Source organism: Engraulis encrasicolus, chromosome 2 (assembly GCF_034702125.1).
Source record: "Engraulis encrasicolus isolate BLACKSEA-1 chromosome 2, IST_EnEncr_1.0, whole genome shotgun sequence".
NCBI classification, from domain to species: Eukaryota; Metazoa; Chordata; class Actinopteri; order Clupeiformes; family Engraulidae; genus Engraulis; species Engraulis encrasicolus.
In genome coordinates this window covers 35,626,017-35,729,019 of record NC_085858.1, presented here as the reverse complement: position 1 = coordinate 35,729,019, position 103,003 = coordinate 35,626,017, and the positions used below count along the sequence as shown (strand labels likewise).

The window sequence follows — 103,003 nt, the reverse complement described above, 5'->3', positions numbered from 1 at the left end:
TAAGCAGCCCAATGGGGCGGGAAACAGCCCAATCTGGCAACACTGCCTGCAAGCTGAGTGAGGGATGATGCGTAGAGTCCCAAATAACTGGGTGTGGCCTGTGGAACTTGAGCATTGCAGTGCATTATGGGGATTGTTGTCACAAATCCACAAGCACTAAAAAGTCATTTTCTGCCTTTTCTCGGCCAAGAAGGCACCAAATAAAAAATGTATACTACTATTCTACTATATTATATGACCCACTTTCAATACATATTCATGTCTCCACCAGTGGAATGCCCCTTTAAGCAGTGAGGACAACTGCTTTAACTTTTCTTTTTGTTTACGCTTTGACTCACCCATGATATAGGTGTCAGCTGCATGGTGGTATGGTGTTGCAGTAGGGAAATCTTTGGTCTAAAACAGCAGAAGACTTCTTTTCAGAGACGAAACCGACATGTGTCCCCTCGTAACTTGGCAAGAAACTGGCAAATATGCTGCCCAGCTGCGAACAAGGCTATCTTCACCATGTTTCCGGAAAGTAATTGGTGAAATCTAGTCTACATATCGTGCATTTACATGTAAATAAATAAGACAACCTGCATCACTTAAAAGTCTTTCACATTTATTGACAAAGCTGCAAAAAGACAGCTGACTCTGCAAATACATGAGGGCTTATAGTCAGACTATTGTAAAAAAAGTCTTTTTGTATAAAAATCCACAATGATTAGTTTAAGGCAACATATTTGGAAATTACAAAAATATATGTATCAACATAAAACAGTAGAGGTATATATTTTGTTAGAACACAAACATACATATACAGCATATAAAGATAGTTTGAAGCATTAGTTGGGGATGTAATAATAATAAAAAAACAGCAAGTCACTTTGGATAAAAAGTATTGCACCTACTAAGTGTAATGTAATAATACTGTATGAACTTCACAACGAATCAAAGTACCATACGACAAGTCCTGCTGGTATGCAATAATTTGGTCCAGTGGTTCATAGCTTTTTTCCCCTTAAAGCCCCCCTTACCTAGTATGTCAGAGATAAGCTACACCACCCACAACCCCCCAACAGAACCAATGATCTACTAGTTAACTATATTCAGGCTATGGGTCTGAAGCTTATGATTCTATACCAGTTGCAGGTAAACGTTGAACATGGAGAACATGAACAGACATGGTGTACCAGTAGATAATCAACCATATATGTTTCAGAACAAACATGATAGTGGTACAAAAACTATAGAAAACCAAAGCAGAGAAAGAAAAAATTAAATCTTAGTCTGATGACATACGTATTTCCATCGTTCACCCCACTGTAGGTGGGACCTTACATCTCCATTTTAATTCAAACATCATTCAAGATCATTCAAGAATACATGAATACAGAATAAACAAGATACTGTATCTTTCACATCATTACTAAGAGACTTTGTAGAGGAGAGATGTTAGTGTTTGAGGGTAAATTAAAATATGTTATTTGACTGGATTATCTATGAAAGACATGCAGCGATGTCTCACCTCCACCTTAGCGACATGCCATGATATGTCTTGCTACTATTCAAGGTTTGTTGAGGCACTTCATATCAAAATTAAAGTACATGCAGATAATCTATTAACAGACAGTGGAGCCATTATTTCGTTTTAAATATGAGGTGGGGGGTTTGGTTGCAGTATGGGCTGTCGAATCGATACGAGTCGTGAATTGATATTTCCATGAACAAAATCTGGGGGAAGGTGAATCACCCGGCCCTAACACCAACCAAATCTGGGGGAAAAACAGCTACAAAATTCCAGGGATGACCTAGTGTGTAACACTTCATAATAACCTTCCGCGTAAATGGTTAACTAATGGTTAGCTAATGGTTTGTTGTGCATCTATAATACTATTATAAGCGTTGATATATCATTATTAAATCAATTGTATAACACTTACTAAACATTTGCAGATGACAATAATATATAAGGGCTGCCCGATTATGGAAAAAAAATCATAATCACGATTATTTAGATCACCATCACGATCACGATAATCACGATTATGTAGCAGAGCTTGTGCCCCCCACCCCCCAATTTCGGGGAGACGTAATTATAGCTTACCATTAGTTAACATTAGTTAACATTAGTTAACTAATTAGCGGAAGGTTATTGTGAAGTGTTACCGACCTACGGTAATGTAGCAACCACCTCCATTTAATCATGATGATCATGCTCGTCATCCTCCCTCGCTGCATCTGCGCTTGAGACTTCATCAAAGTCAAACGTTTCCAGTATGAAGGCGATGAACATATAGATCACTAACAGGGAGACTACGAGCACATAACAGTAAATGAAAGCGGCTCCCTCCAAGGGGTTAACCCAACTACCCCACACGTCAAATCCTGGGTGCTTCTTGTCGAGGTATAACGGACTTCTTACCAGGTTGTAGACGAAAGATTCCCAGCCGCCCGAAAGCGTGCAGATGAAGAGGCACTTGAAACTGCTGAAGAATGTCTGGAAGTTAAATAACTCGTCTATACCTGTATCGCCTTCCTCTGACAGGAAGAAGGGGAACTCTGACATGCCAAAGATGGAGAAGACAAACATGGTGAGGCCAAAGAGCAGAGCGATGTTAGACAGAGCAGGACGGGCCATCTTCAGGGCGAAGAACAGCGTCCTGATCCCCTCGGTACCAGGAATTAGAGGTAGAACCCGACCGGTCCTTGCTAGTCGTAAAAGGTATACGGGTGCAATGGGGAAAAGGTAGAAATGGATAAGGTCTGCCAGAAATAAACCTTTAAAACAAGAAATAAACTCAATTAGTCATACATCACGTATGTTCACAGGGTAAAAAGTTTAAGGCAAGACATGACCACCTTGTTTTGTGTGTGGTTAAAAATAAAGTAATTTATGTGGAAAAGCGTTGGGGAAAAAAATGGAAGAAAAAGTGTCATTTGCACTTACTGATTATATTCACAATGAGTGCAATGAAGTCCAGGATATTCGAGCCGGTACTGAAGTAGCTCTTTCCCAGGCCCGACATTTTCAGAATGAATTCAATGAGGAAGACAAATATTAGGACCAATTGTCCAAAATAGAGCACCTCTAAGAAGGAGTCAGGGGTATCGGCTGTTTCCAGCATCGTTGTCAGGATACTTAGCAGCACCACCACCATCATACCTATGTCAAACCACCGACTGGTCACCAAGTCATACATGTAGCGACAACATAGGCCCTGTGAGGTAAATATGAAAACAAGGGGACAAGAAAAACACCCTTTAAAACATTTAGGAGACACAAATATGTGAGTATGATGCGTGGATTGGATAGAGAATGGCAAAGACTAGGGGTGAGAGCTTGAACAAACAGCCACAAGCGGCAAAGGGCTTACAGTACAGTAAGTCAAGAGAATATTGAAGCAGACGGGCCCACACAGTACTGTGAATTCAGGTAAATTGGGCCACTTTTTTTTGTTTTTTTTTTTTTTTTTTTTTTTTTGCATATTAGTGAATGGACACAAGTGGCCCAATTTACCTGAATGCACCCTAATGTAATTGCTGCAGTGTTAATGCAACACTATTCTGAGCACATATGGTCCCACTTGAATTTAAGTGCTGAATTCGAACTGTTAAATTAAGCCATTGACCCCTAAGGCACCTGCAAAAAGGGGTGCTAAATGCCTGAGCCCTTTTTTAAGGAAAGCTGCCCTCAGCTTCTAAAAACCTAAATATCTCAGCTTCTGAAGCACATAAAAATATGCAATAAGTTGTATTTAAACGCTAAGACCCTCATCTTTCATTAGAATGTGTTCATTCATCTCAAACAAACTGAGATTTTTAATCAAGTTGTCTCAAATCTCATGAGCCTGGATGTCGCGTAAGCCTGGATGTAACGCAACATCAGGCATCAATGGGTTAACACTGAAGTCATATATGCTCTAAAATAGTGTTATACTCAACTCTTTGAGTGTTCATTCAACACTCAGAGTTGAATGATCTAACACTAAATTGCGTGGGACCATATATACTCAGCAGTGTTGAATTCATTCTGCAAATACTGTGCATGTCCAATGCTGACCTGTGGCCGTGGCACTGCTTTCTGGGAGCTCTGAAGACCAAGTTTCTTCATAGCGCTGTAGACTCCCCTCTGGCTGTCTGTGAGGAAGATGTTCTGCTCTCCGCTGTAGAGGGACATTGCCGATTATTCAATAATCACAATCTACCCACCATTATTATAGACCTACTATATAGTATAGTATAATACAGTGTAGTTAGTATAATACTTCTCTCTCTCTCTCTCTCTCTCTCTCTCTCGCTCTCTCTCTCTCTCTCTCTCGCTACCGTATATATACAAACTACTACATACACAGTATACTGTATACATACAACTTATAAACGTACGTATATAAACTAATAAAACTAATACATGTATATTCAATATGTTCAATATTCATTTCAGGTCATTTTCATGTCAAGGCACCTTTTAGCTTACATCTTTAGCAATTTCCTGTACTACTGGTCTGCCGTAATACCAGAGAGAGTAGAGAGAGAGAGGTTCCATTGGCCCATTGTTTCCGGGTTCTATTATTGCAAGGGAGAAGGGGGGAAAATCCCCCTTTAGGCAGACCTAGGCAGACCTAAGGACTGTTCTATTCATTCTAGGAGCATTATGACACGCCCCTTTAGGCAGACCGGAACCTGGTCACGTTAGGTGCCCATAGAAACCTATTATGTTGGCATATCTCTATATACTTAAAGAATCTCTGGTAATACTTATCCTGGATTTTTGTTGATTGAAGTTCTCTATGATTTCCCCAATGAAGAAGATAAGCGTGAAGAAGACCCCGAAGATGGAGAACAAGACAAAGTACAGGGACGCATAGAGGTTGTCTTCGTAAATTGGTTGTTCTTCAATCTGTTAATGAAACAGTATGTTTGTTTTTACTGTATTTCATACTCAGAACTACAATGAGCAACATAGTACAAGTATATCGCATCTCTCTTTGGTAACACTTTATTTTAGGGATACATCTATTAGAAGCACTAGTACATACAATATCCCTGTATAAGTAACTTGTAAGGCACGTACAAAGAAAAATCAAACATTTGTTAGGCATGTATTCGCAAATGTCTTGTTCATGCACAATAAGGGATTTATTACCAATTTAACCTTAGAAAGGACCTAGTAGTACCTTAGTACATGCCTTACAAGGTACTTATGCAGGCAATAACATTGTATGTATTAGTGCTAATATTATTTGACAGGGAAAAGTGTGCAGAACAAAAAACTAACCAAACGTGAATCAACAGCACTGTAGATGACGTCCATTCCTGATTTCTGGCTTGACTGTGGGAGACACACAGTGGGGAGTCACATAACTTTTCCTCTACTGTGTGAGGACAGTAATACCTATCAAGCAGGGCCATAACCAGACATTTTCAAATGCCGGGGTCAAATACTGTGTGCTGTACTGCATACTGTACATTTAGAATGCTTCAAACACTTCAGTCAAACTCTTACGTTTGTTTTCATTAATCAATGCCTGATGATACATGGGTGTGGTGTATACATTTATAACTGTTGATCATATATCGGTTTTCATCAATAGATACATTTTACATACTGAAATAAAATACTGAGGACATGACCTCTGTGTCCTCAATGGTAGTTACGGGCATGCTATCAAGCATTGACTGGTACTGTACACCAATTTCAACAAGTGTCGAATTCTTGCACACCTCCTTTGGTCAGGTGTGTAGGAGTGGAACCCCTGGGTCACCAACGTTAAAGAAAGGAAAGCTCCCGCACACTGTTCACATTTGCATGGTTTACGCTGACGTTTTGGTCTACTGACCCTCTTCAAGCAATTCAACCAATTGCTTTGCAATAGACCGAAACGTCGCAGTAAACCATGAAAATGAACAGTGCGTGGGAACTTTCTTTTCTTTACTCTACACCAATAAGAAGATCCACCTGTCACCAGGAAGTAATTTTCATACATTACATTACATTACATAACATAACACAAGCAAGTGAGTAAGCCTACTCAAACTAGTGATATCACAAATGTAACTTTCAATAAAGCTATTAAATACAAAACCCACATATTTGTCCTGTTTAGAAAGTAGCATTAAAACGACAACATACACAAATTATACAGGATTCATTGTACATACCACGTGAAACAGGCTCACATAGCCATTCATAACATTGTCGAAGTTGAAATGTGTGGTCTTCCATACAACTTCTGTAGGCCTTTCATTCAACCACTCCATGAGCAAAAAACATTCTGTTTTATTGTGCACGTCTTCCTCTGTAAAATATTTGTCTGAGGTTTTGTTGAAGCAGTGGTAGAACTTTCCGGCAAAGAGATTGACGCCAACGATGCTGAAGACAAGCCATAAGGTCAGGCACGCCAGCAGCGCGTTGATGAGGGACGGGATGGCCCCTTTTAGGACACGTAGCACCACCTACACCCATCACACACAATGGCAATTAACATCACATCTGATAGACAGACACAACAGCAATGAACATCGCATCTGATAGACAGACACAACAGCAATGAACATCACATCTGATAGACAGACACAACAGCAATTAAAGTGATACATTTTTGTAAATAAACTTATTTTACACCTCCCCTTGAGTTAACAAGGCCGACAGGCGGACAACAGATGCGTCCCTCTATGCCAGTTCCAACTATGCCATTTTCCCCCCCAAACGCCCCCCTGGCCTCCTCCTAGCCTATCAACGCCCCCCGAGGATGTACTTTTTGTTTATTGGTCATCATGGACACTCCAAATATTGTGGCAGGCAGCAAGGCAGCAAAATGGCGAGACATGGCTTTATTTTTTGCAGTTTAGGGTATAATAAGCTTATCATCATTCTTGGATTTGGAAAAGAACCATAGGCTATGATTTGAAATTTCACATAGCCTAGATGAAGTAGGCTACATTACAAATTACCAGACATTTATTAGGCCTAACAACCTTTAGTATCACGCCATTTCAGCATTATGTGCATGTGGGAAAGAATCTAAACATCGACAAATAATAAATAAATAAAACCGTTTGGGTGAATCATGCGCTTATGGGTTGACCCTTTAGGTGAATGATGGACTTTTTTTCAATACCAGCTTCACCGTCAAGGCACAAAGCAGTGAACTTCCGTGCCAGAGTTTATCAAATGCACATGACTGCAAAGCAATTACGAAAGACGCGTTCTCTCCTGTACTCTCTCTGAGCGCAACGAAAAGCACCATTGCCCTTCCAAATCGCAGTTGGTTCAAGTATCATTGAGTTGGTTTGATTTTTTAAACTCACTGCATTTTTTTTAAAAACACGCATTTTCTGCATTAATAACGTGAAACTCAATTACCCAGAATGCTGCACGTGAGCTCTCTACCCGGGTGATTCTGGAAAACAAACATGGCGGCAACTCGCTTTACTACCTTAATAATGTGTTAATCCGACGCTAGATTTCTTAACTGATGAAAATCGAAGGCAGAAATCAACATTGTAGTGTCTAAATATGAGGTCGATTGGTCTATTTGTGGCGTACATCACGATCGGCTGAGTTGTTGGCCTCACGTTTGTCAGTAAGCCTGTGGCTAGGCTACTTTTCGCCAACGTTAGCATCCGGTTTAGTATAGAAAGGCTATGCTTGCACGCATTCGCTCCGGTCCAAAATGGCAAGTCTGCCGCCTTGTGGCCACAGGAAAGAACAATTTAAAGAAAGCGTTTCAGACGGACAACAATTTAATGAAAGCGTTTCAGACGGACGGACGGACGGACAGACAGACCCTGTTATAGAGATGCTGGACGCATCTAAAAATAATAGGGTTTTACCATTCTCCTGTACTTTCAACCGTTCTCTGCGTATGGCAGTGCAAATTTGACCTCCAAGCTAGTAGTTAGCGGATTATGTCAGATGAGACGACGCGGTTGCGGAACTCTCCATGGAGACGGGAACGCCAAACGGGATTCTGAGTGGAAAAGCCTCGATCGACCGGCGACCGGTGACCTGACAACTTCACACAGATGTTGGTGGGTGGATATTGGACTGCGCTTTGCCTCGTTTGTTTTGCCACTAAGCGAGTTCAGCACGCCTCAACGGAAGCGTCTTCAGCACGCCTCAACGGGAGCGTCCTTCCCAGTGGACTTTTTCACAACAGCTACGCCAGTGCCACATCTACACTACGTTCACTTTCCAGAGAGAACTTCACCTTGTCGTTGAGTCTACACAGCAATTAAGAAAAACGTCTACTTTTATTTTATGATGTATAATTAATTTCTGTAATTTATATTTTTCTGCACATATGGAGTTACCAACTCTCATTTCACTGCACACTAGCTTAAAGGATAGTTCCGGCGTAAAATGAAAGTTTCACCATCGCTTTCCCATGCCACATAATGTATATAATGATGAGCCATTCTGGGCAATGCCGCGCCGTTATGGTGTTAGCTAATTTTAAGCTTTTTGGCGAAAAACGCAGCCAATGCATCACGGCGGGGCCAATTATAGTCCTATTATTTTCTGATGTTTCCCCGCTATAAACAACTTCAAAAACGATACACACTTCATCACCAAGGTCTCGGCAATCAAACCGAGGCACAGAGACGATCATCGGACCACAAAAGTCTTTCACTGGCCAGTGATGTCAGAGGTGTCTCACTGTTGCAACTCTCGACCCGGACTCAATCAGGTGGCTAGGTAGGCTAAACATGGTCCGCGGTTCCTACACCGGCTGCGACCGTAAAATGAAAAGCTGGAACCCCGACCGTTTTCACCGACTGCCACTGTCTAAACCAGCCATATTACGGGAATGGCTAATAGCATTAGAAGTGGACGAAACTGACATAAAAACCCTGAGGGATCGCTACCGTGTGTGGAGGGAGCATTTCGAGGATGATGGCTACAAGAAGAGTAAGGGAGATAGAACACCAAAACGAAACCGTCTAAAGAGGAATGCTGTGCCAAAAAGGCGCATGGCTATGGAGGTATGTTTGAAGAGAGAGAAACATGTGTAAATATGTCTGGCTCATGAATCTTGACTGTCTGTGACACTGGTTGCAACACCGCGCGTCTTTGCCAGCAAACACTCTGTTTTGGGAAGGCATAGCCTACGCAGTAAATGTAGCCCACTACAGGAGATAAATACACTGTCAAAACAAACTAGCACGGGATGGCAAGTGAAATTGTGAAATTGTGCGACCTGAGGCATTCGATGTGGTTGATGTCAAGCATGCTAGAGTAGTTTCAGTGAAGTAGACTCTGATGACGAGGGCGCGCCGAGGTCAGATGGACCATTACGCAACGGAGGAGGGCTGGAGGAATTTTATAAAGTCGTACTAGAAGTGCTCTTACAGATGTAAGTACACCACCACTGGTATGTTATTACAAAGTTGAATCCATGTTATATTATACCGTGTTGCAATTACTTTGTAAGAGTAGTCTGCCTTCCTGTACTCTCCATGCAACTCTTCAAATCTGCTGCCTGCACACACGGTAGTAGCGATCCCTCCGGGTTTTTACGTCAGTTTCGTCCACTTCTAATGCTATTAGCCATTCCCGTAATATGGCTGGTTTAGACAGTGGCAGTCGGTGAAAACGGTCGGGGTTCCAGCGTTTCATTTTACGGTCGCAGCCAGTGTAAGAACCGCGGACCATGTTTAGCCTTCCTAGCCACCTGATTGAGTAGCCTGCATCCGGGTCAGAGAGTTGCAACAGTGAGACACCTCTGAAAACACTGGCCAGTGAAGACTGTGTGGTCCGATGACCCTCTCTGTGCCTCGGTTTGATTGACGAGACCTTTGTGATGAAGTGTGTGCGTTTTTGAAGTTGTTTATAGCGGGGAAACATCAGAAAATAATAGGACTATAATTGGCCCCGCCGTGATGCATTGGCTGCGTTTTTCACCAAAAAGCTTACAATTTGCTAACTCCATAACGGTGCGGCATTGCCCGGAATGGCTCATCATTAGATACATTATGTGGCATGGGAAAGCGATGGTGAAACTTTCATTTTACGCCGGAACTATCCTTTAAGCTAGGGTTGTATGTGACAAATAAATTACTCTTACTCTTAAAGTGTACCTCCGGGATTTTGGACACCAGACCTCATTTCCGAGTCAGCCAGGGTGTAAACAATGTGTCCAGAACGTTTTTTTCACATTCCATGCAATCCTTGTGAATTCTCATATCCATGTTGCTAAGCTAGCGCAAGTGAACGGAGATGGTAGTAGCCTGCCCCCAAAAATAGTCTTATCCCGTTTAAACAACATTCAAAACAAAACCGTTATTATACCATACTGCAAGTGTAAATGTTTGTCTTAGTAGAATGAAGTTTGAAATTAAACCAACCTTGCACTGCATGGATTTTGCCATGTTGAGAGACTATTTTCTCGGGGTCGGCGGAATTTTACTTTGCTCTCTTCAGTTGTGATGTAGCCCACCCACCCACTGCAGGGACCCGCAAGAGACATTGCAAATCAAGGCTAGTTCTACAACTGCTTTCGGATCGAATAGTGGATTAAAACCCAACGACATCGCACCATGGTACATCAGTGTGTATATACCAACTGCAATAATAAAGCCCACAGATGGGTATCGGCAAGTTTCCATTGGTTTCCGTGAAAGATGTTGAAAGAACCAAACTCTGGCTCCTGGCTGCAGGGCTACATCAACACACCGATGGAGACGCTCCGTAAGCTACCCCGGTGCTTTGCAGTGACCATTTCAGTCCCGACGACTTCACAAAGTCCTTCTCGAAGTCAAATACCTACACGGAAAACTCTAAAAGTGTCCGCGGTGCCAACCGCATTCCCAGATCTACATTTTGTGGCGCGCACCAACAGTCTCCGAAGAACAGGTTTGCTATGCTTTCTGCTTCTATGATGGTAGCCCAGTGGTATAATGGCTTCGCCTACGTTAGCCAAAACTTGGGCTAGAAGTTACCCTTTTGGATTGGCATGTTGTAATGCTTTACTGTTATTTTGTGTAATTGCTGTGACAAATGGCATTAGACATGACTTGCCGTATTCCTATGGATTCATAAGTTACGCAACGCTATGTGATCTGGCTTGACATTGTGAAATATGTCACTCGTAGCTCTAGTTATTATTACATGGAATGTTTTTTTGAGACGAGATGGAATGGGAGGATGAAAGGGAGAAGAGTGTGCGTTCTGTTCGCCAACATGCTGTGTAGACACACGGGTCATCTAGTAACAACCAAACATTGTTATGGCATATGTTTCAATGTTACGAAAGGTTTACAAAGTCGGACAGAAAGCATTACTCTTGATGTTTGCGAGCGAGGTCAGGGAGAGGGGAAAACCGTTCAGTTTTACAAACTTCAAAGATGTTGGAGTTCGCTCTATGGAAAAGTTATGGATGTGTCAAACGAAGCTAGGATTTGTACTAGGAATATCACTCCGCGGCTGTCAAGCTTTCAAACCGGAACACAAATTGCTGATGGTGATCAAACATGATTGCAATGTTGGTTTAATTTCAAACTTCATTCTATCAAGACAAGTATTTACACTTGCAGTCTGGCATAATAATGGGGTTGTTTTGAATGTTGTTGCAACCGGATAAGACTATTTTTGGGGGCAGGCTACTACCATCTCCGTTCACTTGCGCTAGCTTAGCAACATGGATATGAGAATTCACAAGGACTGCATGGAATGTGAAAAAAACGTTCTGGACACATTGTTTACACCCTGGCTGACTCGGAAATGAGGTCTGGTGTCCAAAATCCCGGAGGTACACTTTAACAGCTGGCGGCTAACTGGTCTCATAGGACTCCATGTTAACTGCTAGCTTGGTAAAATTTGCACTGCCATACCCAGAGAACGGTTGAAACTATGGGAGAACGGTAAAACCCTATTATTTAACTCAAGGGGGGGGGTGTAAAATAAGCTTATTTCTAAAAATGGGACAGTATCACTTTAACACTGCATCTGATAGACAGACACAATGGCAGTCAACACCGCATCAGATAGACTAGAGTTTCTCAACGGGGGCGCTACAGCACCCCAGGGGGCGCTACAGCACCCCAGGGGGCGTTGGGGAGCTCTAGGGGGGTGTTGAGAAGGATACAGCTGAGAGGGGGCGGTGGTTAGTTGCCATTGGGGAGCATTAGGCCATTTAATTTTGTTATTGCGCTGTCAGGTTTATGATGAGGTCAAGGGGGAGTTGGGAGGGTTGTGATGAGAACAAGGGGGAGTTTGTTCGAAAAAGGTTGAGAACCCTATCTGATACACAGACACAATGGCAATCAGCATCACATCAGACAGACAGACACAATGGCAATTAACACAGCATCAGACAAACAGGAGCACACACAGACAGACACACACAATGGCAATCAACATAACATGATGTGTATGTGTGAAGTCTACTTTTCTTAAATGTATTTTTTAAGGCTTTTTGGCCTTTATTATGACAGGACAGTGTGAGAGTAGACAGGAAATGATTGGGAGAGAGAGATGGGGCAGGGAAATGACCCTGGCCGGACTCGATCCGGGGTCCCCGTGGGCAATGTAAGCCCAAATGTGGGGGGCTTAGCGCGCTGCACCACAACGCCCCACGTGTACTCTACTTTACTTAAAAAAAATACTAACCCTTCTTTGCATCTGCACTTGTTGTTCTGTATATTTCCTATGCACTCTGTATCTGCTGGTGATGTTGGCAATGATTATGTCCTCGTTTGTTAGTCGCTTTGGTTATAAAGCGTGTGCCAAATGTAATGTAATGCGATGTAATTTAATGTAATCACAGACAGACAGACACACACAATGGCAATTAACACAGCATCAGACAAACAGGAGCACACACAGGCAGAGACACACAATGTCAATCAACATAACACCAGACAGACACACACAGCGACAGACAGATACAGTACAATCGATAGGGAGACAGAATTGTGAAATGTGCTTTTGCAACATAATGAATGAAACTTTCATCCTCAATGACGTCAAGCTTTACATCACAAGGCCAAAAGCAAGAGGAAAGGATGTGAGGAACTATAATGGCGAGTACCCCAGTCAGGAGAGGAGATTCATTTGCATCCTTTCACACCGGGACAGACTTTTACATTCACACTTACAGTTTCTTGCTTCTCGCCTACTAGCGCAATGACAACGGGAGTTGGAGCTTCCCAGTTGGGCTTTCACTTTTTCGCGTTCACTTTTTTAAACAAAGACTGTCTTGCCGTTATCTTCATAGTCATTGTTGTTTAGGGCCTTAAGGGCCTCCGCACATTCACTCCGACAGCGCTGTGGAGCTTTCACTTTCACTTGCGACACAATTCTGACCCCCAAACCCAATTTCACTCGAACATAGCATGGATAGTCAGTCAATGGCTATCCGACAAAATAGAACTCGCCTCTAATCTCTTGCCGACATCCATGAATGTCCGCGGACATCGGCGCAGGTGTGCGGGTTGTATTGACAACAATGCAATTGAACTATGGCGGAGCAGTGCTCAGCACTTTGTCTGAGACGATGTGTGGAGGCCCTAACACATAGGCCCAATCTCAATTCACCCCTTGGCACTACCCCTTACCCCTCCCCCTCCGTTTGGTGTAGGGGTAGGGGTATCCCAATAGTCGTTAAGGCAGAGGGGTAAGGGGGAGGGCTTTGTAGCCCTCAAAAAGGAGGGGTTCGGACAGGCAGACTCCGTTTGGAGGGGTAAGGGGTAGGGGTGAGGGGTAGGGGTAGGGGTAGAAAAATACAAATGGGAAAGGCCCATAGAGTACACGTATCTTCTCACCCCTGGACAGACTCACCTGCATCCTCTGGCTCCTGGAGAGCAGCCTGAGGGGGATGACGGCTCTGAAGGGGAGGGAGGAGCGCCTGGGGCTCCCCAGCCCATTGGCCACAAAGCTCAAGACGGACACCTGGGGGAAGACACAGTGTGTTGTTAGCAACAGCAGTGTGTGTGTGTGTGTGTGTGTGTGTGTGTGTGTGTGTGTGTGTGTGTGTGTGTGTGTGTGTGTGTGTGTGTGTGTGTGTGTGTGTGTACCAGTATTTCTCCATCACCTTGAAGAGAGATTTGTTTATTTTTGATAACTACTAATAATAAACACATTTTAAAGCAAATGAGTTGATAACTGTGCACTAAGCAACAAAAACATGACGCCATGGAGTTTCTCCTTTCCTTTCCCTTCCTTTCCTGCACGCAGCTTATATACTGTATATTAAAAAAAAACCTTCCTCTCATGCTTCAATGATCCATAAGCGCTCTATCTGATAGATTGATCGTTTTTATTATTAAAATGTCCATAAGGGAGAGTGGGTCTTGAAGGTGAAGTGGTGAGCCAATAGTAAGATTAACCCATTGATGCCTGATGTTGCATTTCGCAACATTGGCCCTGGCGCCTGGAGCTGCATTACGCAACATTCAGGCTCATGAGATTTGAGATAACTTTATTAAAAATCTCTGTTTGTTTGAGATGAATGAACACATTCTAATGAAAGATGAGGGTCTTAGCGTTTAAATGCAACTCAGTGCATATTTTTATGTGCTTCAGAAGCTGAGATATTTAGGTTTTTATTGGCTGAGGGCAGCTTTCCTTAAAAAGGGCTCAGGCATTCAGCACCCTTTTTTGCAGGTGCCTTAGGCGTCAACGGGTTAAGCTGTATACATGCCAGCATAGCTTGGCTAAGAATCATCATCTGGCAAGCATAGTACAATTTCTCAAACTCTCAAAGATTACAGAACAAAAGGCGGTTGTCAGGAACACTATTCAAGATAGTATGAAGAAGGAAAAATGTGGAACATAAAATGTAGAACTGACTTAAAGAGAACGGTCTCTTTTATCATTAAGGTAGACTTACATTTAGGATGAAAAAGTCGAGGCAACACCAGATATCATTGAAGTAAACGTTGAAGCCATAGGCCATCCATTTAAGGACCATCTCCGTAAGGAAGACCGCTGTGAACACCTGATCTGCATGCTCCACTACCATTTTCAGGACTGGTCTATGTTCAAGGAAGATGTCTTCAAAGGTCTGTGGACAGAAGAAAAAGCCAAAGCAATGTAGTCAAATGCAGTGGTGTAGTCTATTTTTTTATGGTGGGTATACTGTATATTTGAGCATTTTTTGAAGTGGGTATACTGTATATATTTGTGCTATTCTAAATAATGGATCAATCAATTTTAAGTGGGTATACTGAAATCCCTGAAATTTTGAAGTGGATATACTGCGTATACCTGCGTTCTACGTAGACTACACCACTGGTCATATGTAGGGAAGGTGGGGTGGGTTACAGAATGGGGGAGCCCACAATTGGGTCCTCTTTACATTTATGCATTGGTTTTGGGGCCCTTTCAGATGAATTTGTTCTGAGCCCAGCCAACGCTGACAGCAACCCTGGTCATAAGAGTTAAGGTGCATGCAAAAGTGCCTGAAGTAGAAGTAGTAGCCTATCTGGACAGAACTAAGAGGGATCTTCAGTAAACTCAACATTCTAGTACATTTCACGCCACCCAAAACACTCAGGCAAAGATATACGAGAAATTCCCATTGCCTACAGTGTGTGTGATGTGAAATAAATAATCGTAACCCATTTACCTCCTTTTTAACATGATGTTTAACTGAACATACCAAAAGCTGTGCGAAATGGGTTCAGAAGTGGAGGTCTCACCTCTGTTTCAAGTGGAAGCTTGAAGGGCTTTTAAGAACCTCCCCTCCCTCTCGAATGTATTGGAACACACCACTAAATGGTCATGTACACCCACAAAGGCGAGTTGAGCTTACTAGTCAGTATACGAAATTAATCCCTGATGACAGTACCGTACCAGAGCAATGCTGCTGAGGACGATGACGATGATCATGAAGATGTTAAAGTATCGGTGCTCCACTATGGCGTGGCAGGCTCTCCGGAGCGTCCACCATGTCTTCCCCCTACCCTGGGTAATGTCCAGGGCCAGGCAAGGGCAGTGGCGGATGCAGTCTGGACACAAGCACAGGCATACGGTACATGCATGCAAAGGTGTCAGGCAAAAGCATCTCATACAATAATAAAAATAATCATTTACCAATTTAAGTTATAAAATCCTAATCATAGCAATAACATTATTGCTGTTGTCATTATTAGTGTGAAAAACTGCGGTGATGCTTTAACTTCCTATCTTCCCCCACAAATACCGTAGGCCAGTGGTTCCCAACCTATGGGTCGGGACCCACCTTATGGGTCGCCAAAGATCCACAGGGGGTCGCGGAGCCCTCTTGATTTTAAGGGGTTTCATTTTAAATATATATAGCCCATGTTGAATAAAAGACAAAGCATTTAACTAATAAATGCATAGAAGCAACAAATTGTTACATTAAACATTTATTCTATATTTGACCAAAGACGAATTGAGGAATAAAATTAAGTAGGGCTTTAGGACTAAAATTAGTTTTCGCAGGAAACAGAGAAACCGTCTCGTGCGGGCGCTCGCGTGGTTGGGTCACCAAAGCTTACAATAGTAAAATCATGGGTCGCTTAAGAAAAAGGTTGGGAACCACTGCCGTAGGCCTATGTGAAGCAATTCCAACCCTCAGTGAGAAAAGTGTAAAACGGTTCCACTAGTGTCATGTTTGCAGCATTACTTACTCTCCGTGCAGCATTCAGGGGGCATGGGGACCTCCTCGTCCATCGCCGTGTGCTGTGGAGAGCTCTCCACACCGTTCTTCAATGGAAACATTAAGCAGCAACATTTTAGTTAGAACACCGCTCTCTTCTGTGTGGTGCATCTCCAGTTGAATAATCTTACAAGGTGAAAAAGGTGAATCGCACTCAGGTTCTTCTTTTCTTCTTTGTTATTATTATTTTTGTTTTTACGTAGCAGCAGTAAGGCAACAGACGAAATGTTTGTCTCTTCTCTGCTGCTATGTAAAAACAACAAAAATAATAAAGAAGAAGAAAAGAAGAACCTGAGTGCAGTCCACCTTTTTCACCTTACTGTACTACTGTACCTAATGGACTGCAAGTCAATCAAGGAAACACCAGTATCTACAAGTAATGTAATTCAAAGTATTTAGACGTACCTTATCCATACAATAATAATTGAATGTCATGTAATACATTTAAACGTAATATATTATCTTCACAATAACAATGGCATCAATGTAATGTAATAATGCAAAATAATGCATTGTCATTTCATGCATTTAGATCTAGATACAGGGCTGGGTTATCCATAAGGGTCAGGGGCACAGTGCCCAGGGGCACCAACCATTTTTGACCAGTTGGGGAGGGGCACCAAAATACAGGAACTTAACAAATATTGTTTATAAAGGGGGCACCAGTGAGGTATAGTGCCCGGGGGCACCACATTGGCTTAATACGTTCCTGTGTGTATAGTACCTTATATAATATTGAAGCAATATATGTCATGTCATCCTTTAATGCAGCTAGACGTACTGTACCTTATCGCTGTGGCCATTCTCTGGCTTGAGCTCCTGTATGATAATGCTCTCGCCACCATCAGCCTCAGCGCTGGCCTCATCTGTGGCCATGGCAACATGGACCGTAGCGGCCGTATCCTCCGTCAGAGATTTGTCCTTCAGCTCGTCCGGCTGACCATCCGCCGGCTCCGGCCCAGACTCTGAAAAGCAGTTGTAAAGGTATACGCATCCAACTTTAATACTTTGTATATGCTCCCAAATGTGTAATAGCAAAATGTTTAGGATGCTCAGCCTTTCATCAAAGTGCAACAAAGAACAGGTGTAGAGTGTGGCTGTGTGGGGGCATGGGATGGCTATACACACAACGGGCACCAGGGGGCGCCATCCCCCCCAAACAGCAAAATATTATTTCAATCAGTTATATCAGAGGTAATAAGCACATCTCTCCATCAATCTGTCTTCATCAGATCTTCATCAGGATCATGGCCTAAACAAGGGCTATGGAAACTGAAAGAAAAGTCCCGTTTCTCTTATATTAATGTGACGTTTCGAGCAGCATATCCTTCAAGAGCTTGGTGTTGCGGACTTTTCTTTCAGTTTTCATGGTATTTTTGCTAATCCAGCACAAAAGGTTTTTTGAGACGGATGTGCATGTTTTTCTCTTTTAGACTACTAAACAAGGGCTACCTAATGTTTTCCTAAAGTACACATTTCAGCCAGCTCACGAGGCCTGGGAAGTAAATGACTGATCAAACCTATTTTCCGAACCACCTCGCCTTTCTTCCTCCTAGATCAGACATACTGTACCTCAGATTTAATGATAGCCAATGGTCTTGTTGTCAGCTTCACTTGGCAAGCGATTTGTAAGGTGTGTGTGCAATTGCAAATGTTTTAATTATTTGGACTACATGAGAGACATCGCCTGACATGCAGCAACTTGCCGCGATGCAGTGGTAGGGCTGGCTGTGTGCCTCTTCAGCCTCGGTTCACGTCACATTCGTGAGGCGCACATTGTAGTCTATTACATAGTCTCACACAAAACAGAAACAAAACAGAGCAAAAACGTTCTTTCCTGCTGAAAATGTGACACCAATCCAAATCTTTAAAATTTGCTGCTATCATACGTGAAATCCAGAGCATGTGTCAAACGGAATCAGGATTAAGCTTGACTCGCCCCGTTTACTTCCATTCAAAATGTAAAGGCAGGTTAAGGCAAGTTAAGGTCCCATGGTTCTAAGCAGAAGGGCATGACTTAGGAACATGACGGAAGCGAAGGGCAGCATTTCTTTACAATTTATGGTTTATGTGGGATTCAGCACCCAGGTAGACCCTCTTACTGCAGCAGGGGTCGCCGGCGACCCTATTCACTTGCTGAAAATGATTAACTACATCATAACAAAATGGCTATGACATTACAGAGAGCCATAGTGCAGCGCTAAGGGGTTAAGAACTGTGAGAATCATTAGGCAATAGTGTGAGCGTGTCTCCTCCACTTTTTACTTGACTTAGGTGCCCCATTGGCAGAGATGTCAAAAGTAAAAAGAAAAAAAAAGAAAAAAAAAAAGAAACACAGTTTCCTTCCAACACATATATAATACTCATCTGAGTGACCAGTAGACCTGTGTGCTTGCCTTACGGGTATGATCAGCTAGCTATGCACTATTTAGATCAAGTTTGGGGAGCGTCCTTGTTAGGTTTTTGGCGTTTTTCAGTAACAACACAGTCTATCTATCTCATAAGGTGCAATGGAGCAAATGGTGTAACCGCTACGTGTGGGCTAGTGTTGTACTTACAACACAAATGTACTTTTACTTTTGACACCTCTGCCCATCGGGGGACAGTTAGACATCATCAGAGGCGCATCTTGTCACCAGGCTAGGCAAGCAGCTGCTTGGGACCCCCAAGCTTCTAGATAGTGAATAACAATTCACACTTTACTACGGTAGTGGCAATTTTGTTTCAAATGTTCATTACTTTGAATTTTCGCTTGGGGCCCCACATTACCCCAGAATCGCCTCTGGACATCATGATAACACGCCAGCCCAGACTCACCTGCTGTGTCCAGCTGGTCGAGGGCTACGTCCTTCCCCTCTGCCGGTCCGGGCTGCTGACCCTGACCTAGCAGTTGCTGGACATGCCCGGCCGCCCAGCTGATGCCGTGTGTGATTCTCCCGATGGCGACGCGGAGGTTTCTCCTGCTGCCGTTGCCCTTGGCCATTAAGGCCAGGTGGTCCCCACTGAAGGACCTCAACAGCAAGGTCAGGAAGAGGTGCAACGTCTGGAACGAACGAAACCACATGAATTGTGTGTGTGTGTGTGTGTGTGTGTGTGTGTGTATGTGTGTGTGTGCCAGTCAGTGTTTGTGTGTGTGTGTGTGTGTGTGTGTGTGTGTGTGTGTGTGTGTGTGTGTGTGTGTGTGTGTGTGTGTGTGTGTGTGTGTGTGTGTGTGTGTGCGTGTCTAATTATGTAAGGGGCAGTGTGTTCACTAAATCTGCCAGGTTAGCTGGCTTACCAGCAGGGCCAGTTTTACCCATGGGCAGACTACATAGGCAAGGTGGTGCATACGGCCCCACCAAAGTCTGCCCTCTGTAGGGCACCCCAATCCACAGTATATTTCGGCAATGCTCCTCATACAGGTCGAACCGCTACTTACCAGCAAGGTGCCGAGGAATGTGACAGCCATATAGAAGGGCACGCACAAAGCCGGAGACGACACCTCCATGCAGTCCCACAGGACCTCCACCCAGCGGCCGCCGACTATGTAGAAGACAGTGAGGAACGAGTGGTAGAGGTCGGCCATGTGCCAGCGTGGCAGCTCGCAGTCCCCTGCGATCTTGCAGACGCAGAACTCGTAGCTCTGGCCGAAGAGGCGTGTGCCCATCACCGTGAAGAAGAAGAAGAAGATGACCAGCAGGACAGACGATCCGCAGCGCAGCACGTTAGCCGGGTGCATGACGCTCAGGAGGCTGTGGAAGCTGGGCCAGAACTTGGCCAGCTTGAAGATACGAATCTGCAGACAAACATCAACAACAAATGCACCGTTAGGAGACGTAAAGGTAACTTTTTTCTTCAGCCTTTTCCGAGATCGTGGTAATTGTAATGGGGGCAGGTGTTTGTTTACATTTCAAAAAAACATCTTGCAGACAACTAGCGAACAATGATACATATTTGGGAAAATATTTGGAGTAGGCCTATGTTAAGATTTTTTTTAAATGTAAACAAAAGCTGCCCCCATCACAATAGCTGATATCTCGGAAAGGGCTAAGACAAAAAATGCAGCATCACCGGGTACTGACAAGTTTAGATTACGAAATTCTCCTCTTGACATATAAATCACTTCACTCTCTTGCTCCCCAGTACCTCTCTGAACTCCTCCAACCCCACTCCCAGTCCAGGTCTCTGCGGTCTTCTGAAAAGGACCATCTTACCATCCCCCGAGCCAGACTTTGCACTGGTGGTGACTGAGCTTTCTCTGTTGCTGGCCCCACACTCTGGAACAGTCTACCTCCCAACATACGCCAGGCCCCCACATTGGCTATGCTCAAGAAGCACCTTAAATCCCTTCTATTCACAGAGACATATGGACTTTAACCACACTGGCCCTTCCCCCTGCAACCTTGGGTTCCTTGAAAGGCTCTATATAAAATCAAGTTGTTATTATTATTATTATTATTATTATTATCTGGAAAGGAATAGGATTCTGTAGCTGATTTCACAAGTTTCCTACCAGTGATACAGGAGAGTGGCAACGTCTCTTATTTGAACCATGGACAGAGATTCAGATTTGCATAGTGGAGGCGATAAAGTGCTTAAAAAGTGCGAACCAGTGGAACTACCGCAGCACTAACAGTAGGGCACTCGTCTGCTACGCGGCTGACCCGCGTTCGATCCCAACCTTCCCCGTCCCTCCCCTCTCACTTCCTGTCCAACTCTTCACTGCACTGTCATAATAAAAGCCATACATGCCCCCCCCCCCCACTTTTTTTTTTAAATTGCAAACCAGTGAATAATAATTTGGAAATGTACACATTTTCATAATGACTAGGACATAATGTAATGATATGTAACGTAAAAAGATGATTCTTCTCCCCCACTCCACCATTTTGAAATATTAGTCATAGACATCTTTGGCAGCCAAGTGACAAGTAAATATTATTTACTGTATTACTCGGTAGTACATATTCATGAAAATATCATTTTTGGAATGGTCAGCATACATTTTGAAAATAAACCACTAACTCACTAAAGTGATGATGAAGAGTAGTTCGCAAGGCCCTACCGTGGCGCAAATGGTAGGGCACTACTTTGCTATGCGACCGACCAGAGTTCGACTCCAGGACCGGGTCCTTTGCCGACCCTTCCCCGTCTCTCTCTGCCCACTCACTTCCTGTCACTACCTTCACTATACTGTCAAATAAAGATCCCCCCCCAAAAAAAAAAATATTAAAAAGAAAAGTAGTTTGCTCACCGTACGGAAAAGACGGAGAAACGAAAGACCTTGGACATCAGCCAGACTCGACTCCAGCATAGCCAGGAACACAACCGCAGCATCTAGAATATTCCAGCTCACTTGGAAGTAATGGTAAGGGTCCACTGCGGTGATTTTGAGAGCCATCTCCATTGTGTATACTGCAACGAATACCTGGCACACACGCAAGCACACGCACACACACACACCAAATAGTAAAGCGTTTCAATGAAACTTTTACAACTTTGCTACTACCCGAATGGCAGAGTGGTTAAGTGGTTTAGTCTTTTCAATGACTAGTATTACAATGTTCCACTGCCAGAACGGTGCACATTACAAGTCTTCACATGAAAATTAATCCCTCACCTTATCGGCTAATTGCAGTGTGTACTCCATCTCGTAAGTCAGTTCATAGCGCTCCATGCTCATGAAGACAATGTTGGTGATGACAACGATGACCATGAGCAGGTCTGTGATGGGGTTCGTCATCACCGTATGCAAAATCTTCTTTAGGATTACCCATGAAGAACAGCAGTTCCACACCAGGACTGTTCCCGCACACTTACGCCAGAGAGACGTACAACGATCCAAAGGATGCTGGACATCTGTCAAAGTCCAAAAAAGAGTTGATTGTCTTTTTTATGATGAACCCCACAAATGCTATCTCTTTTTCTGTCTTTGTTTTTCTTAAGAAAATTAATCCAACCTGTGGCTGTCCTGGGTATTTTTGTATTTTTGTAAGTCATTGTTCTTTTGTTTATCGTATACTGTGGCTTTGTGTCCTGTTCTTCACCAATCTTCTTCATATTTCCTATTGCAACAGGCAATCACTCGAGATAATGAAAAAAGGAGGCGCACGCAAGGCTTGTGTGAAAAATGTATATTGTAGCTGAAATTTTACAACAGATGTCAGAGGTCAACTGGAGACATTGACTGGTCCTACTGGTCCTACTGGAGACATTGAGAATGGACTAGGTCTGAAACGTCTGTTGCTCCAGTTAACCTCTGACTTCTGCTGTAAAATTTCGTCTACAATATACATTTTTCACACAAGCCTTGTGTGCGCCTCCTTTTATCATTATTTCGAGTGATTACTACTTTTTGGGAGTGCACGCACCAAGCAATACACGGGTTTAAAGTGCAGGCGCAGACGCCGACCTTTGTTGGTTTTGTCATCTATTGCAACAGGCCTCAGAGACTTATCTTTACTGGTGTAAATATTTTATGTCCAACAACAACAACAACAACAACAACAACAACAACAACAACAACAACAACAACAACAACAAAATGATAATAATAATAATAATAATAATAATAATAATAATAATAATAATTATGATAATAATTATAATAATAATAACAATAACAATAATAATAATAATAATAATAATAATAATAATGCAAAACAGTCATAATCTATCAGATAACAATAACCCCACCCCTAAGATAGATACATGGATAGATAGATACCTTCCACAGTGATTTCTGTGTCTGCTAAGACATTTACAGTGCTCATATCTTGATCGTCTGAGGTGGCTACGGCACTGGTTTCATTCTGCTGTAAACATGGAATGACATTGACTATCACATTGAATAGAATAGAATAGAATAGAATAGAATAGAATAGAATAGAATAGAATAGACTTTATTGTCATGCCAGCATGAAAATTGCCTTTGGTATCACTGAATAAAAAACACAAATAGACAAAAACAGCAATAGCAAAAATAGCAATAACTAGGCAACCTATGTAACATATTCATGCTTTTGAGTCCAATTAACTGAGGAGTCATGTCATTATCTAACAGACCTGCAAACTTGTCTGAGAAAAAAAGGTGACAGTCTCCAGCGGAACACCTCTCTAATGCTGGGTTGGACCCCCTTTTTCCCTTCAGAACTGCCTGCACTGCCTACTCAGGTAGGCTGTGGCATTACAACAAAGATACATTGGTAATAATTGGCCCAAATAGTGCCCCAATAGGTTGACCCATGTTTTCATGTTGCTGACGCCAAATTTTGACTATTCCCCCTGAGTGTTGCAGTACTAGATATCAAGACTCATCAGACCAGGCAACATTTTTCCAATCCTCTAGTGTTCTTTATGGTGACCTGGAAAACTCTCCAGTTCTACACGATTCATGTGAATGACCTAATTGGCCGGGAAAAAGGTGACTGTCACCAAAAGAGTTTGCAGGTATGATCTAAAGATCCCCTTCGGCACCATGAATTCCAGATTTTCTGACCTGAAAATGCAACTCTCCCATATCCTCCTTCCTTATCTATTTTTAGAATGAGAAAGCCCAATGTGACCATAATAACATATTATATCATGGGATGACATAACAGAACATACTGAAAGAATGTAGGAAATACTAGGAAATACTAAAAGTTCATATATTAACCACTTTTCCTCAGATATTGTGCACATAAAATGCTTGCACATGGTATGCATGTATGCTATGTATAAACTCATAGTGATGATGTATGGCCCCCATTATTGATATATTTCCTGGGGCTGCCTGCGATACCTAACTCATTCACTTAGTTACCCAATCTGCTCTCGGTTTGGGCTTTCCCTGCTATGGCACTTTCTCATCCTCGGCCTGCAGTCAATAGGATGTCCTAGTGTTTATTTAACAAGTCCATCGGGCGGACAAAGAGGCATCCACTTGTTGCTTATAGATGTAAATTAATGAATACAATTCAATGTAACACGAAAAATGGCAGCAAACAATGGGTTTTGGCCATTTTAAAGAAAGCGTTTCAGACGGACAAACCGACTGACGGACATACCCTCTTATAGAGATGCTAGGACGCATCTAAAAACCCTCTGTTTGTCTGTTTCTGCTCTCTGCTACCTAGAACACGACGCTGACAGCCCCACTTCCTCCTCTACAACAATCTCTCTTGGTCTCTTGGGCTCAATTCGAAACAAGGAAGGCAGCTGTCCTTCCAGTGAGCTAACTGGACATCGAGTCATGAAGTGCGGATCGAAACGAAAAATTGCTTTATTTCCTCCCTCGGCAGTTGACTGCATTTGTGGGCGTAACGGGGATATTTCAGGTCAGCATCAGATGCTGACTTCGCTGCCTTGGTACCCAACATGCTGTGCGCCACCTCCCTCTCAACCGGAAACCTGAAAAACAAACATGGCTACTACCCAAGCTACTAACTTATCATACTCTTTATTCTGACACTTATGTATGTAGATATTGAAAATCGAATGGATAAATCAGCATTGTAGTATCTAAATATGCTGCCTGTCGCTAGATCTATTTATAGCCTATTTTACGTTTCCGCCGTCTGACGATCATTCACCGTTCAAATAGCATGCGTAAGCTAAGCGCTAACGTGATGAACGTAACTCCCGCCATAGAATCGCCATAACATCAAATGCGCAAGGCAGCGCACTCGTTAGTGCCGTTCGTAACGGCTGCCTCATCAGCTAACTTAACCTATCTGATCAGTGACCTGTTTATGTAGGAGGAGACTTAAGGAAGAAGAAATCCGCACTCACAAACTGCGTCTCATTATTTATTTATATTACCACCATGTCAAAAAAGCAAACGCGTTTCGGCTAACAAGCCTTCATCAGTGCGTGGTATTTTTATCTCGCACCCAAAAGCTTTTCGGTTTTCCAAGAAGTTGAGCGCGTCCTCTGCCAATATATGTAGGAGGAGAGTCATCGAGTCATTAGGCACGGTCGAGATGTCGTCAACGCATATATGTGCATGTAGACAGCAATGCACCCTGGATGAAAATGCTGCATGACGGTTAGATTTCCTGTCAAACTTGGAAATTTCGTCGATGTTGCGTTGACGAGGTGACATGTCACATGGTGTCAAACTATCGCAGGATGAATGCGGCTGCAGTCAGATCTTGCAACCTCTGCAGTTGCTTATCCCCTTCAACGCTCGTCTGCGGACTGCCTCCGAGGTCACGCGCCCATGAACTGGTTTGTCAACAACTCACTCACGTGTGTATATGGGTCTTGTCTCACACCTCTACACAAGTTTGCGCAGGTCCCCACTTCAGCTCCTCCTCACTGCCTGCCCCCCCACTCCTCACACGTGGTGTGTTAGTAGAGCAAACCGGTGCGAGCTCATCGTCTCGTTCATATTTGTGGCCGACTATAAATGCGCTGTATTTAATAACACCCACATCGTGACAACAAGTTCTCGCTCACGTGCTTCCGTCAACGTTGGTCGACAGCAACAAAGTCGTATGGGCCTACTGCCTCCAGTTTCGAATTGAGCCTTGGTCTTGTCACTGTGCGGTCATCATAACCAGGCTCCGCCCTTGCAGTGACGCAACACCTTTGGCTCTGCTACACTTGCTCAGGAAAAGAGCTTGTTCAGGTATCCATTCTGAGTTCAGGAAGTCAGCTTTGAGCATTCCCAACGATCCTGGGCAGAGGTGTGTTCAAGGCAGTGATGTGGTTTCATCAGAGACGTTCTATTGGGACTAAGAAAATGTCTGGTTTAAACTTTGGCTCAGCCTTTTCTGCCGTCGACCAGTAGCAAACCAAGGTAGGTGCAGGTCAACCGTTTGAAAATGTTAGTTGTTGTGCTCTTGGTCAGACCAAGATTTGAAAGTCATGATAATAAGGCTAGCGGTCATCATAACCCACATATGTGATTCGCGCCGGTCTCCATCCGATGCCCTCTCCTCAAGCTGCCATAACCAGTTGGTCCCCATCCTCTAATGGGAGGGTAGGCTTTGCCCCCCCACACCCCCGCCTCATGCTGTACATCGCCAGGGTACAGTATGTGCCTTCCTTTAGCAGGCCGAGGCCTGCACCGAAGATAATTATTGTTTTCCTTGTGTTATAAATAAATACCTGCCATTGCATTTCATTTTGCCTATCGAGTCTTTTGCGGATAGAACTAACATTTCACTCAAATTCTTTTAATTCAGACAAGACGCCCGTCTTTAAGGATGGTCCTGTGTAACTGTCTCTCAGGTGTTATTGCATGTGGTTGTATTGTAGAACACTGATCACCTCGGCACGCTGTTTCTTGATCTGTTTCAGAATAAAAGTGTTCTCTTCCAATTTTGTAGTACAGTATTCATTTAGTACTTCTCCAAACCTCTTGGAAATCAAACAACTCTCCTTAAGCTGCTATTCAAAGATGTTCTTGTGTACTTTTCCTCTCCAGGTTCTTGTGCCCTTCTATGTAGAGCCATTGTTAAAACCTCATTTTTACCAAAATAGTGATGACCACGTCTTAAAGCGATGGTTCGGAGTAGAATCACCCTAATGCCATTTGAACCGTGACACCCATCCACCTTTACACCCGAAGTGTTTTCTGCCGCAGCCTTACATCAACAGAGTTGCCGTGTTATTCGATGTTTATTCCGGTTAGCTTGACTCAAGCGCATATGGATACTGGGCACCGTCTCCAAACTTTCCCCACAAAAATAACATGTCATGACACCAAACTTCTGCAGTAGCACAAATATGGTCTGTACTCACGAAACGAAGCATTTGGAAGTTTGGAAATAGTCCAGGAGTTTATTATTATCAACACAAGCCGAATAGCTTCTCTGCTGCTAAAGCTGCACCAACGTTACTTCCGTCATCTAAGACAAGCATGTAAGAGTCCTCAACGAAGCTCATAATATGCACAATGAAAAGTGAATTCAGCATCAGTATTGATAACGAAAATCCTTGTCTAATTGATAGTAGGTAAGATTTGAAATATCTTTTAAGTATTGCCTTGAAAATATAAGCCTTAATCACAATTCAGTGAAAACTTTTTTAACACTCTCGTCTGGAAGTTTGTTGAAGACTTTTACGGGCTTGTCTCATATGACGGAAGTAACGTTGGCACAGCTTTAGCAGCAGAGAAGCTATTCAGCTTGTGTTGATAATACTAAACTCCTGGACTATTTCCAAACTTCCAAATGCTTCGTTTCGTGAGTACAGACCATATGTGTGCTACTGCAGAAGTTTGGTGTAATGACATGTTATTTTTGTGGGGAAAGTTTGGAGACGGTGCCCAGTATCCATATGCGCTTGAGTCAAGCTAACCGGAATAAACATCGAATAACACGGCAACTCTGTTGATGTAAGTCTGCGGCAGAAAACACTTCGGGTGTAAAGGTGGATGGGTGTCACGGTTCAAATGGCATTAGGGTGATTCTACTCCGAACCATCCCTTTAATCAGTTACTTGAGACTCCCGGTAAACTCATAGCAATGTTTTTATGTTTCACTTGAGCTTTTTCAGAAAACAGTGATCTGCAAAGTCTTTGGTTCTTTGGTTCTAAATTCAATCGTTATTGGAGTTCTAATTTAGATGCATAACTTTTGTAATGTACTAGATGAGATCTAATGTAGATGCATCACTTTATTTTTTTTTGCTTTAGTTGAAACCATCCGACGTGTGTAATGTAATTGAATTCTACAAACCCCAACTCCGATGAAGTTGGGACGTTTGGTAAACAGTGAATAAAATCAAAATGCTATCATTTTCAAAACATTCAATCTATTCATTAGATGGAGAATAGTGAAAAGACAACATATTAAGTGTTAAAACTGAGAAAAAATATTGTTTTGGGGGACATATGTACTCATTTCTAATTTGATAAATCCAACACGTCTCAAAAGAGTTGGGACGGGGACAATAAATGGCAGCAAATGTCGAGGAAGACTAAAAACAAAACAAAAGACAACACTTAACAGTTAACTACATTAACCGATGAGATGATTTTATATAAAAAACAGTGTTAATTCCTATCTTGGACATGATTTCACCAGCTTAAATGGTGGGTGTATTCCTTGTCATGTTTTGCAATGTTTTCCTTTCTGTAGTGCTTACAGTGTGACAGGTCTTGACCAAAAACCCACCATTTTATCACCTGCTGGTCCTTATGATGGAGCCAAACTGTTAAAACATAGTAGAGAATGCAATTTGACCTTACTATGTGGCAGTAATCGAAGATCTCCCTTCAAAATATAATGCATGAGTGGCTTTTTATGCTGTTTAAAACCCATTTATACCATTCAGCACTGTATTTAACTCTACAGATGAGTGAGAACATCTTAACCAATGCACTACTGCACCCGCATGCCATCATGGAGGCTGACTTTTGAAGCTAGCACTAACACAAGTTGGATGGTCCATTTTTACTGTAGCACAGGATGTGCAATGCTCTATTATTGTCAAAAAGAATGGACTTCTACAACTTCTGCTGACTTCTGTAAGCAAAGGACAGTTTCCCATGTCTTCTGGGTCTATTTCAAGTGAGCTCAGGTGCTTAGGAGAATGTTACACCCCTGTATCATTTTCATGCATTAAGCATTCTTAATATGGTAAATTTTCAATAGCTCTAGCACTCCAGGAATTAGAGTGAGACTACAGCCAATATATATTTCATGATGTCATGAACCTATACAATGATTTTATTAACAAAAATATGTCTTATATACACTCAATCGTGGTAAATCAAAGGGAATTCAAAAATGTACAGTGCCCTCCATTATTATTGGCACCCCTGGTTGAGATGTGTTTTTTAGCTTCCAGTTATTATTATTTTTCTCTAAATAATATGGGACCTTAATGGAAAAAAAGAGAAAAATCCAACCTTCAATACAAGTGCATTTATTCAGTGGGGAAAAAATCCCACATAAAGAAATAATTATTTGACATGAAATAATGTGTGTCACAATTATTAGCACCCCTGTTGTTAATATTTTGTACAACCCCCTTTTGCCAACAAAACAGCACCTAATCTTCTCCTATAATGTTTCACAAGATGGGAAAAGACAGAAAGAGGGATCTTCAGCCATTCCTCTTTGCAGAATCTCTCTAAATCATCCAGAGACCTGGGTCCTCTCCTCTGTACTCTCCTCTTCAGCTCACCCCACAGGTTCTCAATGGGGTTGAGGTCTGGGGACTGAGATGGCCATGGGAGGAGCTTGATTTTGTGTCTGGTTAACCATTTCTGTGTAGATTTGGCCATATGTTTAGGGTCATTGTCTTGCTGAAAGATCCAGTGACGACCCATCTTCAGCTTTTTGGCTGAGGGCAACAGATTTTGATTTATTGGTATTTCAAAGCATTCATGATGCCATGCACCCTAACAAGCTTCCCAGGGCCTTTGGAAGCGAAACAGCCCCACAGCATCACTGACCCACCCCCATACTTCACAGTGGGTATGAGGTGCTTTTCAGCATGCGCATCTTTCGTGGCACGCCAGACCCACTTAGAGTGTTTGTTGCCAAAAAGCTCAATCTTGGTCTCATCTGACCAAAGCACACAGTCCCAGTTGAAGCCCCAATACCGCTGGGCGAACTCCAGACGTTTGCGTTTATGATTGTGGGTGAGGAAAGGTTTTCTCCGTGCATGCCTCCCAAACAGCTTGTTGGCGTGTAGACAGCGCCTGATGGTTGATTTGGAGACTTTGTGACCCCAGGATGCTACGATTTGTTTTAATTCTGTAACAGTGAGCTTTGGAGATATTTTGATTTCTCTTACCATCCTCCTCACTGTGCGTGGTGGCAAAATAAACTTGGGTCCTCGTCCAGGCTTGTTTACCACTGTTCCAGTTGTTTTGAACTTCTTAATTATTCCTCTCACAGTAGATATGGGCAGCTGCAGTTGAGTGGCAATCTTCTTGAAGCCTCTGCCTGACCTGTGAAGGTCGACGCACATCTGCCTCACTTGTATGCTGTGTTCCTTTGTCTTTCCCATGTTTAAGAGTGGATAAGAGAAATGGCCTCGGTGTCACGTCATATTTATACCCCAGGGAAACAGGAAGTGATGAATTACTAATTAAATGTTCCTACATACTCTGGTAAACTTTGTAAACTACTGTAGAAATGACAGAAATGCTTCAATTATATTTATTTCCTGGGAATTGTTAAGGGTGCCAATAATTGTGGAACAGGTGATTTAATGAAAAATAATTATTTTCTAGTCAGGGATTTTTTTTATTTTCCTACAATTCATTTGAGTTGAAGGCTACATTTTCCTAAAATTTTCAGTGTGACAGTATTCTTCTGCAATAAACACTGAATTTATTTTAAGGCTTTTAACACATCTCAACCAGGGGTGCCAATAATTATGGAGGGCACTGTATGTAATAACTATGGTAATTATTCCCTTTGCATCTTTAATTCTGAGTGACTCAGCCTCTCTGTGATGATCTTATACCTGGACACCTATATTGTCCGTCAGTACAATTCATTTTGAAATGTTCTTCTTTGTTGTTTTATCTTATTTGGATGTTTACTAAATTTCACTAATCCCCGTCCCAACTCTTTTGAGACGTGTTGGATTTATCAAATTAGAAATGAGTACATATGTCCCCCAAAACAATATTTTTTCTCGGTTTTAACACTTAATATGTTGTCTTTTCACTATTCTTCATCTAATGAATAGATTGAATGTTTTGAAAATGATAGCATTTTGATTTTATTCACTGTTTACCAAACGTCCCAACTTCATCGGAGTTGGGGTTAGTAATAACCCTGGTCCTGCCGTGGACAACCGGTAGGGCACTCGCCTGCCATGCGGCTGACCTGGGTTCAATTCGATTCCTTTCGACTCCCGGGTCCTTTGCCGACCCCTCCCGATCTCTCTCCCGATTCGCTTCCTGTCCACCTCTCACACTGTCCTATCGGACATAAAGTCGAAAGAAGACCACACAAAAAAGTAACTGAATTCTCAATAACCCTGACTCACCTGCTCCTGCTGTCTCTTCATCTCCTCCAGGATGAGGGTGTACTCCTCCTCCTTCTCCTTGGCGTCCTGGATGGCGGCGTTGTTCATCTCGGCGTACGCCATGGAGACGGCTGCCAGGAGCAGACTCACCAGACAGAAGCATCCCAGCGACATCAGGACAAACAAGTATATGTTGTAAGTCCCACCCGCACGCAGGCTCTGCGGGTCAAGAGAAAAGTTATAGTTAAAAAAAAGTTTTAAAAAGTTAAAGTTAAAGTTACTCGGTTGATCCTGTGGTCAGAGCCACTGACAGCTGTGGTCAGGATCAGGACATATTATTATACAGTAGTCATCTGAAAGTAGCGGCCCCCATCCAATTCATAAGATGTCATGAGTACCCAATTCTGAGTGAGAGTCATCAGGGCCCTCAAGTTTGTCAGAGGACGCACTCAACTTCTGGGAAAAAAATGAAAGACTTAGGGTGCGCGATAAAAGGTATCAACTTAAAGAGGAAAAATCTGCACTCACAAGGTACGCCTCATTATTTATTTATAAATGACCACCATGTCCACACACTGATGATGGCTTAAGAGCCGAAACGCGTCTGCTTGTGGACATGGTGGTAATTTATAAATAAATAATGAGACGTAGCTTGTGAGTGGGGATTTTTCTTCTTAAAATCATCAGGGCCCGACATAGGGGGGGGGGGAGGTAACATAATCAGGTAACATAATGAATCCCATAACTTTCCTTTCACATTTTAATGATCCATTTCATCTGGTTGAACATAATGCACAGAATGTCATGCCACACCCCTGAGACAGACTGTCTACAAAAAGTCGCCTGTGAGCAAATATACCCGTTTAAAGGGACATTGTGTGAGATTTTTAGTTGTTTATTTCCAGAATTCATGTTGCCCATTCACTAATGTTACCTTTTTCATGGATACTTACCACCAGCATCAAATTCGAAGTATTCATTATGACTGGAAAAATTGCACTTTTCATACATGAAAAGGGGGATGTTCTCCATTGTCTGCCATTTTGAATTTCCAAAAATAGCCATTTTTAGCTGCAAAAATGACTGTACTTGGACCGTATGGAAATAATAATAATAGAAAATATTTGTTTAATACTTAGTAAACTTTGATATAAAGATCAAGTTTGGCAATAGGCAGCCCGATTTCAATAAGCAGCATAGTTGCAGTACCTTTTTTGACCATTTCCTGCACAGTGTCCCTTTAACGTTTGTACACTTCTGTGATGTAATCAGGCTGCTCGCGCATGGTTGGAGCAGAATCGACCATGCACCGCACATTTGTAAAGAAACAAGCCAGCTGTTTTTTTTTCTCAAACAAGAAAATGGATGATCACAATAACTTCAGATATGAAGTGGGCACCACAGGCACGGGCATTCCTGATATAGCGCGTTCAGGCCGACTGAGAACCGTGCTGGAGCCCGTTCCCTAACTAATCGCGAACCGGCCGGCGTGTTCACGCCACAGATATTTGCGTTCGCGAACCGGAAAATAGTAGTTTTTTCTCTGCGAACCGCGACGACAACGTGGCCGTCAGCAGGTTCATCCGGGTACCACAGTCACGTGCGGAAAAAGTTCAGAGCCTGGTATGAACACGGGCGGTTTGCAGACTAGCACTTTAGTGCTGAACGTAACTGGTGCGGGCACCAACACCGGCTCCGTTCTGGTCGGCCTGAAAGCCCTAATGGTGTCCTCAGTCCAGTCGGTACATTTAATTTCTTGTAACCACAAACATCTCCATATGCTTCTGGAACAGCCTATTCCCTCTAGGAATAGCGGAACACTTCAGGACAGCAGGTCTTCTCTCTTTAGAGACTGCACTGTGTGTGTGTGTGTGTGTGTGTGTGTGTGTGTGTGTGTGTGTGTGTGTGTGTGTATGTGTGTGTGTGTGTGTGTGTGTGTGTGTGTGTGTGTGTGTGTGTGTGTGTGTGTGTGTGTGTGTGTGTGTGTGTGTGTGTATGTGTGTGTGTGTATATGTGTGTGTGTGTCAGGGTTCCCACACCTTTTTCATCAACAAATTCAAGCACTTTTCAAGCACCTTCAAGCACCAAATTTTCAGTTTTCCAGCACCTTTAATAGGCCGTGGGAAGGGGGTGTGGGGGTCCTGCCCCAGAAAATGTTGCGTTTTTAAGATGCAATTTCCTGCATTCTAATCAATTTTAGGGTGTCGAATGGCAAAACCCATCTGACATCTCACTCCCTCAGATTTTTGATGCGCCTGAACAATTTATCTCTATTATTTGGCTTTTTCAAGCATTTTCAAGCACTTCACCAAAAATTAAAGCATTTTCACAACCTTGAAAACACTTAATTGAAATTCAAGCATTTTCAAGGAATTCAAGCACCAGTGGGAACCCTGGTGTGTGTTTGAGTCAACAATGCGTGCGCAGTCAGTGATGATGTAACTTCAGAAGGAGTCAATGAAGTTCACAGAATGGATCTTCCAGCCATGGGGCGATTAGTCACAGACCGTGGATCTTCTGTCTGTGAGCCGATTATGTTTACACCATGGATCTTCAAATAAAGCTAAGGGAATCTTGGAATACCCACTCCATTCTTGTTTTAACCCATTTTAGCCTGATGACTCGTATGTGTTGTTTACCCTTTGATGCCTGGAGACGCATATACGCTGGATTCAGGCTTTTGAGATTTTAGTTTTTTTAATAAAAATGTGGGTATGTTACAGCTGAATGAACACATTCTAATGCATGATGAGGGTCTTGGGAATGCAACTTATTTGATGTTATTATGTGCATCAGAGGCTAAGATATTGTTTTTTATAGGCTGAGGGCAACTTTTAGAACAAAGGCTTAGGCATTCAGCAGGCGTTTTTTGCAGATGCTTCAGACATCAATGGGTTAAACTGGGCGGTGGTAGCTCAGGTGGTAGAGGATTGCAGGTTCAAGCCCCGCTCAGTCTGACTCCATCGTTGTGTCCTTGAGCAAGATACTTAACCCCAAGTTGCTCCTGGTAGCAGGGTGGTACCCTGCGTGGCAGCCACGGCCACCGGTGTGTGAATGGGTGAATGTGAGGCACAATGTAAAGCGCTTTGAGTGCTTGAAGGAGTGGAAAGGCGCTATATAAATGCAGTCCATTTACCATTTACTGCTTCCTCCAGGCAGAACATAGAGTGCCTCTGGCCAACGAAAGTAATTTATAGGAAATTCTTCATTCCAAATTCAATACACACACAGAACATTGTTTTCTCAAACTACTCGCACAAACCACATACGCAACACACACAGACAAACCCACACACAAGCGCGCGCACACACACGTGCACGCACACACACACACACACGTGCACGCACACAAACACGCATGTGTACCCTCACTCACACACATGCACACGCACGTACGCACGCACACACACACACACGCATGCACACGCACGTACGTACGCACACACACACACACACCCACGCGCGAGCACACACAAACGCATGTGTACCCACACTCACGCACGCACGCACACACACACACACACACACACACACACACACACACACACACGCACAAACACTCACTCACACATGCACACACACACACACACACACACACACACACACACACACACACACACACGCACGCACAAACACTCACTCACACATGCACACACACACACACACACACACACACACACACACACACACACACACACACACACACACACACACACACACACACACACACACACAAAGCTCAAAGACCGTTTTCCATCATGGCAACATGTTTGACAGAAAAGCTTTTTCACATTTGAATTTGAATTTTTGAATTTGAAAAGTTCACACTAACCAGGGTAATGAGGTCACTTGCGAAGTCCTGCGCCATTAGACGGACAACAGAGAGGAAGGCCCAGAAGAAATTGTCATAGCTTGTGTAGCCATAGTTGGGATTTCTTTCTGTCCTCAGGCATATAAAACCGGCAGGGCAGCCACTGTGAGGAGAGGAGAGGAGAGGTTACAAGAGGAGAGGAGAAGCGAGAGGACAGGACAGGAGGGGACAGGAGGGCACGAGAGGAGAGGTGTGGTGATAAGAGGAGAGGAGAGAAGAGAGGAGAGGACAGGAGAGGAGAAGAGATGTTAAAATGGAAGAGGAGAGGAAAGGTTAGGAGAGGAAAGGTTAGGAGAGGTGTGGTTAGAAGAGGAGAGGACAGGAGAGGAGAAGAGTGTTCGACAGAGTTCTCTCCAAGACCAAGACCATGAAAAAGATAATCGTTAAGAGTCTAGATGGAAATAGGTGTCCATGTGCATCACTGCCTTTTCAATGACACCTGATTTTTGAATGGGCAGCATTAATTCATATTAAGAAATAAACGTATAAATAAATAAACTTCTAAAAAACAGTTGTGACATTAAAACAGCGATAATTGGGCAGTTGTTAGCATAGGGATAGCAACGCTCATTTATGGCAGCATGATGAATCCAGAGACGATTGACAAGTAAGGGACAGTTCAGGAGGAGTTTCTTTCCGAATCAATCAGCTGTAAGGTTCTAATCTTACACGCCTCTTTGGAAGACTGGCGACAGGGGTTCAGAATGAATGGCGGTCAATTGGAAAATCTATCAAAATGTCTCTTGTCTCTCCTATTGAGGAGACCGGAATTGATCAATCTTTGTTAGAATGCCAATGCATAGAATGCTTTGTCTTGGGCCCAGCCGTGGCTAGAATGGCTGGGCACTGGACTGCTACGCCGGCGACCCGGGTTCGATTCCGTCCCGGGTAATTTGCTGATCCTTCCCCGTCTCTCTCTCCGCACTCATTTCCTGTCTCACCTCCACTGTCCTGCTTAAAAGCCTCAAAAAATAAAAATAAAACATTTTTATTTGTCTTTCTGCTTTGTTTTGTGAAAGATCCTGGATCCGCGTCGTGATCCGTATCATCACCAAAATTTAGCAACTTGTTCCTTTTGTCATTTCCAAATTTCATCCAAATCCATTCCTGACTTTTTGAGTTACAGTATCCTGCTGACCGACAGAGAAACAGACAAACAAACAAAGAGACAAACCAATGCGACCGAAAACATAACCTCCTTGGTGGAGGTTAAAAAAAAAAAAAGAATGCTTTGTCTTGGTCATCCTATGTAGAATCTTTGACAGAACTCACCCGTGGCCTAACGGTAGGGCACTCTTCTACTATGCGGCCGACCTGGGTTCGATTCCCCGATTCCTCGATTGCCCTTCCCCGTCTCTCTCTCCCCACTCGCTTCCTGTCACCATCTTCACTGTACTATCATGAATAAAGTCAAAAAGACCAAAACAATATCTAAAAAAAAAAGAACTCACCCAGCGTCCGACCGATTCCCACACACCAGAGCATCCAACTGGCTCGGCAGAATATATTGGTTAGCTACAAATGGCAAGAGTCACATTAGTAAACAAGGAGAAATAAACAGTGCACAGCTTTTGTTTGTATGCATTTTGCCTTTTCATCAATATGGCGTGCCACTGTTCATCCTTTCGGTTTCAGTGGCTATATTGGCTACAGCAATGACATGACAATGCCAATGGCAAAGGTGAAGATGCACCATGGCCATACAAAGGATTCCATTGTTCACACACAGACACACGCACACGTATACACACACACACACACACACACACACACACACACACACACACACACACACACACACACACACACACACACACACACACACACACACACACACACACACACACACACACACACACACACACACGACCAATGGTCTTTGCTTTGTTGTTAAGTAGGCTTACAATGGTTGTTGATGTATCTAGGACCATAGGGATCATCATCATGCCAGAAGCCAAGATCATCAAACGTCCCGTTTGAATCATCAATAACAATGCACTTTGTCCGGAGGTCGCCCATGAAGACCTGCAGCAGCACTGAGGCAAAGATGACCAGACTGAAGAGGGTGATGACAGCCGCGTCACGAAGCCTCCGCAGGGAATGGGCCATCGCGCCGACAACCCGCTTCTGGCCTAGTCTCGGCAGAGAAAGAACAGGGACATTGTATTACTGGCCATGAGTAGACACTAGGAAAACTCAGTCCTCTTCAAGTGGAACAAAAAGTGTAAACTGACAGCAAAAGTACTCTGTTTCCTTTCATATTGTGAGTGTATTACAGAAAGAACCGTCTGATCTTTCTGGAGTTTATTGGGTTTCAGGCCTCTTGTTGATCATACCCGTTCCTCTAAAGCAGTGTTTCTTAACCTTTTTTTCTTAATGCACCCCCTTACCTGTGCCCAAGACAAACCGCACACCCCCATCCCAAATGTCTACACGTGTATAGGCATTTAAGTGATTAATTACAATGATTCTTGCTTGAGACATTGATCAATACCATAATCACTTTACATGGGGATCAACCATGTTTTAATTTGGTTTTGATTTGGCGTAATTATAATGTCCGCAAGCAGAAGTTTGGTTGCATTCTCAACAAAAAAAAATTCTGTGCACCCCCTGAAATCTCTGGCGCATCCCCAGGGGGTGCCCGCACCCCAGGTTAAGAACCACTGCTCTAGAGCCCTCCTTAAGTGATTACACCTAGTCACAAGTGTAACTTGTCAGAACTTATAAGTGAACCGTACTGAGACCACGGTAATAAAGGTCTCATACTGTTCACTTCTAAGGGGACTGTGTACACTTTGATGCGTTCACATATGCACAGACAGTGTTGGGAAAGTTAATCTTTTACAGGAACTAGTTCAAAGTTCAGTTCACACATTTCAGAATGAACTAATTTGTTCATAGTTCATTATTGTTCATAGTTCATAGTTCGTTCATAGTTTCCAAAAGGGAACTACACAGTTTTTTTCGCAAGAGATTTCGAGCTATGTTGTTCAATATCATTGACAAAGCCTATACAGGCATAAAACCACAGACAGGCATTCATTTTTTTATCAGAACAATGAAAAGATATGTGTTGTCATTTTATATTACTGGGGCCCTTTTGAAATGTATTTGGCTGGGGTTTCACCTGAACACCAAGGAAATGTGGCACCTTATTAAACAAATGCACATGCCGTTCGTTCACAGGCACCAGAATGAACTAGTTCATGGTTCGTTCATCATGCAGTACACAGTGAGCGTTCAGTTCAAGTTTGCTCAAATGATGAACTAGTTCATGAACTTAAGTTCATTGAACTAGTTCAGGTACAACACTGTGCACAGAAAATGCTGAGTCACAGGTCTGGGTTCCGCAGCAGGTTCTGGGGTTCCGCACCAGGTTGTCAGGAAAAACATAGTGACATAAAATGAATAATTTCATAAATTGAATAACTTCAGTAGCCAAAATAAACAAAAAAGCTGAACAATCGGAGTGGAATCATTTTCTTCTTAATAATGTTTATATAGGCCCTATATATTATACTCTCTGTTTAGAAATGCACCAACTTCATCAAGTTGTGAAACCGGGTGCACAGAAAAAACAGTGTGGCATGGCTCAAGTCAGGAGGCCTTGGCTGGAATCTACCGGTAAATGGGGGGCCATGTCATGGCGAAGTTTGGGAACCCCTGTGCTAGAGCAATATCATCCTAATAGACGTCTTAGATCTTCAGGGTCTCCTCTACTAGTTGTGCCAAGGGTCAAATGGCATTTAGTCATTATGCTGCCAAATGCTGCAACCAGCTTCCTCTCCAAATTAGAACTGCACAACAGTATCTTGTAGCGTTTTTATCTTCTTTCTCTACTTTCTAGCACATTGAATGACAGTTTTGTATGATAATGTGCTATATAAATAATTGATTGATTGATTGATTGATTGATCAGTTAAGACCCTGTAATGTTCATGCAGAAAACGAGTTTAAGTCTAAGTAGCCTATATGATAAACTAAACAACTAAGCTAAACTAAATAACAACAACAACAACAACAACAACAACAACAACAACAACAACAACAACAACAACGTTTTCGGCTATGACTTGGTCCATACCAGGCAACAGGGGGATAACCTTCAGCACAGCAAACATAGTAAATCCCGGCAGGTTTATGAACATCCTAAGGTACCTGTGGACACACAAAGACACAACACATCACATACACACTGTTACAAAGACACAGCACATCACATACACACTGTTACAAAGACACAGCACATCACATACACACTGTTACACAGACACAGCACAACACATACACACTGTTACAAAGACACAGGACATCACATACAGTACACACTGTTACAAAGACACAGCGCAACACATACACACTGTTACAAAGACACAGCACATCACATACACACTGTTACAAAGACACAGCACATCACATACACACTGTTACAAAGACACATCACATCACATACACACTGTTACAAAGACACAGCACATCACATACACACTGTTACAAAGACACAGCACACAGAGAGAGTTTAGATTGAGAGGGGACATATGGCGGCCATCTTGGTGACGCCTTCGGAGTGCTATTTCGCGATTAAGTAGACCAGATCTGAGAGTCAATGGGAAAAATGAATGGGGAAACTGAGTATAGGACGGAGGGGAACCCAGCGGTTGTGAAAACCATATGGTTGAAACGACCGTGAAAAACTAATCAATCTAGACTACTTGGTTGTGTCATACGAGTCAAAATAAAGCTTTTTAAGCCACTTTTCTCATGTTTTTTTTGACAGAGCGCAGGCGCAGTAGTTCCATAACGGTACGAGAGCAACGGCTTTTCACAACTGAGCATGTGCATAATTTCGCGTGCGCCGATGCAGCCAGATGATTGGATCACTGGCAACGCAGCTCAGCAGGCACATTGGCTCTTGTTACCAGAAAGGCGGGAGATGTGCGGGTAGACGCCATATTTGCGTTACGAATCTTCACCGTTGATTTCTATGGACACCTAACGATTCTGTCCTATCTTCCCTTCCTAAAAAAATCTCTGCAGCACATCACATACACACTGTTACAAAGACACAGCACATCACATAAACACTGTTACAAAGACACAGCACATCACATACATACTGTTACAAAGACACAGCGCAACACATACACACTGTTACAAAGACACAGCACAACACATACATACACACTGTTACAAAGACACAGCACATCACATACATACACACTGTTACAAAGACACAGCACATCACATACATACACACTGTTACAAAGACACAGCACATCACATACACACTGTTACAAAGACACAGCACATCACATACACACTGTTACAAAGACACAGCATATCACATACACACAGTTACAAAGACACAGCACAACACTACACACTGTTACAAAGACACAGCGCAACACATACACACTGTTACAAAGACACAGCACAACACTACACACTGTTACAAAGACACAGCACATCACATACACACTGTTACAAAGACACAGCACATCACATACACACTGTTACACATTTTGATGCAGATTATATTTCATATGACTGTCCCAAATCAGCTCCCAGTATAAGTGATGATCATCCTCATTTTCAAGTCATTAACCGTCAGAGTAGTGCACACACACACACACACACACACACACACACACACACACACACACACACACACACACACACACACACACACACACACACACACACACACACACACACACGAGAGAGAGAGAGAGAGAGAGAGAGAGAGAGAGAGAGAGAGAGAGAGAGAGAGAGAGAGAGAGAGAGAGAGAGAGAGAGAGAGAGAGAGAGAGAGAGAGAGAGAGAGAGAGAGACTGATTCAGATTACTCTGCGGAGCTACAACAAACAGGTGTTGGTACAATCCCTGGAACAGTAAGGGGTTGTGTGCCTTGCTCAAGGGCATCGCGTTCCAATATGCGACCTTGCCTCCTCCACTTGTGCTTCCGGCCTCATACCAGAAAGTAATACGTCATGATGACATCACTGACAACAGCATTATATTTCAATATCTTGCAAACTCAATTGTAAATTAATTTTCTCATTTGCAAACTGCAAGGCACATAACACGCACATGACGCAAGGTCGCATATTGGAATGCACTCATGGAGTGCGGTAGGGAGTGTGGAAGGGTGGGATTCGAACTTGCAACTCTCTGGTCCAAAGCCAATCTCTACATGCTACATGCTGCTACACGGATGCATTGACTTTCACTAGCTTAGCGACATACTCTCTCTTTTAACTTGTCTTAAAGCAAGACAACGGCTTACATGAAAAATATGACACTTTCCCACCTTTCTAAACCCTGGCCAACGATTTTAACTGTATTAAGCCCCAAAGTAGTGGCATACTCCTTTAAAGACCACGACTGACCAGATGACTTTGCGCCAGGCCCCACCAAAAGCTTTGCTCTCCTTGGTGTGTCACTCACCCCATGAGGATGACAAACACGTCGAGCCAGTTCCACGGGTCGCGGAGGAAGGTGAAGCGCCCCAAACACAGTCCTCTGGATAGCACCTTGATCAAGGCCTCTAAAGTGTACACGGCAATACAGGTAAACCTGCAACATCATAAGCGGTCAGGCAGGAGAAGACGGGTTACGCCAGGTAGATGATACTGAATCTGTGTTTTTTAGTCAAACTTCCTTGAGCTGTTATGGGATTCTGGAAGTACTACCAAAGATTTTCTAGGTCCCTTTCACCATCTCAGGTAGTACATAAAATAGACTTCCAAGAGCTTCCTCCAATCCTGTAGTCGTGTTTCCAAAAATGGCAATTTCCTATTGTGTTAGCCAATCAGAGGGCAATTGTCTGTTATTTCTTCTCTGTAGTAGATAATTACAGTATATTTCAGCTGTTACTGAATAGATTAATTTATTTACGGTAAGAATTACAGTAGTAGACAGCAGCTAGGTTGGTATCACTTCCATAACACTTCATTTGATGCCGGCATCACAGGTATGACATGACAGTGTCATAAAAGTGTCATAAACATTATGTCAATGTCATAAACATTTATGACTGCTGTCATTAAGTGGCATTCGGCTATGGTAAAGACAGCCCTAACAATGTCAACCTCTCGGGACCATAAAATGTTTATGACTCTGACATAATGTTTATGACTCGTCCAAGCATCATCACGACACTATTATGACACTATTATGACACTATTATGACAATGTCATGTCATGCATATGACACCGGTGTCAAGTTTGCCTAAAGTGGGTACAGGAGATGGAGGACACTGTGAAGGTTGGGGGAGGGAATCATCAATTATATTACATTAAATCTAAAACTCAGAATTTCATAAATTTATGACCACAGATTAAGCTGTTTTCAACTTTACAGTAGCTGTGTTCTGAAAACTCATGTACAGCTTTCAGAATCTTAGAATCCCAAACATGCATATGAAAACAGAAAGACTTTGTGAAAGCAGCTTAATGTTGAACAAGAGCAGTTCACATTTTGTGTTACTAGGCAAAGAAGGAAAGTAACAGGCAAGAAATTGGATGTGTCAGATTTGTGCAAAGGATTTCATTTAAGACATCTCACCCCAATGCGTCTGCTGAGTAGGGCATTACCAGAAACACACAGTTGGCTAGAATAGTGAGGACGATGAACAATCTGAACAATGTATATGTGGGTTAAGGAAGGAGTGTGTTGTTTATGTCATCAAAAGATTGTTAGTTTTTCATTTCTTATGTCAGAGGTCAGAGGTGTTTTCTAGAGTGTGTGTGTGTGTGTGTGTGTGTGTGTGTGTGTGTGTGTGTGTGTGTGTGTGTGTGTGTGTGTGTGTGTGTGTGTGTGTGTGTGTGTGTGTGTGTGTGTGTGTGTGTGTGTGTGTGTGTGTGTGCTCTGGGTCACATTATAAGGATATGAATGCAAAACCACTTGAATGGCTGCTTGTCTGACAGGGCTGAAGGGCCGTAGCCACAGCCAATCCAGAGCTGGCTCAGCGTTGAACCTGTGGATCACGTTCCCTTTGCTGATGACAACGAAGGTCTGAAAGAGAGAAAATGAAGACCTAGGCATTTTAAAGATGTATTACTACTCTCGTGCTCTCATGGCCCGTTCCCACACAGCTAAATTCAACTCTGCTCTCATCGACTTTCAATGGGGGCGATATCGCAGTATTGTAGATACTATGTTGTGATATTGGGTGGGTAATGTGTGTAAACGATCGTTCGCCGTTTGCTATCTCGCCGGGTCTGCAGGCTGTCTACCGCGAGAGGCTGACTGGGCCGCGAGGTTTGAAAGGCAGGTGAGAAGCGTAGCTAGCCCCAGGGAGTATCTAATGTATGTATTGGTGACCACGGCCCCAGCGCGATATTCCGCTCTGCGAAAAACACCTGGCAGTTTGCTGTGTGGGGACTAGGCCTAAGGCCTTGATTAAACGTATGTCAATATTTTTTCACAGAGATAGTCTGTATCCATTTACGTATACAGTGTACATGTGGACACGACAGGTGTGTTTCAGCTCCCTAAAGGTTCTAAATGTTTTAGGAGGAGATTTCTAAAACTCCATTCACATCTAAACAAGATGCTAAAACTGAAAAAATATCCATGTATGTGTGAACAGTATCTAAAACTTGATTAAACCCAAACATGAGCTGATTTATTGTTGTTTAATTCAGTGGTTCCCAACCTATGGGTCCGGACCAAACCTATGGGTCAACAAAGATCCACAGAGGGTCGCAAAGCCTTCTTGTTTTTAAGGGGTTTAATTTGAATACCATATTTAGCCCATGTTGTATAGATGACAAAGCATCTAACCTAATATATACGTAGAAACATCAAAATGTTGTGCTACATTAAACATTTCTTCTATATTTTACCGAAGACGAATAAAATTACATAACTAAAATGAGTTAAGAATGAGCAGGAAACAGAGTATCATGTTACTCCCTCTCGTGCGGGCCCTCACGCAGTTGGGTCACCAAAGCTTACAATGGTCAAAATATGGGTCCCTGAAGAAAAAGGTTGGGAACCACTGGTTTAGTTGACATTTATGCCTAGCATTTGCCTAATTCACCTGAAACTAGTTTCCATCGACTTTCCATTGAAGATAACACTAGGATAACACTGAAAGCTGGCATCCTGTGTGCTCCTCCTGTCATGGTTTGGTGGCATTTAATAATTAAGTGATATATTTTGGTGCTTCGGTGGTAAATTAATCAATTGCTTGATAGATTAAATACACCCCCTGACCTTCTTTGCCCTGTAGAAGGGGTCCAGGTCCTCCAGGGGCACGTTGAGCAGCTCCGGTGGAGGGTCGCCGAAGATGAAGGGCACGACCTTGCCGGCCTCAAGGTCGCTGGAGGGCTTGGGTCGATCCTTCTGCTCCTTCTTATTCTTCCTTTTCTTCTTCTTCTTGTTCTTCTGGCTTTGGTCTTGACACATCTCCTCCTCACAATCCACGCACTCCAAAGCTTTGGCCGCCTCGATCGCCGCCAGCGAGTCCGGCGTGAAGCGGCGGAACGCAGCGGTGCCATCGGTGCGGAGGAGCGTGCCTGCCATCTTGGCATTCTGCTCGGCGAGAGATGCCACCACGCCAGGCTCCCTCAGCAGCGCCCTGCAAGGGAATAAGCAGACGACGCAGGGGGTCAGAGGGCAAACGCCATGGAAGGCAAGGGGAGGCAGGACAAGGCACAGCAGCGCAGCATGGCTGGGCAGGACACTTGTACACACACTACATTGTTTCCCAGACCACAAATATCAAGTGCAAGTGATATGTGTGCAAAATGCAGCTCTCTCCTCGCCTGCCATCGTGGCATTTTGCTCAACTGGCTCTCTCTCAGCAGTGTCCTTCAAGGAAGCAAGCGAGACAAGGTCTATAATCTGATGGGTAGTGTGTGTGTGTGTGTGTGTGTGTGTGTGTGTGTGTGTGTGTGTGTGTGTGTGTGTGTGTGTGTGTGCGTGTGTGTGTGTGAGAGAGAGAGAGAGAGAGAGAGAGAGAGAGAGAGAGAGAGAGAGAGAGAGAGAGAGAGAGATGTGCATGCAGCAACTTTTAATATCTGTGTTCATTACCAAATTCAGGAATATTCATTATAGGTGTGTCATTGTCAGGTTATAAAAGGGAGCAGTGTGGTATGTACATACAATGATGTCACTAAAGACAGGGTCATGAAATATGATATGATTACCAGTCCTTTCTCCTTTGTTTTTTTCTGTCCAATTCAACTAGGCTACCAGTAGTGTTTCTACAGAATTTTCAGGTAAACCCAGGTCATTTGGAATATGACACCGAACTATAATGAATTCGGGTTGCTTGCCCATCACTAAAATGCAACATTGAGAAATGTTCATGGCGTTACTCCTGCTGGGAATCAGCAGAAAAAAGTGCGTGGGCAGCATTGACATGGAATAGGACTAACACATGCATCCATCTGCGTGAGTTAGGTCCAGGCACTTCAGTTGATTAATGTGGTAACAGTCAGTAGCCTAATCAACTGAAGTGGACCAGTGATTTTTTTTTTCTTCCAGGCTTTTTTGAACATACAATGCTCTGTTGGAGTTTACAAAAAAAATGTCATCTGTCATTGCCTGTCATCTTCTTAAACCTTTTTCATCTAGCCTACCAATGTTATCCTCGCAAACTTGTTCGTTTTATCTAAGCTTCATCTAGTAGCCTAGTTGATTTGGTAAGCAGATTATTTTTCTTTGTTTTTTTCTGATCGTTCAAATATTTGCTTTGCGCACAATGCATCGGCCCAATATTCAGGACTTTCCATAGTAACTCACCGATGATGAACGTTTGCGTTTCGTCATGTTGCTGACAGAACTGTTCGAATGGTTTTCTGGCTACTAGCTCCTTCATTTAGGCTAGAAGAGAGAGAGAGAGAGAGAGAGAGAGAGAGAGAGAGAGAGAGAGAGAGAGAGAGAGAGAGAGAGAGAGAGAGAGAGAGAGAGAGAGAGAGAGAGAGAGAGAGAGAGAGAGAGAGAGAGAGAGAGAGACTCTAGCATGTAGTGCGCCCATGTGCAGTTAATAGTTTGTCACTGTAGGCTACGCGTTGTGTTGCTACGCCGGGCAGGTGCGTAGTGTGTAGCCTATGCATTCGATATGGGCACAAGTGAGAGGCGCAACCTGTTACGGACAAAGAACGGGTTGGAATCATGTTCCCTGGCCTTTAATGCTTGTGAATATTGAACTACTTTTCAATGCAGGCTCCAGTAAAGCTGTGTGTTATATGTTATCTACAGGATTTTTAATGTTTCAATGACACCATACCCGCGCGTTTCCATAATTTCATGAACTATCCCGGGGCGCCCAGGACACGGACGTTTGGTCACTCTACCAAAGCTCTCATTATCTGGCTGAGCGCAAAAAAATGTTATCAAATAAGTTAGCCATCATATTTGAACAATTCACACATCAGATCCGTCACCCTAAAAAACGGCATTGTGATGTGCTTGGGGAACATGAACAACTCAGAAATGACAGAAAAAGAGACAACAAGTCCCCTCATATAATAGCCTACAACATCCAGAGATGACTCGAGGCAAGAAAGGATGACAACATATCAAATTGTTTCATTTTTTAACCCTCAATGACAGCCACAGCCCTAGCCAATAGGTCTGTGGACAAAGCATCATGTCACTACTGAAAATGGGCGTTGCCTAGCTTACCGCTACGAACCATATAGGCAACATTGGAAACGTCAAGTCACAGGGAGATAATACAATTGGATTCCTCAGAAAGCATTCTGCTAAAGAATCGTTAGTTCTAAAAGGCAACTTACACCTGTTGAGGACATAGCTTCAGCGATTCGGTCCTCTTGATTTGAGCTCTACTATTTCTCCTCCACGCGTCCAGCAATGGGACACATTGTGCAGACATCTTCACCGACTGCTCTACTCTCTTGGCTGCACACTGAACCAGGTCACAGAACACTTTCTGTACAATTGAGAAGAGGATAACACCCCCCTAGCTGGCATGACCCACCCATAATACTTCTTTTCATGAATGGGTTCTCATTTTTTGTTTTTCCCTGGCTGCGCGACCCTTAGGCCTACTGCTCACAACTCAACCTCTGACTGTTGGAAACCGCTGTCGGTCAAAAAATTAGCTCACGTGGTTGGCTGCCAGTGTCTTGCCCCTCCTCAAAACACTGTGTTTACAAACAAACAAAACCCCATGTAGGCTATGAGAAGAAATATCATGGTCGGGTCACACAGGCTAGCACCCCCCACTCCCTATCACCACCACCCCAAATACACCCCCTTACCCTCCCAAACAGAGGAAGTAGAGTCCCCTAAGCCTCAGGCATGGGGGCTCCGAAGAGAAGAGAAGCTTTATGCAAGACCTTCCCAGAAGAAGTTCATCGGCCAATGCCACCAAGTTGACAGTGCCTATTTGCATCCACGGTATCACAGTAAATAAGCAACCCTCCACCTGGACTGGACAAGCATGGCACCTGGACAAACATGGCATTCCAAGCAGTCAGATTGCAGCATTTGTTGCAGTCCCAGATGGAATGAGAGTCTCACAAACAAAGTCAGTTGTCAAACTGCAGCTCTCACCATCTGGCGAAGCACTAAAACAATATGTTATCAAATAAGTTATCATCATATTTGATCGATTTACACACTAGAAATCGGACAGCCTTCAAGGTGCACTGTGTAAGATTTTTAGTTGTTTATTTTCAGAATCCATGCTACCCATTCACTAATGCTACCTTTTTTCATGAATCCACCATCAAATTCTATGTAGCCTATTCATTATGACTGGGAAGATTGCACTTTTCATACATGAAAAGGGGGATCTTCTGAATTTCAAGAAATAGACATTTTTAGCTGCAAAACTGACTGTTCTTGGGCCATACTAGAAAATGCTAGTTTATTACTTAATAAACTGTCATGAAAATATCAAATTTGACAATAGGCAGCCCAGTTTCAGTGAGCAGTAGTTGCAGTACCTTTTTGACCACTTCCTGCACAGTGCACCTTTAAAAGTGGCATTGTGATGTGCTTGGGGAACATGAAAAACTCATAAATGACGGAAAGAGAGATGACATGTCTCCTCATAAAATACAACATCAACAGATGACTTGAGGCAAGAAAGGATGACAACATGTCATGGTCATTCAAAACATTTTTAACCCTCAATTACACAGCATCATGTCATGTCATTACTATACATGGGCGTTGCCAAGCCTGGATGTAGCCTGTACCGTCCCCTATTACCAGCCATTGCCTGATAGACATCTAAGATATTCCCTGTTTTATGATTGCCAATCAAATTGCCTCATTTACGTAAGACGGCCAGGAAAAGTGTTTTGTGCATTCAGCCTTTTGTGCACACGATAAACGTTGTAAACGTAAAATCAAGACAATACAACATCAAGACAATAGGCCAACTGTTTGCTATAGCTTAAAAGCATTGTGCTAGAATCATAGTTCTAAAAGGCCACTTACACATGTTGAGGACATAGCTTCAGCGATTGGCTCCTCTTGATTTGAGCACTAATATTTCTCCTCCACGCGTCCAGCAATGGGACACAGTGTGCAGACATCTTCACCGACTGCTCTGCTCTCTTGCACACTGAACCATGTCACAGTACACTTTCTGTACAACTGAAAAGAGGATAGCACCCCGTCCACCCCCCCACACACGCTCCCCATCACCACCACACCCCCAAAATGCACCCCTCCCAAACAGAGGAAGTAGAGTCCCTCAAGGCATGGGGGGCTCCGAAGAGGAGGAGACAAGGTTATGCAAGACCTTCCCAGAAACTCTCTTTGTGGAGTATTTATCAGAGATGAATAGAACTGAAAAGAGGAGTCAGTCTTCTAGAACACAAGGCTCCAGTATTCCAATCTGTGTCAGACACTCTGATGAAGTCCATTCTCTAAGCAGCTCTCTTCATATCTCTCCTAGCATGGAGGAAGTGCATGCCATGCATCGCACCAGTGTCTTTCAGTAACTCCCTGCCATAAAGGCTGACCTTATCAACTCATGGCCAGAATAAAACCACACAAATATTCCAGACACCAGTGCAGCAGGACATGCATACTTGTTTATGCCAGTTTGTCGTTACCCTCTGATTGGGCAGTTGTTTCCCTCACACGATATAAGCTGTGCGGATCAGCCAATACCACCGGTGACAGTGCCTATTCGCTACAGTGTCATGTAAATAAGCAACCCACCATTTGGACTGTATCCTAAATGAAAATGTATATCACTGTCGAAAACATTTAATTACTACTAGGGTCTTTACTGTACTCTTCAAGAACCTCTAAGATGATTTCAACCAGATCTCACAGAATCCTGTGAAATGTAATACAGTACTAGTTCAGCGGGAAGGCCACTGAGTGACAGCTGTCAGTGCCTACTCCTCTTTTCATGAAGATTGAGTCCCTCCTACCCATTCAACTGTCCTACGTGAGGGCTCTTGAATGATCCCACTTCCTGCCCGAGCTGCTCCATATCACTATCCCTACACAAATGGGGTTGCAATGGATGTCATTCCACATGATCTCTGCTTAACCCTTTGAGGAGTACCATCACAAATATGTGATTAGAATTTTGCACACATTTTGAGTTCTCATTATGATGTCATAATGTCTTTGCGAGATTTTTAACACAGACGTCTATAGGAGCTGTAGAGTGTTCCAGTAAAATTCTAGAAGAACATCTAGAAATTCCTTACTCCTCAAAGTTAAAGGGACCAGCTACCTATGCCAAACTGGCTGACTATACACCAAGCACTCAGGGGTGAACTAGGGACATAGACAGAAACAGACATGGATACAAACTCTGTGGCAGTTTCATGGGATTTGTCAAAATTCTGTAATGGAGGCACGGAAGTGTTTTCTATATGTTCCCCACAGCACTTTCTTAAGTCTATGATTAACAGAATTGGCAAGTCCATGAAACTGCCAGATATTTTGTCCCAACAAGAGTTTGTGTTCATATCACAGAATTATGTACATGGTGAATAGTAAGGCAAATAGGCAGTATGGTCAACATGCTAAAAGCAGCATTTCTAAAGAATTCACTTGTTCTATTCCCTTCAGCTCTATTCTATTCTATTCTATTCTATTCTATTCTATTCTATTCTATTGCCATGCTCCCTGTGTCTGTCTATGCACAAAAGATAAATGCCTTCCTAGAAGTGATGTTTTGGCAGCAGAACAAGTCACATGACTTTACTCACAATCCAGATGTGCATGCAAGTGAGTCCAGCACCAGGCAGGAAGTGTGTGGGAGAGCATGGGAGAGGAGACGGCCTGCTCTGGTCTGGGGGGATGGGGATCAGTCTGTGTGTGTGTGTGTGTGTGTGTGTGTGTGTGTGTGTGTGTGTGTGTGTGTGTGTGTGTGTGTGTGTGTGTGTGTGTGCAGGCCCGCCGACAGGGAGGGACAAAGGGGTATGTTGTCCCGACCCAGGCCGGTAGGGGGCCCAGAATTGGGTCCCCATTAGATTGTACGTATTGGGTAGGGGGGCCCTTTAAGATGACTTTGTCCTGGACCCAGCAAAAGCTGTCAGCGGCCCTGTGTGTGTGTGTGTGTGTGTGTGTGTGTGTGTGTGTGTGTGTGTGTGTGTGTGTGTGTGTGTGTGTGTGTGTGTGTGTGTGTGTGTGTGTGTGTGTGTGTGTGTGTGTGTGTGTGTGTGTGTGTGTATTAAAAAAATGAAATGCTGTACATCCTTATCAAGGCTTATAGTTTAATTCTTGAGCTTTCAATGAATAATTCACTTTAGATACCAACTTTCGCTATTAGACAAACATGCAATTTCACTGCACGTCATACTGCACAGTATATTTCTATGTATGTAAGGTATGTGTCAAGAGTATAAAGTTGCTTTTTTGTGATTTAAAAATGAGAAATTATTTCACGTTTTTCCCCTTTAAATATAAGCTATATAACCTGCACAATGCAATTGTAAAACAAATGCAAAGCTTTGAAGGTAAGAAGAAAAAAATGTACATGGTTGCTCACCCTTAAACTAATACTTTGTTGCAGCACCGTTGGCCTTTATTCTATTAAGTATTTTTGGGTAAGAGTCTGTCAGCATGGCACACACAAAGTGAAGCCTGCCCAAAGCCAGTTGTATCTATCCAAGGCCTTTCCACCCCTACCCATTCTCTAATTGGAGCCCAAGATTTGGTACCCTCGCTGAGGTATAGGATCTATGTTCTCTTTCAGATCGTAATGATTATGCAAAGCAGAATTGGGTTTCCCATGCTGGTTGTGGCCTGGCTCAGGGGCAACAAATGTGCCATGCGGGTCTGTTCTTAAGCTTGGTGATAGTCCTGGAGGTGTTTTGTGATCCGGCAGGGTAATGATGATTAGTTGCATTGGAAATGCAACAGACCTCTTTCCTTCTTTACATCTATCTATCTGACATTCGTGCAGTCTGTTATTATGACATTGTGCTATATGGTAAATATGTCAATGTGCATCAATTGCTTTGCTATCTGTGCTGGAGCTTTGGTGGTTGTCTAAGGCTGGGGCATTGCACAGTCCACCACAGCAATAATGAGTACACCCGTTTTGAAAAGTAACATTTTTCAAGATGGCTAACCTGTCAACTTGTAAATAGGCCAAGCATAGTTAAATTAATGATGCTATGTAATTTGGCAGGAACGTTCATTTGTATTTACTCTTGGTAAACCACACCAAAATCCAAGATGGTCTCCATTTTCCAAGATGCCCACCCTCTCCACTTGTAAACAAGGCCAATAATACGTAGTTAACTTTATGATTCAAGCATGATATTTTGCAGAAATGATCATTAGAGTGCCCTCTTTGAAAGAAGGGCATTCAAAGATGGCTACCCTTGCTTTCTACCAATAATTATTAATGTTAACTGATTTAAAATACAATTACAATTACAATGAAAACAACTAATTTTGATTGAAAACATTTCTGTGTGCATCACACAGTCTGAAAGTGTAATGTTTTGAATAGCCCTTTAATGCAGAAAGTCAAGTCAAGTGGGTTTTATTGTCAATTTCTTTACATGCACTGGTCATACAAAGAATTTGAAATTACATTTCTTGCTTTCCCATACAGACATAGACTAATCTAGGTAAGGACATAGACAGTATAGACATAGACAGTACTTATACATGGACTTAAGACAGTATGGACATAGACAGTGCTCATACAGACATTTAAAGTGCAAGACTGGACAACAGAAGACTTGTAGAGAACATACATTAAGAGGTAATTGTTTGTTTTTTTTTTGCTTTTCCTAAAGAGTCCTTTATAGCGTTCTGACATAGTAATAGTAGCATTTTGAAGAAAAATAAATATTAAAAAGGTCTATCAAGTACAACAGCAGCAGTGTGTGTGTGTGTGTGTGTGTGTGTGTGTGTGTGTGTGCGTGTGTGTGTGTGTTTAGTGCAGGTAGAAGGTGCGGTGTGCGTCTGTGTGTGTGCGTGTGTGTGTGTGTCTGTGTGTATGTGTGTGTGGGTGTGAGTTGTGTGTCAGTGTGTGTATGTTTGGGTTTAGTGAAGAAAGTGCAGTGCAGTGCAGTGCAGAAACATAATCCACAAGCACTACACATTGTAATGGTAAACCATAACAGAACGGATATAAAAGCATACGGCACAATTATACGTCACATTTGCTGCTTCATGAGGCGGTACACGTACACAAATATTTGCACCTGCCGCACATAACAAACTTTGTGAAGGGAGACTTGGTTGCCCTGTCCATTCTTTGCCAATCTTCTCTCATTCCCTGGCACAGACTTGCCTTAACCCACTCCCAGTCTGATTTGGTGTCTGTGTGTGTGTGTGTGTGTGTGTGTGTGTGTGTGTGTGTGTGTGTGTGTGTGTGTGTGTGTGTGTGTGTGTGTGTGTGTGTGAGAGAGAGAGAGAGAGAAGAGAGAGAGAGAGAGAGAGAGAGAGAGAGAGAGAGAGAGAGAGAGAGAGAGAGAGAGAGAGAGAGAGAGCACTTTTTCACATAAATCCTGGACAATTGTTACCTTGGCAGCCTCCAGAGCTGGTGTGTGAATGTGAGAATATGTAGGCTATGGGCTCCAAAAAGGCGAAGTGCAGTAAGTAGCCTATTAAGGGACATATGCGGACCATACGGGTTTGCCACAAGCACCTTTGTAGTGCAGTATAGTGTATTTGAAATCCCTTTGAGTTTAGTTGTGATATTGTGCTATATAAATACATTTTTATTGATTGATTAAGTGATGTTTGATGGTGTATCAATGCTCTTGTTGCACATGGTCTCAGCTTTTTGTCAAATAATTAATGCCAAGCGTTATCCATACAATCTGCTGCTGAACCTCTCATTCATGAGAACCACTACCTTCTCCAGAATCGTCTTGCCATTCTCCTCAATGTTTGGTGAGAGCATGGCCACTTTTTAGTTGCCTCTGTAAAATGAACCATGTTTTCTATGCTGTCCTCTTCCATTTATTTATTTCATCAGTGGTTTTGAAGGCTCAGACCTCATCGGAACCTGTTGAAAGACTACTTCTGCCAATTTCAATATGCTGTTGTATTGGTTATGCTACCCTTGACTTGTCAGTATCTGGTGATGCTGCATTTTTCGGCTCAGTGCTTTCCGAAATCTGATCTACTCTAATAGGGGCAGATTTTGTTAACATTTAAAAAAATCTCAACATAGACCTACTCCAAAAAATTTCCCAAAAGGTGTCGTTGTTTGATGGTTGTCTGCTGATGTTACATAACCTTTTGGATGTTTTGGGAATAAATCAAGATTTTTTTTTTTTTATGTCAACAAACACCTGCCCCTATTACAATGACCAGGGTCTCGATAAAGGCTGAAAAAAAATCTAATTTACTGACAAGTCCAGGGTAGAGTGAGCATTACAACTGCATGTTGAAATTGGCTGGTGCTCCTTTAACGCACAGAACAATAGCATGTCTTTGACCTTGGCCAAACGTGTTGTTAAGGTTCTGGATGCCAATCAAAGGGTCTGGGTTTGGCCACACATCAGCCACAGCGGCTGCACATCTATCCTTTGTCGAGTGGAGAAAACTGGAATTGGCACATTGGCAGTGACAAAGCTGTGGCAATTGCCCTCCATCTGGGAATAAGCATCTCATTTAGACAGGCAGGTAGGGTTTTTGGTGAGTCAAGTGCTTCAGGTATTTTTTTTTGTAAATTTACAATCACCACATTTGGTGCAGACATCTGGACAACCAAAAAGTGAAACAGCTCTAGTTTGTTCAGGAGATTCTCCTCAAAGTTCACCTGGTCAAAGCTATTGTAGTGACCACACTCAACTCTATGAGAGGTTTGGTGGCTGGTGTTACCAGTACAGCATCATGCCTGGATTCCAATGGTCTTTCTGACTGTACAAGCCTTGTCATGTCCCAAACAATGGAATTGCTAAAGTGATACGGTCACATTTTTGGAAATAAGCTTATTTTACACCTCCCCTGAGTTAAATAATAGGGTTTCGCCGTTCTCCTGTACTTTTGGACGTTCTCTGGGTATGGCAGTGCAAATTTTAACTCCAAGCTAGCAGTTAACATTGAGTCCTATGAGACCAGCTGGCGGCTAACTGGTCTCATAGGACTCAATGTTAACTGTCATTTTTCAAGAATGCTACCGTCTACTCTTATAAATAAGGTCAAGAATAGTTGCAATAACGACGCCATCATCCAATTCGGCACAAATGTTCATAAGTGTAGGAAGGGCAGAGATGTGCAGTACTGGACAAGCTTGGGTTTTTCTTGGGAACAGGTAAGGGGGCTTTAAGAAAAACAGTTTAAGGGTCACTGGTCTAGGGGTTAATAATTCAGGTACAGAATTAGGTTAGGGTTCAAGTAATGTTAAAAGCCCATTAGGTCATTTCGCCGAAGCAGCCCACGTCAACAGAGCACCAAGACTGGTGATGAGCTGAATAGCATCCAAACAATTCTCTGTGAGGACATTTTTTCCGGTAATTACTTGTGATTCATCTCCGACCATTAACCCAACACTGACATTTCTGTTCTAGCCAAAACTAAAAAACAAAATGCCTTCTTCTTTACAGATTGGGGTGATGGACGGCTTTTGTTTTGGTGCAGGCACAGTTTACATTATTCAGCGCTCACAAACGCAGAAGTGACCGCTCCTTGCCGTTGCAGTGGGGCTTTGCTGGGCTGGGGCCAGGGACACCTAATAGGGCTGGATGGAAGTCTTTCGCAATCAGGCAGGATGAGGATGATGATGGCAAGCTGGCAGCATGGCCGTAACTACCATTGAGGACACAGAGGTCATGTCCTCTGTATTTTTTTTTTAGAAATATAAAATTTGTCTATGATGAAAATCGATCAATGATCAACAATGATGAATTCAGTCTGTATATGCCACCCCCATTTATCCTCAAGGCAGTGATTAATGAAAACAAACTTAAAAGTTTGACTGAAGTATTTGAAGCATTCTAAATTTACAGTATACAGTACAAAACGCAGTATTTGACCTCGGTATTTGAAAATGTCTGGTTACGGCCCTGGCTGGAAGGAAGTCTTTCGAAATCAGGCAGGATGATGATGGCAAGCTGGCAGGCTTCACTCTGCGTGTCTATGATCTCTTTGATGATCTGTCTATTCCGTGTTTGTAATTGTGTGGGTGCTGCTGGCCGAAACGTGCAGTGAATGCGGCTGTACGGTGTGTGTGTGCGTGTGTGCGTGTGTGTGCGTGTGTGCGTGTGTGCGTGTGTGTGCGTGTGTGCGTGTGTGTGTGTGTGTGCGTGTGCTTTTTTCTCTCTCCAAAACTCAAGAAGGTCGGATAAACATGAATCACAACCTGGCTCTTACTCTGCACCAAACTTGTGCTCGGCTCTCAACACTGTATCTCTGGAGACTACACACAGCTTGAGTATTCGCAGTATGGAGGCAGCTGGAGACGATGGAGAATAGCACTGTTCATTCCAGAGTCCAACTTCTGAAGCCTGCCCTGCATGTCTGGGAAAGAAGCTTTGGTCTATGTACCGCTTGTAGGTATGGAGTCACAGGACAGGGGTGCGTTTCTCGGCTGCGTAGTTGTTAGCCAGTTAGCAACTTGGGTAGTTGCCAATGGGAAATTGCATTGAAAACTACAGAGTAGCTAAAGTAGTTAGCAACTAAGGTTTTGAGAAATGCACCCCAGAGTTGGTAATAAATACCGCAATGAAGGTCATTTTACAACTTCCATATCTCTAATCCAACACCATTGCCACTGAACCACACAGCTGGCTGAATGAAGGTCTTTTTAAAAACATTACCAAGCATTAAAATAAATATGTCTTTATTTACAAACAAAATAAAGTGTGATATGAAAAAATAATGTAACTTTAGTAACACACCAACAGTCCTTAACATTTTAGAGGAAAGGGGTTTCAGCGACAACATCAACAGTTCTAGCCGGTGAAAGATCAGCATCGTATCAAAGTATAGAAAGAAACTCTAACTCTCGACTACTGTAATCTGACACATATCTGGGGTCTATGTATTGTACATATGGTATCATGAATGACACTGTGTGTGTGTGTGTGTGTGTGTGTGTGTGTGTGTGTGTGTGTGTGTGTGTGTGTGTGTGTGTGTGTGTGTGTGTGTGTGTGTGTGTGTGTGTGTGTGTGTGTGTGTGTGTGTGTGTGTGTCAGGCTAGTCGGTCACATGCAGACTGAGGTCCCAGGTCAGGTCCTCTTCCTCCTCCTCACCCCCCTCATACTCACTCCATGGGATGTCATTCACCTGACAGGGTGCAGAGAAACACAGTCAGAACATAGTACACGTTGACATTGGTAGTACCACCTTGATATTGCATAGTAATATACAATCATCTTGGGTCATATCTTACTATTACCTGGTAATACACATTGATCTTTGTATTACTACCTTAGTATTATGTTGTAATCACATGGATCTTGTGGTATAATTGTTTTAATATTACATAGAAATACATGTTGATCTTGGTATTACTACCTTGGCATAATCAGGTAAAATACAATCATCTTGATATTTCTCTAACTATTACCTAGTAATACTGTACACATTGTTCGTGGTATCAAGTTTACTATTTCAATATTTCGTGGTAATAAACATTGATCTTGGTATTACTAGCTTGTGAGTTCCTGGGTAATGCATACACCGTATATTCTTGGCATCAGCCAGTAATACTCAATGATCCTGGGACTGTAGTAACTACAAGTTGTAGCTTCCCTTCCATGTGCTACAGTATGTGATATGATGTGGAATGCATATGTTTTGTTTTCGTTTTTTTCTGTCTTCTTCTTCTTTCACTCCACTTTTTTTGGTCTGGCACTCTGAATACTGAAAGCAGATGTGCTTCAGGCTTGGAAATGTGTACAGGGTCTCCCATACGTGTGTCAAGGGGCGAGAGTTTGTGTCCCCTCTGCTGTGCAGGACTCACAGGCATAACTATGCATACATTATTATGTAATACATTAGGGCAGTGGTTCCCAACCTATGGGTCGCCAAAGATCCAGAGAGGGTCGCAGCCTTCTTGTTTTTAAGGAGTTTAATTTTAATACCATATATAGCCCATGTTGAATAAATGACAAAGTATCTAAACATCAAAATGTTGTGCTACATTAAACATTTCTTCTATATTTTACCAAAGACAAATAAAATTACATAGCTAAAATGAGTTTTCGCAGGAAACAGAGTATCATGTTACTCCCTCTCGTGCGGGCCCTCACGCAGTTGGGTCACCAAATCTTACAATGGTCAAAATATGGGTCCCTGAAGAAAAAGGTTGGGAACCACTGCATTAGGGCACAGTTTTGCAGTGCAATTCATATCCCCCAACAGGGTCAAAGACTTGACGGATATTCTGCACAGTAAAAAGCCAGATGCTGGTAGTACGTCGTCAGTGTGCAGACCACTTCCTCTTACAGTAGTACAGTTGAGCTTTTGTTATCCTTAGCGTCTAAAGTATGTATGTGCACACCAAATGTGGCAAGCGGGAAGTGTGCAGCAACCCATTTATAGCGACCAAACATGCCTCCATAATCCTCTGACATTCACAGTACAACTTTAAGTGGCTATGTGACAGTGACACAGTCGTGTTCAAATGTATTCAACCCCCAGTGCTATGAAGGTTTTAAGGAAATTCAGTGTATATTTGTAACAGTGCTCATAATGAAATCTTACAAGGACATCAACATTAGCTGAATGCAATTGTGATGATCTGATGTACTTTCAAATGAGGGAGTGTGGGAACTGTTTTTGTTTCCCAACTTTTGGGAGCTGAGAAATTAGGTATTCCTGATTTACTTGGGGAAAACTTAAAAAGTAAAGAAGACACGCTCACACTATCGCCTAATGGTTTGCACAGTTCTTAACTAGGTGCTGAATCCCACATAAACCATAAATGAATAAAGGAAGCAAAGGACAGCACTCTTCAAATTGTTCAGTGTTTATTCGCCCAAGAGTGCTGTCCTTTGCTTCCTTCACTTGAGGGAAACCCCATATGAAGTTTCTACGCAGCGGCCATCACAGAAATGAATTTTGCTTCAAAAGCATAGTTTTTATATACATACCATTATTTTTATTCCATTTTTATTTTTTATTTTTATTTATTTTATTTTATTTTTATTTTTATTTATTTTTGCTTCAACAAGGAATGCACAATTTCGTTGTGCTTGCCACAATGACAAATAAAAGACATTGTATTGTATTGTATTGTATTGTATTGTATATATGCTGAATGTGCTCCTGACATACTGTATGCCTGTACAGGTGAGGTGGTGGGACGTGCATACTGTACCTTTAGGGTTCCTTCCTCCTCATCATCAGGGAAGACCTCATCAGGGTCACTTCTACACTCCACTGCAACTTTCCCATTACCTGCAGTGCACACACAGGATTTAATCAGTGGTGTAGTCCACTTTTTTGAAGTGGGTATACTGTATATTTGAGCATTTTTGTGGTGGGTATGCTGTGCCATTCTAAATACTGCATCAATCAATTTTAGGTGGGTATAAGTAAATCCCTGACATTTTAAGGTGCATACACCTGCGTTCTACGTAGACTACACCACTGGGTTTAATGACACTGGGTGTGCCTTTTCCGGTAGACAAGGTAAAAACCCCTGCGCTGATCAGGCAGCAATGTTAAGGGAGAAGCAAACTAAGAAAGGCTGAGTTAGGTGAGCAGCAAAACGGTCTTAAATCCGCATGGATCTTGTCCCCCATTTAGTCCAACAATTTACATCAGGTTGTCTGCGGTTATTTGTCCATCCTCTGACCAAATCAATTCCCATTTCATCCCAGATGTTTTCTTTTTTTCCTTAACACAAATAGACAAACTACAAGCCCAATTACAACACCCTGCCCCTCCCTCCGGGAGCGGGATAACCACCTAATCCATAGAGTCAGTTGGTCCGCTTGGTCAAACAAATGGGGGCGGATGGGGAGGAGCAGTACCAAAGGCTTTGCTGTATGAATACAAGGTACACGTATATGACATGTACTGATACTTTATTGTAATTATATATCCGGTCTTCCCTTTTCTGCAATTACACTGAATATGTTGTTTGCACGGGTATGCATGCTGTTTTGTGTACTTTTACTTTTTTTTTATTCTATCCTATCCTGTTTTGTTCTATTCTACTATATCTGAACAGAACAGAAACACATGAAATTGAATTATTCTATTCTATTCTATTCTATTCTATTCTATTCTATTCTATTCTATGTGCTTTTTAATCAGAACCAGCTAGCAGGAAGAAAGCGAATGTGCATGTGGATGAGGAGTGCATGGGCGTAATTAGTTGTACACAGTGGAGAGTGGGAACAGCAGTGTAGAACAGAGGGCAGAGGCGGTTGGCCCCAAAGGCGCTGACCACAATCTGCTGCGGAGGAGAGGAGGTCTGGCTGGACCTCTTGGGGAAAACAGAGGACCGACCGTGAACCTCACAGGAAACTCAAGACTTGACTGGAGGTCAGCTAGAAAAGCTGCATTACATTACACAAGGCTGTTTTTGGCAAAAGCCCAAAAAATGGAGATGGAAAAAAGTTCAGAGCACATTGTGCACTATATAGAACTTCATAGTGTGGAGACAGTGGATTTATAGAACCATTTTCAAGATCAGTTTATCACGGGGGAAAAAAAACAATCATGTGGGATTAAGGTGTAAGTATAGTCACACTTGCAGCAATATGGGGTTAGATGTCTTGCTCCAGGAAATTTGAGCCACCTGTGAGGATGCAGGAGTGTAGTTAGAGTTCACTCCCCCCTCCCCCCTCCCACATTCTTCCCACTAGTACGGAATTTCAGCTACAATTCCCAAAACCATTGAGGCATTAAGCAGCTGCAGGGACAGTGGGATAGTATGGGAAGACATATCTGCAGGAGAATCTTGATGTACAACGACACTCCAGTGGAACGCTGTAATTGTGAAAAAACGTAACAACAATTGTACTGCACTACTGCCCGCTAGTAATAACACACTACATTCGTAATACATTGCGACTTGGTCATGGCCATTCTGATAACAGCAAATTATTTAACAGGGACCATGTCTTACCGGGCGAATACACCGGCGGCGACAAGATTTAGCAGTGAATCGCTGAACTGTGCAGCAAGAACAATATGAGCAATAGAAGCGACAGAGTATGTCTGTTAAAAGTAGGATGCAAGCATTCCAATACTTCCACAAGTGAGGGGGAGGAGCAGATCATGTCCCATCATGCAATGTACTTCTTGGAGCTAAATTTCTCAATCAGAAAGCCATTTATCTAGAAGGAATGTCTTTGGTTTGCATGAAAATATTAGTCATTGTTATATTCTGCGTTTACTATAGGGGTTTTTAAATTTTAAATTGGTTCACAAAAAATGACCATTTTCCCAACATCATGACGATGGTCACGTATATGTCCTGATACAGTATATATAGGCTCACACTTCAGAATGAATTATAGAGGGATGTGCGAAAGTAGGTAACCAAACAAAGGAAGGAGGTGCAAGGTGGCTAAGTATGACTGTTATGTCTATCTGTAATCTCTGTAGCACTGTAATTACTGTAAATGTTGATTTAACTATGCATGCGGATCACCCATGTAACCTGTGGCTGTGTTCATTGTTCAGGCACAGAGAAACCCTGTGGATTGTATTACCGGTACTACATTTATTTTATTTCATATACTTGGGAGTATACTGTAAATGTACTTCAAGCATACCAATGAATATATTTATAATACAATGCATTACGGTTACATTGTATACTTAGGTATATAATAATGAACAGCAAGTAACAATAAAATGTCAAAGAAGTGTACGCCAACACACTCTTTACCATACGAATGCATGCGTGTTTGGAGCATAATTTCAAAAGTAGACTTGTAGTGCACTTAAAGCTGTCCAAAATCGGTGTCAACTTGGTATACTCAGTGTGCTGAAGTACTGCTTTAGTAGTGCTCCAGCGCACTAATAGTGCAATGATGCACATTTTAAAAGTAAGTACCAAGTATAGCCATCTAATGTACGCTTTAAGTATGTGTTTTTCACCGGAGATAAACATTTGAAAAAACTCTGGAAAAAAAGTTGCTTACACATTAAGTCTTCTAAGTGACCTAGTAGTGATACATGAGGTAAAGCACTCACCCAGAACGATGAGCATTACCCTCTCGAAGGCGTTGACCACTGCTTTGTCCCGGGCCCACTTCTGTAGCTTTCCCCTCTTCAACAAGACCACCTCAGGCCCTGAGAAAGACATTACATTACAATACAAGACATTACAATTCATTACAATACAATAGCATACATTTACAATTACAAATTCAATACACATAATGTTATTGCAGTACACCACAGTACACATTACTGTATATCACATCACAATATGTTACATTACACTAGTGTTTCTCATCCCCCCCCAAGCCTCCCTGTGGGGCCAGGTAATTGAGGCCAACACTCACGGTCGTCCCCATCCAGGGGCTCCTCTGTGACTCCGATGCCCCGGCAGGAGGCTCCGTGCTGGGGGAGGGTGAGCTCCACCACGCAGCCGTACTTGAGATACAGCTCCTGGCTACCTGTGGCCTCAGACTGCCCCCTCAGCAGGGCGTCCAGGCCCGCACCACCAGGTGCGCTGCAGCTGGAGAAATCCTTCATCTGACACAAAACACACCACAGCAACAACAGGAAAGCTTATTACAGCTTTTTACAAGTAGGCATACTTAGAGTGTTAAGGCACAAAGGTTAAGCAAACAGGTCAAAAGATTAAGCAACAACAGAAACCTTTCCCTCGTCTTTATAAATATATCAGTGATATGACTGACTCCAGCAAGCATTGTGCCTATGCTACACTGCTATTGTAGCAGGTCTACTACACTAACAAACCAAGTTCAACCTCACTGTAGTACGGATGGATAATTCTCAATGTAAAAGTGTATAGTGAGTGACCCATCACAGGTGATAAAAGTGAAAGTAGAAGTAAAAAAAAGGTACTGCTACAGTTTCCTTCCAACAGCGTCACAGAGGAACTGCTCAACAGTTATAGTTACTGTACACTACAGCACCTGTCACACGGGTGCAACTACAACTGTTCCCAGCTAAGAACATCTGGATGTAAAGCAATTTTATTAAGGAAGACCCAGGTGAGACCCAGGTAGGTGTAAATAGCATTTTTTCCCTGCGGCACACAGGCAAAGCTACTGCTGTTCCAAAATAAATACACCATGGTGTAAATAGCAAAAATGACAATTTGGCCCATGGGTGAATCTCTATATTCAATTAACCCTGTATGTTGATTGTAGATATAACACCCTGAGTGTAAATAGTATTTTTGGATTTTTGCATTTGGGTGTAGATAGCATTTTTTCCTAAACACACTCTTGCATCTACTACTGTGCCAAGCTAAATACATCTGGATGTGAACAGCAACAGTGAGCATTTGCCCCTGTGTGTGGATAACAATGTTCAACTGCCCCCCTTGGTTGATTGATGTGACCTGAGAGTAAATAGCATTCTTGTCTAGAAACACACACAGATGACACATGGGTGTATATAGCATTTTAAGTCATTCTTTGGATGACTTTCTTGGCTGGTTGGATCAAATTTGTGTCAGTTTTAAAAGTTTTTCTGGAGATGGAATAACCAAGCATAACATTATGTAATATCATATACTAATGTAGTAGTAACACCATGTTTTTACTTTTGACACCGGCAGGACTATCTGTTGCTCACCGTGAGGATGTGTGTGGACCAGCCGTTGAATCCCAGGTAGTGGTTGGCCAGCTCCTGACACCTGGCGTGGCTAAGGGGCCTGGGATTGATACCGAAGGACGGGTTCACCTTGGTGCTCAAGCGGACCTGGGATGAGAGATCAAGCAACGGTGTTGAAAACAGGGCAACTTTTCCGGGGCGCTGCAGCGCAGCGCGATAAGCCCCCCACGTTTGGGCTTACATTGCCCACGGGGACCCTGATTCGAGGCTGGCCGGTGTCATTTCCCGACCCTGCCCAATCTCTCTTTCTTCCAGTGATTTACTCTCACACTGTCCTATAATAATAAAAGCCAAGAAGCCCCCAAAAATACTTTCCAAAAAAGGAAAGAAAGAAAACAGGGCAACTTTTCTTATTATAGGCCGCCTACTGTCTCAACGTGGGAAGAAGAAGGAGGAGCAGGAGGAGGAGGAGGAGGAGGAGGAGGAGGAGAAGAAGGAGGAAGAGAAGAAGGAGGAGGCGGAAGCCACTCTGCAGCTGCTTCAACACTGCAGATCTTAAAATGCTTACACACACACTTCACTTTTCCACTAACACTATTACCGAATATGTGTCGGGCAGCATGGCTTCTACATTTTTGTTTTCCACTGGCCTCTGATTGTTGGAAACCACTGTCGGTCAAAACATTAAGCTCACGTGGTTGGCTTCCAGTGTCTTGCCCCTCCTCACAACACCGTGTTTATAAACAAAAAAAAACATCTATAGGCCTACTTTACCTTTACAGGTGACCGCTGGAAAAGGCATGTCCTGTCCGTGGCTCTCTGTGCTTTTGACGCGTGTGCAGCGGAGTAGAACTTGACCATTGCATAGAAGCCTGGTTGAGCTAGAGTGGCATTTGGGCTCACCTTCACGAGGTAAAGTGCCCCGAAGGCAGAGAAGATATTCCACACGGCTTCCTATATAAAAAAAAGGTATACAATGTCCCAGTATCAGTTGGTTAGGTAGCTGACATGCCTCTGACTGAGAACAACAAGAAGGTGAAAGAAGCAGAAGGGTGAGTTGCATAACTTGTGCTTGAGGAAGCAGGGATACTTACATAAATATGGGCTTCGGAGTACTCCGGGAGAATGTCCCAGACGAAAAGTGTTTTGTTATTCTCTGTCGGTATTCTAAATTCAATAATATCGACTTCTATTTCCATCATAGATAAACAAATACCCTCACTTCCCCACCACCGCCGCAAACACTGCTCGCTGTCTTTGTCGCTGTCATGCACGTTTTGTTTACTTCCGCATCTCTTCACGCGACCAAACTTCCCGCGCGAAACCAGCAACACTGGAGACTCCTCCCCTGTCAGCAGGATCTGCCTTCAACAGCAGCTACATTGTGACAACTTTGTCACAAAGTAGCATCTTTTCTACTTACCAGTAGTAGAAAGTAACTAATTACATTCAGTCATGAATTAAATTACTTTTATTTGAGCAATTTGTCATTTTGAAAGCAGTTTATTAAAATGGGTAGGCTACTTTTACTTGAGTAGGCCTACATTCAAGTATTTTATTGAATTACAATTGATCCTGCCCTGACTAGTCCTACTGAGTAAAATCAGATTGATAGAGAAAAATGAAATGTGGGAACATCCTTTCGGTGATGCAGCACAAAATTTCATCGCCGACTTAGTCTGGCAAAGTTGTCTATTTGACCTTCAAAGTGACCTCGTTTGGAGTGAATCAAAGTTTCACTGATCACACTGGAAAAATAAGAGGAAAGGGACACCTGTGTTTGTAATGTTAGGCTGGGCTGCTGACCGCTTTGACCGCTCAGGCCGAGGACAAAATCATCTGAAACGGTCACCTCACTCTGCACATACAATGATATAAGGACCGAACTCTGGGCCATTTCTCTTTCTGGGCCCGGGACAACTGTCCCCATTTTCCCCCTCTGTCAACTTCCTTGATGTCATTTGATGGGATGCAGTGTGGTGTAGCCATGTCCTCTGCTGTGCGAGGACATCAAGCTGCCACTAGAGGTCCCTACTGAGCCCTGCACCAGCAGAAGCTCTTGTACTATATTATTACTTGATATATATTGCTTTTTTGCATATGGGGGCTGTTTCAAAACTACATCTCACTGGACTTGTATAGTGGCAGTGTTAATTTTGCTGCAAATCTATGCTGCTATGAGTGAAATGGTCACAAAGAACATTTTGTCTCATTTTGTTTTAGTGTGCTTCCATTCCATGTTCCATTATTTTGCAAACTTACAGTATTCCTTTTGGACAATTAAACGAAATATCAAACTTTATAGTTACAACAGATATGTAGTTTGATATAGTTACATCGCGGCTCATTGAAATTGTGCTGCCTATTGCCAAATTTCATCTTGAATATTTATTTGATCTTGAACACTGCTATGTAATAGACTAATATAATAACTAATAAATTAATAGTATGGCCTACAGTAAGATTTGCAGATAAAGATAGGCATCTTTGCATCATAAATGTAGCCTACATACATTATGTAAATTTACATCACTAGTCTATCTGGAAAGTCAAATTGGCAGACGTGGGGAAGATCCATATTTTCGTGTATTGAAAGTGCATTTTTTTCCCAGTCATAATGAACTGAAGAATTTGATGGTGGTGGTAAGTGAAAAAGGGAACCTTTGTAAAAGGAAAGCATAAATTATTGAAATGAATTACTGAGAATATAACACACTGCGCCTTTAAATTATTTTTGTAACAATTAATTGGGTAGGCCTAATGTTGTAAAATATGTTTGTGACGGGGAAGAAAACATGCCATTGGTAGCTAACCATAATTTTAAGTTTCTTTACAAATGCTGACATAGCCTAAAATGTCATACTGGATTAAGTTTCCTTTTATTAAAACTAGTCATACGTTAAATGCGTGCAAAGTTGTGTGATGCTTTATCAAGTGCTTAATAAAAGCACAAAAATGTGATATCAGCTGTGATTTCAGAGTGGTTTTAGCGATCAAAATACCTACGATACTGCCCTGGATGTGCGGGGCTTGATAAGGAATGAGTGTAGTCAGAGAAAGAAGTTTAGCCACAGACCTCTATGTGTTGCACGATCAAAATGCATACAATCCCAGAATGCACCTGTGACTGATGGGCGGGGACTGATGTCATGGCCACGCCATCCCGCGGGTCGCAGCGAGAGGTACTTGGGACAGAGGCCAGAACTTGTGCCTCGGTCACACACACATTTGTGGCAGCTGCATTGCGTTGTTGTCCCATTAACCATTGGATGATATTGTTCGTGGCAGCGCGTACATATGGCATGTGGTTGTGGCGCTCAGGGCAACACTGTCTCCTTCCTGCGGGACTTTCGAGCTCAATATGAGCTCGAAAGTCCCGCCCCTTAGTTCCGCGTTTCACGGGACCTAAGCTGACCATCTAACAACACGGTAGAGAGTAAATATCTTCTGATCTCAGTCATGATATGCGCTGGGCTACAAATATGCTGTTTAAGAGGCTAGATAAAGATTATTCATGCAGAAGTATCAATGTTTTGTTCCGAGGCCGTCGGCATGAAAAATGTGAAGAAACACAGCTTTCTAAAAAGTTTGGGGGTTCGTACGAAAAATTAAGCAAAAATATCAGAAACAGCATATATGGAGCTCGTGGCACAACTCGAAGGGGATCGAAATATCATTTTAATACCGCCATTGGATTACATGCTACGATTTTCGGCTAAAAACGCTGTTGAGGTCCCATGAAATCGGGGGAAGTGACGTCACTTTCGAGCTCAGTATGGGGCACCTAAGTCTCCACCCCTTCCGGGCGGCTTGTGGGGCTGGCAACGGAAAAACTTTTGACTGGGCTGTAATGGACTGATCAAAGCTATTTTCCGACCCACCTCGCATTTCCCCGTCGATCACACATATGCTGTGCCTCAGAATTAATAACAACCAATGGTGTGCTTGTTGACTTCACTTGGCAAGCGATTTTTGAGTTGTGTGTGTGCAAAAATATGTAATTATTTGGACTACACAACAGACGTCGCATGTCCGACGTGCAGCCACTTAAGCCACGGTGCAGCGGTAGGGTTGGCTGTGCCTCGGTTCACGTCAGATATGCGAGGCGCACGTGTAGTCTCCAACACTGCGGTGACGTGAGCCTCGCTTCCTTCATCCGCGCTACACTCAAAAAACACCATGCGCGTGTATTCTATTAATACGGTTTTAGACAAATTCCCTCTCAAACACAGATCTCTCCAGGTAGTTAGGGAAAGATATGGATATTTTGGCAAATATGTGAACTAATTTCTTAAATAAATAAATAAACTAGCACCGTTCTGTCAGCCGCCATTCAGCCAGCCGCTCCAGTAAATATAAATAGGCCTAAATAGGCTAAATAAACTTGCACCGTTCCGTCAGCCGCCATTCAGCCAGCCGCTCGAGTAAATATAAATAAATAAATAACCTAGCACCGTTCCGTCAGCCGCCGTTCAGCCAGCCGCTCGAGTAAATATAAATAAATAACCTAGCACCGTTCCGTCAGCCGCCGTTCAGCCAGCTGAGCCGCCACTCAAAAGTCGACAGTGAAGTTACGTTTACCCGTTCATCTTCACCTTAGTTAGGGAAAGATATGGATATTTTGGCAAATCTGTGAATTTCTTACCAATAGATTTTTTTACCATGTGTTCTTACAGGTGTCTGGACACACCTCACAGTTTATCCACGGCCAAATCCAATGGGAATTTCCGTGACACCCCGTCAAAGTTGGGGTGCACAGAAGGCCTATGTAAATATTGGAACACGGCAGATACGGGAGAAACGATGCATAATGGGTCATAACTTCTGAAGTAAACTACATACAGAGACAAATGAACACATTTTTTTCATACATTACTGACCCAGTGAATTCAATTGAGGGGTATTTTTGGACATTTGACCACATTTGAACCCCGTTTTTGGTTAAAAAACGCAAAAAATGGCCTTAAATGTGTAGAAATATTCTTTTTTTTAATCATATTTCCAAGTTGTGTCCGTTATCACCACTTGCTCTTCATTTCTCATTTACAGTATGACATTACTGTATATAGTCTGGGTTTGATTATTCTATTGGTATTAAGCTGAAATAATAACCCAAAGTTTACCATTTTTAACCCTTTAATGTCCTAGACTGGAACCCGGAAAAAGGTTGCAGAAGGGGCCATAACTTCTGAAGTAAACTACATACAGAGACAAATTAACACATTTGTCCATACAATAGTGACCCAGTGAATACAGTTGAGTGGTTGTTTTGAACATTTGACCACATTTAAACTGCGCTTTTGGTCAAAAAACTGCAAAAATGGCTCCAAAAGTGTAGAAATTCAGTCCTATTTTCAAGTTTTATTGCATCCGTTTTCACCACTTGCTCTTTATTTCTCATTTACAGTATGACAATATACAGTATAAGGTATGGATTTGCTTATTTAATTGGTATTAAGCTGAAATAATACCCCAAAGTTTACATTTTTAACCCTTTGATGCCCTAGACTGGAACCTGGAAAATGATAAAACTGTCAGAATGAGGAATAAGTTTGGAGGTAAAAGGCATGCAGACACAAATAAGTATATTTTTCCACACAATACTGACCCAATAAATGAAATGGAGTGGTTGGTTTTGACATTTGACAACATTTAAACTGAATTCCAGGACAAAACAGTCTAAAATGTGTTGAAAATCAACCGTCTTTTCATTCGTTCAAATTAAGAATTTCATCAGTGTAAGTCCACTTTATAGGCCTATTTTGGCTTTTCAGGTTTGATGCAAAAGATTCACTTAAGTGACATTCTGTTTGAGATTAATACCCAATACAATAAACAAATTGATTGGGTACATGATAAATTAAGAGGTGGTGAAAAAAGCACTCAATAACATAGGAAACAATGAAAGGGTGGTGATGTTTTTGGACACATTTTAGGCCATTTATTGCTTATTTTGTCCAGAAATGCTGTGCAAGTGTTGCCAAAAGTGAAAAACAACCACCTCATGTCGTTTCTTGGGTCAATATTGTATGGAAAATCTGTGTTCATCTGTGCCAAGGGCCCAAAAATGGGGTTAGTGCCGGGCAAATTCTCACTGCGTAGGCCTATATATTTTCGAAACCTGTGTGTATAGTTGTCTGATGGCAAGTTAGACATCATAGCTGTTGGATTTAACATTTGTACATCCTCTCAAGCATGGGTGCCGCTAGGAAGGTAAAGATGTTACAAATTCTAAGGACCCAAGCACTGACAAGAGGGCCCTAAAGCACTAAGAGGGGCCCTTAAGGGTAGCCTGGCGACGCCATCCATGTACTCCACCCAAAGATTTTGGCTCCACACATCGTCTGGCAAAAGCCTCGAGCTCGGTTCTCTCAGTGTTTCGCCAATCAGCAAACAGTTGAGTGGTGACGTAGAACTCACCCGCGACCTCCGTTACTGATTGGTTAAGGTAACTATATTCACACTTTCATTTTGTTATTTGTATGCTTTTGCGACGCTATAACGTAACAGGCATACACAGGTTTTAATTTGAGTTTGGAACTTCAATTAATTTGGAACTTCAATTCATTTAAATGACAGAGTAAGATCAAACCATCTCCCATCGTCCACGGAGACGGATTCCTCATGGCTTTGGCCAGACTGATTGACATAGTCAACAGTCGGCTATCCGCCCAGGCTACCTTAAGGGGCCCAAAATTCGAATCTTTCATAGGGCCCAACATTTCTGGTGGCGCCCCTGCTCTCAAGAACCTGTCCTTAAGGGGGATTTTCTGAAAATTGACTTGATGTCTACCCACTAACAACAGGCCACAGAACCTAATAGCAATCTGCTGTGACAAGGCTCATCATGTGACTGCTAGGCACCAATACTCTTGAACGGTGTGACGTTTTCCATGGGGAAAACAGCCAATGCAAGTCAATTGGTGTTGGGGTTTCATAAACGAAAGATAAGGACCTGTAGACTAGCGTTGTTCACGCGGAGCATGCCGTGTTGCCGGCTGTTGAAATAATATAGCCAAACAGCCATGGAGAAGCATGGACTGTGTTCATATAGGCTAGCTGATGTAGCATGTAAGTTGATGAGACATTCGATTTGATTTCCCCCATAAAGGGGCGTAATGCACATTTACTAGCAAAGTACCCGGATGGCCGTTCATGCCTAATAGGCAGCATTTGGTGTTTTCAGGTACTCTTGGAGGGGGCAGCTTTTATTGTTTTTGGCATCGTGGCCAGTTTCCTTTCTCCTTGCACCGCCGTCCAGACGGATCTGCACTCTATGGAAAAGTGGCAGTCCTGTGTAGTCTCTTCAGCTCATGAAGCTGCTTGGAGTGTGGCTGCTAGCCGGTTTCTAGCCAGACTGCTGGCTTTGCTACTTGTGCAGCCACCATGTCGTCACTAATCTGCCCTGATTGGCAGTCATCTAGTTGACGTGAATTGAGTGTCCAGTCCACATGTTTGTGACTAAGTTCACTCACTGCTTCATGAAGCAGCTTTTTATGTCTTGGGAAGTCACATTAGATATTTCTGTCCACCTTTTTTGCCAAGCATTCAACCCCACCTTTCTAAGACCATGCAGATCTCATTGTGATCATGCAAATATCTGCGGAATTGCAAACACGACTATTAACTGCTGGGGGTGGGGTTGTGGCTTGACCTGGTAAACTGGATCACAGACTACCATCCCAGTTCGTCAGACTGGAGGACCTAACATCAGAGTGTGTGGCCGCTGACTGTTTTGTGCCCAGGACAAAGCCATCAGAAAGTGACCCCAACCCAATACATTCAATGTAATGGAGACCGAATTCTGGCCCCATCTCTCCCTGGGCCAAGGACAATTGACCCCTTTGTCCCCCCCTGTCAGCTTCCCTGCTCTTGCTCCACAGGAAACCGCATTCCAAAGTTGCATTTACACTATTCTGTACTCCACAGAATTCATCTAGCTCAGAGCACTTTGTTGGTGGGTGCCAGGCTAACCAGATACAGCAGAGCACCACTAAATCCAAGGGAGATGGGTTTGGTTTGAGTATTTCAGAAACACATACATTAGAGCACCTCTGAATGCACAGCATGTCGAACCTTGTGCTGTTGGGCTACATTTGCAGAAAACCACACCAGATGCCTCTACAGTCAGCTAAGAACAGGAAAATGAGGCTATAACTCACATAGGCTCACTAACATTGGTCAATATAAGATTGGATAATTACACTTAGTTGCTGCTTTTTATCCAACACACATATGCCTATTGGTGACAGTCCTTGGGGCAATGTGGGTTTAGGTGCCTTGCTCAAGGACACTTCAGTCATGAAGGTGTAGGGAGAGGGAAGGATGGGATTTGAACCTGCAACTTAGTGAACTTCAATCCAACTCCCTAACCATTACACCACGGATATGAAAACGTTTTTTTGGGTGACCATGAAATCCACAGTTAACCATGGTTTATTGAGCATGGTTTGTGACTATGGTTAAAACATAGACACACACCATGCTGGGAAAAAACATGAAAACCATGAATAACCATTATCCATGGTTAGTCAGGAACCACAGTTTCATGGTTACCCCAAAAAAACATGCATGAGCCATTGTAATATTATGGTTCTATGGTACTTAGAGAAACCATGGTTACTTTACTAAAGTAAAACCATGGTCGATTTTCGTAAGGCCTTTAGCACCACTTGAACTATTCTGGAATGCCACAGCCTCCCTGAGTATCGTTGAAGGCAGTTAAAGCAGCTCTGTAAGCAAAAGGGGGTCCAACATAGCACTAGCAAGGTGTACCTAATTAAGTGGTCGTAGAGTGTATACCTCCAGAGATTTTTTTTTAAATCTCCAACGAAAGCTATTATTAGCAGTGATTCAATTATGTATGATTTGATAAGGCATGAATTGCCATATTACATCATTTTATTTTGACACATAAATAAAAATGACAAACTGAATGGTGTAACTATCAGGTTAAATATTTATCTTAATTAATATGTAGTATATTCAAACCACTGTAGAAAGCTGGAATAACAGCCAGAAGTGGTCTAAGCGAAACTTAGTTTTCTTTTTTTTTTTTCTCAAATTGCATATTTACCAAAGAGGGTGATCCAACTAGCTATCGTACCGATATACAGATATATATTTCAGAGATATATAGCTCTCAGAAAAAAAACATAGAGGAAATTTACCAAGCCCCCACCCCCACCCCAACTGCTATCAGTGACCAGCACCCGCCCACCCAATTACACCTCCACCACACTGACGTCTATGACAGTTTGATCATTTAAAATTTGATCAAAAGTAAGAAAAAAAATATGCTCATTTGTGTTTATATGTGGTTTACCTCCAAACTTATCCCACATTCTGACACATTTTTATCATTTTCCGGGCTCCAGTCTGGGGCATTAAAGGGTTAAAAATGTAAACTTTGGGGTATTATTTCAGCTTAATACCAATTAAATAAGCAAATCCATACCTTATACTGTATATTGTCATACTGTAAATGAGAAATAAAGAGCAAGTGGTGAAAACGGTGGTAAAACTTTAAAATATGACTGAATTTCTACACTTTTGAAGCCATTTTTGCATTTTTTTGGCCAAAAGCGCAGTTTAAATGTGGTCAAATGTTCAAAACAACCACTCAACTGTATTCACTGGGTCACTATTGTATGGACAAATGTGTTAATTTGTCTCTGTATGTAGTTTACTTCAGAAGTTATGGCCCCTTCTGCAACCTTTTTCCGGGTTCCAGTCTAGGACATTAAAGGGTTAAAAATGGTAAACTTTGGGTTATTATTTCAGCTTAATACCAATAGAATAATCAAACCCAGACTATATACAGTAATGTCATACTGTAAATGAGAAATGAAGAGCAAGTGGTGATAACGGACACAACTTGGAAATATGATTAAAAAAAAGAATATTTCTACACATTTAAGGCCATTTTTTGCGTTTTTTAACCAAAAACGGGGTTCAAATGTGGTCAAATGTCCAAAAATACCCCTCAATTGAATTCACTGGGTCAGTAATGTATGAAAAAAATGTGTTCATTTGTCTCTGTATGTAGTTTACTTCAGAAGTTATGACCCATTATGCATCGTTTCTCCCGTATCTGCCGTGTTCCAATATTTACATAGGCCTTCTGTGCACCCCAACTTTGACGGGGTGTCACGGAAATTCCCATTGGATTTGGCCGTGGATAAACTGTGAGGTGTGTCCAGACACCTGTAAGAACACATGGTAAAAAAATCTATTGGTAAGAAATTAGTTCACAGATTTGCCAAAATATCCATATCTTTCCCTAACTAAGGTGAAGATGAACGGGTAAACGTAACTTCACTGTCGACTTTTGAGTGGCGGCTCAGCTGGCTGAACGGCGGCTGACGGAACGGTGCTAGGTTATTTATTTATTTATATTTACTCGAGCGGCTGGCTGAACGGCGGCTGACGGAACGGTGCTAGGTTATTTATTTATTTATATTTACTCGAGCGGCTGGCTGAATGGCGGCTGACGGAACGGTGCAAGTTTATTTAGCCTATTTAGGCCTATTTATATTTACTGGAGCGGCTGGCTGAATGGCGGCTGACAGAACGGTGCTAGTTTATTTATTTATTTATTTAGATTTTCCCCAGCGGCTGGCTGAATGGCGGCTGACGGAACGCGGATGGTTTATTATTTATCAGCCGCCATTCAGCCAGCCGCTCGAGTAAATATAAATAAATAAATAACCTAGCACCGTTCCGTCAGCCGCCGTTCAGCCAGCTGAGCCGCCACTCAAAGTCGACAGTGAAGTTACGTTTACCCGTTCATCTTCACCTGGAGAGATCTGTGTTTGAGAGGGAATTTGTCTAAAACCGTATTAATAGAATACACGCGCATGGTGTTTTTTGAGTGTAGCGCGGATGAAGGAAGCGAGGCTCACGTCACCGCAGTGTCTCCAACACAGTTTTGCACAAAAGCTAAAATAACGTGTCTTGCGTGCCGAAAATGAGTGGTCTTACGACGCAAATCCAAACCTTTCAAATTCATTGTCATCATATGTGAAATCCGGAGCACATGCCAAACGGGATGAGGATTTAGCTTGACTCGCTCCATTAACTCGCATTCAAAATTTTGCGAGCTCCTGCCCCATGGATCGGAAGTAGAAGGGCGTGACTTAGGTGCCCCTGTGAACTCCAACTCTCTAAATGCCAAAGCAGGCTAAAGCTTGTTTTTGCAGGCCTTAGTAGTCAAACTGTGTTGTCAACAATGTTGGCATCCTCTCCAAGAAACTCTCCAATCCCTGCTGTGGAGAATCTAGCCCTGTGCCCTTGTACTCTCCAGTGGCACTGTGTGTTGACCATGAGTTTGACGCCCTGGAAAACCCAGTGCGTGACTTAAACCCATCCTGTTTTACGGATTAGAACCCTCTGTCTCTGTCTCTTTCACACACACACACACGCATGCACACAAGCACACGCGCACGCGCACACAAACACACACATGCACACACACATGGTCCAGTACAAACACATTCACCTCGCATTGTTTTGACTTGACTTAATGTTTCAGCTAGCGGCACTCACACAATAACAAACAGCAGAAGATAAATAGACAGACAGGAAGAAAGGGAAACAGATTGACTTAATCCTGCTGTCCGGTCATCATTATCAGCCCGAGTTGCGAAATACTCCCACTAGCTCCCCCTGGTGGTCCAAGACCAACACCAAAACTCTTTGTGTATAGTCTCCAGGGAGTGATACTGTGCTGAGATCTGAGCATGAGTGGGCGTAACTCACTGTAATCCATTGCAGCCAGTTAAACATAAAAAGTAAGTTGCCCATGTGGTGCTTTGGCACAGCACGCTAAGCCCCCCACATCCGGGCTTACATTGCCCACGGGGACCCAGGTTTGAGTCCGGCCGTTGTCATTTCCTGGCCCTGCCCCATCTCTCTCTCCCGGTCATTTCCTGTCTACTCTCACACTGTCCTGTAATACCAAAGTCCAAAAAGCCCCAAAAATACTTTGAAGTAAGTTGCCCTGCTGCCTTATTTGTAAGTTAACTCAACTTGAGAAAGCCTCGAGTTGAGTTGAGCCTCGAGTTGAGTTAACTTACAGACTTAAGGCAGCAGCGGACCTTACATTTTTTATGTTAAACTGGCTTGCAATGTTTTACAGTGTACGTGGAGAGCGGTATGGAGACTGAGGCGTAGTGGAACAAAGCTCACCATACAGAAGCCCCCTGGACACAAACCCCCAGGAGCCACCCAGTAAAGTCTGTAATGGACAGGCGAACCACCACACACACACACACACACACACACACACACACACACACACACACACACACACACACACACACACACACACACACACACACGAAAGTAAATACTGATGTCATAAGTGCTGCAAGTTTTTTATTGGCAAACAAAACATATCCACATATACAAAGACATTGAAATTAAGAATACCTACTACTAGATTTGACTCGGAAAATGCACATCCATGCTTCTGTGGCAATACATGCAACTGACAGCCAGTTCTCATCGTATCACAGTAATCCATTTCAATCTGTAATACACATCCAATATCTCAATACATATTCAGGAAATATACTCACTTCATACAATAACAAGAAGGATCCTGGCTAGTTCACATTCTTAGCCTGGATAACCATAGCAGGACATTTGCATAGCACCATTTTGAGCTACGTACGTGTAGTGTGAAGGCGTATATTCCAAGCTGTTTCACAAAACACCTGATGGAATACAAGAACAGTCTAGACAAATGAGTTTAGAACACAACACAGATGGTTGCTGTGTGCGGATGACTTCATTTCTGATTAATTGTTTCCAGACCCTGTTCTAGTAATAAAGTTTATTTTTCATGAAACTTTTTTTCCCCCTAGGAATAGATCCAATGATGATAACAGTCATATTCCAATTTGGCACCAAACCACACACACAAACACACACACACACACACGCACACGCACACGCACACGCACACGCACACGCACACACACACACACACACACACACGCACACGCACACACACACACACACACACACACGCTTTCACTCTTACACATATACGCAGAGAGAGAGAGGTCTACCACAGTCATAGAAAAAGACTAGTCAAAGTGTCAGCCCAGTTGCCCATTCAATGTTTGGCCTTCAGGTCCAGGTGCAGGTCTCTCAGACAATACAGGCCAAAATGACACAGGCCAGGCCCCACACACACACACACACACACACACATACACGCACACAGATAGAGAAAAGACAAAGAAAAGATACACAGTTGTACAATGCAGGCAAGGTCATTCCAGAGTCAGTGTTCCCAGTCATTCCCAGTGTTCCCAGTCTTCCCACCCGGCCGGCTCTCACATCCATCCTCTCACAGGGTGCAGTTGGAGTCGGCGGAGCGTCGGCAGCTGGCCATGCGCAGGAAGGTCTCCACGCGGTGCATGTCCTTGCGGAAGCAGGCCATCAGACGGTAGGTCCTGCTCAGGTCGCTGTCGTCCAGGCCCAGATAGAAGTCCTCGAAGGGCAAGGGCAGAGAGTCGTTGTCCAGCACGTCGGGCTCTCCGTTCAGGTAAGACTGTGGGTAAGGGTATTTATTTATTTAAATATTTTCTAAATTAAACATTTTAATAAAACATATTTTTCAGATAGGACAGTGGAGGAGAGACAGGAAGCGGGGTGGGAGAGAGACGGGGAAGGAACGGGAAATGACCCGGGTCAGGAATCGAACCCGGGTCGCCCGCGTAGCAGTACAGTGCCCAGCCGTTAGAGACACGGCTGGGCCTTATTTATGTATTTTTAAACCATTACACACATTGCAATATACTGTTTTGCCTTAGCACATGTAGAGGGGGATGTACTCTGGATGTAGAGACACTGCAGTAGAGCTTCAAGGTCCCTTGCACACTGAGAAATAGTGTTGCACCGATAGCGATACCAGGATCGGTGGATCGGCACTATAATGGTGGTATCGGTATCGGTGAGTACCAACAAATAGGGCACCGATACCATTTACAGGTGCTTGTATGACACTGAAACAGCCTTGAAATTAGTTATTTCATAGAGGTATTTAAAAAGTATAAAAATGTTTTTTCTGGATTCACTTTGTATTGGTCTTTTTCCTGTTTCACAAAGGTAGGCAGCAGCCTGACAAAGCCATGCAATGATTTTACATCCAAGTAGTATGCACTACAGCCCCTCATATACATATCAAATAGGGTGGTAATGGTATCGGTATCGGCCGATACTGCACAGCCAGATATTGGGTATCGGTATCGGGACCAAACAATTGTATCGGTGCAACACTACTGAGAAAAGACTGACAGTGGTCGGACAGACAGAGGAGCACAGAAAGCACTGAGGAAAGCAGCAATGCAAAACCGTCTGCTCTGCTCTGGTTAAAAAAGCTTCCTCCAGCAGTCTTTTTTCAGTGTGTGAATGTACTGTATCTTGCTCCTTAAATTAGTATATCACACTATAGACAGCTTTGTGACTGTTCTCTGGATGCATTAATTCAGGTTAGCCCAGGGCTCTCAAGTTTTGAAGATTGTTTGGAGTGAGATTTAGATAAATAAATAAATGGGGGGCATTGACCCATCATCACCCATCGACCCATCGACACTAGGTTTCCCTTCAACCCAGCTAGTAAAAAGTTTGATTAGACCAAATACACTATGTATTCAATATGCTTAATCCTAACCAGTGCTCGAGTTGTAAAAAAGCCTATAAGCAGCTGGGGATGGTCAGAAATTGATTCTAATTATTGGTGGTTTGGGTGTTTGAGAACATTTTGAAAATGTAGTTGTTGAAAGTGCAATTTTAACACAATGTGAAGATGGGATGTATATTTTATAGGGAGGTGATTTTTGACAATTTTCATTGAGGGGGATGATTTTAGACAATGTTCATTGTGGGGGGATAGCCTAAAATAGGCTACCTGTAGGCATATGTTATTTATTGTGCATTGACATTATCAGCCCAAATTAAAATAAAGTCCAATCACTTTTTTTAGGCATCAGACCCAAATAATACCCTTTTACATTCAATGCCATGATATCTCCAGCACTATTGGTTGCCCCTGACTTCTTTAGCCTACTTGCCCTCTCTTCTACCACTACCTCTGCATTCCTCCATTCTCTCCAGTCTGTCTAATATTTCACCACCTCCCACTCGATTTGTCTCCACGTTCAATCATGTTTGGGAAGGATGATCATCAAACAATCAGCTGGGGTTATAGCCTAGCTAGCGTTGTTGCTCTCTTTTAACGTCCCTGTCAAGGCTACATGGGCTGAAAATATTGGTAAAAGGAGTAAAAACAGTAGCCTAACTAATACAAGTCTCAAATTTTCACTTGTATGAAGTTATCACCTGATGGTCCTGGCTCCTGCGTCTCCAGTTCGCCTACTTGCAATTCGTAAATTTTACAGTTCTCTCTGAACTCTGCTGTGCGCGCTATTGGATGAAACTCTGATCCACTGCTCTGATCTGCCCGACAACCGAACAATCTATTTTCTGATAGGCTGAATAGCGCGGTAACTAGTCTGAACACAGAAGCGCTGTTACCTATTTCTGACGCGTCTGTGGATAGGTTGGATGAATTAATGTGCGCCGATTGGATAAGTTATCAAAACTTCAGAGTGTGAAATACCATGTGTGGAGTGTGAGAGTGTGAACTCGCTCAAATGAGTGTGTCACACTCTCAAAGAGTGAGACTTGAGAGCCCTGGGTTAGCCTGAAGGTATGGCATTTAAGGGGGAGGGCAGCTGTGAGCTAGCCTGGGCGAATAGCCGACAGTTGACTCCGTCAATCAGTCTGGCAAAAGCCATGAGGAATCCGTCTCCGTGGACGATGGGAGATGGTCTGATCTTACTCTATCATTTAAATTAATTGAAGTTCCAAACTCAAATTAAAACCCATATTGTGCTTTATTAGCATGCCTGTTACGTTATAGCGTCGCAAAAGCATACAAATAACAGAACGAAAGTGTGAATATAGTTACCTTAACCAATCAGTAACGGAGCTCGCGGGTGAGTTCTACGTCACCACTCTCAACTGTTTGCTGATTGGCGAAACACTGAGAGAACCGAGCTCGAGGCTTTTGCCAGACGATGTGCGGAGCCAAAATCTTTGGGTGGAGTGCAGAGGATGGCATCGCGAGGCTAGCTGTGAGCACCATTTTTAAAATATATATATACGTTATCATTTTATCATTGTATGGATTTGCATGTAGACACCAATGGATGCCCCATCAGGTCCTCTCAGGGGCAGAACTATGGCAGGAGGGCTTTCGCCCTTGGGCCCAGGGCCCTCTGATATTGGTGGTAGTGGGGCTCCCTATTATGACCATGGCAGGTCGTATGGGGGGCCTTATCATTGTTTTGTCCTGTGGCCCTGTGTGCAGTTGTTGTGACAGAGGGTCCTCCTCTCTTACCCCGATGAGTATACTGATGCCCATCTTCAGGTCGATGAGTTTGTCTGTGATGATGCTGGGCCCCAGGCTGCTGAGGAAGGCGGCGCTGAACGCCTGGCTGGGGTACTCCCACGTCTCGATCAGGCGCAGAGACGTATGCAGCAGACGCAACACCTGCACGGACCGATGCAGAGAGTTAAATGGTGTGGGTGAATTGTGTGTGTGTGTGTGCTGAACGCTTGGCTGGAGTACTCCCATGTCTCGATCAGGCACAGAGACGTACGCAGCACCTACACTGACTGATGCAGAGGTTTATAAATGGGTAAAGTAAAGTGTGTGTGTGTGTGTGTGTGTGTGTGTGTGTGTGTGTGTGCGCTGAATGCCTGGCTGGGGTACTCCCACATCTTGATCAAACAAAAAGTTGTATGCAGCAGATGCAACACCTGCACGGAGGGATACAGAGAGTTGTGTATAAATGGTGTGTGTGTGTGTATTGTGCATTGTGTGTGCCTGTGTGTGTGTGTGTGTGTGTGTGTGTGTGTGTATGCCTGCCTGCGCGTGTGCATGTGCACGTGTGTGTGTGTGCGTGCATGCCTGCCTGTGAGCGTGTGTGTGTGTGTGTGTGTGCCTGTACATGTGTGTGTGTGGTGCCACTTACGGAGGTCCTCTGGGTCTCGTCCTTGTCGCTGGGTGCAGCGATGGAGTCGGAGATGCAGTGGGACAGGGGGAAGATCTTACTCAGGGCCCTGCGGTCCTCCACAAACAGGCTGTCCTCCTGCACGGCACAGCACAGCACACTTAGGGCTTGGCAGAGTACTACATGAACATGGTTAAATTATGAACCCTGGCTAAGTTAACATGCATGATGTGGTAAATCTGCTAACCGATACCCCCCAGCTGTCCTTTAGTGAAGACAATTAGGACTCCAGACTCTTGCATTAGATAATTTACCTGCAGCTCAAGGTTAACTGAACTTGGATTGCTACCTAACCAGGTTCTCGCCATACTTTCCAGGTGAAACATATGAGGATATTTTCTAAAGCAGGCCATTTACATATACCTAAACACTGCATGTGAATTAAAAAGTAAACTTTGTGACAGGTGCGTTTGAGCTCTAAAACAAGAAGAGGGGATCTCTAAAACTCAGTTTAAACATGTAAACAAGAGGCCAAAGCCAATGCGCTTACAAAAAATATCCACATATGTGTAAAACAGGGTCTTGGACAAGCTGTTTTATTGTCAATCAAAAACACTCCTGCCCTGCATACATACTATAGAAAAACGTAAAACTAAAACCTGCTCGAAACCTACTCATTAAAATCAGAGCTGGTTGAATCAAATTCCATTTTATGGAAGGGATTTTACCTTCTGGCACAGTAGTGGTAAATAGTGTACTCACATGATTCTATCATTCAAACAGCCCGGTGGTGGCACAGAGTAAGCCACAGTTGTCAAAGTCAAGGGCCGGGGGCCAAATCTCACCCTTAGAGTAGTTTTACTTGGCCCCCCTCTCATAATTCAAATATGTATTCACAGTTGGCCCACGAGGGTGCGGGGCCCACTGGGAAATGCCCGGTAGGCTATGCTAGATGGCCAGTCCAGCCCTGTATAGTAGTAATATGACCTGAAAATGAAATGTCGTGTGTCGCACAGGATACACAGTATGAGGGGGCCAAGGCAGTAGACCGGTGTGACAATAAAGTTCATTTGCAGAGATATATTCCTATTTACAATACAACATAATATGTGCAGGCACATTTTAACGAGGATATGTGAACTGTGTCTAGATTTAAGTATTACCGTTAGGTGCGTACATGCACAATTTCATTTCATTTTAGAGTAAATATTGAGGTTGTCACAGATTTTCTGAAATAGTTTTGTAGTCACAGATTTTGATTTTGGTCCACGGGGAGTTTGAGTTTGGCACTCCTGGTATAAGCATACAGTATGTTGTAACATGCTTAGCCTACTATTCTGAAACAAAGTTCACACAAATATACAGTATTTAGTTTATGAGCAAAACCACAAACGGATTCTCACAAATTCTCCGATCATTCGTGCGGCCAGCTGGTGCAGGACTTGGATGCGGATGACGGCGTTGTTGAACAGATGCTGAGTGCTCATGGCAACAGCGCCACTCCTGGTCAAACTGAGAAGTAACAGAGACAGAACAAAGGTGCCTGCACACATGCACCATGCAAGATCCCATTAGCAACATTAGGCAAATGAAATTTGAAATTAATCTCGACAGCAACACTGTTTGTATAGACCTACTACATTAACCAAATTCTCACCTGTTACACTTCGTAGAAGTAAATAATTAGCTACTGGTGTAGATTACAGGCAACTTAACCCATTCTCTTGACTCTGGAGAATATGTATGTTTTTGGTCTCAACTCTGCTGCTGCTGTTGCCTTGCTTATCATACATACAATGTAACTCCATAAAAATGATCCAATATTGTATATAAAAAAAGAACCCTGACCAAACAATTGAAAATTAATGAATTGCTGCGCTTAATGACTAAATGAAGAAGAAGGTGAAGAAGAAGAAGGAGAAAAACAAGAATGATAATAATAGTCTTAATAACAAAAAAGTCGAGGTGGTGTTCACTGTTGCAGACGGAGATGGACGAAAGCATTGCAAAATTAATTAATTCGATAGCCAGTCCCAAACTGCAATCAAAAGCAGGGAGAATTTCATCCCCAAGGCCCCCCAACCATGTTCATCATGTCTCAATGGTATGTCTATGCCTTCACTGCCCAATGGTCCCACAGTCCATTTTTTTTCTTTTTTAGGCTCAATGGTCCCGCAGTCCAATGGTTCCACAGCCTTTCTCTAAAACCCAACCTCACTGGAATCATTCCTAAACCTAAGTCAGTAAATAACAATATTTGGATAATACTTCTAAACACCAATGTAATGACCTCTAATCATGCTATACCCATAATAGTAGAGATGGACTTACCAAGACCTTTCCCTAACCATAACAGCAGTGTAATCAGGCCTAAACCTAAACACCAACAATATAATACAACAGCTTACCTCTGTGGGAGCAATTGGCTTAAAAATGAATTTTAAAAGTCTTTGTGATGTGGGACCTACGGACTGTGGGACCATTGGGCTGTGGGAACATTGGGCTTACCCTGTCTCGACATGCCTCAACATGTTTCACCACGTAGCATGGGTGCACAAAGGAAAGTGTCCTTACCTTTAGCCATTTTGAGTTTGATGACTGTGGTCTTCGCTGTGTGGAAAAGCTTGGTGTAATATGTTGTGATAGGTCTGAAATAAAGCCTTATATAGTTGAGTCTGTCATGCATTAATGGATAACAATGGGAAAGAGGAGATTCTCCATGACGCTTTAGGCTCATGTGATTTTGAGTATGTATGTGCGTGGATGATGCACCTTAGTGGTTAAGCTGTATAACGTCAAACCCAAAACGTGTTATTGAGCAGAATGGACTTGAATATAGAGTTATCCACAGAGCTGCTGTGTGGAAAGTTAAGTGTACTTCTTTACAATTAGTAATAATAAATAAAAAGAAAAAGTAATGAAGTTGATAATAAAGATGTTTTTTTTTGGTCTTTTTAGACTTTATTATGGACAGGACAGTATGAGAAGTAGACAGGAAGTGAATGGGGAGAGAGATGGGTAGGGGTCGGCAAAGGACCCGGGCGGGGAATCGAACCCGGGTCAGCCACATGGTAGGCGAGTGCCCACACAAGCAGGGCCAAAGAAGTTGATAATACATTGCATTATGGCACCGAGAAGTGTGTTTTGTGAATGTAAGCCAAAAAATATGTAGGCCATTAGTACCCACATACAAACACATAAACACCCCCCCCCCCACACACACACACACACACACACACACAGACACACACACACACACACACAAACTCACACCACATATTATGAATTTTATATATTCCAACAGCTACTTTTTTCAAGGTGACACACAGAGCAGCGGGTCGTTTGGGGTCAATGAGCGCACTGCTACCTAGTGACGTCACTTGACCAAAGCACCTTCCTGCCCTCATGTCCAACCAGGCGAGAAAACAGATCAAATTCTGAATTTTCCACCGAGGACCCAGCAATGTGTCCCATCCATGTACACAGGGCCGCTGACAGCTTCCGCTGGGCCCAGGACAAAGTCATCTGAATGCGCCCCCTACGCAATACATACAATGTAATGGGGACACAATTCTGGGCCCTATATGTCCTTGGGCCCGGGAAAACATACCCCTTTCTCCCCCCTTGTCGGCGAGCCTGCATTGTACACACCTGCACATCCCATGTCCTGAATAACCAAATAGAATTAATGTTTTGACCTGGAACTGTTACGGAACTGTTTTTGGTAAATGGGCTTGAGGGAATTGTGTTGATGTTCATGAATGTAACTTTCTGCCACCTCAGTAAGATCCTCTGTGAACCATTTCCTATATAAAATTTACATCACAGTATGTGATATTATATTATATTACATCATATCACAATATATACAGTATTCAGTCCATTTCTTTGTAGCAAGTACAATACCTGTATTTGGGTCTTGTGGTGTTCTGTCTGTATCCTGTTGTTTGCATTTTGCTGTTTTATGAAGTTCTTTTATGAAGTAATTAGCATGTCCTTTTATAAAAAAAGAAGCATAATCCAAGAGGTACATATTTTTATGTATAGGCCTATATATTACAAGTGAATAGCCTAACAATAAATGTATGAATTAATGTTGTAATTTTAAGCACATCAGAGGCGCGATGTCACATAGTGCTGCCCTAACATACGTATTTACGTACAGCTATCATTTTTTCTCACCTAAGTTATTGCATCACAAGCTGCACCATGGTGGGGTCTACCACACTCAAGCCAGTGGAGAATTTGTGAAGCACTCAAAATTCTAGTTAAAAAAACCCTATCTTCCACCATTGTAACATTTTAGATAAATACAATCTACTGAGTTTTGACAATTTCTGCTAATTGCCCTACAGCTGCTTATTCTATAAAACTCTGGAATTTTCCACCGCCCTGGAATTTTTAAAATATCATCAGACGTGGGTTACTCAAGTTGTGGTTAACAAAGACGTGGAAGTTGCATTTAGAAAAACCTGTTTTAGCCATAATGTATTATCTATTAAAGGCAGCGCATTATGGAACTCAATACCATTGCACATAAGGAATGTCCCTCTTTAGTCCCTCAAGAGCCAGATTAAAAAGGGGCTTCGAGCCCAACAAGTTTGAACCCGTACACACCCACACACACACATACACACGCGCACACACACTCTACTAACACATATCCCTATTTTTGGGCCTCTTTCCTTTTGTTAACATGCTTTTTGTCTTTGTATTTGAATCATTCCTTGTGTATACTAACAGTCTTTTTTTAAATAAAATGTATGTCTGTGATTTTAATTTCTTTGCTTGTAAACATCCAGCCTTCCTATTTTAGACACCAGATGGAAATTAGCCTTTGTCCTATAATCTGGAACATTTAGTATGTATATGTTCATTAATGTCCTGACCATAAAAATAAAGTAAAGTAAAGTAAAGTCAAGTCAAAGTAAAGTAGCCTATTTGTAAGTTGGTTAAGTGCCAAACAGGGAAAGCACAACCTTTATTATCTATCATATGAGTGATTCTCTAATTCGCCTACACTTTTAAGTCCGTGGATTTTATTTGGCAATTCCACTAACTATTAACTGCATCCAATGATGTTTTGGACATTAGAAAACATTTATCTTTCATATAATACAGAAAGTGTAGACATAGCATTATTTCCCTCAGCAAGAATGAATATTTAATACTGGTTTTGGGCGTTTTCATGCCGTCCTGTTTTCCAAATGTCAGATTCAGTCTTCATATTAGCATGTAAAAAAACTTGTTTTGCCCAAGACGATTGCAAATGTTGATTCACAGTAATCATCACAATATGACAAAACTGTCAGAAAGACCACTGTCCTTTCCATTATACATGAAATTTGCCATTTTGTGCGTGTCCACGAAAACTGTGTTAACCGTGTCACGGTCTGAAACCTCCTCCATAAATCAGTAATGGTTTGGTCTTAGGCCATACGAATAACATCACGTGATGTCATAACCTCTTTAGCAGGATACGGGAAGACTTTTTGGTAAATTTTGAGCTCCATCCTTCCATAATTTAATCCATTCTTTTTCATGTTCTCATAGCGGGAAAATTGCCTGTCAACGGTGTTATCAACATATTCATAAGAATCTGAATTAGAAATCATATGTAGAAAAACACAGATAAAGCATACAGATACATGAATTGATTAAGGTGTTGTGGTGGAACTTCTGAGGTCCTCAGTTAGCACAACACCATAAAAATGGCTGAAATGTCAACGGTGTTACCGTCAATGGTGTTACAATTAAGTATGACAGTCAGGGTTGCCAAATGAGGCTGATGATTTCCAGCCCAAAAAATGATCAAAATCCGCCTTAAAAACCCGCCCAATTCTATTGATTTATATGGCAGTGGGAAGGTTTTTCTGATAGATGCCATTTTTACCCGCACACGGCCATCCTAAGCAGCCCAATTGGGCGGGAACCAGCCCAATCTGGCAACACTGATGACAGTTGAGGAGGAGTATGTTTTTGCCAATTTATATCCATATTGACAGACAAACAAACAAAATAATTTGTGTTCTAGGGAGATGGGTTTGTCTGCTCTGTTTTTTCTCCTAAAAAAGTGCCGACTTGTTCCCCTGCACTGTTGACCGTAACACAGTTGAGTAACACCGTTGACTGTTTTGAAAGTGTTTTTGCGCTATTGATCCCTTATGTGTTGGAAAAATCCTATGAATATACACTAGGGATTATCTCTGGAGAAGGAAGTCTTGTGTAAGGAGGGTGACTATATTCAAATCAGACGTTACAGGGATTTATGATGAAAAATGTGTCAGTCTGTATCACAGTGACTCATAAAATCCTACTTATGAAGCTCAACAATCACATTTTCTATATCAGTTGCACAGATTAATGACAACATTACTGCTAAGGGACATAAGCACTTTCAAACATATATTGTTTTAACTCTGTAGTATTTTTATATATGTTTGAAATGACATAGTATTTGTCCATAACACTGTTGACAAAATAATTAAGCAAATGTTCGCTTTCATTAGAGTATTTATCAAATGATTTAAGATTAAGCTTGGCAATTTGTTTGTTTGGAAACTTACATATATACACTATGTAAACATCTAGGTCATTTAGTTGAAAAAAAATACTGATAATTGACATTTTGCTTTTGCCAAAAGCGTAGGGGAATCGTAGAATCACTCATATACATACGTTTTTGTTTCCCTCTGGCTGCGCGACCCTGGCTGCGCACAACTCAACCTCTGATTGTTGGAGACCACTGTCGGTCAAAAACTTACAACACCGTGTTTATATAGTATATTAAAAAACATGTATACAACCAGGTAAACTGCATATTCAAGTGAGACAGCAGGAGAATACTGTTTTAAATGTTGAACTGTTTTTAAACATTTAGGTTACTGGTTGTTTATCTCAACTTTACATTATTTTATCTCTCATTTATTTTAATTTTTTTCTCTGTGCTGCTGTCCGTGGTGCTGATTCTCATTTCTGGGCAAACTTTGCAATGTAACAAATTGTAAGGATTTTTAAAAAGTTCAGGATTTAAAAGTAGTTTTTACAACTTTTCAATGAGTGTGCAGTTCAGTATCCCAAATATGAGGCATATCCATGGTCAAATTCAGGATAAGGTTTTTATGAATACGAGTGTTAGACGAGGCCTATATCCTGGTCTATATTCTTGGTCGTTATAGAATTCTCTTCAAATAGCCTTCAAGTAGCCTGCATAGCAGTGACAAGATTCTATGGGAAGGTGTTTTCATGTGTCAATATCGGGGAAAGTCGGGAAAAGATGTTCATACTGTACAGTAGGTTCAAACACAAATCCGGGATACTTTAACTCAATGAGCTGTGACATAAATGTAGCATTGCTTGCTGGGGAGGATTGGGAAATTTAGTAAGTGTAGAATTCTTGCATACCTCCTTTGGTCAGGTACGTAGGAGTGGAACCCCTGGGTCACCAACATTAAAGACAAGAAAGCTCCCGCACACTGTTCACATTTGCATGGTTTACTGCGACGTTTCAGTCTACTGACCTCAGTCTACTGACCTTCTTCAAGCAATTCAACAGTTGGGATTCAACAGGTTGAATTGCTTGAAGAAGGTCGGTAGACCAAAACGTCGCAGTAAACCATGCAAATGTGAACAGTGTGCGGGAGCTTTCTTGTCTTAAAGGGGTATGCCACTATTTTGGGGCTTAATACAGTTAAAATCGTTGGCTGGGGTTTATAAAGGTCGTAAAGTGCATGCTACACGGATCCATTGACTTTCACTAGCTTAGCGACATATTCCCTCTTTTAACTTGTCTTAAAGCAAGACAACGGCTTACATGAAAACTAAGACACTTTACCACCTTTATAAACCCTGGCCAACGATTGTAACTGTATTAAGCCCCCAAATAGTGGCATACCCCTTTAAGCGAGGATTGGGAAATTACCTCGGATCACAATAGAAGCCAGGTCCCTGGCCTGTTACGTAAGCACTTTGAACACCTTTGTCAATGCTGCGGTACCAGACTGCTTAGGCATGTCAAGTCAAGTCAAGTTTATTATCAATTTCTTTACATGCACTGGTCATACAAAGAATTGAAATTACGTGTCTTACTTTCCCATGCAGACATAGACATAGACTTTAGGTGTGGACATAGACAGTTAGACATAAACAGTACACATACATTACACTAGAGTACCTATACAATACCTTACAGACATATAAAGTGCAGACTGGGCAACAGCAGACATACATAGAACATGTATTAAGAAGAGGTATTGTTGTTGCATTTCCAGTTATGTCCTATTGTGATGATTCTGACATGGTGATGGTAGCATTGGCAAATAATAATAAATATAAAGTAAGCAATTGTATTGTGCAATATTTACAACTAGTTGGTAGCTAGTTTTCCAGTACAGTTATTCAAGTAACAGGCATGAAGCAGCAGCAACATGTGTGTGTGTTTGTGTGTGTGCTTTTGAGTTAGTCCAGAGAGTGTGTGTGTGTGTGTGTGTGTGTGTGTGTGTGTGTGTGTGTGTGTGTGTGTGTGTGTGTGTGTGTGTGTGTGTGTGTGTGTGAGAGTGTGTGCGTGTGTTTTTTTGAGTCAGTGTAATGTGTGTGTGTGTGTGTGTGTGTGTGTGTGTGTGTGTGTGTGTGTGTGTGTGTGTGTGTGTGTGTGTGTGTGTGTGTGTGTTTTGAGTTAGTGCAAGTAGAGTGTGCAATCACGATGCAGTGTAGGGGGGGGCGCTAACAGTGTGTGTGTTTGTGTGTGTGTGTGTGTGTGTGTGTGTGTGTGTGTGTGTGTGTGTGTGTGTGTGTGTGTGTGTGTGTGTGTGTGTGTGTGTTTGTTTGAGTTAGTGCAAGTAGAATGTGCAATCACAATTCAGTGTTGAGGGGTCGGCTATCAGTGATAGGAGGGCAGGTTAAGTGTTCAGCATCCTGATTGCTTGGTGTATGAAGGTCTTTGCCAGCCTGGTGGTATGGGAGCGGAGGCACCTGTACCTCTTTCCAGAGGGCAGGAGCCTGAACAGTTTGTGTGCAGGGTGGCTTGTGTCCTTGGTGATCATCAGTGCTTTTCGGGTGAGGCGGGTGGTGTAAATGTCCTGCAGGGAGGGGAGTGGCACTCCAATGATCTTCTTCGCTGTGCACAATGCGCTGGAGTGTCTTCCTGTTTTGCTCCGTGCAGCTTCCTCCCCACACTGTGATGCAGCTGGTCAGGGTGCTCTCGATGGTTCCTCTGTAAAATGCTGTCATGATGGAGGACTTGCCTTCTTCAGTTTGCGCAGGAAGTGTCATGTTATAGCCTAGTGTTTCTGAACGGGGCGGTACAGCCTCCCAGAGGGGATTGGGGAGCCCTAGGCGGTCGTTGAGAAGGATACAGCTGAGAGGGGGCAATACTTAGTTGCCATTGGGGGCATTAGTCCATTATTTTTTTTTAATACTAAGCGGGCCGTTGTTAGGCTTATGATAAGGTCAAGGGGGCGTTGGGAGGCTTGTGATGAGGCCAAGGGGGCGTTTATTCAAAAAAGGTTGAGAACCACTGTTATAGCTTATAGTCTTATAGGTTTATCATCAGGGACGATCCACTTTGGAAACTTTTTTGGGTAACACTTTACTTAAAGCCCATTCTATAGTGCATTATGAGCATATTTATAATGGCTTACAACGTGCATCATAATTAGCCACAATGCATTATGGCTACACTCATAATGCTTCATGATCTATTATATCAACAGTTATAACTATACATCTAGCTTATTATGCGTTATAAATACAAGGGAGTTATTTATTTATTTATTTATATTTATGAGAGTAGCCATAATGCATTGTGACTAATTATAATGCACATTATAAGTTGTTATAAATATGCTTATAATGCGCTATAGATATGGGCTTCATAGAAAGTGTTACCCTTTTTTTCCCTTTGGAAACAATCAACCTATCAAACCAACTATCAAACACCCACAGAGAGAGATCGTCATAGGTGACTAAACGGCATAAAGAAACCCCCACGCCTGCACACTTTATCTGCATGTCTCCCTGTTTTCTACCTGGACTCTTACCCTTCGCCTTTTCTACACTAGGAATCTACTCACTGTAGGCTACTAGGATTCTTTAGTGTACTGCACTGTTTTTTATTCTCCAATGCAGCCATACAATCACCTTTTTCCTATGCTCAAGTGTGTGTGTGTGTGTGTGTGTGTGTGTGTGTGTGTGTGTGTGTGTGTGTGTGTGTGTGTGTGTGTGTGTGTGTGTGTGTGTGTGTGTGTGTGTGTGTGTGTGTGTGTGTGTGTGTGTGTGTGTGTGTGTGTGTGTGTGTGTGTTTGTGCGTGTGCGTGCGTGTGCCCCCTTTTCTCCCAAAGAATTCAATAGACATTGTAGGCGATCCCAGACAGCTGTCACTCACCACTTCCCTGATGAGACTAACGTCAATATTCATCTCCCAGTAACTGGGTTTAACTAGTAATTAATATTTAAGACCAGATCCAGTGGAGTAGTTGGAATTCAGAAATGCAAAGTTTATTGGCTTGAGAGAGAGGGAGAGAATAGGCCATTAGACCAAAAAGGCCTATCCACAGGCCCCCTCATCCCCCCACTCTCCAAAGTGTTTACAGCAGGACAGGTAAAGGCAGAAGAGACCTTACAAAGACAGTCTGTAAGTTTAACCAGCTCTATGAATATGGACGTTAGTCTCATCAGGGAAGTGGTCCTTATCATTATGTCATCAATACCAATCATCATCACCAGGATTTGTCACGAGTGTTCAGGGTGAGAGCTGGCTGGGATCGCCTACATCCCCCCAGAGGCACAGGCGGTGAATGGAATGGTTCCCTGTGAGGCCGTTTACACTAGGGCGGTAAAGCGTCGCGTGACGGACGAGATTTTTACCGGCGTCGGTGAAATTACATGGAAAGGAAACATATCTGCACCGCGCTGCATTTGGAAAATAGAACTTGAGCGCATTTCTCACGCTGGCGACCAGCGGTCAGTGTTGCCAAGTTAGCGACTTTGTTGCTAGATTTAGCGACTTTCAGACGGCCCTGGCGACAAAAAAAATCATCTAGCGACTTAGCAAATTTTTGGAGCATCTAGCGACTTTTTAAAACGTGCATTTTCAGTGAGAAATTCATTGTTTTTCCACATAATTCAGACTCTGCGCCGCAGTCAGAAGCGTTTCCCACGGTAAAGCAGGGCTGCAGATAAGCTCTGATCTCCAAAAAGTAGCTAGCACCGCCCATTTCTACTGTGGACGAAGGCATGTGGGCACGTTTTCTGTAGATCAGCGCGCCGTGCGTGACGCTGTGACGTCATACGTAATGTCATGACGTCATCTAGCGACTTCTAGCGACTTTTCAGCGAGCCAATAACGACTTTGGCTGATTTTCTTTTGGCAACACTGCCGGCGGTGTCTCATTCAAATGAATGGCAAAGTAGCACGCTAGCTATGGCTGTGGGGAGGTTTTGAACAGGACTGGCCGCGTACGTCGATGCTGTCAGTGTGAAAGGCAGAGTAGAACACACCGGCCGAAACTAAGCAGAAACACTGCATTCGTTTCGCGTCCGTTCCGTTCGGCTTTGGCATGTCTCTGATGTCTGACGCCTGACTCTATGGTGTAGTGTACCGGTACGGTAGGCTAGCCCCTTTCACCTCAGTTGAAGCAAGCACCAGCACCAGTGGACAGGGTGAGGGAGCTAGCTGTAGCGATCTGCCCTGAGAGTCAGCACAGATGGTGAAAGAGGATGATGGTAGTAGGTTAGCCATCATGAACAGGGAGACGATGATGAGCCCGAACCTGAAGGTCAGGGACTGAGGTGCTGTTCATACATACCCGGGTATTTTGATATACGAAGACCTTCCCCTTCGGTTGTGCCTTTCGTTCACAAACAAACAAAGGTTTTCCTTCTATAAACGAAGCTCCAAAAAAACTCTGGCAAAAGTGGAGATTTTTTTAAATCTCTGGTTAGCGTTTGTATATAAACAGAGATAAACGGAGACCTCTACTTACGGCGCAAAGGCTTAACGTATTTATGACAGCTCTCAACAGCATATTTATGCGTATTTGCCTTTGATGTGAATGAAAATATTTTGCTAAGCGTAGAGAAGAAAAGTGTTTGTTTATCAAAATACCCAGGTATGTATAATCAGCACCTGAGTGAGCCGCTGCCGGTGCACCAGGTAAGCCGAGTAGCCTAACAGAAGGATTAGGTTAAATGATGGATTTGAATTTAGGCAGCCGCAGCAAAATGGTGTGTAATAGTTGTGACAAATGGCGTGCCGTACGACATTATGCCAATGGAAATGCTAGTTCTAAATGAATTGTCAAACTAAACTATCAAGCACACTGCAGCCCAACGATACAAGGCATTCACCAGCGGAAAGCTGTAATAGAAGTCGTTGGAAATGTTTATATAGTAGGCCTACGACACTACTATGACATTACACAGTGCATTTAGCAATGTTCAACTTGGTCCTTGCCTTTGGTAAGAGGGACTAGGAGTGAAAGTATCAATGCGTCGAAGTCGAAGTACTCCGAATAGGGATAGGGAACACGTGGAACAATTTGGTCACTTCTAACCAAAGAAACTCGACAGAAGAACAATCTCTAGGGGGGAAATGCATTGGCCACGGTGTAGTACGGGGGCATTGCCTGAGGACACGAGTGGATGGAAAATGAACTCCCTTGCGCATAGACAGGTCATCAGCTGGGAAAATTAGGCCTTTCGTCCTACCGCACTTTTCTCTGTGGATTACTGACCAGAAGGCCTATTGGAAGAAATTCAAACATGGGGCCACGTCAATTTTTGCTCAGAATTCAATATGGCCGCCATTTTCCAAAATGACTTGTTTTCATGCATTATTACATTGTACTATATGGCAGTGTTTCTCAACCTTTTTTTAGGCGAGGCACCCTTTCAATTCATGAAAAATCTCAAGGCACCCCAAACCAACAAACTGTAACATGGCATTGCGTCCGATGCCACACAAGCTTAGAAATGAAACACATTTGGAGACGTTGGAAGTTGCAGCTTTATCTCAGACAGGCTATGCATTAATTAATTAATTTAGACAATTAGATTATATTACATAATTTATATAACATAATTCATCTATTTAGGCCTACATAATTTACATAATTTCATGTCAGCCATGTTTCCGCGGCACCCCTGAGGGAGGTGTGCGGCACCCCAGGGTGCCCCGGCACCCTGGTTGAGAAACACTGCTATAAGGTGATATTCATGAACGATTAACTACTTTCAGCACTATTCTGTCCTATTTCCTTACATACATGTTTACAAAGGTTGACTAAACTAAAACAAATGAAAATAAAGTTGGCCACCTTGCAATATCCAAAGGAAAGTGCTGAAAATAATGATTGAAATGCACATAGAGAGTCTATGGCTGGGAAAATTAGGCCTATTGTCCTGTCAGGGTTTTCAGTGGATTGCAGACCAGAAGGCCTATTGAAAAAGATTAAAACTTGGGGCCATCTATGTCCTCCAAAATTCAAAATGTTCTCTGTTTTTCAGAATGGCAGACTTTCACACATTTTTCTCAATACTGTAAGGCCATAATTATCAATAAAGATTACCTATTTTTCAGTTAAATTGTCCTATCTTAGAGACGTGAATATAAAGGTTGTCTAGAAAAAGGCATAAATATATCTTGCCACTTTGAAATATCCAAAGGAATGTTGTCAAATGATTGAATTTCACAAACTCAGTGGACTGCTGAAAAAAGGCATATTGTCCTGCCAAACTGTGCGTGTGCTTGTGCGTGTGCGTGTGTGTGTGTGCGCGCGCGTGTGTGTGTGTGTGTGTGCGCGTGCGTTTGTATGTGTATGTTTGAGTGCGCTTTTCTCAAGTGTGTGTGGCCAGTGTGTTTCTTTACATACACTGACATAGACACAGTAGACCGGGTGTGTGTGTTGGGGGGGGTAAGGGTAACCGAATGATGTGGAGGAGCGAGGGGATGAATGAGGGGGTGAGCGGGGGTAGGGGGGCAGAGTGGGGGGTGGGGGGGAATGAGTCAGATTGAATTAGGGGATGGGTGGGCAGAATAGTTTGTGGGGGGTCGAGTGAGGTGGTGGGGGGGGTAGTGTCGGGGGTTCAGGGGGGCAGAATAGTGTGTGTGTTTGTGGGGGGGGGTAAGTTCAGTCGGGGGGGTCGACCTGCCAAACTTTTCACATTGGATGTGGGGTGGGCGAGTATTTTGTGGGGGGGTGGGGGGAGAATGATTCAGGAGGATTGAGCGTGGTTTGCAGAATAGTGGGGGTTGAGTGAGGGGTGGGGGGGCAGAGTAGCATGGGGGGGATGAGTGAGGGGGTTGGGGGGCAGAAACGTGTGTGGGTGGGTTGGGGGGCAGAAACGTGTGTGGGGGGGTTGGGGGGGGGACATGTGTGTGGGGGGTGGGGGGGGCAGAAACATGTGTGCGGGAAAGACACTGTAGAGCAGGGGAAAGATGAGCGGGGGATACGCGCGAGCACACACACGCACGTACACTCACCCTTGCTTTATCCAAAAAAATGTAGGCCTGAAAAACTTTTGGTCAGTAATCTAATGTGAAAAGTTTGGCAGGTCAATAGCCTTTTTTTTCAGCAGTCAACTGTGTATGTGTAATTCAATCATTTTCTGACAACAATCCTTAGGATATTTTTACATCATTCTGTTGCCAACCTTTGTACTCACGTCTGTAGATAGGAGATAGGACAGAATTTCACTGAAAATAGGTTGTCTTTATTGATAATTATGGTCTTACAGTATTGAGAAAAATGTATGAAAGTCTGCTATTCTGAAAAACAGAGAACATTTTGAATTTTGGAGCACATTTGAGATGGCAACCAGCTGGTGAATCTTTTTCAATAGGCCTTCTGGTCTGTAATCCACTGTGAAAACCCTGACAGGACAATAGGCCTAATTTTCCCAGCCATAGACTCTCTATGTGCATTTCAATCATAATTTTCAGCACTTTCCTTTGGATATTTCAAGGTGGCCAACTTTATTTTCATTTGTTTTAGTTTAGTCAACCTTTGTAAACATGTATGTAAGGAAATAGGACAGAATAGTACTGAAAGTGGTTAATCGTTCATGAATATCACCTTATAGTATAATGTAATAATGCATGAAAACAAGTCATTTTGGAAAATGGCGGCCATATTGAATTCTGAGCGAAAACTGACGTGGCCCCATGTTTTAATTTCTTCCAATAGGCCTTCTGGTCAGTAATCCACAGAGAAAAGTGCGGTAGGACGAAAGGCCTAATTTTCCCAGCTGATGACCTGTCTAGCATGGTCATTGGTCATTGGGTGCGATGGATACAATCTCCGTACTCCCTTGCGCATGGTCAGTGGGGGCGACACCATGATGGATAATTTGTGGCCAAATTAACTGCAGCTGTTGGTCAGCAGTAATTGCTGGGGGTAATTAAGGACAGCTGACAAACATTCACACTGTATGACCTGTTCCACACTCCAACCCTCGCGGAAGTGGCATTGCATGCTTCCCTGATGCGCCCAATACTGACCGTAGAAGAAGAAAAAAAGTTCCGTACTCCCCTCGCCATAATTTCGTACTACGCTGTTTTGACGTCAGTAAGCTCTCCTGTCTCTACTCTCCTTGCTTCTAAAAGGTACCTCATGCTGTCTGTAGGCAAAGCTAAGCCAAGCTAATGCTAACGAGTTTGGGCCGCATGCGTTGCTGACCGGGGGCGCGTCCGAAGACGAGACAGGTCGGGAGGAGCTCATCTCAGGTTTGAGAAGAACACACTTTACTATTGAAACATGGTGGACTGTTCCTTTAAAGATATCAAAATGCCGAAAATAGAAATGAGTACATTTTGGATATTTCCAAATAACCTTTCTTTTTTCTTTTTTTTGGGGTCCAAAAATGCTGGGTACAAAATGCTACATTTAAGTGATGGTAGCTTACATGTAGGCCTATGTTAACAATTCTGAAGTCCAGCACAATGATAGAAGGCAATATTCCCAAAATGCAATATTCCCTACGTTGTTTAAGTAGCACATTTACAGTAAACACCAAGCATAGAACCAAAGCTTTTTCAAGTAAACATAACATAATAAATACATTAAATTATTATCTTACAATTAATTTTACAATGATTATTAAGTTGTTTTGGAGAAAAGTACCTTCCATTGTTATCATTTATTTTTAACAGTGTATATTCCATTTATCTCTTTCAATAGGCACAGTTCATGACTGCCCTTGTGGTTATAGCCTATTTGGTTGTTAAGCATCTTCATGTTATAAAGGGGTTGCATGTGTTAAAAGACAGTTAAGTCATTACATGGTTGTGTTGCAGAGCCTTTATTGGACAATCTAGCACAAATACACAAAACACTAGGCAGTAAATAAGTTAAAGAAATACTAAAATAAATTTAACTTCTTTTACATACACACATAGAGCAAAATTGTGGATCACACAAGACAGCTGAATGCTAAATCCTCACATGGTTACTGTGGACATGGGCATACATGTACTACATTCTGTCATGGTGGCATGGATAAAAGATGCCCAGAAGTTCAACTCCTGCCAAAAATAGTAATAACAGAGAAACATTTCTCAAGGTGTAGTAAAATAAAGCACTAAGCCGTCAGTCATGTGGACACAACTGCTCTAGGAATAAGAAAATAAATTAAGAAAGTGCAATGCTCAGGAGGCTGGGTATGGCTAGGGAGGGGTTGGGGAGTGTGCGGTAGTGGGATGGGAAATATACACTCCCCCCTGCCCTCCACCCCTCGAAAGGAGGCTCGGGGAAAGTGTGGGGTGTGGACAGCAAGCAATTTATGGGGTACACAACGCGGGGGAAGGGTCTGGACCCCGTTTCTTGAAAGTGTGGTTACTAACCAATTAACAACTCAGTAGGTTGCCTACGGAAAATTGCATTGCAAGTAGCAACCAAGTCAGTTGCTAACTTAGTTGGCAAAGATGCTGTCGAGAAACGCATTCCTGTACTCTTCCTACTTTGTGTACTCCCCCCCAAAAAATGTCCACTCCCCTCGCCACGCCTCCCCCTCTAAGGCAAGCAGTCCTTGGGGGAGATGCGGCAGTGCGCCACCCTGAGGAAGGTCTCTATGCGGTGGATATCTCTCCTGAAACAGGCCATGAGGGCGTAAACCCTCCCTGGGGAACCGTCGCTCAGGTAGGATTCGTCGAAGGCGACTGGAGCCGACAGGTACTCTTCCACAGTCGCCTCACCAGACACGTGCTCCTTAAGAAGGGAATGGGCAGAACATGACAAAAAGAACACCATGTTTACCACCGTGGAATATAAATACATAGTGGGCTATGTTGCAGGCTTTTGCATTTCAAACAAATGATAAAGCAGTTATCTGGTTTAGGCATGCATAGAAATGCTTTCCTGACCTGTGTCATTAGTACATAAATCATGCTGTTTAAAATCAATCAGTCAATAAATCAAAAATATATAGGCTATAGCACATTATCATACATAAATGTCATTCAATGTGCTTAGGAATAGAGAAAAGAGAAGAAAAAAACTATATTGTGTTATAGATAGTGTGTAATTAACTATCACCAAAGGCAGATGAGCATAAAGCTGTTTTTAATTTCCTTTTTAAAACAAGATACTGTTGGGGCAGTTCTTTGGACAGGGAGTCGGTTGAAGCATTTTGCAGCATCATGACTAAATGCCATTTCACCCTGTTTAGACCTGACCCTAGGCATAGCCAGTAGAGGAGATTCTGAAGACCTAAGGATGATATTTCTCTAGGGTGATATTTTTCAAGCATATTTGTGAAATGGTCATGACCTTTCCTATGTCTTACCATAACAATGTTGTGGACATGTTATGCCATACTAATGACGTGAAGGAAAATCTAGTGATGTCAAAGCCTATGAATTGTCCCAATGAGTCATAGAAAATGGAAAGTATCACACAAATATCACCAAAGTCTTTGTCTGGCTACTGGCACATCAATTATAAAAAATTAATGACTATGATTTTAAGTTTTGTTTTGGCTATGAGGCCTTCTTCACCCTCAAGGACTTTATATAATATTCCAGTCAGTGGCAAAACAATTGCGCAAAGGGTCCCTGAGCAAAACATTGATGGGGCCTCCCATACAGCCTGCCACGATCCTGTTACCAAACCTCACCTCCACCCCTACTCCAGAGAGACTGGGTAATAATCTCTGCCCGCTCCCTCCCTGTTTCTAAAGTCTTACCATGATGATGATTCGCAGGCCCATCTTGAGGTCTGCAAGGCGCTCCGTGATGGCGTTGGGCTTCAGGCTGTTGGTGAAGGTTCCGCTGAAGGCCTGGCTGGGGAACTCCCACGACACCAGCAGCTGGTACGACACACGCAGCACCTTCAGAACCTACAGAAGGAGAACCAGACATCACATCAAACCTCACAAAATGTCAAAAGTCAGAGGCGTCCAAACATAACAGCATTATGACATGAGCAGCACCTTCAGACCGAAAATCACGTCAAAACAGACATTTTTGCAGCTAAAAATGTCTATTTCTGGAAATTCAAAATGGCAGACCATGGAGAAGATCCCCCTTTTCATGTATGAAAAGTGCAATTTTCCCAGTCATAATGAATACTTAGAATTTGATGGTGGTGGTAAGTATTCATGAAAAGGGTAATATTAGTGAATGGGTATCATGAATTCTGGAAATAAACAGCTAAAAATCTTACACAGTGCACCTTTAAGGCATAGTTATTATTGCCTTCTTGGTGACAATAAGGTTAGAATATAGGCTCTGCTCAAAGGGGATAGAGGTGTGTAGACTCACAGTGCTCCTCTGGATCTCCTCCCGGTTGGAGGGGGCCTGGATGGAGTCGGAGAAGCAGTTGGACAGCAGGAAGTTGTTGCTCAGCTCCACCCGGTCATCAAAGTCCAAGCTGTTCTCCTGGACACACGCGACAAAACACCAAGACAACGATAGGATTTATAGCGTTTTGTCGACAATCTGTTGAATTGACTACAGTTTGCCGAACATTGGTCTGTGTTTAGAAAAATAATAATTAAAATAAAACACTACATTTCATACATATGTAGCCTACGTATATCACACAGAAGTCACTACTGACAGTGAGTTTGAGAGAAGTTTGTTTTATGTGTTAATTTTTTCATTGATTTTATTCATAAAGGATGAAAGAATGAAGCAACTGCCAAATCTTCATGAAACAACATACAGGATAAAGTTTCATACAGGATAAAAACACATTTTACATAGATTTTTGTTGTTATTGTTTTGTTTCTCCTATGCTGTTGGCTTAGCCTGAACCTCTAGGATTAGCCAATGTCTTATCTGTATAATATCTATGAAATGCAATGCAATTCTACAAGTAGACGCTGTGTGAATAATGCTCACAAAGTCGCTGATCATGTGGACAGCCATGCGGTGCAGGATCTTCATGCGGTCGGCTGCGTGGCCAAACAGGCGCCGCTGGTTCTCCGATGGTTGCACATGGCCCAAAGAGCCGAGGACCAACAGAGCCGGCAAGAGGAAACACACTAGCACACCACCAGAGAGAATCAGAGGTAACGTTAGCCACATGGAACGAGAAGAAAAATAATAAGCCAAAATAGCTTGCAAGACCAAAGTCACTAGCAGAGGAGAAACTAAGACAGAATTATGTTAGCTATGTAGAATAACGTGAAATAGCTGAACATTATCCATTTAGACATATGCAAAACTGAGCACATTGTTGACACAAATACTAAAAAGCAACTGAAGGATCTGTGAAAAATTAACAAACAAATAAAGAAATTAATTAACAGAATGCAGATACACAAATATCGTAAAGACAGAAGTCTTTGGACAATGTACTATGTTCTAATAATGCTAAATTTAAAAATCCTTGTCGCTGTAGTCACATTACAGCTTGTTTCCACCTGTGCATTATAGTTTCTTCCCAAGAGAGCTTACTTACCTTTGGCCATTTTAGTCTTTCTGTTGTTTGTGGTGAGGATGTCTCTGATAATCTTTAGTGTAGTGTGCAGGTGTATATATACGTGGTGGCGGGACGTATTAATGCACAGGTATTAGGCGTAAGAGGAGCTTTAGTGACATTTAAAAGGGAATGTTGACCAGATATCCATGTTAATGGGCATCTAGAAAACATACAGTGCATCAATATTCTGCGTCCCGTTTTGGGACGTTGATTATAAGTGGATTCCATGACCTTTTGAAAGAGTCTTGTATGTTTCTAAAAACAAACCGCCGATCTGGTGGAAATAAAACATATGGTTCCAGATAGAGATGACCACTGATGACCACTATCCATGTCAACCATGTGAGGACTGACCACTATCATGAAAGATGGTCGCGCAAAAGGTGCCGTGAGTGACTAAAACACATTTAACCTCAGTGGTTAAGCTTTTTGATACTATTGGATTTATTATGTTCTCTTTTTTGTTTTAGGTCTGTTTGCTGTCTTTTTAATACAATTTTGTGTTGTTTGTTAATGGTTTTTTTTTTCAAATCCAAATGTTGTGTTTTCCCAACAATCATCCTCAGTAGCCAAAAAAAACCTGCTCAGGTTTCCATGTCGTAAAAAAAACTGTTGTTGCCCTCTGAATCACGGACTGGCAATCAGCCATCTGAGTAGGCAGGTTATTTACGTGGGGGGCTGGATGACTGTTTTTAGGACGCCATATTGTGTCATATACACAGAGAAAGGTTACTCTCTCCATAGTAATGATGTGGAGTCACCTTGTGTGTGTGTGTGTGTGTGTGTGTGTGTGTGTGTGTGTGTGTGTGTGTGTGTGTGTGTGTGTGTGTGTGTGTGTGTGTGTGTGTGTGTGTGTGTGCACGTGTGTGCGTGTATGCACGCACGTTTGTGTGTGTACATTTGTGGCCATGTTCCTCTGTGTGTGTGTGTGTGTGTGTATGTGTATGTGTATGTGTCCGTGTCTGTGTGTATGTGTGTAAAGGGGCAGTGTTACAGTGTTTGACAGGGCCGGCCCAAGGCATAAGGGAACTATGCAATGGTTTAGGAACCCCATGCCAAATGGGGCCCCTCGTGAGCAGCAAATTTCCAGGAAGAAATTAACTCCCCACCATTTTCCTTAGTCATACGTATATTTCTTTCTCATGTACCACTTACTGCCACAATGGAAACAGGAGCCATTATATATCAGGGGACACCTCAATGACAGTGGGTACAACGTCATTTTTCATGTAGGCCTATCACTTTTAATTGTAAAAATCCTACAACAAAAGTAGAACATAACGAAGAGTAATATTTTTGAAGCGAAATCAAGGTATTCCTTTGTGATAAATAGATCTCTGTTTCAGAAATGTTGCTCCAAGAAGTGCAGTGAAAGACACAATCTACAGAACAGACAGCCTACCTATGTCCTTAGCTCCTAACCCTCGATCACTCATGCAAGTAAATTATACTTATGAAGCATCTGATGCTGAGTAGGTGGTGGTGTTGGAGGGGCCCCAGATGAAATGTGCTTAGGCCCCTATAAAGGCTTGGACCGGCCCTGGTGCTTGATATTCATCAGCCTGAGGTGTAAGCAAAACCACGGCAGTAGAACAGGAGATAATCCTCTGTCTGAAACACACACACACACACACACACGCACACACACACACGCGCATGCACACACACGCACGTGCACGTGCACGCGCACGCGCACACACACACACACACACACACACACACACACAAACATAGATACACTCATGCATGCGCGCGCACACACACATACACACACACACACGCAAACTGCAACATAGATACACTCAAGCACACACACACATACACACACACATATAGATACACTCATGCATGCATTCACGCACGGGCGCGCGCACACACACACACACACACACACACACACACACACAAACTCTCTCTCTCTCTCTCTCTCTCTCTCTCTCTCGCACAAACTCTCTCTCTCTCTCTCTCTCTCGCACAAACTCTCTCTCTCTCTCTCTCTCTCTCTCTCTCTCTCTCTCTCTCTCTCTCTCTCTCTCTCTATCATTGACACTCTCGTGCAGTGAAGCCTAATCCCCAGTCCCAAAACAACAGAATCTGATATGTTTTCCTCTGACCTGCAAAGGGCAAGCATGGCTGACTGACATTTACCATTTTTATTTGTTCATAGTCTATATATACGCATATCTTGTTTGTGTGTGTGGGACCATACCATACCATACCATACCATACTGTACCATACCATACCATACCATATAATGTGCGTGTGCGTGTGCATGTGTGTGTGTGTGTATGTGTGTGTGTTTGTGTGTGTGCTTGCGTGCATGCGTGGATGTGTTTGTGCGAGCGTGTGTGTATGTACCTACCTCTGTCTATATTTGTGCTTGTTTACTATGTGTTTTATTACAATAGTGACTGTGATAGGCTCGTTTGTGTATCTGCCGTTAGAGTATGTTCACACTGTAAATCTGTCAGTGCTCACCAACTTTGATGTAATGTCCAAGAACTTCAATAACAGACGTGTGTGTGTGTGTGTGTGTGTGTGTGTGTGTGTGTGTGTGTGTGTGT

The 103,003-nt window shown here is 42.8% G+C and overlaps 4 protein-coding genes across 4 annotated transcripts; all 4 read right to left on the bottom strand.

Annotated features, from left to right (window-relative positions):
* Nucleotides 1–587: 587 nt before the first annotated feature.
* Nucleotides 588–48,943, bottom strand: LOC134438084 (sodium channel protein type 4 subunit alpha A-like). Its single transcript, XM_063187672.1, has 26 exons — nucleotides 48,817–48,943; nucleotides 44,611–44,974; nucleotides 43,281–43,404; nucleotides 42,955–43,036; nucleotides 41,835–41,963; nucleotides 39,473–39,546; nucleotides 37,290–37,517; nucleotides 36,837–36,900; nucleotides 35,347–35,488; nucleotides 31,536–31,733; nucleotides 23,317–23,404; nucleotides 22,210–22,448; nucleotides 21,844–22,017; nucleotides 20,029–20,385; nucleotides 19,428–19,653; nucleotides 17,397–17,575; nucleotides 16,582–16,657; nucleotides 15,782–15,936; nucleotides 14,817–14,990; nucleotides 13,766–13,876; nucleotides 6,145–6,438; nucleotides 5,261–5,314; nucleotides 4,745–4,882; nucleotides 4,046–4,150; nucleotides 2,933–3,203; nucleotides 588–2,763 (listed from the first exon to the last, which is right to left on the bottom strand). The coding sequence occupies exons 1-26, from the start codon at nucleotides 48,912–48,914 to the stop codon at nucleotides 2,183–2,185; spliced, it is 4,725 nt and encodes a 1,574-aa protein (XP_063043742.1). The 5' UTR covers nucleotides 48,915–48,943; the 3' UTR covers nucleotides 588–2,182.
* A 7,645-nt stretch (nucleotides 48,944–56,588) lies between these two features.
* rdm1 (RAD52 motif containing 1) lies at nucleotides 56,589–64,761 on the bottom strand. Its single transcript, XM_063215192.1, has 7 exons — nucleotides 64,581–64,761; nucleotides 64,261–64,440; nucleotides 63,508–63,633; nucleotides 62,241–62,433; nucleotides 61,927–62,025; nucleotides 59,090–59,169; nucleotides 56,589–57,051 (listed from the first exon to the last, which is right to left on the bottom strand). Exons 1-7 carry the CDS (start codon nucleotides 64,686–64,688, stop codon nucleotides 56,962–56,964), a joined length of 876 nt encoding a protein of 291 aa, XP_063071262.1. The 5' UTR covers nucleotides 64,689–64,761; the 3' UTR covers nucleotides 56,589–56,961.
* A 12,085-nt stretch (nucleotides 64,762–76,846) lies between these two features.
* Nucleotides 76,847–82,051, bottom strand: LOC134438075 (somatotropin-like). The gene is made up of 4 exons (XM_063187665.1): nucleotides 81,923–82,051; nucleotides 80,541–80,657; nucleotides 79,904–80,056; nucleotides 76,847–77,050 (listed from the first exon to the last, which is right to left on the bottom strand). The coding sequence occupies exons 1-4, from the start codon at nucleotides 82,004–82,006 to the stop codon at nucleotides 76,847–76,849; spliced, it is 558 nt and encodes a 185-aa protein (XP_063043735.1). The 5' UTR covers nucleotides 82,007–82,051.
* A 15,474-nt stretch (nucleotides 82,052–97,525) lies between these two features.
* Nucleotides 97,526–100,427, bottom strand: LOC134464258 (somatotropin-1-like). The gene is made up of 5 exons (XM_063217733.1): nucleotides 100,418–100,427; nucleotides 99,856–99,998; nucleotides 99,274–99,390; nucleotides 98,697–98,849; nucleotides 97,526–97,720 (listed from the first exon to the last, which is right to left on the bottom strand). Exons 1-5 carry the CDS (start codon nucleotides 100,425–100,427, stop codon nucleotides 97,526–97,528), a joined length of 618 nt encoding a protein of 205 aa, XP_063073803.1.
* Between the last annotated feature and the right edge of the window lie 2,576 nt (nucleotides 100,428–103,003).

Excerpts from the sequence above, each read along its gene's own strand:
- LOC134438084 (XM_063187672.1), bottom strand. The coding sequence starts at position 48,914 with ATGTCTGCACACTGTGTCCCATTGCTGGACGCGTGGAGGAGAAATATT. Across the intron at positions 35,489-36,836 it reads GGGAATCGGTCGGACGCTGG|TGGCTGCCCTGCCGGTTTTA; the intron begins GTGAGTTCTTTT and ends CTCTCCTCACAG. Across the intron at positions 19,654-20,028 it reads CATTCCTCGGCACCTTGCTG|ACGTTGCACCTCTTCCTGAC; the intron begins GTAAGTAGCGGT and ends CGTTCGTTCCAG.
- rdm1 (XM_063215192.1), bottom strand. The coding sequence starts at position 64,688 with ATGATGGAAATAGAAGTCGATATTATTGAATTTAGAATACCGACAGAG. Across the intron at positions 64,441-64,580 it reads ACTCCGAAGCCCATATTTAT|GAAGCCGTGTGGAATATCTT; the intron begins GTAAGTATCCCT and ends TTTTTTATATAG. Across the intron at positions 62,026-62,240 it reads GCCCCTGGATGGGGACGACC|GGCCTGAGGTGGTCTTGTTG; the intron begins GTGAGTGTTGGC and ends TGTCTTTCTCAG.
- LOC134438075 (XM_063187665.1), bottom strand. The coding sequence starts at position 82,006 with ATGAGCACTCAGCATCTGTTCAACAACGCCGTCATCCGCATCCAAGTC. Across the intron at positions 80,658-81,922 it reads CACGAATGATCGGAGAATTT|GAGGACAGCCTGTTTGTGGA; the intron begins GTGAGAATCCGT and ends TGTGCCGTGCAG. Across the intron at positions 80,057-80,540 it reads ACGAGACCCAGAGGACCTCC|GTGTTGCGTCTGCTGCATAC; the intron begins GTAAGTGGCACC and ends CGGTCCGTGCAG.
- LOC134464258 (XM_063217733.1), bottom strand. Across the intron at positions 99,391-99,855 it reads TCCACATGATCAGCGACTTT|GAGAACAGCTTGGACTTTGA; the intron begins GTGAGCATTATT and ends GCGTGTGTCCAG. Across the intron at positions 98,850-99,273 it reads AGGAGATCCAGAGGAGCACT|GTTCTGAAGGTGCTGCGTGT; the intron begins GTGAGTCTACAC and ends CTCCTTCTGTAG.